Source organism: Oryctolagus cuniculus, chromosome 2 (genome assembly GCF_964237555.1).
Source record: "Oryctolagus cuniculus chromosome 2, mOryCun1.1, whole genome shotgun sequence".
In the NCBI taxonomy this organism is placed as follows: Eukaryota; Metazoa; Chordata; class Mammalia; order Lagomorpha; family Leporidae; genus Oryctolagus; species Oryctolagus cuniculus.
The window spans coordinates 146638935-146783113 of NC_091433.1; the positions used below are offsets into that span (position 1 = coordinate 146638935).

General features: G+C 39.8%; 1 protein-coding gene across 4 annotated transcripts; it reads left to right on the plus strand.

Moving 5' to 3' along the window:
• The first annotated feature begins 25380 nt into the window (after positions 1-25380).
• EFEMP1 (EGF containing fibulin extracellular matrix protein 1) lies at positions 25381-92111 on the plus strand. Of its 4 annotated transcripts, none has more exons than XM_002709858.5 (11): positions 25381-25619; positions 27052-27139; positions 30946-30994; positions 31158-31547; positions 70705-70827; positions 74478-74597; positions 75591-75710; positions 76992-77111; positions 82653-82776; positions 82861-83056; positions 90854-92111. In XM_002709858.5, exons 2-11 carry the CDS (start codon positions 27059-27061, stop codon positions 91013-91015), a joined length of 1485 nt encoding a protein of 494 aa, XP_002709904.1. In that variant the 5' UTR covers positions 25381-25619; positions 27052-27058; the 3' UTR covers positions 91016-92111. The 4 variants fall into 4 exon arrangements, with proteins under 4 accessions (XP_002709904.1, XP_017196247.1, XP_017196248.1 ...); XM_008254384.4 differs by having other exon boundaries at positions 25527-25685; XM_017340758.3 differs by lacking the exon at positions 74478-74597 and having other exon boundaries at positions 25489-25619.
• Positions 92112-144179: the final 52068 nt, after the last annotated feature.

Here is a 144179-nt window from a genome sequence, read left to right on the forward strand (position 1 = left end):
TAAATACAAGAAAGCATATATGATGAGCAATTTCCCAAGTTACACATTGTTTACTCATTGTGCTTCCATAATGGGAATTTGATGTGTTCTCTGACATTACACAGTTAATAACACAATGAGAAGAAAAGCAAAAGGAACCTAAGAGGCCATGGAGGTTAGTAATAGGACCTAGGGACTTTCACCACTAGTCCATTGTCTGGAATTTAGCCTAGAGCAACAATGACTAAGAATTATAACCTACATTTCATTCCCAGCAGTTGCATGGTCCCCTCACTTGGAGAAAAATTATTTAACCCGTAGAGTATAAGTATCAGGAAATACTTTTACTAGTATCCCCAAAATGCTCTGGAAATGAAAGGACAAGCCTGATTTTACTCTTTCTCTAAATAACTGCACATGTATGAAAAGAGGAAGTGAGGGAGGGAACAATTCAGGGATGCAGGTGGCTTAAATTCCAAACACAATCATCCAGTGCTAACCTTTCACACAAGGGCTTGTAAGTTTTTATTAAACATACTAAACCAAGCTGTAATTAGAAGACAAACTTGATCAGTCCAAAAATGCTTTAAATGTCATTTCAAATTTGATGCACTAGCATAAAAAGGCCAAGCTTTCTGTTACATCCAAAGCATGGCTTAAACCTCCAAATGAGTACCCCCTAGTGAATACCTCCAACTCACATATATTACATTTTCATAGCAAAACATTTTCCCAGTTGAGTTAAATGTTTTCCATCAGATAATGAACAATTATGCTGCAACTTGCTAACAAACATTCCTCATAGTTCTTTATGGTGAAGACCCAATTAATTGTGTCTGTCTGACTCATGTTGGCTTTCATTCTGAGACTGAATTTGTGTGGCGAGACCTGTTCTTTCCTAGAGATATGACTTTGACTGATGATTAAATAAGGCTAAGTATACATGGCTGGGAGCCCAAAATCTGACAAACTGATATTATTGCTCATAGAAATTCAAATTCCAGTTGAGAGCATCTCACAGTTCCCAAGAGCCATCACAAAGTATTATTTATTCATGACTACAGAAGACAAAATTAGTAGGTAGGGTTAGGGGGCAAAGGTGAGAGGTTATTGAAAGGATACATCTGTCAGTATTTAGGATAAAATATAACACTCAGAAGCAGTTCTTTCAGCTGTAAAATGATTTGGTAAATTTCAAACAGGAGATGTTTTGTGGTGATTTGCTCAATGCAAAAACCTAAGCAAGCATTATCAAATGATAGAGTCTTCAAAAATGCAATTCTTTTCAAATCTCTTTACTATCAAACTTCTCAAAAAATTTTACAACCTGATAGGGATAGGAAAAAAGTCAACTGACATTTAAAAAAAAGATATTGCTAAATCTGAGTAGATTTTGCCTGACCCCAGATGCTGGCTAATTACTTTTTCTGAAAATCAGAGCTCAGATTTGAAACATGAAAATAAACTACACTTGGATTATCAAGTTCTCTTTAAAAATACAGTTTTGCTGAGGGAGAAGTTGGGAGGAAGGGCCTGAACAGTCTGGAAAAAACCTGTAATAAACTAACCCCTTTGTAGGCTTCTAGAGAGAATTCTGAAGATCAGCTGAAAAATACAATTGAAGGATTCAATTTAATATACTCATGGCTCGACGAAATGACAAGACTCCATTTAGTAACATAAATGCTTTAATGACTGTGTACAAAGGACAAAGTGCGAGGCACTGTTTTTCTTTTTTTTTTTTTTTTTTTTTTTTTTTTTTTTTTAACTTTTATTTAATGAATATAGATTTCCAAAGTACAGCTTATGGATTACAATGGCTTACCCCCAAAACGTCCCTCCCACCCGCAACCCTCCCCTTTCCCACTCCCTCTCCCCTTCCATTCACATCAAGATTCATTTTCGTTTCTCTTTGTATACAGAAGATCAGTTTAGCATACATTAAGTCAAGATTTCAACAGTTTGCTCCCACACAGAAACATAAAGTGAAAAATACTGTTTGAGTACTAGTTATAGCATTAAATCTCAATGTACAGCACACTAAGGACAAAGATCCTACATGAGGAGTAAGTGCACAGTGACTCCTGTTGTTGACTTAACAATTTGACACTCTTGTTTATGGCATCAGTAATCACCCTAGGCTCTTGTCATGAGCTGCCAAGGCTATGGAAGCCCCCTGAGTTCACTGACTCTGATAATTTTTAGACAAGGCCATGGTCAAAGTGGAAATTCTCTCCTCCCTTCAGAGAAGGTACCTCCTTCTTTGATGACTCGTTCTTTCCACTGGGATCTCACTCGCGGAGATCTTTCATTTAGGTTTTTTTTTTTTTTTTTTTTTTTGCCAGAGTGTCTTGGCTTTCCACGGCTGAAATACTCTCATGGGCTTTCCAGCTGGATCTGCATGCCTTAAGGGCTGATTCTGAGGCCAGAGTGCTGTTTAGGACATCTGCCATTCTATGGGCTGCTGTGTATCTCACTTCCCATGTTGGATCATTCTCTCCCTTTTTGATTCTTTTTTTTTTTTTAAACTTTTATTTAATGCATATAATTTTCCAAAGTACGACTTATGGATTACAATGGCTTCCCCCCCATACCGTCCCTCCCACCCACAACCCTCCCCTTTCCCACTCCCTCTCCCCTTCCATTCACATCAAGATTCATTTTCGATTATCTTAATATACAGAAGATCAGCTTAGTATACATTAAGTATGGATTTCAACAGTTTGCTCCCACACAGAAACATAAAGTGAAAAATAATAGATGATTTTTTAAATGATGATGAAATCAGAGCAGACCTATTGTCATGTTTAATCCCAGTGAGAGTCAAGTTGGGAATTGATAATTTCTTTCTTTTTTTTTTTTTTTTTTTTTTTACAGAGGATCAGTTTAGTATGCATTAAGTAAGGATTTCAACAGTTTGCACCCCCATAGAAACACAAGGTGAAATATATTGTTTGAGTACTCGTTATAGCATTAAATCTCAATGTACAGCACATTAAGGACAGAGATCCTACATGAGGAGTAAGTGCACAGTGACTCCTGTTGTTGACTTTACCAATTGACACTCCTGTCTATGGCATCAGTAGTCTCCCTATGCTCCAGTCATGAGTTTCCAAGGCTATGGAAGCCCTCTGAGTTCTCCGATTCTTATCTTGTTTAGACAAGGTCATAGTCAAAGTGGAGGTTCTCTCCTCCCTTCAGAGAAAGGTACCTCCTTCTTTGAAGACCTGTTCTCTCCACTGGGATCTCACTCGCAGAGATCTTTTGCCAGAGTGTCTTGGCTTTCCATGCCTGAAATACTCTCATGGGCTTTTCAGCCAGATCCGAATGCCTTTAGGGCTGATTCTGAGGCCAGAGTGCTATTTAGGACATCTGCCATTCTATGAGTCTGCTGAGTATCTCACTTCCCATGTTGGATCACTCTCCCCTTTATTTATTCCATCGGTTAGTGTTAGCAGGTACTAGACTTGTTTATGTGCTCCCTTTGACTCTTAGTCCTTTCATTATGATCAATTGTGAACTGAAATTGATCACTTGGACTAGTGAGATGGCATTGGTACATGCCACCCTGATGGGATTGAATTGGAATCACCTGGTATGTTTTTAACTCTACCATTTGGGGCACTGTTTTTCCACTACCCATGGATGGCTTTAGGATGGGTGCGATTGCCAAGTCTAGTCACATTCAACACAAGCCCTGCACACAGCACATATTTTAGTGACAAGACAAATCTTAGGCTGTTTGTGTGACAGCACATCATATAAACACTCACTGGGGTGGCTTTTATTGAATGCTTGGTGTTTCTTTCTTCCTATGGCTATGGTTAATTTAGCCCACCTCTTTTTTTTTTTTTTTTTTTTTTTTTTTTTTTTTTTTTTGACAGGCAGAGTGGACAGTGAGAGAAATAGAGAGAAAGGTCTTCCTTTGCCGTTGGTTCACCCTCCAATGGCCGCCACGGCTGGCGCGCAGCAGCCGGCGCACCGCACTGATACGATGGCAGGAGCCAGGTACTTATCCTGGTCTCCCATGGGGTGCAGGGCCCAAGCACTTGGGCCATCCTCCACTGCACTCCCTGGCCACAGCAGAGGGCTGGCCTGGAAGAGGGGCAACCGGGACAGAATCCGGCGCCCCGACCGGGACTAGAACCCAGTGTGCCGGCACCACAAGGCAGAGGATTAGCCTAGTGAGCCACGGCGCCAGCCTCATTTTATTTTGTCAGAAGACTATAGCTTTACCCTTCCTTCCTTAAAAAGTAAATTTCTTGATAGCATTTAAATGTACTAACAAGATTCTGATTATTGACAATCAGCAGGTTTTTAAGTGATTGGAAGCTCTCTGAGGTAGAAACCAGTACGATGTCTTCACTGGAGAGACTGTTATCTAAAATACACCTGGGTAATAAATTATCATTCATGTATACCAATAGTGCCACAGACAGACTCTCTCATACAGAGAAGTTCATTTGGCATCCCTTTCCCTGTGTGGTCACAGATGTGCTCGGAGCCAGCCGTGGCCTCTAAGCATTTCCTGTGACCAGGCACATTTGTTTTTGGATCCATTTCTCTGTGAAGTTATGTTCATTCAGGTGTCAGACAGACGACCATGAACACTTGAACAATGTATATTAACCATATGAACAATGCAGCTATGAGAACTGGCAGTCCCAAATCAGTCTCAGTTCCACAGGCCTCGGCTGCCTCTTCTGTGTAATGTCTGTAATAATAGATTCTACCTCACTAAGGCCTGGGTTACCACAAGCCTCAAAAATTGTGTGCTCTTACTAGATAACAGGGCTACAAAATAGCAAAATAACTTCTTTAATGGAATTTCTTGCTTTGTTGGTTTTCAAAAATATACTCATTAGCATCTGTGGAAAATTTAAATGGGCTTCTCCCTCCAAGAGTCTACTTCTGTTTTATTAATAATGTTGAAAATAAAAGCTTTAAATAGTTACATTCAGGCTGCTGCCGTGGCTCACTTGGTAAATCCTCCACCTGCGGCGTCGGCATCCCATATGGGCACCGGGTTCTAGTCCCGGTTGCTCCTCTTCCAGTCCAGCTCTCTGCTGTGGCCCGGGAAGGCAGTGGAGGATGGCCCAAGTGCTTGGGCCCCTGCACCCACATGGGAGACCAGGAGGAAGCACCTGGCTCCTGGCTTCGGATCGGTGCAGCGCCAGCCATAGCGGCCATTTGGGGGTGAACCAACAAAAGGAAGACCTTTCTGTCTCTCTGTCTCACTGTCTATAACTCTACCTGTCAAAATAAATAATAAAATAAATAAATAAATACATTCAGATTCTTAATCAAGGGATCATCTGTTACACACCCCAGGTTTTTGTGAGTTTGAAACTTAGAAATACAGGGTCCTTTTAGAAAAAGAATATGAAATTATAAATACAAAAATCAAGTAAAAGGCCTTAGAAATTAATTTTGTTTCATTTTATTTATTTAAGAGACAAACAGAGAGTGAGCTGAAAACTGCTGGTACACTCTCCAGATGCCCACAATAGCTGGGGTAGGACAGGCTGAAGCTAGGAGATGAGAACCTGGTCCTGGTCTGCTATGTGGGTGGCAGGATCCCAACAACTTGAACCATCACCTGCTGCTTCCCAGGGTATACATTAACAAGAAACTGGAACCAGGACCAGTGCCAAGACTCAAACTCAGGCACCCCAAAACAGAATGCAGGCATCACAAGCTGTGGTTTAACCACTGCACCAAATGCCCACATGTGCCTTAGAAACTGAAATATGAAAGTAAAAAACTATAAAAGTAAGTGACCCTGAAGTTTCTTTAACTTCAAGGCAAATCTACACTGATAACAATTTTCTTATCGGAAACATCATCTATTAGTTTAATTTTTAAGGATCATAACCAGAAAAAAAAGATAATTTGAATTGAAAGGTAGGCAACATTGTGCTTATAAAACAGATCGGTGCTTTGCATATTATAAAATTAGAATTCTTATTAATCATACAATTTTACATGTATAAAAGACCTAGAGAGATCCAAGATGGTGGAATAGGGAAGGAGAATTCTACCTTAGTCTAGGGGAAGATAGTTCTTAAAAAGTAGAGAGAGTGCAGTCTCAAGGAAGAGTTAAAGAAAAAATGGCAGAGGAAACCCCACACAAATTAGAGGGACATTGTGGGCCTACGTAGAGGGTGTGGATGTGCACAACTCAGGACCCCAGCAGACGAGAGTCTCAGTACCAGCTCTGGAGAGTGAGGTGAGACCAGACTGCAGCGGCTCAAGCCACTGGTGATACAGCTGGTGGGAGTCCAGCTTTGAGCCCTGTCAGGGACAATGTACCTTCCAAACTAAAGGAGAAAAAAAGGGGACATGTTCCTCTCCCCGACCACCCTGCACCAGTGTCCTGTAACAAGCCGAGAGAGGGTGGGTGCCATGTTGGATACATGTGAGAGCTGCACCAGCTCGTGCCTGCATGCCTAGCAACCAGCTGAGACACCTGAGTCTGAATGGGAGCATTGACTTGGGCTGAGAGATGGTGACTGTGGGAGGATCGTGTCCCAGGACTGTGGAAACACTGTGTCTGTGTGGGAGAGCACAGGGTGTGGCTGGGACTTTGGGCAGTCACTGAGGGCAACTTCACATGCTCAGAGCTCCTTGAATCCCTGGTGAGGGTCATTGCAGTGGGATCCACACTTACACAGATCCTTTGTGTGGTTCTCGTGGCAGCACGGGTGAATATTGTACCCACAGGAACTAACATCAAGGCACTGGTCTCCTTTGAGGATATGTGAGCGTGAGACTATGCAGAGCAGTAGAAACCTACCCTCTGATTTTAAAAAAATAAAAAATAAAAAAAAAGTAGGGCTAGCACTGTGGCTTATTTGGTTAATCCTCTGCCTGTGGCACCGACATCCCATATGGGCTCTGGGTTCTAGTCCCGGTTGCTCCTCTTCCAGTCCAGTCCAGCTCTCTGCTGTAGCCCAGGAAGGCAGTGGAGGATGGCCCAAGTGCTTGGGCCCCTGCACCCACATGGGAGACCAGGAGGAAGCACCTGGCTCCTCACTTTGGATTGGCATAGCTCCGGCTGTAGTGGCCATTTGGGGGATGAACCAATGGAAGGAAGACCTTTCTCTCTGTCTCTCTCTCTCACTGTTTAACTCTGCCTGTCAAAAAAAAATTAATTAAAAATAGATCTTAGTAAGAAATAAGAATGGGAATAGGAGAGGGAGGAGGAAGAGGGGTGAGAGAGTAGGTAGGAGGTTGGATATGGTGGTAAAAATCATCATATTCCTAAAGTTGTAATTATGAAATATATGAAGTTTGTACTCCTTAAATAAAAGTTTTATGGGAGAAAAATGCACAAATGAAAAATAAATAAATAAATAAAATACCCAAAGAAATGTTATAGCTTTTATCTTTCTTATCAAGAATTCTTATATAAAATGAGTAATCTACTTTTAAAAATTAGATTCCTGTGATCTGCTTGTGGGAGTAACTATAATCTTAAATTCAGATAGAACTTTATAGGAACTTATCAAATCTAATGTATTCTATGATTCTTAAAAATAGAAGAAATTAGCCCTGATCCTACAGGGCTTTTATTTTAGATGAAACATTTTTATCACCTACTATTATTTTCTTCACAATACTCTCAGAAAATAAAAACAGCCACATTAATGGAAATATTCATCAGAAGCAATCCATAAACTCTGACTAAGCATATTTACTCCGGTCAGCATCCCCCAGTCCCATGAATATAGTAAAACAATTAAAAGCAATAGAATGATGATAGATTAATACAAAGTATTCTCTATGATGCCAGTGCTATCATTTGTTATTGTGGCCGATCTATATTTCCATACTAATCTTCTATATTTATTGAAAACACATAAATTTTAAATGTTTTATAAATCAAATAACTTCTTGACAACAACCATTGGCTCTACTGCAGTGTCTCTACTGCACCATTTTTATGCACTCTTCAACCTGCTGTAGTCTGGTTTCCATTCCGTTGCCTCCATCCACACAAACTGCTCTCTTCAAGGTCAAGTGACCTTTGTTTCTAAATCCACTCCATACTTTTCCATAGAAAGCAAATGTACTTGAAACACACCTACACAGCACCATGCAGCCCAAGTTTGTCAAGGGTCTTTGTGAGCCAACCCCAGCTTATTTCTTCAGCCTCAATTCCTTTTTCCCCCTCCAAAGTCTCTCCACTCCACTCCCGTCAACTATGTACAGCTCTCCTGATGGCGCTCTGTTTCCTTGTGAAGCCATTTTCCCCTTGCCCTGGGTAAAGCATCCTCCAGGACTTCCCTCTGGAGACCAAGCATCCCTGGACTTCATACACTTGAGTTCCATGCCTCCTCTTTGCACTCTGTGTTTCCCCCATGGCATCCAATCAGTTATAATTGCCTGCTCAGACTGTAATATCCCTAAGGACAAGCTAGCAAACACTTGCCTAGAGCACAATATGTGTTCCACAAATATTTGTAGAAAAATTTTGAAGAGCCAAGAAGACTTTAAAAGACAAATAAACAATTTTACACATAAATAAAACACATCTACATACACAAATCATCCAGATAATCTTACGTAGACATTTGACTAGGTTTGATTTTCTAGTCATAAAATTCAATTATAACAACCAAAGCGTATGCAATAATTTCAAAGAAAATGTGTTAGCAGTTAGCCAGCATATAATCATAAAATTAAATCTAATCACCAAGCTAAACACCGGTATCTCTATATAGCAGGCAAACCAACAATTTAGTCTCCATTACTGTCCATAAATTGTTTTGCTAATACGTTTTATTTTTCACAGAATTTTGCTGCTTTAATGGGCTACTCAAAAATCATACATCCACTGACTTTATGATGATTTTATAATTTAGAAAGAGCCTTTTAATCAGTTTCAAATATATGACTCAGAGCTTTCTCATTTTTTACACATTTTGGAGGCAATCAGACTTAATGCATTACTAATTACAGATAGTATTGGAAATACAAGTTCACTTTAATTTATGAAGTGTTTTTTAGTTTGAATGTATCTTAAGCATTCTATGTATTTTAAAATCTCACCAATGTCCAAATAAAATAGAGACTCAAAAGAATAAGACACTTAGGGCCAGCGCTGTGGTGTAGTAGGTTAAGCCTCTGCCTGTGGCGCCGGCATCCCATATGGCACCAGTTTGAGTACCAACTGCTCCACTTCCAGTCCAGCTCTCTGCTATGGCCTGGGAAAGCAGCAGAAGATGGTCCAAGTGCTTGGGCCTCTGCACCCACATCAGAGACCCAGAAGAAGCTCCTGGCTTCAGATCAGCCCAGCTCCAGCTGTTGTGACTGTCTTCTCTCTCTCCCTCTCTGTAACTCTGCCTCTCAAATAAATAAGTAAACTAATCTTAAAAAAAAAAAAAAAAAAAAAGAGTAAGACACAGAAATCTGTCCTTCAAGAAATTTAATTGAAAAGACTAAAACACACAGAAATTGATTCTATTTCATTTCCAAAGTCCATTAAACAAGCAGTCTCTTCAGGTTTTGATATTCTGAAGAAATTGATAGTAAGACAAAGTCACAAAAGGAAGCTGATAAGCATCTGTTGAATATGTTTGACAAGGGGACAGAGGAAGGGAGCAGTTGGATATTTTCATGGTGTTCTGTAAGATTCTTGAACCACACCACAGCTTCCAAGAAAAACTATTCATTCAATAATTCACTCAACTCATTTTTGTTGAAAACCTATTCCATGGCAGGCACTGGCACAGAACTGGACGGGACATAAACAGCTGTTGCCTTTTTGAAGATTAAAGTCAGATGCAATGAATGACAGCAGCTTATCCCTGTGATAAATAAGCAAACACACTGAATCTCTTGACTCTAACCCCAGTAACATGCTTTTACCATTTCACTCTTTTATTACAAATTATTCTTCAGGCATGGATAACTATTTTTCAAATATTTATTAAGTATCTTTAAAGATGCCAGCCATTTTCAGATCCATTTCCATTTGGGGGAAGAAAACCTCCTCAAAGCTTACGAAAGTCCATCATTGTCTCTCTTCCTCTTCCATTCCTCTTTCAACCCTTAGTGTTTCTCTTCTGTTTTGCCCTCTCGTTTCTTTGTTGGCTAGTGACATTGCCATCTACTGCCTTCCAAGGAAGAAAAAGCCCAGATTTAATCCTCCCAGCATCACCATACCCTGAAAAGCCTGCTTCCTTAACACACCTTAGTTCTGGTACCTTCTCCAAACTTACTACTTGAAAAATTTAGATAGGTTTCCAACTGACTCTAATATCACATCTCCCCTCAAAACTTCACCCACATGGCATCCTTTCCATCACCAATTCAATATTTATAACATTTAATCTAGATTATCAATCTTCTTTCTAAATTCTTTACCAGTGTTCATCAACCATACATCAAGACCAAGCCACTCTTCAGGACCCACAAATCATCCATCCCTGGATCTTCAACTTTGTCTCCTACCAATCTCTCTACCCTGAACCTTTATTCAAGCAAAACCAAGTTTTCATGGTTCTACAAATAATGCTAGGATGCTTCTGTGCCTTTGTTTAAGCTGTTTCCTCTCTATATAGGATTTGCATTATAAAACCCCTAGGATTTGTATTATAAAACCCTATCAACCAAGGGGCAGCGCTGTGGCATAGTGGGTAAGTCTGCCACCTGCGGCACTGGCATCTCATATGGATACTGGTTCAAGTCCCGGCTGCTCCACTTCCAATCCAGCTCCCTGCTGATGTGCCTGGGAAAGCAGCAGAGGCTGGCCCAGGTGCTTGGGCCCCTGCACCAATGTGGGAGACCTATAGGAAGCTCCTGGCTCCTGGCTTTGGACTGGTCCAGCTCTGGCCATTGTGGCCATTTGGGGACTGGGCCAGCAGATGGAAGATCTCTCTCTCTATCTCTCTCTCTCTTTCTCCCCCTTTCTCTATAACTCTGCCTTTCAAATAAACAAATCAAAAAAAAAATCATTCTGTGAAGTCTATCTCAAGCATCACTTGTTCTAGAAACCTTTGAGTCCTCTTATAGAATTAATGCTTAATTCTGACTCCCTTTCTAGATAATGGTGAACCAGACTGTGTCTTCTTTGTATCCCTCACAACCATCCCAGAGTCTGTTACATAGCAAACACTCAAAAAGTTAAGGATGAGCAGTGGGATGAATATTACATGGGATAAGAATCAAGAAAACAGATTCCAGATCCAGATCTTCTATGAAGTGTGTGTATGTATGCATGTGTGTGTCTATGTCTGTCTGTCTCTCTATTTCAAATAAATTTCTATAAAAGAGAAATGGGATTAGAGCTTTCAGCCCTGACGTATAATCATAAGAAGAACATTAATAACTTAGGAAGTTGAAAACCCTGTTTAATGTTTCAGGGTCATTGATAAACATGAGAATACGAGAATAGAAGGGTCTGGAAAATGAATCTCAGGTTAGAACATAAAAGAAAAGAATCCAGTTCCTTTTACATGACTATGGAATGTTTTATTTTACTTAAACTAATTATTGATTCGCTCAACTCTTATTTCAAGGCATTGAGAAAGGAGTAGGGGAAAAAAAGGAGTAGGAAGAAAAAAATACAAAGGTGCCCTGTCCCACGCAGATGCAACGATGTTGGTTTAAGAAATCAGACTTTCTTCAGTAGCTAGTAGAAAAACAAATCAGGGATTACAAGACGTTAAGAAAGAAAGACACATAGCAAATGCTATGGAGAAGAGCTGACAGGTAATGGTGAATAGGCATAATAAATAAGAGTCAGAACATAGCAAAATAGCATTTCTTTCCAAAGAATATCCAAAAGGAAGACTAGAATTAGCAAACGTTCAGAAGTTCTTCACTCTGTGGCAAAAGTTCAAAATCCTTTCTGTCATTCCAAGCTTGATCCAATAACAGACACAGTGGTTAAGGATGAGAAGAGTGTAGCATCCTGCACTGAGCATAGTGCTGTCACCTAGATTTTTCCCCCATCAAAGCCTCACACACTGATTCTTAAGAAAAGGTGTTTATGAGTTTAACTGAGTAAATATTGCTGTCCCATGCAATTTTACTTTAGTATCCATGTGACAACGTACAGCCCAAGAGGGAGCAAGTGGCATTTCCCTCCCTTCTGCATGGTAACTGGGTGGACTCAGAGCACTGAGGTTCCCAGAAAACAATGTCACTTTGGAATCTTGAGAGCTCCAGCTCTACGACAGGTGCCAGGGTACAAACTGGAACACCTCAGACTGCATCCTCAGGAAAATTACACCATTTTGCAGAGGCTGCCCCACTCAGTTGTCAGAAAAGGTGAAGATGGCAGATTTATAAGCCCATGCCACTCAAAGACCTGTCCTGCCAAGGAGAGACTTTGGGATAGGAGAGCCTGTGGTAAAAAAAAAAAAAAAAAAAAAAAAAAAAAAGGAGGTACAAAAACCAGGAACCTGATTGTTATTCTCCAGGTGGGCCTGCTGTGGCATTAGTAAACAAAGAAATTAATGGCACTAGGCCTCTCCTCTAACAAAGAGGCCTTGACTAATCTTGCTTTCTTGAACATTCAATGTTCCTGGGCCTCGACTTCTTGCATTTCCTTAATAAACATGGAGCACCAACTACAGTCACTCTGCTGTGTGGGGAGCAACCCGGACTGGACTGAGTTACTGGAATTAAGACTTATTCTATGCATCTGCTCTCCCACAATATGGCGCTGGGAGAGGAGAAAACAGCTTCTACGCAGCTGCCTCTTGCCAACTTGAGTGCTGACCTCCAGGAGCTGATCCTGCTCCTGATTGGAGGAGAGCAGCGTACTCGGCATGTGGGCAGCCGAGTTGGGATTGGCGGAGGAGGACTATAAAGGAGGAGAGAGACGGCATGCACCAGGAACATCTAAGGGGAACATCTATCTGAAGGAACACCTGTGCAGCCCCCGAGAGAGCCGGCCGGCGGTGTGCCGCTCCCCCGCGGAAGTGGGGAATGTGGCAGGGGGAACCGCCCTTCCACGGAGGTGGAAGGGACGGTAGCCAACCCGGGAAGGACCAGCAGCCAACCGGGGAAGAACCAGCAGCAAACCCGGGGAGGGCCGAGCAGACGAAAGAACAGCGCAGGGTCCTGTGTCGTTCCTCCACGAAGACGGGGAGCGACATAATGGTACCGTGACTCGGATATGAAGCCTAGGCAGGGTTTAGTGTCGTTCCTCCATGAAGAGGGGGAGCGACAAATCTCACTAGTAATTAATGAAATATAAATTACAACAATGATGTGATAGCATTTTCAATTGTGAAAATGCCGCAGATTAAAAAGAAAAAGAGAGGGACTGGCATTGTGGCATAGTGGGTAATGTCTTCGCCTATGACGCCAGCATCACATATGGGCACCAGTTCATGTCCCTTCTGATCCAACCCCCTACTAAAGGCCTAGGAGAAGCAGGAGAAGATAGGCCAGCTGTTTGGCCTATGTGAGACACCTGGATGAAGCTCCAGGCTTCTGGCTTTAGCCTGGCCCAGTGCTGGCCATCACAGCCATCTGCGGAGTGAACCAGATGGAAGGTTTTTTTCTTTCCATCTCTCCCTCTCTCTCTCTAATCTCTTTAATCTAATTTTTACAAAACATTACACACTGTGGATAAATGTTTAATATGTTAAGCAAAAATTAAACCATATAAAATATCATATTTTATATGTATAATGTATATGCTTTAAAAACAATACTGTCTATTTAAAATGGATAGAGAGCAATTATGCATATCTCTGGAAAGAAATATTCCTACATCATTGTAAACACTGATTGTTTCTTAGGTTGATAATATGTAAGTAACATTAATTGTGGATTATTCTGATTTACATTTTATATCTTTCTGTGTATTATGTCTATATTAAACATGTATTACTTTTATAATCAGGGAAAAAAGTATTACTGCTAAGAACAGTCGTAAAACTACAGACTATTTGGAAACTTAATAAATTAATTTTGAAATGTTAACAAGCCACTGAAAACAACTTCTAATCAAGCTTCTTTTATTGTACCTCTTTAATATACTTCTACAGAAAAGATATAGGGACTATTATCACATATTACTTTTAAATTTTTATTTACTACTTATTAATTAGCTCCAGTCTAGGATTCTGACAGTGTTTGAAAGAACTCATGATGGAAATGGTGTGTACATACAGCACAGCCCTATTTTCTTCATTGATTTGATAGTTCATTTTGCAAGAAGAGATAACCCCTTAATATAACATAAACTCATATTCAAATTAAGTGTTCACAATATGCAGATGTGAAAAAAAACATTTATTCATACAGTTTCCTATATGTTTAAACAAGCTATCTGGAAGTTCAAGAGTAAGTTTTGTTTATGTATCGAGTATGATAAATTGAATCATGAAACTTTTTTATCACATACAGCACTCAGCACAATCTCTCAAAGTTAAGCACTCAATAAAAAGATGAGGAGGATGAGGACAAATATGATACTATGAAGTGTTTTTACTCTCATCCCACAAACATCTGTTGAGGCTTACACTTTTGCTAAGCAAGACAAAGATAAAACCATCAATTTCAGCTCTCAGACAGTAGAGATTTGGCCATGATGGGCTAGGTCCAGCATCCCTAGAGTTTGCTAGCAAGGGCAGATATGAGCTTCACTTGCCCAAGATCTGCAGAGCACAGCATTGATCAAAAATAAAAGGTAATCTCCAGGAGAGAAGCCAAAATCAAAGCAAGCTGACCAGGTAAATTATCTGTCCAAAGGGGATACAAGTTGTGAGGGCTCCTAGTAGGAAGCAATGAAACAGAAATCAAAGCAGACATGAGCATTCATGGTAAAGTGAGAGCCCAGTGGAGAAATTCCCCGAGGTAAAGTGCGTTGTGCATAAATCTTCAAAGAGCATCTTCTCAGTGGGGGCTGCTGGGGAAGTGCATAAACACAGTCGCTGCCTTCAAGATCACAGCCTTGCAGAAGAGACAGATAACACTCATTTCATTTTGCACATGTACATGTTAGCTACACTCAACAGCTCCCTGATAGCTAGAAACATGCTTCCGTCAAATGCTCAATGTGTGGTGAATGGACGGATGATAATACAAAGATTAATTATGTCAAGTAGACAAAGGATGCTGTAGAGATGGGACAGCTCCAAAGATGGGAAGTCAAACCATGCTGTCCTGATCTTTCACTGCCACTGAACAGTGTGTTAACTTGGACAAATTACCTAAGGCGCACGTTTCTAGAGAAAGTTGGAGAAAATGGTTGCTAAGATCTCCTTTTTCTTCTTTTTCCTTTTCATGAAATGAATGCATCTATTTTTTAAAGTCAGTTTGGAAAGTCCTTTCTGATCCTGCCATTCTTCTAACTGAACTGAAAAATTCAACAATGTTTTACAATGCTTGGGTTTTTAAGCAAATTAGTTACAATAGAGGTATCTGCTAGAGCAGAGTTCTTAAAAGAAGAAGAAAACATCTAAATCCAAGCAATATCCTTGCAATATCTCTCTTGTGGGTATGTAAACTTTTAACCTCCTACCTTGAATAGAGTTTCCACATTTGCCCTATTTAATCAACAATAAATGTCAAATATGTCATTCCTTATATTTTATCCCTGAGCAGCATACTATAAATTCCAAGCAAAAAGGGATTTTTTCAGCCTTTCCACATGCTACAGTAACAAAGAAGTTAATGCTAGTTCTTCAAAATAATTTATGTTTTAAGTTCCTCTAAGAGCAAAGAGAAAATAATAATGTCCATACCATTTTTAGGCTGTGGTCTCAGGAGATCCATTGGTATAGGGTATGACATACTAAGGGAAAAAGTCATAAATCAGTCTAACTTATGCTATTATGAATTTTTGAAATCCTAAATGTCAACATACACAAAGGTTCTATGATTTTGTTTGAATCATTGTTCTCTAAAAAATTAAATATTTTCATAAATTTTTGAAGCCCATTTTGTTATCAGTAATTAGCATCAAGGTATAATATTAAGTTTTTACAAAAGAAAAGATGAGAAACACCTCTGTTGTAATAAAAATCCACAAAATGTAAGAAGAAAATCATTCAAGCAAGGTCAAATAAAATTGGAACATACAAAACTCTAAAGATCATAAAATACTTTTTGACTTTTAGTTGAGAGGCAGAGGGACAAAGAGAAAGGGCTCCCATTCACAGGTTCTCTCCTCAGATGCCTTAAGTGGGGACCAAAATCAGGAGCAGTGAATTTAATTCAGATGGTGACAGGCACCCAGCTATTGTGAGCTATCACCTTGCTGCCTCCCGGCATGCGCATTAGCAGGAAGCTGAAGTCAATAGCCACAGCCTGGTTTCAGTCCCAGGTACTCCGATGTGGGACACAGTGAGTATCTTAATGGCTGGGTCAAATGCCTGCCTCCAAATCAACAAAATATTACTGAAAGTTTCCAAACTGGCAAAATAAAAAGAGTCATTATCTAGTACTTTAAATTACATATTGAAATAAAATTATCAATTTTCATACGGTATTATTTCTAATTTCATGCTCCATAATACAATCATCTTGAAACTCCATCAACCTTGATTAGTGAAATGACGTTTCCAGAAAAGTTAATTTTGAAAGAACAGAGGGAAGAACTAGAGGCGGAAAAAAAAAAAAAAAGTCCACATCTGTGTCCACATCTGAAGTTGTTCTGGAAGATCTGATAACTTGTTAGAAAGCAATCTTTTTTGCAAGGCAGTGGATTTACATCATACATTTTTATCTCTCCAAGGAAATTCTAATTACTGTTTCTAATCATTTCTGATTGATTTGCCTTTTATTCATCCAAGGTATTCTCTGCTCTATGATGAAATGAAGTCTCCAATAAAATTCCAAAAATTTCAGAACAATCTACAAGGTCCAGATGACTGAAAGTTTTCTCATGTCCATTTGGCATTCAGTAAGAGAGTTTTACCAAACATATTCCAAGTAATAATACATCTAGCACTGACTAAAACAAAGAACACAGCAATGACATACTTCAGGCAGATTAATGTCACATAAATGCAGATTTGTCAATATGTTTTGAGGTCAAAGCTGTAATCTAACACCACGAATTTCAGTGAGTCCTCCTCTAAAGCACAGGCCACCAATCACATGGTAGGTTAATGTTTGGGGAATATTTTAGCAGTCAAGTAAATAAATATACATTGTCTTCTGTGTGCAAGTTTATAATTATTTATGTATGCTGTTTACCAATAATATTTATGATTGTATGTATTATTTAATCATTTGTTTATTTATTTGAAAGGCAGATAAAATAGCGACATCTTCCAACCACTGGTTCGCTTCCCAAATACCTACAACAGCCAGGTCCAGGCTAGGCCAAAGCCATGGGTCAGAAATTCAATACAGGTCCCCCACGTAGATGTTAAGGGACCCAAACTAATCGAGTCAACACCTGCTGCCTCCCAGGGTGTGCATTAGCAGGAAGCTGAAATTGGAGGCAAAGCCAAGACTCGAACCCAGGCATTCCAATATGGAATGTGGGCATACCAACTGACATCTTAGCCCCTACACCAGATACCCACCCACCACTGTTACATATTTTTTAAGACAGCATTGGTTAAAAACTCATTTAAACTTATCCTTTCTGTTGGCCTTATGTTGACTCCAAGTCAGCAATGAAAGACAACATAGAATCAAAGAATCTTAGCACTGAAAAGCCTTTTAGAAATTACCTATTCCAAGGATTTGTTTCAATCATGGTAAGTACATTGGAAATCCATATGCATGTGTATCATGAGAATATTTCCATGAACAAAAATAAGAAGTTTATCTATTCAAAAATATTAAATTTTAAGTATCAATATGAAAGCAACCAAAGAAAACAAATAATTTAATTTAATTAATATCATTTTTACAAGAATGCATTAACAAGGCAATCAGTAGTCAGTGATGGATTTTTATCAGTTTCCCAAGAAGACTGGGATTTAACAATGAACACTTTTTATAAAAGGCAGAAGATTATTCTGCCGGTTCTAGTTCCAGCTGGGCTTCTATTCAGCAGTTTCAGAAAAGAATATACCTCTACAAACCAAGGAGACCCCAACGTTGCCTGGTTTTGCTACATGGCCAGAAATTGTATACTGACTCTGTAATTCACGTCTTGGTCTCTAGCATGCCAGAGATACCCACAGTGGGTCCCTGTTGCACATAATTAGACTATACCTCAGTGAACCGCCCTTGAACCTGAGCCACACTGAGAGTTTCAGTGGGACACGCTCCAAATGATAGACCCTTAAAGCACAGTATTAAGTGCAAGGTTATCAACATGTGTGAGTCCCTTCTGAAATGGTAACTTTTCCCCCACCAAACCTTCAAGTGTTTAACACCTCAGATTCCCCTAAGCCCAGAGCTATTTAACAAGATGGATTCATTGCTGTCTCCAACTGCATTCTGCTCAATCTATGCGCCCTGTTTGAGTCTCCATTGTTAATTCCATTAAAGAAATCACCCGTGCTTCTTTTTATCTCTGCCACCCTATATTCATTCAGCTGGTGGTGGGCAGGGAGGAATGCAGTTCTTTTTTTTTTTTTTAATTTTATTTATTTATATGGCAGGCAGAGTTACAGAGAGTAAGAGAGAAAGAGACAAAGGTCTTTCTTCCATTGGTTCACTCCCCAAGTAGCCACAACAGCTGGAGCTGCACCAATCGGAAGCCAGGAGCCAGGTGCTTCCTCCTGACCTCCTATTGTGGGTGCAGGGGCTCAAGAACTTGGGCCATCCTCCACTGCCCTCGCAGGCCATAGCAGAGAGCTGGACTGGAAGAGGAGCAACTGGGGCTAGATCTGGCGCCCATATGGGATGCCAGCGCCGCAGGCAGAGGATTAACCTAGTGCGCCATGGCACCGGCCCCAATGCAGTTCTTAGAGCAGAGGTTCTGACATTGGACTGCTTGCTTTTGAGCCTCTGTTTTCCTGCTCACTAGCTATGTACCCGGGGCAAGGAAGTTAACCACTCCATGCTTCGGTCTCTTCTTTAGCAAAATAGGGATAGTTAACAGTGCTGTTCAGCTAGTGCTCATAAACTGGTTCCCTCGGTTTCTGACACGTAAGTGTCCTTACTACTTATCAGTAAGGGAATACAAATGTATTATGTTTTAATTTTGGAATTTCAGGTTCCTCAGAGCCATTTATTCAAAAAAGGCCTTCATCTCTGATGTTGCTTATGTTGGTGCTACACATTTCCAATATCCAGGCACCAACTGCAGCACGTGAAGAGAATTTTTAAACTTAATAATCTATCTTATCACACAATGAATCTGATTTACTAAGCTCATAGCAAAGACCAATATGGGTTAGGCCACCATGACCAGTAACAATAACAGTAGCTATAGGCAAGGAACAGTACTAAGGGGCTTGTATGCTTTTCTTTCTTTAGTACTCATAAAAACTTCTACAGGAACAAATCATCATTGCCCCCTCATTTTTCATACCAGGAAACTGAGGGCCAAAGAGGTTAAGTAACACTCCTAGATTCACAAAGTCTACAAGTAGCACCCTTAAAACTGAAACCCAAGCTCTCTGTATCCAAGCCTCAGGTTCTATTGCCCTCTTATTGGAAGTGTATTAGGGTGTGTCTGCCATTCCTGGACCAATCACTGTGGTTACAGGATTTGACGTTATGATATACAAGGCTTGGGTACATGCTCACCCAATCAAGCAGAGGAAAAATAACCTCCATGCAAATCATGGGCACTGGAAATGTCGTAATTCAAAACATGCTGTCTGGATTCAAGGATAGGTAAGAATAAGACAGGCAAAGAGCCCAAATGAAATAAGGGCTTAAGGGTGCCTCAATTTCTGCCCTGCCTTGTAGCTCGCAAAGTCATGGCTAAAGCCAAGAAGTCTTGACTTTAGAATGGGCTGGCTTACAATCAGAGGAGCATGGAACAGTGTTCATTGTGACCCCAGTCTTACCAGCACACAGAACCCAGGTAAACCACTACAGAAGGCAGTAATTCTGCCACAATACCAGGCCTAATAGCCTTGACATTCTTATGCTGGCATGAGGCCATTTCCCCATAACTCTCTTTTAGAACCTTTTTAGGCAATTTCCCTTTGTATATTTCCTGGCTTTCAAAGGAAAACCAGGATATTTGTACTAGAAGAAGACAGAGTAGATGAAGAACAGGCAAAAGCAATGTGATAACTGCAGGAAGTACAATGTGATGGCAATAGGCAAGTACAATACAGTAACTCTAGATAAATGTTGTTGCCCTGGCTAACACATGTGCAGAAAGACTCAAGCAAGTTTGGTGACTACAGTGGTCACCCAGCTAGAGCATGGTCAAGTCCAGGAATGAAATTCTGGCTACTTGTCCCATTTGCTTTCCACTATAACTTCCCACTACACAAACCTTTAGGTTTGCCTTGGACAGAGAGGTTTCCCAGGACACATACCATTCAGTGCAAAAACTGGAGAAGTCCTGGGTGTTAATCCTCATGTAACTGTTCCATCTTTACCTCTTCTATCTGAATTCATTTTCTCACAGATTTCACTTTTCCACACATACCAGTGGATTTGCTTACTCAGGTTTTAACCAAAGGACTTATTGGTTCTATGACTCAATTATTTTATTATTATGATTTAAGAGGCAGAGAGATGGAAACAGAGAAAGAGAGAGAGGAGAGAGAGAGAGAGAGATCCCATCCCCCCGATTCACTACCCAAATGCCTGCAATGGCTGGGGCTGGCCTTCACAGGTCAGGAGCTGGGAACTCAATCCAGGTCTCTCATGTAGGTGGCAAGAATCCAGCTACTTCAGCCATCACTTACTGTCTCCAAAGGACTACATTAGCAGGATACTGGAATCAGGAGCAGAGTTGGGACTTGAACCCAAGTACTCTAATGAGTCTTAATCAACATCTTAACTGAAGGCCAAATACCTACTTCCTGTGGCTCAATAAATTAAAGGTCAGGTGGGATCTTGACATTTTGAATTATTTTCAATAATTTTAAAAGGTAAATATTAAAGAAAAATTAATCCTATAAACTTTTCTTTGTGATACTTATAATGTAATATCTGGCAGCTGGGGAGCAAAGATCTCCCTTAAAAACCTGTTCACCAGTCAATTTTCAAATCACATTAAGAGAAGCTAAAATTGCCTTCTTGAGGCAGTCCCTGTTAAAGGGAGAAGGCACATCTTAAATCTGTGAAAATCTCTCTCTCACACACACACACACACACACACAGATGGTATACTCAGAAGCTGATCCTAGCAGAAATGGTTTATTAGTTGGCTCACCCAGGAGTAGAAAGGCTGAGTTGCTATCTCTTATAAGAAACACTCAAGGCTTGACAGTTTGAAGTGCATGGCTCAGGCTCAACACATCACAAGAGGCAGAATTTCCAAGGTAAGCAGCTTTCTTGGGCTAGGAAGGGACTAAACGCCTGCCTCAAACTAGCCTGAGCCATAAGAAGATATATTATCCAAAACTGGAGGTGCAGAGGTAGTACAAGATCTATGTCTGGCTGACTTAAAAAGTTCTAAAGGGCCACAATACAGCTTCAGTGGTTGCTAGACACTTTTGTCTTCAAGGGTTCTCTCTATGATAAAAATTTATAGTTTATGATGTATTAGTATAAAGACAAATACAATCCAGGCAGGATTTTTTCCTCTGATTTTAAAATTAATTTAAAACATCATGGAGGACCACTCAAAGTATCCTGGACTCTAGAATGAGTGGACATCCACATTCTTCCCATTTGTTGGCCACATACAGCATGGCTCACCTATGGCCTGGGGACGGCTTACTTCTGAGCTGTACCATGACTGCCAGTGGCAGCTGGAGCAGCACACTCAATTTTTTCCCATTCCTCGTCAGCCTGCAGTCTTTCCCCTATTGTAGAAAAGAAACTCATCCTTTTCATTCTGATTAGTCCCACTTGGGGCAGTGGCCTACCTGTGAAGCAACAGCCTTAGAATGGCATTGCCAATTGAGTCACATTTAGACTAGTCAAAATAGGAAGGTTGCCTTAGGGTGGAGGAATGATCAATTACACCCCCAAAGCATACCTTCTAATTTCTAAAAGCAGTCATTCACATGTGTAAGATGAGTTTCTCACTCGGTCTTCGCAGGGACTTTAAGAACTGGAGTCTATTACCCTTCCCGTTTTACAGACACAGGAATTGAGATGTGGCGAGCAGAAATGATCTGTGCAAGATGGATTTCTTAAACAGGACAGAAAAAAAGGACAAAGTATAAAGTAAAAATGTAACAAAGTAAAAATGTAACAAACTGAACCTCATCAAAATTTTTAAATGCTCTCAAAATGTAGTACAAACAACCTGAAAAGGCAAAGACTAGGAGAAAAAAATATATATATATATATATATCTGACAAAGTATTTGCAGGAACACTCTTTTTAAAATTTCTTATAGGTAATAAAACAAAAAAAGAAATGAATAAAAGTTTTGACTCTATCCTTCATAAAAAGGAAGACATTGGTGGATAATAAGCATATGAAAAAAGATTAGTATCACTAGACATCAGAGAAATGTAAAATAAAACCACAATGAGATACCATTTACAACCCCTAGAATGGCTAACATTATACCAGTAAATGACTGACAACAGCAAATGGTGGCAAATATATTGGGCAAAGGGAATTCTTACATATTGCTGGTGTGAATGTAAAATAGTAACCTCACTTTGGATAACAGTTTGGCACTTTCTTATAAAATTAAATGTACGCCTACTGGCTTGACTTAGCAATTCCACTCCTAAGCATTTACCCAAAAGAAAACACATGTTTACATCAATATTTCTTTTTTTTTTTTTTTTTTTTTTTTTTTTTGACAGGGAGAGTGGACAGTGAGAGAGAGAGACAGAGAGAAAGGTCTTCCTTTGACATTGGCTCACCCTCTAATGGCCGCCGCGGCCGGGGCACTGCGGCCGGCACACCGCGCTGATCCAATGGCAGGAGCCAGGTACTTATCCTGGTTTCCCATGGGGTGCAGGGCCCAAGCACTTGGGCCATCCTCCACTGCACTCCCTGGCCACAGCAGAGAGCTGGCCTGGAAGAGGGGCAACCGGGACAGAATCTGGCGCCCCAACCAGGACTAGAACCCGGTGTGCTGGCGCCGCAAGGTGGAGGATTAGCCTAGTGAGCTGCGGCACCGGCCGTTTACATCAATATTTCTATGTGAATGCCCATAACACCTTTATTCACAAATAATACTGATATTTATCAACAGGTGAACAGATAAATCAGGATATATCCACACAATGGATTACTACAGAGCAATAAATAGGAATGAACTTCTGATACACTTAACAATGATTCATCCCAAAAACACAGGGGGTGAAGGAACCCAGACCTAAGAGTGCATACGCTATGTTTCCTTGCACCTGCACTTCTGCTGACAAAAGGCTACAAGGGAACAAGGGTATAAGCAGCAGTCAGGTTAAGAAGCTGTTGCAACAACAAATGGTGACAAATGGTGGTGCCTTACAGCAGGTTACAAAGATGATGATAAGTAGTCCTGTTCTGGATTATATCTTGAAGGTGGAGTCAATAGAATTTTCTGAAAGATGAATATAGGACATGTGAGGATAAAATAAATAAAGGATCAGTCCATGGTCCTGAGCAAGTGGAACAATGAAGTTGCTATGAACTGAGGTGGAGAAGCAGGTGGGTGGCGTGAGTTGAGGGAGAGAATGGGAACAGCAGACCTGTTCCTAAGAAATGTCCAGTTGCTGGCACTGTAGCACAGTAGGTTAATCCTCCACCTGCGGCACCAGCATACCATATGGGTGCCGGTTCAAGTCCCAGCTGCTCCACTTCCGATCCAGCTCTCTGTTATGGCCTGGGAAAGCAGTAGAAGATGGTCCAAGTCCTTGGGCCCCTGTACTCATATGGGAGACCAGGAAGCAGCTCCTGGTTCCTGGCTTCAGATTGACACAGCTCCGTCAGTTGCCATTTGGGGAGTGAACCAGCAAAAGTAAGACCTCTCTCTCTGTCTCTCACTCTCACTGTTTGTAACTCCACCTCTCAAATAAATAAATAAAATCTTAAAAAAAAAAAAAGTCTAGATGATGTCCAAATGAAGATAACAAGTCAGGAGGCGATGTACAGGGAGAGATCCAGACTGGAGACAGCATTTTGAGAGTTTTTACCTCATTTTTCTAGAGAACGGACTGGAGAGATAGAGTTCAAATGAAATAGAAGAAAAGATCTGGAAAGATTTTTTTTTCTGTACCAAAAGCAAAGATCCTTTTAAAAAAGACAAAAGTTTGGAGGTCATTAATGATGATGCTAGAATTTTATGCAAATATCATCATTGCAATTAGAATAATGCAGTACACTCTAGTGAGGTTCAGAGAAGGTCACGGAGCTCCTCTGACCTTGTCCAGTATTGGGTAGCTCACTTCCAAACTGGCAAGGGTTAGGAAATCCCCCAGATCTGCCAGAAATGAGGAGAGCAGCTTCCACCCGACTCTCCTGTAGCCTCTACCACTGTCCCATCTGTGCTCAGTTACCTCTGCCTATTTCTTAATTCCTTCAATGCATATGTCCTCTCATTCATGAAATTGTACAGGGAGGTTAAAAGATCATAGAAAATGGACTATTTTTTAAGATAGCCATACTTCCCTCCCTCCCTCCTCAGAAAATGGAATTTGAAAATGCTTATTTGGGTGCAACATAATTTGAAATCCACGCATAGTTTTTATCATGCTACACATTTCCATAACTTTTTGAAGTACCCTTGTCATTGGCTGTTCAGTTCTCAGAAGACTCAGCTGCATTGGAAACAAACTATTACTCTAACTTTCCAGTGGGAGTTTCAGGGATAAGGGCGATCTGTGCGGTGTGAGTTAATGAAGTCAGAAAAAATCTGTAATTTTTTTTCTTCTGCAGATTCGTGAAATTATACCATTATTGTGAAAGGTAAAAGAGAAATGCCCAAATTCGAATGAGCAGTACTGGAGACTCTGGCAAGTGAACCAGTGGAGAAAAGAAAAGATGTAAGTGACAAAAGGGACACAGAAAAGAGAAATATCAGAGACCAAAATCCCTACCTCACAATTTGGTTAGTGTGAATTGTACTTGGCCAGTTCCCAATACCTTGCACATTATAGGTCACAAACATTTGTTGAATGAATGAATGGGTGTTCATTTTTCTCTTTCTGAAAAGTAAACACCACCTCAAAATAATCCGAAAGACAAGGCGACAGTACTAGTTCCATGAATGGGCTTCATTTACTCTCCTAGGATTCACTTACCAGCAAAAAGAAAATATTAAGCAACTTCTAGGGACCCTCATAGCTCTCTAGAAGTTTGCCCTCCCTGGGACTCCATAAATGTCCCTGGAGGCTGGAAGCATCCCCAAGGTGCCCTGTGTCGCCTGGGGTCCGGAGGCGTGTGGCGAGCGAGCGAGGCGCTGGCAAGGGCCGGGCAGGCCAGGGCGGCGCCGAGGCCCCTGGCGCAGGGGGCGCGGACCCAGCAGCACGGCTCGCTCTTGACTCAGCGCTCGCACCTCCCTCCGCTAGCTCCTCCGCCCCCCTTTGCCCTCCCCCTTTCCCTCCCTTTCTCCTCCTCCTCCTCCTCCTCCTGCAGCTGCAGCCGCTGCCAGACCTCGCCAGTTCAGACCCACGGGGCTGCCCTCCCCTGCGCACTCCCCTCGCTGCCCGGGCCCGGAGCGCAGCGCGGCCGCGCAGGTAGGAGCCCCCGACGCGGGGGTCGCCCCGAGAGCGCCCAGTGCCCGCGGGGCCGCGCGCCTGAGAGTGAGTTGGGGTAACCTGAGGGGTGCAGAGCCCCCTGCCCACCCCCAACGAACACTGCCCCGGGGCTGCGCAGAGTCCCCCTGGCAGAGAGGGCGGTGGAGGTACGCGGCTCGGAATGCGATCTGTCAGCAGGAGCCAGTCCTTGGCTGACAGAAGTTGGGATGGGCAGAAGAGTGCGCGCCGACTACCAGCCGGCAGGGATTTGCCCCGAAACGTGGTTTGGAAGGTTCCAGGGAACCTCTGTGCGAGATCACCGCCGCACCTGGATTCCACAGGAGCTGCTTAGAAGCTGCGGCGCCGAGTGGCCGAGGCACTGCCGCCTGGTCGCTGGCTGCTCAGAAAGAGACCTTATTTCCCTGTGGGCGCCAAGCCGGCCGCCCCGGGACTGGTGCTTCGGGCTGCGATGCGCTCGTGGGCCCAGGCCACGGGCAGCCCCGGTCCCTGAATGTAGCACGTTAGGGACCGAAGGACAATTAAGACGCAAAGCCATCAGACTCCCCGGGCATCTCTTCCACACGACCCGACCCGGGGCTTTCGAACAAAGCTGTGCGTGGAGAAGGGAGTGGGAATCCCACTTTGAGAGATTGTGCGGGGGGAGGGGGAGAGGGTATGCGAGAAGTAGCTCAGAGGGATGTGAGAAGCAGCACTAGCATTCTTCCAGAACCAGGAGGAGATTGTTTAGGTACGTGTCTTTAATAATAATAATAATAATAGACTAAGACTTTGAGGCCAAGATAATGCTGACTGGTTGGCAGGAATTTTGCTGACTTCGCGAGTAACTTCACTCGCTGAAGGTGTGCATATAGGGAAAGCTTTAACCTTCCAGGGAGATCTGCCCTACTTCTAGCCCTGAAAAAATATATATATATACATATATATATATATATATATATATACTGGCGCTTTGAGATTGATTACCGTATTTTTCCCTCTTCATCCTCGTCTTTCTGGAGCCCGCTGGGTAGGTGCAGTATAAAATCACGCTAAATAGCCTTTGAATATACTTGGAGATTTCAAAAAACTCATGGGAAAATGCAACTCAAAGATGTTTATTTTTGGTGCAAAAAAAAAAAAATTGAAGCCCATGCAGTTTTTCCGGAATGCACCTTTTCCATGCATCGTTTGAAGATTCCTCATACGCGGCTGGAGAAAAGTACAATGCAATTCTGCAGCCACGTTAGGGTGCTTGCGCCTCATTTCGGTGGTTGTGGGGAAGGTTGAAGAGGGGGAAGGGAGATGAGAAGGCAGATTGGAAGTTGGGTCTGGTGAAGCCTCAGCCTCTCCTGGCCCCAGAACTTACACTCTCTGGTAAAGTTTTGTTTCCCCTGCAGCTGGTACTAAACATGTTTGTCCTGTTTTCGTTAAGATTCACAATGTTGAAAGCCTTTTTCTTAACTATGCTGACTCTGGTGCTGGTCAAGTCACAGGACACAGAAGAAACCATCACTTACACGGTAAGGGGTGATGGAATTTGAGATAAGTGCGGTTCTGTGGGCTTATGTGACACAGTAAGGCTTCAGCCATCCCCACCAATGCATGTGGAATGTACAGTGTGGAGGGTAATAAAATAAACAACACTTCGCCATAGTTCACATTTAAGATTTGTCATAAATTGCTACTGGTCCTTTCCAAAGTTCATTAGGACCACCACCTGAAGCGAGGACCAAAATGTACTGATTTGTGTGAGGCCAGAAAAGGGATCTCTTCTAAAACTAGGACCAAAGTAAGCTGTACATATCTAACTTACTCAATAATTTAACAGGTATAAGGAATCCAAAAACCTGGATTCCTGCTTATTCATACATGCAGATAAAAAGCTATACACTCAAGTTAAATAAGAATGTTAGATATGAAAGCACTGCACAATGTTTGTGCTTGTGACATATATTGACTTGTAAGTGATCTTCACTGCATTTATAAAGGCTATTATATATATATATTTATAGTGTAACTCATATACCCTTCAAATACAATTTGTGTGTTACCAGGGTGCAGGATTTGCTAAAATGGCTTTAAAATGCTGTTTGTGCAACTCAGTTTTGCATATTCTAATTAGCATCTCTGATGTTTCCAACTAATATTTAATTAACTGCGTGAACACAGTTAATGTTTAATAAAACATTGAACATATCATCTGGCCCCTTCCACTCCCAGGAATAGATACAGAAAGAACAGAACAAGGCACACTTGCCTCACTTATGAGTTTGTTTGCACCTCTGCTTTGTGTTTTCTTGTCTTTAATCAGTGCTGTGAAGCAAATGCCATTTGTCCTGGATTCGAGTATGAAAAACACATTTTTCTATTTGCTCCCAATTTAAAATTAAGTAATCCTGCTCAAAAGAATGTGAAAAATTTTGAAAATAAAACTCTTAAAAGTGAGCTAATGTCAATTACTGATAATAAACACTAGGTACCATGTTATCCCTAGAATGTTAGCATTCATTTGGTAAATGTTCCTTGCCGTTGTTCAGATCAACTATAAATAAAATAGTTTAATATAAATATTTTGTTAACTTGATGATAAATTCAGTTACTTCCCCTGCTGAAGATAAATAAAGCAAGAAAAATGGATGCATGTGCTGTTTATCTTCAAATGAAAATGTTTTGTTATTCCAACTAAACTTAATACCATCTCAGGGAGTTAAAATTAAAGTCACTACTCACTTTTATAGTCATCAAATGAGATTTTATTGCTTTTACAGTTGCTCATCGTATACCCCCTTCCTTTTGCTAATTACCTAAATCGTATTTATTTTTAGCAGAGGAAGTTCCCTGTGGATTAAACACTACAGGGTTTGTTATTATTGTCATGAACCCTTTAGCGCTAAGATTAGGTCTATCCTCTTTTGAATTGCCTATGTTAAGTAATTCATGGTTAAAGGACAAGAAGTCACCATTTTTGAGTACCCCGCTGTGGAGACACTGTCTCCTTTCATCCTTGCGGCAAAGTATGAGGTAAGTAGCATCATCTTCCTTGTGCTGATAGTAGATCTGAAGATCAGAGAGTGTCTAACTTGCTGAAGGCTACATAGCCAGTAAGTGGTGAAGCTAAATTTGGTCTAGGCTTGTTTAATAGTAGACCCATATTAAATGCACTGGAACTAAATACCTACAACAAACCACAAGCCTTCTCTAGTTACCATACATATGGTTCAAGTGAACTGGCATTTTTTGCCTGGTTTGAAAGATACTTTTCCAAAGGATGGAATGGTAGTCACAAGATAGTTTCACTTCCCCTTCCATATTGACAATAGGGTCCATTTAACTACTTTACTTGACAAATATGTGTGTAAGCAACTTCCATCACTATCAAAAGAATTTTAGCTTTGTTTCCCAAGACAACTCAGCCTGCAGGGAGTTTACTCTGTGAAAAAAGACACTGTTGAAAACTACAGAGTTGCTAAACAAGTGTAAATAAGACTATTTAACTATATAAATTGCTAAAGTGGAAAAGCAAGGAGGTGACTGGTGTTGGTGCTGGCACACTGGGGAAGATAGGACTCTATGCTAGTTCTTAAGGGAATTTATGACCTCATATCGATAAGGAAGGGCCAAAGAGGCACCCGAGTCAGGTGAAGTGGCCCAAGAAAGCAAGAAAGATTGTCATGGAGGCCGTGTGGATGTAGAGATGCCAAGCCTTGCCCACTCAGGAGGCCAGGAAGGCTTGTACCAGTATAATAGATGTAGAAATTGACACAAGTCAGCAAATCTTAAAGGACAATGGGGGGGGGGGGGCAGGACTGGAATTAAGGTTGTAATCCTAGGTGGTAAGAAGGATGGTTGTACCTTGGACAGTGTTGGGGAAACTGAAGAGAATTAGTCTGGGGGTAGCTGTGACTTCAGTATTCACCCTGAGAAGTTTTAAATAGCTGTAAAGTATCTAAGTTGATATCTGCAGCCATTCTGCTATTTACACCATCTACTTACCAAGCATCTGGCATGTGCCTAAGAAACTCTCAGTCCTGTTTAAAAGAATGCATTCACTTGTTGGCCTTGTTGGCTCACTCCTTCCCAAAGCATCATCCTCACTGTAACTTTATCTAATGAGCATCCGATCAAATTGTTTCCTAAGCTTAAAAATTCTTCAGGAGCTACTTATCACTGACAGCAGAGCTTCTCAAGATGTGGCCCGTAGACAGCCTGTATAGGAATCACATGGATGCTCATAAGGAATTCTGATTTCAGACCCCAACCCACACCTACAGAATCAGATCCTCTTGTGAGCCCACAGATATGCATGTGTAATAAGCATACTGGGTGGTCCTTAGGCATAAAGTTGAAGATTCACCCATCTGCAAAGTAGGATCCAGTTGTCCTCTATGCCACCAGAGAGGCTTCCCAGACTCAGTCCTGCCTACCTCTCTAACCTCTTCCCCACCTAGGACTACTTGGAGCTCCTTCCCTCTTGAACACTGTATGCATTTGCTCATAATGGCACCTCTTCCTAGAATTCCAGCATCTCCCTAGAAAATTCCTACTGTTCCTGTAAGACCCAATCCACTTATTACCTCCTCTGCTCTGTCACACCCACCGTACAGTCCCAGGCGGAGCCCCCTCACTCCTTCCCCACACACTCTTGTGTCACTCCACCTGACAGCTTGCTCCAACTTGTCGACCTATCTGTCTGCTATTCTGCCCTGTGAACTTCTTCAGAAGAGGGCCAAAATCATCACCACCTTTGCCATTCCCAGAGCCTAGGACAATGCCTGGTGTGAGAAGGTGCCTGATGGATGGTTTGTGCAGTGAGTAAACTAGTGAGGACCCATAGGAACTGAAGCTAGGAGGCAGAGCAGGGTGTGAAAGGCAGGTGGGAAAGATAAGCAAAGTCAGATGTCTGAATGGCTTAGTAGTTAAGGACTGAAAAAAAAAGGAACTTGGCTGAATTCCTTATAGTAAAATTTGTAATGTGGAAAAGTGGAACAAATTACATTTTTTAGAAGAGCAGTTAGAAAGATTGGAAAAGATCAGTCTGAAGACAGAAAGACTACAATTCTATCAGGATGGTGATGAGCAACTGGACCAAACCCAAGAGAAGAGTTTAGGCAACTGATGATAAAGAAAGGACCCCTGGAGCTGCCCAATGCACAGACTTGTCCTTAAAAAAAACTTCAAGCCAGAGAAATGTTAACCTGCCCTCCTATCATATATTTGGACTCTAGCACAAGGATAGTTTGTATAAGAATGAAGTTTTAGAGGGACTGCTCAGGGAGTAGACCCACCAATAACTGTCCTGACCCCAACTTTGTTGTTTTCTTCACAGCAATGTACTGACGGATACGAGTGGGACCCTGTAAGACAGCAATGCAAAGGTAAGCCAGCTTCAGAAACTTCCCCTTTGAACTTAGCTTTCTGTCTCCTTCTCATGTGTCCCTGCACTGTTTGTCTTATTCCAGAAAGGCATGAGCATTTATTTACATGCTTTATTTTCCCTCTCAAGAGAATTCTGACATTTTTTTTTATTACTGGACACAGATATTGATGAATGTGACATTGTCCCAGATGCCTGCAAAGGTGGGATGAAATGTGTCAACCACTATGGAGGATACCTCTGCCTTCCCAAAACAGCCCAGATTATTGTCAATAATGAACAACCTCAGTTGGAAACACCAGCAGCTGCTGAAGCATCCTCGGGTGCAACCACCGGGGGTGTAGCTGCCAGTAGCATGGCAGCCAGCGGAGTGGTGCCTGGGGGTGGTTTTGTGGCCAGTGCTGCTGCAGTTGCAGGCCCTGAAGTGCAGACTGGCAGAAACAACTTCGTGATCCGGAGGAACCCGGCTGACCCGCAACGCATTCCCTCCAACCCTTCCCACCGGATCCAGTGCGCAGCAGGCTATGAGCAGAGTGAGCATAACGTGTGCCAAGGTGAGCATGACTTCTTTTACTAACAACAAAATTATTGCCCAAGTGCATCTTGTGGGAAGGATGATGATAGCTCACATTGAGTGGGGGCTTCCCCTGCGCTGGATATTGTGCGAGGTGCTTTTTCTGCACATCGTCGTATTTAATCACTGCAACGTTCCTCAAAGGCTGTTACTATCGGTACCATTATTTTCCCATGGAGAAAACTGTGCCTTAGCAACTCATCAGTGGTTCCCAGCCTTAGCTACCCACAGAGTCAATTGGGAGCCTTGAAAACTTCTTCATGACCAAGCCACACCCTAGCCCAATCAAATAACAGCCTCTGGGGGGTGGGTTCCAGGCATTAGTATTTTTTTAAAGCTCCCCATGTGGTTCCAGTGTGGAGCCAAGTCTGAGAAGCAGAGGCCACACAGGTGGTAAGTGCAGAGCTGGCCTGCAGATCCAGGCAGGCAGATGCCAGAGCCCTGGCTGGCTAAAGCAGAGGTCGCGGTATTCACTTGGAATTTGAAACTGTGCTGTCAAGTTACTCCATAAATGTTGCCCTTCGGTTTCTCAAGCCTCTTTTCCGTGAACTTGCCGCTGACTTATTTTCCTCATTCAGGAATAAAGAATGGGGCTCCCACTTTTCAATATCTTGGAGGGAGTCTCCCCTGCTCACATTTATATCTCTTGTAAAGCTCTCATTTGAGCACATTTCACTTCTATCACTTGCACCATGGCATCGTCTGCCTGGGCTTTTCTGTTTATTTGCACAAAGAGTACACATCAGTGTGTATTCTAGAAACAGCTGTAGACTCATGCTAGCAAAGTGATAAGAATCTCAGGCTTTGAAGACATGTAGGATATTAGCTAACTGGACTGTGCTGAGGGATTCTGTTTCCCTTTTTCTTCTTAGCCAACCCTGTCAGAGCTGCCTAGTGAGGTGACAGTGTTACCAATGGGTATACCCCTGTTACCCAGGCTCCCTGTCACCACCACATGAGTGCATGCTACACATAGGCCAGTGGAAAGGGCCCAGGATCTCTGACCTGCTGACCAGTTATGAGCAAGGAAGAGAGCACCTTTCTCCCATGCCATGGAAGGGCTCAGTGAGGATTATGCAGCTGCTGCCTGAAGTAGGAGACACAGCTCCTTGTGCCCTGGGATGCTGCCCTCCCTCACCAGGGCTTAGTTTTATCTTCTGTGTAAGACGCTAGATTTTAAATGGCTGATAAATGAAGTAAGGAAAACTTTCATGATCTGTCATTATTTTATATTTTATGTTCAAATTTTAAGTACCCCACATCAAGAGCTAACCCATGCTGGGACGGTGTCACTTTTCAGAGGGCACATCACATTAGCATCTGTTTCGTGTTACTGTCATGAGTCAGAGTTCCAGTATTGATGATGAATGCCTCAGCATCTGCTCAATCTTCTAATATTTAATTTAAGGATGTCAAGGAGATAAACTGATGAAGTTATTCCTGTAGAACACTTGGGTAAATAGTGATAAAAATACCTTGACTTTATTTATGAACTAACATTTAATGGCATTATTTAAATATAAAATTGGGTCAGAAGGTTTAGTGGTATTTTTCCTGAAATAAAAAAGGTTTGCAGACTTTTTTTTTTTAAGTGTTGACTTTTATCCATGGAGTTATTTTTAGCACTTCAGATGCTGCATATTTTAATGGTACTTGGGAGAAAAAGCAAACAAGATAAATGAAAGGGTCATTTCCTAAGGTAGTTTTTAGTTCATCATTGACACTTAAGATTGAATTCAAGAACAATGCTTAGAACTGAAGGAGGAAGTTCTAGAAGTAAATACACATAAAGATTTACAACATGCACTGGCTATAGTAGAAACTGTATTGCAAACAATTAAAATGAAATTTTATTTTTCATGTAAAATATTTAGACTATGTTACAAAGTGAATTACCTTTCACATAATGAAACATTTCTAATTCTCCTGTTTTGATTATAAACTAAAACTATTGAATGCTTTCCTCTAGGGAAGACGCTAAAAACATATTTATTGTGTGCACACAGGATATTTCCAACCCAAACTGTTCTGTTTAATTCAGTCAATTTCTAAAATTTGGGATAGGGGTCTGTACCATTGAAAGCAGGGTTAAAAGTTTTTTGGATGACTTAAGGCTTAAGTTGGACTTCTTCCCACTTCACAATTTTGCAAAGTGCCCATAAATGTGGATTTACTTAATTGTTGATAAAAGGGGGTTATTTCATATGATAACAACAGGATAATCTATCTAGGGAATCTGACTAACATAAGTCGAGTAACACTTGTGCCCGTTTATTATTGAGCTAATCAAACATGCAGTCCAGTTCTTCTAATTGCCTGCAGATGTATGACTTTCTCATTCCAGGCCAGCAGCACAAAATAATGTTTTATAACCAATGTGAAAGTGTGGAGACCTCCGCTTAAAACAATAACGTGCTCTGAGGATCTATATCCCTGACATCATTGTGGAGTTTGAGGAGCCGTCTGTTTTAATAAAGATCGCCACTCCCTTTTAAATGTTGCATACTTATGCCCAATAATCCAAACACATTTACCATGGTCGGCTGAATTAGAATCAATGAATGCCTAGCAATGAGTCAGATGTATAAAAATTATTTCTTTTTTCCACATATATTTCTCAACAGGTACAGTTTATGATTATATAACTGAAAACTGAGAATATTTTCTTCTAAGGGCTGAAATCTGTCTTTTCAGTCTTAAAATCAATTGTGCCTTTGAATCCACTATATCACAGGAGGCTCCTAATAACTGAAATAACACTATGAGATTCTTTAATGTGCAATAATTTATAAATATGTTTTTTAATCAGCTTTACATGCTTTGACAGTTTAATTTTTTAAACGGCACTTTTACTCCTTTTTGTGTATTTTTCCTGAGTTTTCAGTTTTTGCAAAAACAAGGTTTGAAATGTAATATAACATCCAAAGACCAAGCCACAGTGAGTTTTTTTCAAGTAATTTTTGCCAAATGAGGGTGCTTCTGGTCACAGAGTTTCATGTGACTGGTGTTTTCCTTGGCAGCTATAAAATTATATGAAGATCATTTCAATATTATATGACTGAAGTCATACATATAGTTTTAGAAATTAATTAATCCCATAAGATACTATCTACCTCAAAGACAACAAATATTCATCTATGCCAAAAGGAAGTTGCCTGAATAGGGAGTGTGTTATAATCCATTGGTGGTTCATCTTGAGTTTTCTGAGCTTTTATTGCATAGCCTTTCTGTAATCCTCTTCAAAGGAGATGGAGTTACAAATCATTAGTTTACATAGAGAAAGGATTTTTTTTAATCACATACAACTTTCTAAGAGTTCCATCTTTTTAGCAAAAAAAAAAAAAAATCATTTGGGAACTGGCAAGAAGGAGAAAGCACTGGTTGCCCAAGAATTTGTTCACTTAATTAGACTCTGAAAAAACTAAACATAGAGCATTTTGCATAGCTGGTAATTAAGCTATTACTAGACTTGGTCAGGATCTACACATATGACTACTCACCTGCTGTAGAAACTGTGCCATCCATGAATAAGCCCAGTACAATTGTCCAATGGAGCCAAATCTAGAGTATGGTACCTGGCTTGTATGCTATAAGGTGTCACTGAGAGAAGTGAAAACATACTCTAGAGTTTCAACTATCTCTGTCTACCAGGACTGTCTTGGTTTTAAAACTAATAGTTCCATGTAACAGAAAATACCTCAATCTCAAGCAAACCGGGTGGTTGAACAGCCTAGCCTAGTCCTACAGCCATATCCTCTGTACCTCACAGCCAAGAGGGAGCAAGTTCTAAGATTAGAAACATTTTTCACCAATTGGTTTGTCCAGTGAGGTTTTTATTTTTTCAATTTGTTTTGAACTTTCAAAATGAAAATTTCACTGATTTTTAAATACTTGGACAGGACCTTTTTTTGCCCTGCTAGTTCGCTAGTGAGCAGGTTTCCACATTGTTTGAAACATCACACCTGCAGGAGACTCAGACTTTGGCATGCACATACTTAGATATATGCCATACCATATTTGGCTCATCTTTTCACATTTCTGCTTGGAAAAATTTCACCACATGTACTGTACATGTCTCAGATTGCTAATTTTTTCAATTTTGATGTATTTTCAATGATTGGATTTGTTCTTACTGTTATTACCTATGCTACAGAGGCAACTAAAACACTTTTAAAAAATGCTTTTCCACATATAAAGTGTATAAAGAAACAAATGAGTTATATTCAGGCTTAAAAAGAGCTCTCTACCATGTAGTATCCTCTGCACATTTCTTTGTAAACATAAGGATAACAAAATACCATTTTGAAAAGGAAAGAAGTTATTATCTATACATCTACTTTTAAAAAGGGAAACTTGAACTAACAAGTTGAGCTTCTCAGATGCTTGGAACACCTTTATTTGACTTCTTTCATTTCCAATTTAAATGATCTCATATCCAAAAACAGGATTTATAAATTATAGTGGCCGGCGCCGGGGCTCACTTGGCTAATCCTCCACCTGCAGCGCCGGGCACCCGGGTTCTAGTCCAAGTTGGGGCTCCTCTTCCAGTACAGCTCTCTGCTGTGGCCTGGGAAGGCAATGAAGGATGGCCCAAGTGCTTGGGCCCTGCACCCACATGGGAGGCCAAGAGGAAGAACCTGGCTCCTGGCTTCGGATTGGCGCAGTGCGCTGGCTGCAACGCACCAGCCATAGCGGCCATTTGGGGGGTGAACCAATGGGGGAAAAAAAGACCTTTCTCTCTGTCTCTCTCTCTAACTCTGCCTATCAAAAAAAAAAAAAAATTATAGTGTAATCAAGTGGCTCTACATACCTGGCATTGTTATTACCAAACTTTAAAACACTGTCCTTTTGTTGATCCTGACTAATGTCATTAGCGTTCTGGCTGCGTGGGTTAGTTTTGTAAGGAAATGCCTAATTTTCATTACATATAATTATACAGCCCGGTGAAGTGCTTTGATCTCAGAAAATAGATATTTTACAAAAGGAAGACTATAATTGAGTAAATTATGATATTAACCTAAAAAAAGTACTTAAAGCAGAAAGTAAAGTAGGCATTTATCCTGCTTACAGTTCTTCATTGTTTTTGGTTGTAATTACCTTTGAGTACCTGAAAATGCTCTAAAGCCATATAAATGGTTTGGAGTTGAGTTTATAGGGAAATTTTAATTACTTTTGAAATAAGCTAATATAGTATAATAACAGTACTTGATACCCTTCTGAAAATGTAGCATTGTTTCCTAATTTTCAAAACTGCAGTTACTGAATTTTTAGTCATTTGTAGACAGTTTAATATTCATTTGTGAATAGTATGTGCATCTGATTCATAGCTTCAGAAAATGTCTTTAAAATTTCTTCATAAAAATTGAACGATAACTGTTTGAGGTGGAAGGATAGAAGAGGTCAGTATGATCACTCTTCTGTAGCAAAAGACAAACCAAATTCAATGAGTCCAAAACTGTGGACTGCAGACCAGCAGTGTCAGCGTCACTGGGCAACACATTAGATGTGCAGATTCCTACATCCTGTAGCAGACTTCATCAATCAGAAACTCTGGGGGTGGGACCCAGCAATCTGTATTTTAACAATCCCAGGATTCTGGTGTTTGATCAAGTCTGAGAACCAATGTCCTAACTTAAACTCAGGATATTGTATCCTGCTACATAAATCAGAGGTGGAGTCAAAATACTTGACATGAGATATGTGAAGTAGTGAAGGGAAAATATTAAGAATATACATTTTGCTTCTAGGAGAGAATAATGTTCCTATTTTATCTCTCTCACTTTGCTGGTTGTCATTATCAGTACTATGATCCTTAAACATGGACAATCATGAGGTCTGAGTAGGGCTATGTCTATGAACCAGGGACTTTATATGTGCAATCTAGAGCATAGGGTGGGGGAGTGATACCTTGAGAAAACAAACAGGAGAGTCTTACATTGCTCCATAAAGCCAACAAATATGAAGGAATATAACTAGCCTTAAATTGTCAGTAGATTAAATTTTTATGGTGTGTTCTGGTTATCTATGGTGATGATTGGTACTCAGTGATACCTGTATCTTCTACAGGGTTCCCCCCCATAAGTTTATGGCACAAACTTGTGAGATGAGACAATGCTGTTTGCAAGTCCAGTTTATGTAGCACCAACAAAGGCCAGGAGGTTGACTGTGTTGGTGGCAAAAAACATCTTTTAGTTAACAAAGTAATAGGGAATTGTTCCAGTATCAGATGCACAGGTGACCATCTCATTCCATTTAGACTCTGTGAAATATCACATATTTGAAGAGTATTCACCTAAGTGTCTTCTGTTCAGTTTAAACTTGATCACATATGTACTTCCCAAAGACAAGAAGATTCTTGTTAAGACTAGTTAACACTTAATCTGTAGAATGAATTTCTCTCTCCCCATAGAAGCAAAAAGATTAGAGTAGAATTGCAAGCCTGGGTAACTTCAGGAATGAGCACTGGTATTGGCTTATTCTTTTTCCAGCAGAAAGTCTCAAGCTATATTCTCTGAAATCAACAAGTTGCCCTTTTGTAAGAGTTGCCTTTGCACTTGTTGAATTGCTGGCACTATTTTATTCTTTGAAACCAAAGAGTAAACAAAATTTGTCCCAAATGTGTTTGATTTTGCACGAATGTACAAATAAGTAATTCATGCCACATCTGAAATTCATTAGCATGCTGCCTTTTCCAGGAGGTAACTGCAAATTGCACACTCAGAAATAAAACTGATCAAGAAAACTACACTGGCAGAAGAACATGTTGTCATTGTGTAAATTTAGACATATTTGCAGGTTTGTAGTGTAAACCTAAATGATTTGTAAATGTTTAACAACAATGAAATCACATGAAAGAAAGCCTGAGTGCCAAGATATTGGCAGCAGCAGGGATTGTTTATTACTGTCAATTTCATGGGACCACAGAGGAAACAAAAGGGGAGAGAGTGAAACAATGTTATGTAAATATGTGCTAACAAAGCTAAAAACTTGAGGTTTGTAACAAAGTAAATTCTAAAACATCAACTACCTTTCAAATAGTTGTGCATTTATACTAGTCCAGGTTAACCAGGCATTATTGCAACTGAAATTGATCAAACAAAACACAAAACCATTCACTGAGTGGATGAATTCAATGAATTCAAGCAAATTGGAGAACCACTTTCTGTTGTGGTTTGATGGACTCAAACTGGAAAGTAAGCACTATTTTGATAGAGTCAAAGTAGAAAGAAGGAATGGCCTGGGGCTGGTGCTGTGGTTCAGCAGGTTAAGCCGCCCCCTGCTGCACCAGTATCCTATATGAGTGCCAGTTTGAGTCCTGGCTGCTCCACTTCTGATCCACTTGCCTGCTAATGTACTTGGGAAAGCAGGAAAAAAATGACCCAAGTGCTTGGGTCCTTGCCACCCTGTGGGAGACCAGCATGAAGTGCCTGGCTCCTGGCTTCAGCCTGGCCCAGCCCTGGCCATTGTGCCATTTGTGGAATGAACCAGCAGATGGATCAGTCTTTCCCTCACTCTCTGTAACTCTGCCTTTCAAATAAATAAAATAAATCATGACTCTGAACACTCTGCATGCAAACATCTATGACTAGTTCCATACTCAGTAACTCTCATCAACAAAATACTAACTCATCTGACTCTGTACTAACATTTATAAGAACTGTGCTGTGTTTTACTTATTATTGAATAGATCCTTGATAAAAGCTTTCTTTTTATTTGTATAAATGTATGCTTTTCAATCCTAAGAGAACTCAGTCTTAAAAATTAAACCAGCCTTGAAAACAAGCTATTTTAATACCATATGTATAAGATATATGCTTGAACTATAAATGTTAGAAAATTTCAGTGTCCGTGAGTAGCTATTGAAAGAGACTCTTATATCTCTTAAATAATGGAGGAGTTACATACCTTGTTTCCATTTTTGAAGTTTTATTTATTTATTTATTTGAAAAGCAGAATGACAGAGAGAGAGCAGAGAGAGAGAGAAATCTTCCATCCACTGGTTTATTCCTCAAATGCCCAGAACAGCCAGGGTAGTATAGGCAAAAGCCAGGAGCCAAGAACTCCATCCAGTCTCCCATATGTGTGGCAGGAAGCCAAATACTTGGATCATCGTCTGCTACTTCCCAGGGTGCACAGGGGTAGGAATGCTGGATTGGAAGCAGAGGTGAGACTTGATCCCAGGCACTCAAATACCCTAAGCAGCAGCCTGAACACAAAGTCCATCCCCTTTGTTTCTATTTTCAGCCTTAACTTTTGGGAAGAAGGATCTATAAAACTATTTTTTAATCTTGTAGTATGAGTTTTTTAATGAACGTTGGTGACTAAATAGGTTGTTGTTATTTCTAGACCAAGACTAGTAATTAGAAATTCTAGATTTCTTTTTGTATTCTGACAAGCCACTTAACTAGTGAATGTATCTATCTAGTATATTCTTTCTCAGAAATCTCATAGTGAATAATGAAAACACACATGAATTATAGTGGCATGCTCTTGTAAATGAATGCATGAGCAGGGGGCTTTGCTGCCATTAACATTTTTGATAGTTGAAGTGAGATAATCATGAGGCTGGGAAATAGTTTTTAATTGCATTTTAATTGCCAATTAATAATTATATAAATGGAAAGAGTATAATTGTGATGTTTTAATACATGCATACCTTATTAATAATTAAGTCAAGCAAATTATCATATATATCACCTCATGTATTAGTGTGTTAAGGGAGAGGTACAAACGTTTAAAATCATGCTGGGCAAAGATCTTTAAAAGCTCATTCTTACTAACCTGACTAGCACCTCCCTACTTATCTCCACCCCCTTGCCCACATTCTCTCTCCATCTATGCATATTTTAGATGCCACATAAAATGAAATCATGCAGTATTCATCTCTATAGGGTCATAAAATATTAGTGTGATCTCTCTGATATTGCTAAGAAACTCAGAGCTTCTGATGAAGTTCTGTGAAATGAGAGAAAGGAGGTTGGGGGTCACAGAAATCCTTCTTGCCTTAACCATTTCCAGGACTACAGGCTAGAAATTATCCTTTTCAGTTCTGTTTATAAGGTGCCAGAAATTCACAAATTTGGGTGTAGATGACTCAAAATGCAGTAGTTCTAACCTGGTCTCCAAGTAGAAAGAACTGAATTGCCAGAGAAGTGACAATGAATGCCCTTGATCTCAGGGACACAGGAATAAGGAGCTTTACCTACTAACAGCCCCTTGAGAGCTGATAACTGACTTATTCATGAACTGCAGACTGCCATGGAAGCTGGATGTGTAGCTTTAATTGTTCCTAGGTAAAGTGACAGAAATTGGACCTCTCTCTGTGCATACAGTTAATTCTCAAAAAGTTCCAGGGACTGTGGTGAAAAAGCGCTTACTCTCAACAACTGTGCTGCCAGGAATCTAATCCTACTGCCTTGAGTGGAGTCTAGGAACATAATCCAAAATGGGAAACAACTCAAGGAATCCTCTTCAGCACCTGCCCCGGAGACTAGGTCTATCACAACCTGCATTAGGGAAGAGCTTTTATCTGAGGATGACTAGTTAGATTTAATTTATTAAAAAAAAAAAAAATGGCAGCAAAGCCCCCTGCTCATGCATTCATTTACAAGAGCATGCCACTAATTTGTCATTAGTATTTTTACTATTTGCTAAAACCTTAAATATTCTGATGTTTCTGAACATACCAAATTACAAAGAGCAGTATAGATTTGTTTTTCAGAATTTGATCTTAAATCCTTAGGACCACTGTCATTTAAGTGGCTTCTCACAGAACTACTTCATCGATATCCATTCTCCTAAAATATGTCAACAATGGGTATTTGGCATCACTGAACTTTGCAAAACCTACCAAAGGACTTTTTTCTAATCATTCCTTTTCATAATTTGAGATCTAAAGAGACACTGTTGTAGTAAATGGCTTTCTCTCCTTGTCCTTGTTCTTTGCTGAACAGTTTGTGATATCAGAAGATCCTTTATCAAAAACAGAAAAAAAAAAAAATCCCAGTAGAAATTTTTTAAAAATACTTGAGAAACATGCCTATAAAGGCTAGATACTTTTGGCCAGCGCCGCGGCTCACTTGGCTAATCCTCCGCCTGTGGCATCGGCACCGCGGGTTCTAGTTCCGGTTGGGGCTCCAGATTCTGTCCTGGTTGCTCCTCTTCCAGGTGCAGCTCTCTGCTGTGGCCTGGGAGTGCAGTGGAGAATGGCCCAAGTGCTTGGGCCCTGCACCCCATGGGAGACCAGGAGAAGCCCCTGGCTCCTGGCTTCAGTTCAGCGTGGTGCGCCGTCCATAGCAGCCATTTGGGGAGTGAACCAATGGAAGGAAGACCTTTCTGTCTCTCACTCTCTAACTCTGCTTGTCAAAAACAAAAACAAAAGCAAAAACCAAAAAACGGCTAGATACTCCCTTTCTTGTCTCCAGTAAGCTTATTTCAGCTGTTTATGCTCACCTGTGAACACATACACATATTTACTCAAGTACATGACTATATACATACATGTGCACAAATATGTACACACACAATTATTTTTAGTAGGAAAGTAGTGTAAACCAAGATTAAGCTGATCAAAGATGAAGATGTTTCTGAAATGACTCAGAACTCTGTTCCCCTCTTATTATTCCTGTAAAATTAACACTGAAACCTGCTTCCTAAATGCACATGTCTACCTATCACAAGAGAATAGGGCACCTTGGACAGCTACTACGCTATTGGCTCAGCAGATAATTTTGTTAGAGTACATAGAAAGCATCAAGCAGGCCGGCGCCGCGGCTCACTAGGCTAATCCTCCACCTTGCGGCGCCGGCACACCGGGTTCTAGTCCCGGTCGGGGCGCCGGATTCTGTCCCGGTTGCCCCTCTTCCAGGCCAGCTCTCTGCTGTGGCCCGGGAGAGCAGTGGAGGATGGCCCAAGTGCTTGGGCCCTGCACCCCATGGGAGACCAGGAAAAGCACCTGGCTCCTGGCTCCTGCCACTGGATCGGCGCGGTGCGCCGGCCGCAGCGCGCCGGCCGCGGCGGCCATTGGAGGGTGAACCAACGGCAAAGGAAGACCTTTCTCTCTCTCTCTCTCTCTCACTGTCCACTCTGCCTGTAAAAAAAAAAAAAAAAAAAAAAAAAAAAAAAGGCATCAAGCAGATACAATGGCAAGTGCTGAAGGCATAAATCTTAGAGGCTTTGCTGTCTTGCACTTCTGCAGCACCACAGTCATTTCTCTACTTACCTTTCTGAGTGACCTACCTGGATTCCATCCTGACATACCTTTATGCTAAACAACTAAAATTCTAGCAAAACTAACACTTTAGAGATGCCATTCAAAAAAAAAGTGGATTAGGAAATAATAACTTATCTGGGCTGACATTGAGTCTCCAAACCATTTCATTCCTCAGACTTTGGTAAATTATACAGTCAGGAGGTAGTCTGGAATACAACTCCACTCAATAAGCAAGGCAGAAAATTCCAGTCATTCATGACAAATTTTACTTTGCAGAAAAAGCTGTGGGCCCTTTTTGTTAAAACAGTTCATGACCTAGTGTATCACAAGAACCCTAAGCCAGGGAAGGAACCAGAGAAAAAAGTCCTCCCACACAAACTGTAAAAAACACAGGGCTTTGTTGTAAACTTCAATTGTTGAACCTCCCTCTTTCAATGTTGGGGGAGGGTGCTAATGATAAAAAGAACTAAATTAAAGGAGGAAATTTAATTGTAGTGCAATTTAAGCAGCTAATGACAGTTCTGAAAAACAGGAAAGATTATTCAGTGAATAGTTCATTCAAAAAAAGAAATGTTAAATAACAAGACCATTGTGAATTAGAGCTCAACTCTAAGTAAACTGAAAAATCTTCTCATTTATTTTTCAATTTAAGCAGAAAAATGGATTGTGTGAGCATGCCAGGGCAGTAGTTTCCAATAAACCAACTTATCAAAGATGGTTAATAGCCCAAATAGACTATCAGAATGTGACTCTATAAGAAAAAGATCCTAGACCACTAGTTGCCATTATAAAAACCTGGTCACAAGTGCTAGTAGAGTTCTAATAGTTTTAAGGAATTATTGGAATATCTGGTTAAAATATTAAAATCAAGAATAGGCAGCTTTACACATTATCAAAAGTATTATAAAGCTATTACAAAATGTCTTTAATTGTGTGTTTTTCTTAGTAAAATACAGTTGCTGATCTCAGATTGAGAGGAAAATTTATAGTGACAAGAGAAAATAAGGAAGAGTGCATAAATTATTTGATTAAATATGAATGATGTTTCGAATTCTCTATAGAGCTTAAGAAATTAAGTGTCCTGAGAAATGTATAAAACTAACTGCAAGCAATGGACTTGCCTCTTCCTCCAGGAAATTAGGACAAGAAGAATCAGAACAAATCCAAATTCAGACCAAGACTTTGCAGTTGATTCTGAACACCTAATTTTTCAAATGTTTTTAATAGATAACATGTTATTGTTGTCAAAACTATTACTCAGCAAAAATAAAATACCACTTTCTTTAGAAGAAATCCTTTCTTTTTTATGTCACAGTTAAGTGAATCTCTGTATTAGTCAGAGTTATCCAGAGAAATGGAACAAATAGCTTTATAGAGTAAGGGAGAGAGAGATTTATCATGGGAATTAATTCCCTCATGCAGTTATGGGGACTGAGTAGTGCCACAGCTTCCAGTGTTGCCAGCTGAGGAACCAAGAAAGCCAATGTTGTAATCAGTCCACATCCTCAGGAGGCATGAGGGGTGAGGGCTGCAAGTGTAGGACCCAGAAACCATGGGCCTGAGAACCAGGAGCTCCAACAGCTGAGAGAAGGAAAAGATGGATGGATGTCCCAGCTCACAAAGAGAGAGCAAATGTGCCCCTCCTCTACTGCTTTGTTCTAGATGGGCTCTCAGTTGGATAGGAGGATGATGTCCTCTTACACTGGTGAAGGCCATCTCCTCCACCCAGTCTGCCAATTCAAATGCAATTTCTTCTCAAAAAGCCCTCTGACAAACACCCAGAAAATAATATTTTACCAGGTATCTGGGCCTCCCTTAGCCCATTGACACTGACACGTAAAATTAACCATCACAACCTCTTAGCCACCAAGATCACAATTGGACAACTAGAGTTGCTGAAAACCCATGACTGAGGGGTTGCTTACCCACTGATCAATTTAAAAATCACAAACCACGTATTGTTAGGATAAAACAGTAAAGCCAGTTATGGGAACTCACTTGCTCCTGGGCAGAGTGACTCGGGAAACAGTGGTATTCCCCCAGTACCGCCTAGCACCACACAGGACTCAGGTGTGAAAAACAGGCATCTAAGAAAAAAGCACAAATGCAGGAGATGGCTGCTAGGTGGGGGCCAGGAGTGTATTCATTTATCTGTGGAGGAAAAAGCAAAATGGAGCAAAGAACTAAGCCACATCCTTTTCTTCCAGGAGCCTCTTTTACTCTGGAGGCAGAAGTAGCTGTGAGAGGAGTGAGATGCAGGGAAAAAGAAAAAGAAACAAAGAAAGATGTAGGATGGGACTGGGAGGGAGGGGAAAAAAGCAAGATAAGAGCACAGGGGACAATGGGTGCTCACAAGACTCTAGCAATGGAATATGGCTTCTGCCGAGGCACCTCAGAAAACAATACTGCACACTTTTCATATCTGCAAATGTGAAGAGACTTCAAAAAGTTGGTGAAAAACATGGAATTAAAAGATAAGGCAGCCGGCACCGCGGCTCACTAGGCTAATCCTCCACCTTGCGGCGCCGGCACACCGGGTTCTAGTCCCGGTCGGGGCACCGGATTCTGTCCCGGTTGCCCCTCTTCCAGGCCAGCTCTCTGCTGTGGCCAGGGAGTGCAGTGGAGGATGGCCCAAGTGCTTGGGCCCTGCACCCCATGGGAGACCAGGAGAAGTACCTGGCTCCTGGCTTTGGATCAGCGCGGTGCACCGGCCACGGCGGCCATTGGAGGGTGAACCAACGGCAAAGGAAGACCTTTCTCTCTGTCTCTCTCTCTCACTGTCCACTCTGCCTGTCAAAAAAAAAAAAAAAAAGATAAGGCACATTTTCCACGAACTTTCTGAAGCCGCCTCACGTGTGAGGGGGGCAGGTGGTGTAAATGCCTGTTTCCCTTGAATGACTGCTGAGTAAAAGAAAAGGTGACACCTAAATAAATCAGTTTGCTGTTTTCAAAAATTAGCTAGAGGAGTTTTAAATTCAAATTGTTTAATTGTACATTTTTTTAGAAGCTCCTATATAGCATACATTATAGACCAGTGCCTCTCAAACTTGAACGAAAATACAAACTACCTTAGGATGCTGTTAAAATGAAGATTCTGATTGTGTCTGGGTTGAGGACAGATACTACACATTTCTAACCAGCTCTTCAATTTTGTTGATGCACACAGAGCCTATCTTCCACTTTCTGCCAATGAGCTTCCCATTGAGATGTGGATAATGTCTGATGATGCTTCATTCCCTAGGTATTGCAGTAGCAAATTGTGGTATAATTCGCATAGAATCAAAATTTACATGTGGTGCTTTTTCAAAGAGCTATTTTTCTCCTTTAGTTAGAAACCCAATTCCTCCAATATAAATTACAACAACTACAAGCAGTAATACACAGATATTTCCCTTGCTTATTAATCAATAGAAATTTGTCCTGTACTAGAATGTTTCTAATCTTGAATGCTCAGTAGGATTCCAGAAAGCAGTCATTGGCAGCAAAGAGTGGTGGTAATCACATAAAACCTAGCAAGAGACCAAGATTCCCGCTGGGTCTCCCCCAAGTGATTTGTTGACTGGAATCAGTTTATCTCTCTGGGCCTCAGTTTTCTCAGCTGTAAAATTTAAGTTATCCTTTACAGTTATTATTCAAGGTAACTGTGGGGGTGGGGGAAGACAGAGAGAGAATGCACTCTATTTAGGATATAAACTTTAGGGGAAGTATGGTAAGAATGTGGCACTTGACTGATAAATGCCTGCTATTTAAACTGTCAATTGATAGTTCTTCTTGGTTTCTTGGATGGCATTTTTATCAAAAAAAACATACCAGGGCAAGCTGAAATCTGCCCTGGAAAGAATGCAGGTGCATTCTCTGATTATAATAGCATTAATGACTCAGAAACAAAAAATCAGACAGTTCTAATGACCTGAAGCTTTATTGACAAAATAGTTCACACCTAGTACTATTTGTTTGCTAAAAGTCTGCACCAAATTACTGAAGCTTTAAAAGCTAAATCCCTGCAGTCTTTTCCCCAGGCACTGAGGTGGGTAATTATTGTCATTCATGCCACAGGGACCCAGGGACTGCAACTTGGCAGCTCTCATCAGAGTAAGCAAGTGAGCGAGCAAGAGAAGGTACCAGCAAGAGAGAAAATGCTGATAAGACTGAAGTTATGGACATTTGTAACCTCATCATGAAAGTGAAAACCCATCACTTTTGCATGTTCTGTTCAATAGAAACAAATCTCTAGATCCAGCCCATAGCCAAGAACATAAAGAGATGCCAGGAGACTGGCACCATTGGGAGCCATGGCAGAAGCCACCAGCCCCAATCTGTAATTAACATTCCCCTTTAACTGACCGCAACCAAACATTTAGAGTTAAATCTAGAATTTTAAGTAATTTCAAAAGTCAAAATATAAGTTAAAATCAAAATGCACTCTTCCTGCTTGCAGTACAGGGAACTGGATGACTCATTCAGACCCACAGCCTGATGGGTGGGTGGGTGTGGTTGGCAGCAAAGGCCAAGGCCGGTCCAGAAGAAGAACCAAGCTGCTCTAACAACTCCTCTTTCCTTCTTCATTGACCTGGTGTTTCTAGAAACCTGTCAGTCTTTCCCAAAACCACTTTTAAATTACTTTAAATCTTTTCAGAAAAATTAAAATCATTTTTCACTTCACTCTACCAATAAACAATCTCCATAAACAAAACCTTTATGAGCAACCACAAAAACTCCCTTTATTTTTCCAGAGATTAGCATGTAGTCACATGCCTGTTCCATAAACACTGTTAGCTTTATGTTAGCTTTTGTCTGAAGCTCGGTGCTATTTGTGTGTTAGGGAGTTTGGTGAACATTTCCATCACTCCATAGAAAGCTCTGTTCTGTTGTGGTCTCAGCTTTCTCTCCATGGCCTATTAAAAAGCCCGCTCCCAGAATCATCATCTTTATGTCCAAATATGTTTACATCTTTTCTTTTGCCTCCACATTCTACTAGGAGACCTACACTGAACATAATCTAAGGCTAAAAAAGAATTAAAAATTCAGGAGCACCAAATACAACATAAACTTTCTTGGGGTTCTAAGGAGTCAGTGTCCTGATAAGAGGGAGGATAGTGGCTTATTTTTTGACAAGAGGCCATTAATAAAGTAGAATGTCATTCCAGAAAAAGAGAAAAGATGTATATTCCAAAAACAGAGAAAAATCAGTGACAGTGGAAGCTGTGTAACTGAACAGTACATAAGAGGACCTACCAAACCAGTTGGTGGAACAAGCATTTGGCATAATGTTGAGACATTGCTTGGGATGTGCCCACATCCCATATCGGGGTGTCTGGGTTTGAATCTTGGTTCCACTTCTGATTCCAGCTTCCTGCTAATGACCACCCTGGTAGGCAGCAGATGAAGGCTCAAGAGCTGGTCCAAGTTGGAGACCTGGATTGGGTTTCTGACTCCCAGCTTTGGCCTGGCTCAACCCTGGCTGTTGCAAGTATTTGGGGAGGGAACTGCAGGTAGGAGAGATTCCTCCCCTGCCTCCAACTTTCAAATAAATAAATAATTCAAATATAAAATTAGATGGTGACATTAAGAGAATGCCAGCAGTCACACCTCATCTTCTTCAGAATATTCTAGCAGTGAGATTGTGAATTAACCAGAAAGAATAGAGGAAAAAGGCTAATACATCTATTCAGATGAGTACCTAAAATGCTAAAGAAGGTATTTTGGTGAAGAAGATGGAAATGGACCAAATGTTCTTAAATTGCTTTCTAAAATGCATGATACGGTTCTATAAGGAGGGTCTACATTTTTTCCTTAGTTCACTCTCTCCCAGATTATTTCCTAGGTATATCGTGCTGTCTGTGATGCCTCTAACAAAAACTTGTGTGGGCCTATGGAGTGGGCTGTACTACAAATGAGTGTCTCACAGTCAGGGAGAAGCAAGCCCCTAGCTTGTGTATCCAGGGAAGACTGTTAAGGCCCATGGAGTTGGCAGTGAATGCTGAGGCAACTCTATAGAGGCTGCCAGTCAACTATGGTTCCCTTCACTGCAAAGCCCAAAAGGAAAAAACAACATTATGTTCATAAAATCTCTTCATATTCAGTCATCCATTTGCTAATACATTCTCTTGACATAAGTAGCCCCGCTAAATTCCTCTTTCCTCATCACTAACTCTAAAATGACAGTTTAAGGATTATCCTTTCTGCCACTTACCATGAAACACAGCTCCAAACCAGTTTGTTGTAGGTTTCTGAGCTTAACCACATAGCTTGCAACTGAGTGGATAATCAATCATTCTATGACTAAATCCATCTGGAACGAATTTGAAAAAGTGGCCATCTAGGTTTCTTTAAGAAAAAAAAAAAAAAAACTAAACTGAAACCAGAGTTGATCTTTTCAAAGGTTCAGAAGGGAAAAATTATAAAACTAAGCAATGGCTTTTCCCCCCTAGAACTCATGCATGCTCTCTGAGAAAGATTTGTTGTCTTGCTCCTACTTTGCATTGCATTTAAATCCTTCAGAGGGTGGTCTGTGAATGTGTTGGGGGAATGTCCACTTCCCAAAGAATGAGGTCACAGAAGGGAAGAGAAGGGAGATGTCCTGTGGCCAGATTGTCACCATAACCTCAAGCCGCTCTTAAATTCCTAAACACTCAGGGCTCTGAGGGATTATAGAACCAAAAGAGCCTGTTTCCAGCCTATTCTTGCTGAACATGCCCTGCAGGCATTAAAGGATAATTTAAATATCAAGAGCATTGTTTTTTTTTTTTTTTTTAAGAACTTCACTCTTCATCTCCTTGCTAGGATATATTTCTCCACGTATACCCTAAAATCTATACTATTCAGGCATTTGTTTTTTCAATTTTTAATCATCTATCCATCTATCAAAGCATCAACATATTCAGTTAATATGTGTTCTAACTCTGCTAGATGCCTAGGCACACCACCTTTCCCAAAGGACTTGTCAGTCCATCTGAAGAGGTAAAATAAGCTCAGATTTTAAAAAATTAAATCATACAAATAAATTAAACTCAGCAATTCAAGTCCACATGCCTAGTTGGGAATTTTAGTCTTCACTGTCGTCAGTATAAGTCATGGGTACTAAACAACCCTGGAGGACTCTGAGGTGGCCAGTTAGGAGATTTCAGAGCAAGGAGATGTGACTGAGCTCATGAAGGGTGAACTAGATATGAGGAAATCTGGGAAGAGCAGGGCAGACTTTGCTAAGTGGGCACCCTGACACAGCATCATGGTGACAACGTTGCATCATTGCTTGGGTTGAGGGAAAAGGGGGCTACAGTAGGTATGGTGAGAAACAAAACTACAAAACTCATTGGACGACAGTTTAGGTAGGACCCTGAGTTCTTGTTTGAGCCATTTACATTGAATAATCTCATAACTAGGGAAAGATTCTGAGCAGGGCATGACATAATGAAAATGCTACCTCCAGATAGTTGCAGGATGAGGAGGAAAAATAAGTATACTCATATGGTTAACTGTATTAAATCATCCTCATGGGATTGGGGTGAGGGCAGGGGTGGAGGGGGCATGTGTCACTCTGACTCATAGAAAAGTGAGTTTCTCAAGAAACAATTGTATTATTTTAGGTACTGTATGTACAGTAGCAAAGCTAGTATGAAGCATAACATGAGAGCTTAAGTCACATTTTCAGGATCATAACAATTGGTTTGAAAATTGTTCCAGCGGAAAGTTTCACTGTTTGTGCATGTATGTGCTTCTCCTGAGTCAAACTGATTCGAAACAAATTCAACTCCAAGTAGAATAAATGGTTCATAATATCCTTTAGTGATATATTTATTTGTAGGATTATAGAGGTAAGCATCAATTACAAATTAATAAGATGGTATAATTTTAGCTTCTGTGCCCTATGAAATTACCAATTATATGCTAAATAAGCCCTTAATGATCTTCTGAACAATCGGCTTTTCTGCCTCATGCCCACATCGTTAAAATGTAGAATGTTCATTACTTGTAATGTGCAGCTAAAGGAAAAATGGAGCCATTCTCCAACTATAAACTATTTTTATACATAGAGTGTTAACAGTGGTTACCCTTATTTTATCATATTTAAGGCTATGACCTACAAAATACAATGAAATCAACCTATGCAGACTCATGCCCTGATTATAACAAGGTTTTTGATATTATCAAAAATTACAGCAAGAAGCAATTATCCCATAAGCCCATTCTCCCCTTGAAACCTCCTACCATCTATTTTGCAAATACAGATGAACTAAGGAATCGTCCAGCTATACACAGAAGAGAGCAATGATTTCTCCTTATATGTCTAGGGGAAATACATTTTCCAGTTGAGTTATTTTCACTTAAAATTAAGAATTTTAAAAGAGTTCATAAAGAGGAATGCTGGTTTAGAAATGGGGTAAGGCTGGACTACTAAACTAACAAAGTGAAAATGTAAGGACATGAGAATTGTAATTTAGTTTTTGAAATAATCCAAAGAAATTTGAACTGGATTTAGACTTCAGTTAAGTAAGTCTCACTTTTTAAAGATTTATTTTATTTATTTGAAAGGCAGAGTAATAGAGAGGGAGAGAGAAGGAGAGAGAGGGAGAGAGAAGAAGAGAGAGGGAGAGAGAAGAAGACAGAGGGAGAGAGAAGAAGACAGAGGGAGAGAGAATCTGTCCATTGGTTCATTCACAAATATCCACAACAGCAGGCGCTGGTCAGGCCAAAGCCAGGAGCCAAAAACTACATCTGGGTCTCCCACATGGATGGCAGGGTTCCAAATCCTTGGGCCATCTTTCGCTGCCTTCCCAGACACATTAACGAAGAACTGAATCTGAAGTGGAGCAGTTGGGACTTCAACCAGTGCTCTGATGTGGGATGCTGGCATCATAGGCAAGTTGGTAGCTTATCCTACTGGGCTACCATATTGGCCCTACTTCAGGAAGTCTTCACTCTGTTTTTTCCCTGGAAGACATACTCACAGCTAGCTTGCAAAGCTTAAAGCAGTGGGCTTGTCCATTTACTAACCTATTAAAGTTTCCATTACAACACACTTCATAAACAATGGTGTACTTGTACTTGTCCTTCTCAAGGGTAAGAATCTGCTAGAGTTGATATGTTAGTTGTCCAGATTTACTTTTTTATTTTATATTGAATTTGGGAATAATAAGATGGAGGAAAATTAACAGTGCTTAGTTACAATTGTGGAGATGGCATAGCCTATAGCTGGATCCCTAAACTTAAGTTTTGAAATTATTCAACAAGCCTGACACATAGTTAAGTGCTGAGAATACAAAGATGAAAGCTTATAGGCCCTGCCGTGAAAGAACTCACTTTCTGTGAGGAATCAGACAAAACAGCCCTCAGTCCCAGGAAATTGTGGGAACTGATCTTTAGAGATTAGGGGAAGAGGGGAGAGAGAAAAAATGTTCCAGGCATTGGAAGAAGCATTTGCTAAGGTCATGAGTTGAAGACAGAAGAGGGGAGCTTCTTCATATATGACTTCTGTGTGCTGTACATGAGAGTAGATAGGAGTCAAATCATGCAGATCCTTGCACGTCATGTTAAACTTTGGCTTTCAAGTGAGTATCTGGCTTAGCAGTTAAGTCTCCTTTTAGGACATTCACACTCCACATCAGAACACCTGGGCTCAGTTCCTGGTTCCAGATCTTGATGCTAATTTCCTACTAATGCAGACCCAAAGAGAAGATGCCTCAAGTAGTTGGGTTCCTGCTTCCCAAGTGGGAAACCAGAACCGGGTTCCTGGCTCCCAGCTTCAGCTGCTGGCCATGCTAGGCATTTGGGGAGTAACTAGTGAGAGGGAGCTCGCTCACTCGCTCGCTCTCTCTCTTTCTCTGTGTTGCTGCCTCTTAGGGAGAAAAAAAAGTTTGAGTTTCATGTTGAAGATGGTGGGAAATGATGTAATCAGCTTTCCTTTCCGAGTGAACGATGCCCTCTACGGATCTGAAATCTACTTGGGCAAATCCAAATGAAGCCATACTCCGCCCACAAAAGAATTCAATGCATGAAAAATGTTGTTTGCTTTTTAAATTTATTTCTGAATTCTAATATTTAACCTAGTTAGATAATTGTATTGTAACTTAATTGGGATTGGTTTTATTCATTTAGAATAGTGTAACAAAAGCAAATTAATCATTAATTTCTTCCTAAAAATAGCACAGTCTAATTGTAGACTTAAATGTTATTAATTTTTATTTCTTTTATTTGAAAAGCAGAGAGGTCTCCTTTCCATTGGATACTCCCTAAATGCCTACAACAGGAGGATTGGGCCAAGCCAAAGCCAGGAGCCAAGAACTCAGTCTGAGTCTCCCTTACGTGTGGTAGGGACCCAACTGCTTACGTCATCACCTGCTACATCTCAGAGTATGCATAAGCAGGAAGCTGGACTCAAACCCAGGCACTTGTATATGGGATACATGTATCCCAAGTGGCATCTTGATACTATGCCAAATGCCTGAGCCTAAGCTTGGATTTTTATCAAGCCTAATGTGGTGGTGAATTTTTTTATATTTGACAGGTAGAGTTATAGACAGTGAGAGAGAGAGAGACAGAGAGAAAGGTCTTCCTTCTGTTGGTTTGCTCCCCAAGTGGCCACTATGGCCAGCGCTGCACCGATCTGAAGCCAGGAGCCAGGTGCTTCCTCCTGGTCTCCTATGCGGGTGCAGGGGCCTAAGCACCTGGGCCATCCTCCTCTGCCCTCCTGGACCACAGCAGAGAGCTGGGTTGGAAGAGGAGCAACCGGGACTAGAACCCAGTGCCCATATGGGATGCCAGCACTGCAGGTGGAGGATTAACCAAGTGAGCCACAGCGCCGGCCCAAAAATATCTTTTTCTAAAAGATTTATTTATTATTATTTGAAAGTCAGAGTTACAGAGAGAGGGGAAGGAAGGGAGGCGGGAAGGAGGGAGAGAGGAGGGAGGTGGGAGAGGGGGAGAAAGAAAGAGAAGGAGAGAGGGAGAGAGAAAGAGGGGAAAGGAGAGAGAGAAGGAAAGAGAGAGAAATAGAGAGATCTTCCTTCCAGTGGTTCAGCCCCCAAATGGCCACAATTTCTGGGGCTGTGCCATACTAATCCAAGAGTCCAAAGCTTATTCCAGGCCTCCCACATGGGTGCAGGGGCCCAAGGACTTGGGACTTCCTCCACTGCTTTCCCAGGTGCATTGGGAGGGAATTGGATCAGAAAGTGGAGCAGCCTGGTCTTGAACAGGCACCCAAATGAGATACAGGCATTGCAGGCAGTGGCTTAACCCCCTATGCCACAATGCCGGCCCTGAGAAAATATGTTAACTCAAGGAAAAGCTGCAGAAATCAAATAAGACTTCAAAATTCATTCAGAATTTAGTTGTGTTATTTCAAGTGACTCATAATTTTTCTCCAGATGGAATATAACTAATATTTAAAGGATTTTTACTATCTAAGATTTGTTCCAGTTTAGAGTTTGTACTAAAACTTACAGGACACTGGTTTGAAAATAAAATTTTAACTCAGCCTTTGCAGAAGCTACACATTCACCTTATTTGGCAAACCACCCCCTAATCTTGTAAAAAGATTGTTATAGTGACTGTGTGATTGTGTAACTACCATGGAAGCATCACTATTATTTTGTTTTGCTACTCTGTAGCAGTGCTAGAATTTGTACATCAAATTTAATGGAGTCCTCAATTGCTACCTTCAATGAGTTGAGGTTATAAAATTATAAAGGCCACGGATGTCTGCCTAGGCCTGTTCAGCTGCTGGTTTCCTAATGGACAATGCGAAATTCTGGGGCTCAGAGCAAAACTTGTTTAGGAACCTCAGCCATACAAGGTGCCATGAGCCACTCCTTCATCCCTCAGGTGGCTTTAGTTAAGCATGAGGTGGGGAGCAGCCATTGAAGGCCTCACAAAGTCAGCTGACTCTCCAAGGATAGCAAGTTTGCTGCTACTTCTCTTTCATAACAAGGTCAGTTAGTCAATCTGCTTGCTATGCTGATCTTGCATTGGCCAAAGGAGCCTGGAGAGCAGGGCTGGGGGAAGCATAAAGAAGGGATGGGCATTGTGGTGCAGTGGGTTAGGCTGCCACTTGGGGTGCCCTCATCCTATATTGGAACAAGTCCTGCCTCTTCTACCTGTTGAGCTTTCTGCTAATTCTCCTGGGAGGCAGAGATTGACAGCCCAAAAGCTTGAGTCCTTGGTATCCACTGGATAGAGTTCCTTGGTCCTGGCTCTGGCCTAGCTCTTGAGGGTATTTGGGGAATGAACTGGCACATGGTAGATATCTCTGCCTTTTAAATGAATAAATAAATCTTTGTATAAGAGGGTAGATGGGAAATGGACCTTGAAAAAGACTGTCCTGGTAAGGCAAACAGGTTTGAGGTAGGCACGCAAAGGCAAACAAGTGGCGCAGCAGTGTTGCACATGACAGCAGGCAGTCTGGCTGATGTGGAGGATCACTAGGGAAGCAGCGACATGGAGTCCAAAGAAGAGGGCATTTTTCACGTGAAACCACCTGTTATATTGCAATGAAGTTTCAGAGCAATCACACAGGACCATCTGCATTTTATTACCATCTGTGTGTGCTGTCACAGGCTGGTCTTAGAGCCCTGGGAGACTGACAGCAGCCAGCCTCACTAGGGAGGTAAAAAGGCAGGGCAGCTCAGCCAGTTTCCCTAAGGGGGCTCTGGGGATGCCCTGTGCTGAGCCAGGGAAGCAGAATGCACAAACCATTATCCAAAAAGCAGTGCCCAGGGCCTTCAGACCAGTAGGAGGCAGTCCTTGCAACACATCAGAAGTGGCAGCTGCAGAGCTGTCCAGTTTAAAGAATGGTCTGAAGAACCACTGCAAAATGGAACATTTCGGTAGGAAGGAGTCAGATACGCTGGCTAGAGACAGGTAGGATAGGAAAGCAGCAGAGGAAGTCAGCTAAGCCACATGCTGATTTTTCACCTTCCCCTGTAGCACGTGCTTTTCCTCACGCTTTAAATTCTTTCATTTTTCTTGTTAATTCTGTTACATCCTTAATATGAGAACAAGAGACAATCATACATATATATACTTTACCTACAGCTATAATGAAAGTGTTTGGAGGAGCTCAATTGATATTTAAAGAAACTAAAATTAACTTTCCAAAAGTCTTTCTAATATGCCATGAATTTACTGTATTACTAGCACAGCATTTGATAAAAGAAAGACTGGGGGGTCAGAGAAAGGGCATTGGGGGGCACAGCTGGTTAAGCTGCCACTTGGGATGCCCGCATCTCACATTGGAGTGCTGCTTTGAACTGGAGTCCTGTTCCTCTGCTTACAATCTGGCTCCATGCTAATGTATCCTTTGGGGCAGTAGATGATGACATGAGTGCTATAGTCCTTGCCACACATGTGCAAGGCCCAGATGGAGTTCTGGGCTCCTGGCTACAGCCTGTTCCAGCTCCAGCTGTTGTGGCATTTGGTGAGTGAACCAGCAGATGGAAGATTCTATTTTTTTTTTTTTTTGGACAGGCAGAGTTAGACAGTGAGAGAGAGAGAGAGAGAGAAAGGTCTTCCTTCTGTTGGTTTAGCCCCCCCCCAAATGACCGCTATGGCCAGTGCGCTGCACCAATCCGAAGCCAGGAGCCAGGTGCTTCCTCCTGGTCTCCCATGCGAGTGCAGGGCCCAAGCACCTGGGCCATCCTCCACTGTCTTCCTGGGCCACAGCAGAGAGCTGGACTGGAAGAGGAGCAGCCGGGACAGAATCCGGCGCCCCAACTGGGACTAGAACCCGGGGTGCCGATGCCGCAGACAGAGGATTAGCCTAGTGAGCCACGGCGCCGGCCAAGATTCATTCTCTCTCTCTCTCTCTCTCTCTCTCTCTATATATATATATACACAAACACACACACACACATATATATTTCTCTCTCTCTTTCTCTGCCTTTCAAGTAGATGAAAATAAGATAAATACATTTTTTTAAAAGTCTGGTTCCAAATCACAGTAAATGAATCCTGTATCAAGTACAGGTGGTAGAGGTCACCATTCTAGTTTGTGGAGATGCCTTGAGCCTTCTCATTTTGTCTTGAAGTCTAGCTCTGAACCTTGCCCTTAGGAACAAATGACCAGAAATCCTTGTCTTGGATTTATAGGCAGTTATTTTGATGACATTTGAAAATATTTCCCACTTATTCTCTTGTTCTGATTTATAATTGCATTACTTCCATGAAAGATGGTGACCATAATGTCCTAGGCAATACAGTAAATAATGAGTAGAGTTACACATGGGTTATTACTAAAGTTCTGATAAAAGCTGTGCTCGTTTAGTAGTCTTCATAAACTTTGAAACGCATTGTTGTGAAATGTCCTGCAGCTATCAACAAGCAATCCTTTCCTATCAAAAAATATGAAGTACAAAAGATCCCAGATTCATTTTGTTTTGCCAGATCCCTTTTGTTTGAATGTTTGCAATTACCCTAATGAGAAATAACTTTAAGAAAGAAAGGCTGGTTTTGTCTGTTGCTGTATCCATTCATCTGGAGTATGTCAAAGGAAGGGAAGGACACACAGTGCTGTGTTCCTCCTTACTAGATTTTGGTCATGATGGACCATATTCAAAACCTGACACTAAGCAAGGAAATGAAGACAGGATGTCTAATTATATGCAGGTACATAGAAAACTACATTAAAACTGTGGCTTTCTGCGGTTCTCTTTCATCTGTTTACAACAAAAGTACCACCCTGATCCACGACCAACTTATAGTCTTTTCACATTGTTAAGTACAATTTACTGAGCACTTGGCTATGGACCAGGTACCATTTGGGGGACATATAATTGCAGGTAATCTCACAACATTGTGAAATTGGTATTATCCCTACTTGATAGATTCAGTGTTGAGGCTTGGAAAGATTAAATAACTTACCAGGACACATAACTAAAATGTGAGGTTATTTGGATTTAACTTAGATTTGACTCTAAAAATCATAATCTTACCCACTCTCCTGTCTCAATCATATTTCTGTCAGTGAGCTACATAAGAAAAAATTTTATTCCATAGGCCTCAGACTTTCTGAAAAGATCAACAGGTCCCCCCCTTAAACTCTAAATCTTGGTAAAATAAATTATATATAAACGTTTAATTCTTGGTATCAATAAGGCTAGCAAGAAAGATAAAATCTTAAGTAAAACAATTAGACCCTAAGAATACTAATGGTGAGAGAATATCATGATTCCCCTAATTCTGAAAATCATAAAAAGAGATCTGTAATTGAAGATGCCTGACAGGGAGCCTCCTTATACTCACCTGGCAGTCTCCAGTCATCCACAGTAACCACACCTGTGCCTGAAGCCAAGGTTTTCATTTAAAGGTTTCCATAAACAAATTAGTACATTTCTTTAGAAAAAATAAGCCCAGACTAATTTTTTAATTAACAATATAAATTGATCAATTTTTCAATTTTCTTCCAAAAAGAAAAGTTGTACTATGATTGACTCCATGGATGTGCTGCACTTGGTAACTGTTTTAAGTATATATAACATATCTAAGAATGTGATGGGGTTTTTCATCTGTATTCATTCATGCCAAGAAATTCAAACTCTAACTTAGTTTGGCATCTACCTTTAACACATCAACTTCATAACTGGCATGGGTCCATTTGCCTTTGTTCTCTACTGAAATAGAAACCATGAACAGAGCATGTTTCCCCATGAGGTTTTTTTTTCCCCCGAGTTTACACTGCCAAACAGACATTAAGCTTCTCAAAATTCCTGACAAGTGTGTAACTTTACAGGTATACAGTAGTGCATTTGAACATTGAAGAGAACTTCTATTCATCCCACTATGCAAACAGAGCCATTTGATCTCATCCAGAAAGATGAATCCATTCTTAGACTCTCCTTTGATCCTACATGTTGGAGAGAGGGAGAAGTCACTGCTGAATAATGAAATACGAGGGAAGAAGAAATAGAGACCTATGACTAGGGACCCCAAAGAGCAAGAACATGTTATTCAGATTTCTAGTTAAAGAGACAAGAAGAGATCAGAGCTATAAAATGGAGGCTTTCAAAACAGCATTAAGGAACACATGGAAGTAACCATTATTTCAGATTCCTAAAACTGAAAGAGACCTCAGAGAATACAAAGTCCAAACTTATTTTCCCCCACAAAGGAAATGTAAAATAAAATACACCAGCCTAGGTTAAAAGTACAAAGACTACTTTCTCGGTGCTAGCTTTGAAAAGTCTTTAGAATTCACTCAAAAGGTCAGTAGTCTTCCTGAACAGTGTTTTCTTTTGTCTCCTATGACCTTTCACCACACCTTGAATGAATACTGAGGGGTGATTTCAATACTGTAGTTTCTCTACACTGAAACAAGTTTATGCAGAAGTAGAGAAGGGTAAATCCTACAGCCTACATCAACACAATTTATCAGTAAGTTACTCAAATATGCATATACTGCCTGTATAATCTGGAGGAAAACTTGACTGTAGCGTTAATTTGGTGCAAAATCAAGGAATTAAATATCAGTTTTATGGTATATGGAAGATTTGGGCACAAGCACGTAGTTATTCTCATGTAACATTTTGATCATTGAATAATTTGATTATTTAACATGATAAAGACTGTGGAGTTTTCCTCCCTGAGAAATCCCTAAGACAGAACAAAGATTTCTTAACAGCTTCCCTACTCAAGGAAGAGGGAAGGAATGATTAGCCACTTAAGATTTATTCTTGCTATACTTCATCATCAAGCCAGTTTTTCAGATGTTAGTGGATAAATTATAAATCTATAAAAGTTAACCTCACCACTATACTATATATGTGTGCATGTTCTCTATGTGTCAAGTGAGAGAAAATACAGACATTTCAATCTTATTGAATCCCCACAATTTTCTATATATTTATTTTTTATTATCAAACTTAGAAAAAAGTTGATTTACAGTACAGTGAACATTGAACACCCAATGTCCAGATTTAAAAATCATCAACACTGCTGTGTTTACATGCAGGCCCTTAACATATTTAAACCCAGATGATTAACCAAATTCTCCACCCATTGCTAGGATCCACATTACACTATTTGCACATTTTCAGTGATAGAAATTCATTATCTTCTAATACATTAAAACATCACACATTTTTTTTTCTTGGAGTGAACTACAGTCTACCTTCCTTGAATTCCTAGCCACTTGTTCTAGTTTGCCTTTTGTAAGAATGGGGTCCAGATCATTTTCTTCTCCAAGCAGCCTTTTACATTACTAAAATCCACTCTCACACTATCTCAAATACAGATCTCATTTGCATTTTCTTCTCTGCTGAGCCCAAGGGAAAAGATAAGTATGATGTGTGCAGGCAGGGAGGGACTATAGGTCTTCCTATGGACTGGCATTTTTTCCTACTAATTTCAACATGTAATATTTCAATTTTCATTCAGTTTGACATTCTCAAATTTTATTATGTTATTTAAACCATGGGTCAAAATGTTGCCCTCTTTTCTAAAAGAAGAGTTTTTTTAGTTTTATAGCTGTTTTCACTATCGTTGTTTCTCTTATTTCATTATTGTTAAAGAGCATAAATCTGTATGCAATTCTTTGATATTTATTTTGACTTACCTTAAGGTTAGCATAGAGCCATTTTCTTTTAATGTTCCCTCAATATCTAAAAAGGTTTATATATTCTGTATATGTTGATTAGTTCAAAGTTTTAATTTATAATTTTTTAAAATTTATTTAAAAGAGAGAAAAAGATCCCCATCCACTGATTTATTCCATAAATGCTGTAATGTCCATTACTGGGCCAGGGTTAAGCCAAAAGCTGAGAATTCAGTATGGGTCTCCCATGTGGGTAAGGAACCCAAGTACTTGAGATATCATCTACTGTTTTCCAGAGGGCACATTAGCATGAAGCAAGCCAAGATTTGGACCAAGGCCAATATGGAATACAGGCATCCTAAGTGGCCACTTAAATGCTGCACCAAATGCCTACCTAGTCCAAAGTTTTTAATCATATTATTTATATTTTCTGTTCACTTCTGAAAATGAATGCTTACTCTTTCAGTTGCTGGGAGAGGTGTGTTAAAAATCTTATGTTTGTCTATTTTTCCTTTGGTTTTATCTATTTCTGCTTTATACTGAGGCTATGTGATTAAATACATTTAAATATAGAATTTCTGCATTTTCCTGATGAACTGAAACATTTATTATTATGTAGTATTTCTATTCTCTATTAATCTTTCTCCCTTAACCTCAATTTTGTCTAATACTAAAATTACAATATCCATTCAAACAGTTGCCTTCCATTTGTCCAGAACCTTTTATTTCCTCTTCTTTCCAATGTTGCCTTCTCTCTAAATTAATGGAGTATTTCCTATGATTCCATTTTCCCCTCCATTAGCTTTGTAGTTTTATCTTCTTTTATGCTCCTTTAGTGTTCTCCCTACAGACTACCTGAATGTATTTCCATGACTTATAAAAACCTAAAAAAGAAATTTTAATTCTTATTAGACAGTGCAAGGGCCTTAAAATACTTAAAATCCATTTTAGCCTCTTGCCAACCTATATGCTATTATTCACATGAATTTTATTTCAAATACTTTATAAATCTTTAAATACTTTACTTTTACTATTTTATAATCCATATTCATTAAAATTTACCCACATATTTATTCTTCTCATTGCTCTTCATTGTGCTGAAATTTTGAATGGAAAAGAAAAAAGAATTCAGAACTTCATCATATCACTCTTCTCCATTTAGAATTCAGAAAACAAAAATGGGGAAACATTGTGGAAAAATATTTTAAGTAAGGGATTGGCATTTGGCCTAGCAGTTAAATTGCCATTTGGGTTGCCTGCATCCCATATCAAAGTACCTGGGTGTGAGTCTCAGTTCTGCTTCCAATTCCAGCTTCCTGCTAATTTTCATCCTGAGAGGCAGCAGTAATGGTTTAAGTAGTTGGATCTATGCTACTCATGTGGGAGACCTAGACTGAATTCCCAGATGGCAGCTTTAGCCTGACCCAGACCCAGATACTGGAGCATTTGAGTGGTGAGCCACCAGATGGGAACTCTGCTTGTCTGTTTCTCCTCTTTTTCTCCCTCCCTCTCAAGTAAATTAAATTTTTAAAACAACAGAAATATTGTAGTAAGATGTAATGAAATGGGCAGGAAAATACACACAGGAATGTAACATGCTTTGAAAGCAAGAAGCACAAAGATGCACTTTATTGAAAAAGCTCTGGGCAGTTAATGAGTTGGAGAAATATTGCTAAGTTACACTCACAAAATGGAGTAGTATATCTCAATTTGGTGGGCACAAAAGCTGCTTATTGTTGAATGAACAACAAGTATAATATAATTGGTTTCATATAATTAAGAGGTCGCCAAGCCATGCTTGTTATAATTGGCATTTCCATAGCCAGGGGCTTATGCACCCTCAAGTGATGATTAGCCCAAAGGAGTAAGCCAGGAATGTGTGTGCTTTGAGCAAAGGAGACTGACTAATCTGGCTGTAAAGGCCTCAGGGAGGGAGGCCAAGAATCAAATCATAGGGCTCAGGCAGGGCATGATGGACTCAGCTGAATGTAGTTAGTCTGAATTCAGTTTACCACTCTTCAGGGTTTGATCTGGGGAGCCAGGGAAGTGCAGGATGGGGGGAAAGTGAAGTGAAGTACTGGGGAACCAGGAAAACAACTGAAATGTCATTGCAAAGGCGTTCCACAATAGCATGGAATCATAATTCCTCCAAAGGCCCCAGGCTATTTAGAATGGGCTTGAACCTACACACAGAAGTTCTTTACTCTTAGACTGAACTTGAACCATCTGGAGCAAAGACTGATACAGTCATACAGTCAAAGATTGATAATTGGAATGGATAAAGAAAGTGTGGGATGTATACACAATGGAATACTACTCAACTATAAAACAGAATGAAATTCTGCCATTTGCATCAAAATGGATGTATCTGGAGGAAATGAGCAAAATAAGCCAGACAGAAAGACAGATACTGCATGTTCTTCCTTGTACATGGGGGCTAAATTTTAAAAATTGATATCCTCAAATGCCAACAAATGCCAAAGTCATTTGCCCCCAAACATTAAAAATAGATAATTTAAGAAGAAAAAAAAGAGTTTATCTGGGTATCACACATTCACAGAAGTGCAGAAAATACTTCTTGACAATTAACAATCACCTGTCAGTAGAAAATAAATCCTTAAGATTTTGAAAGAAACCGGCCCACTTTGCCAGGATACAAAAAGAGTTGAAGAATGAGAATTAAAGCCTTTGTCTCTTTGCTGGGTCTTCTGTTTCAGCCCATGACTGATTGGTTCCTTTGGTTTGCGTGTAGTGCTTATGAGTCACAGATGGATCATTCATATGCACCAGCAGGTTTTCTTCCCCAAGTTCATGAACTTTATGTCTAACCACACCTAACCATCTTGCAAATGAACACTCTGATCTGCACAGGAAACTAGGTGAGAAGGGATTCATTTGCAATGCAAATCCATCAGCATCGCTCCAAAATCAACCTCCAACTATATGTAGCATGATTTTTCCATATGGGAATAAAACATTGCAAAGTTCTGACAACACAGTGCAATGCCAATGACTTCCAGGACACTTGATTTCACTACTTTCTGAAACAAAGAAAGGAACTATCATGGACGCTGATATTTGTTGATTTTGGTGATATTTTTGTTTATCATTTAAAGCACACTAAATTATTAACAATCTGTTTTGCCAGAACTGATAAGAATCTAGAACTATAAATCTACTGCTGGCTATCGATGAAGACAGTTCTCTTTTGTTACTTAATATCAGTATTTATTTTCTCTGCTAGAACTGCTTAGCTTGGGTGAATTCTAGCTGATAATTTCAGAAGGGTGAAAAGCTAACTAGAACTGGGCTTTTGGCCCAGATAAATCTGATTCCAGTACTATGAAGGAAGCAGCAAGGGAACCAGAAAGTCTTTGACAAAAATTGTTGATAATTGGCTAAAGACTGAAGAGGGAAACAGAAAACTTGGAGTGCTGTGAATGTTATTTTAAGCCGAAGAAAGATGCAAGAGAAAAATCAAGTTGTTGTAAATTAACAATCCTCTCTTTAATGCTAAGAAAAATTGAAAATATGTGCAACTATTGTAAAAACCTGTTATCCTAACTCCTAGGCAGTAAGTCCTTATGATGACCTATACGGAAGTATCAACGTGGAAATCTTTGTTTTAAATCTTTGCTCTGTGTGATCTTGGGCAAGTCAGCTCATCGAGTCTACATTTCAGGGACATTCTCCTTCCTTATCTGTAAATTGTGAATGATGTGATCACATATTCCAGAGATATTATCAGAGCCTTTGTAAATCTGTGTTCCTAATCAAATAATAGATCTATTCATGTTGCTAAACATTGATCTGCTTTCATACCAATTAATTGAAGGATTTTAACCAATTTGTGTGTGAAGCTATATATTAAATACTTTCTTCTTACTCAGATTTCGATCCAAGTAATGTGATATCTTGATTTCTCAGATTCTAATTATCAATAGCCATGCTTGGGTGAGGCAGTAGTAAAACAACAGTACCCTCAGCTCGATGCTGTTAGTTCCTACCTTCCAGGATTATACTGAAAAACAATATGAATACTTCCAATTACCACAGATCTTCACACAGTGAGTCCTTTTATCAAAAAAGTTCCATCGACACCATGGCCTAGATCGCATACATAGGCAGTGACAAAAGCAAAATAAGTCCAGTCCTCCCCGTCCTATTTCAGTGCATCCTTATCACTAATTGACCTGACTCATGCAAAAGTAGTTCTGAATTTTTTCTTAAATTGAAAGCAAGCACCAATTAGAAAAGTCAAAATGGTACTCAAGAGCATTCAAGGTGCAGATAATTTTTGTCCATGAAAACACACTGAAGTGACTCCATGTCGTGGTAAGTTATCAAATTATGGAAAGAACATTACAGAGATTAAAATGTTGCATAAGAGAGAGAAAGCAGCATGAGTCAGGGGTTTGGGGAAATGTGAGTCAGACTGAAGGGAAGGAGCCAAAAACAGAGAATGAGGGCCTAAGCACTTAACAGACAGCACAGAGATGTGCATATCATTGCCTCCATCAGTTCTGAGAGAAAAGTCCATTATGTGCTTCCATAGACTTGAGGTCAGCATGATAAAGAGGTGAGAAGTGAGAACTGAGCAAAGATTAGACTGGATTATTTAAAGCAATTTACACTGCCAATGTCAGCAAAAGAGGGACCTGCAATAGTATAAATCACTAGGAGGGAGAGCACGGCCACATTTTTGAAAAATGAGGGAATCACCAAATATTGCCATTAGCTATTCTTTCTATTAGAATGGAGAAATGTGTTGTGATATTTTAGGAAGCACATTCTATTATTTTGTTCTTTGGTGATGTTAACATTAGGCTGTGACCACAGTGTTCAGAGCTGCTCGCTCTAGTTTTCAATCCAAACTCTCTAATCCCACCTTTAAGGCCCTGCGTGTTGCTCGTGATTTGAACCACCACTCTATGAGCACCTCCAATCTTACATTGCAGCACGCTCTTCACACACAGGCCCTCCATCCTTGCTGACTTCATCTGCCTGTCACCCTTCTCTTGCAAGCTGCTTTTGTCTTGTATCGTGTATTCTAATGCGACTGCCTCCTGCCTAGAAACAGCCTCTTTTCCTGAAAATCCATATATCTCACCTTCTTCAAAATGCAGCTCAGAACCCACCTCCTCTGGCAAGCCCTCCATGGCCACCCACCTCCCATGCTGCTTTATTCCCCATAGCTTCTTGACTCTGCACTCAACAACTTTAATCATTTTCCACTACTGACCTTGTGCTGCTGTGTTTTCTCAGATCTTGCCATGACTCTGCCTATATGTTTCTAGTCCCTGTGATAAAACAGTAAACCTATTTTCCTTAAACTCCAGGCACCTCTCTCAGCAAAGAGTAATGATTTATTCACCTATTTACTGAGCAAATATTTACTGAAAGCCCACCATGTTTCACACACATAGGCACCGGTAATGCAGAAAAGACTACCACATAGACCCCACCCTCATAGAGCTTAAGTCCAAGGACCAGAGAATATGTTAACTGCCTGCTGAACAAATTACAAAGAATTAACAACAACAACAGACTTCTTTCACTGGAGTTTTTTGCCCTAGATTATCGGGAAAATCATAGTTGGCCTGAGTAGTGTTTTCCTTACAAGTAAAGCATTGTTTTTGCCAGTGCAGAAGTCTCCCACCTCAATGCATGAAACTGATTTTTCTTTTACATGATGAAGGTTTACCTGATGAGGCAGGAGGAGTTGGGGTTGCATAAATACTCCTGGGGTGAGCCAGGATTTCTGGAGCATCCACACAGGGATGGGCATTCTGGTTTGAGTGTCTGATGTGGCTGTGATTTCCACTTGGCACTGAACTTTCTGACATCTAAAATGAATAGAAATGCATACAAGTAGAAACAAACATGAAACAGTTTAACAATGTACAAGTGATTTTATGTGACTTTGTATATATGTGTAAATAAGCAACAAGAGTCTCAAAGTATAATTTTTAAAATAATAAAATTGTATTATGCAAATAAATGTACATAATAATTGAAGATAATTCAAAGAAATGCAGCCTATCTATAGCCTTCATTGTTTTTTTTTTTTTTCGAGTTTTTTATTTTTTTTTATTTTTATTTTTTTTTATCTTTTATTTAATGAATATAAATTTCCAAAGTACGTCTCATGGGTTACAATGGCTTTCCCCCCCATACCGTCCCTCCCACCCACCACCCTCCCCTTTCCCACTCCCTCTCCCCTTCCATTCACATCAAGATTCATTTTCGATTATCTTAGTATACAGATAGCCTTCATTGTTATAATCTGTTAAAAGCAATTAAGAGGAGAAATATCCTAAACTATAGTCACAATAGCCACAAGTGGAAGTGTGCTTAATAGCTGCTTCCTGGTCACAGAAATTATTTGTTTAATGAGTTTATGAATACAGGTAAGTAGAAAGTATAATTACCAGTTGATCCTAGATGAAGCTAGTACTGTTGCAGCCTTGTTTGTTTTTTAGATAAACAAAGGAAAAGAATATAGTAGCCATGCAGAAGAGAGTATTTTATTGGGCTTTTTGTTTGTTTTTACTAAATTACTTAAACTCAGTTAATATTTTTATTTAATAATCCATCTCAGAAGGTAAGCAGATCTGGTTTTTAAGAAAGTACAGCATGGGTTTTCATATAAAACCTATTTAATATAGGCAGGAATTTGCCTTGTGGGTAGGATGCTAATTAAGACACCCATGTCCCAAATGCAAATTACTAGATTCAAAACCTGGCTCTGGCTCTTGACTTCAGCTTCCTGCTAATGCAGACCCTAAGAGGACAGATCAAGTAATTCTGTTTCTACCACCCATGCGGATGATCAGGATTAAGTTAAAGTCTCCTGGCTTCAGCCTGGCTCAGCCCCAGCTGTTTGTGGGCATTTGGGGAATGAACCAATGGATAAAAGATCCCTTTCTCTGTCTTTATCAAATAAAAAAATAATTTTTAACAAAACTATTTAATGACATATTAGTTCCACTAGAAAGATTGGCTTGTTTATCAAAGAGCCTTAGAAATTAACAAGAAAGTAGGAAGGAAATTGTAGGACATCAGGAATGTGATGGGTGGAGGCAGTTTGCAAAGAGATGTCTCAGAAAGAAAAGACTCAGTCACTGCTGAGGCCTCCCTTAGAAAATGCAGCGTCCTTGATCTTCTGCCAGGATGTACTAGGGAAACTTGCCACATCTGAATCTAACATTGCCGTATCTCTCAGGGCTGTTATCACTGCAAATGCTGGCAAAAGTTCTTGACATAAAACAATAGGAATTCGGCTGTCATTTCTGCATTAGCGAGTCAGAAAGCTCTGAAGAAACCCCAGTAGAAAGGTTTTCGTCAAGTGCATGTGAAAAAATGAGGAAAGACACAAAAAAAGCAGATTGCTTCAAAGCAAGATTATTGCACCATTGTATTTAAGTAGTACCTAAAAAGGACAATTTATAATCATTGACTTGAAAATAATGAGAGCAATAATGGTAATAATAAATTAAAAAAAAAAAAACCTTAGCCCAAACTTTAAAACAAAGCTCTAAGGCTTATGTAAATAGATGTTTTTATAGGTTATTATCCATTAGACAGCTGTACATCATTCAAATATTTTTCATCATCCCTCCCTCTTTCTTAAGGGTAGAATCTCAATTTCCACACCCATCTAAGTGAAGCCAGTATCTGAGGATAACCCTCTTACAAACTGAGCTTCCTACATTGGAAACTTGTGTAATGTAAGTACAGTAATTCTCCCTGAAAATAAAGAAAAATGAAAGGCAAACAACACCAGGGTCCTTTAAAGGAAAGCCAGAAATTGAGAAAATTCTAATTATACTGATGGAACTTTTTTTTATTTTTTATTAAAAAATTTTTTTTTTATTTAACAGGCAGAGTTAGACAGTGAGAGAGAGACAGACAGACAGAAAGGTCTTCCTTCCATTGGTTCACCCCCAAAATGGTCACGACGGCCAGCGCTGCACCAATCCGAAGCCAGGAGCCAGGTGCTTCTTCCTAGTCTGCCGTGAGGGTGCAGGGGCCCAAGCACTTGGGCCATCCTCCACTGCCTTCCCAGGCCACAGCAGAGAGCTGGTCTGGAAGAGGAGCAACTGGGACTAGAACCTGGTGCCCGTATGGGATGCTGGTGCTGCAGGTGGAGGATTAACCAAGTGAGCCACAGCGCTGGCCCCAGATCATTTTTTTTTTTTTAATTGAATCTTGGGCCTCTGTTTCTTCCAAAGCACCACCTTGGATATATCACAATAATTATTTAAGAGACCCTAGTCTGTCTCAGTTTTTATGCAAAATTTGTCATACAAACTACAAGTTTTATGATTTTTTAAAATTTTATGATATTTGATTTATTTGAAAAGTAAGACAGAGTTCCCATATGCTAGTTCACTCCCCAATGCTCACAACAGATAGAGCTGGGCCGGGGCCAAAGCCGGAAGCCAGGATCATAATCTAGTTCTACCAAGTGGGCAGCAGGAACTGAATTACTTAAGGTATCACCACTGTCCCCAGGGTCTGCACTGGCAGGAAGCTGGAATCAGAAGCAAGTCAGGAAGGGGACCCAGACAATCCAGAGTGGGACACGGTCACATTAACCACTAAAATGAACACCTACTCCCTAGTCTTGTGAATTTTTTAATGAATTCAGTCTTCATTTGTTGGAAGAATGCCAAAATTGTGTAATCTTTCATTTGTCCTATTTAATTTCACAATATGAAGGATTTCAATGAATGCAAAGGTGATATAAGTGTGGAAAAATTTAATTTCACTTGTAAATTACTATAAATGTGAATGTACATACACAAATTCATATCACATTTTGGTCTCAACCAAAGAAGTTACTTGTAACTTTTTTATTTTGTTTTAAATTGGCTTTTCCTACTTTTCTAGAACTGAAAGCTGCCAATTCCTTAAGGCACATTTTGTAAACTATTCCCAGAAGCAAAATGCTTTGGGAAAATGTGTCTTTTAAACTACACCAGCTGGTTCCTTACCACATGGCTCTCTCTCTTCCTCTCTGTCTCCTGACCTCTGTCTCTGTCTCTCTTACACTCTCCTTCTCTCTCTTTTTTCTTCTTTGCCCCTTCCCTCTGGCCTTTCAGGTTTCCCCCAATAAACTCTTTCCCTTAAAAAATAAAATAAATAAAATAAAGTACACCAGCTCTCTCTCCTGAAAGAATATGATCACATTGAATCTTTTGCATTTCGAATGTACAATGTAAGATTTATACAAATATGTTACCTTATCATTTAAGAAAACAGGAAATATAGAATGTTAAAGGTTTAATAAACCTAGGTATTGAGAATAGTTTTAAATTTATCAATAGAAATTATCCCAAATGCAATATGTTGGGTGGAAAACTAGTATTATACAACATAAATTTTAAAATACATAAAACAATATTGTATATTCTAATGGGTGCATCCCTGTATAATAGAAATGTAAAACATTGCAGGAAAGGATCAGTACCTAAGAGAATGAGGTATGACAGTGGAGGGAGGTATTATCTGTGTCTGAAATGCTTTTATTAACAAAGTGAATTGAGAGAAGCAAGGCAAAAGGTCAGCATTTGTCCAACCTGAGTGGTATACATTGATCTCTATGAAATTGTTTTCTGAACCCTAAAATCATTTGTATTTTAAACATTGCCACTGTAACAATGCTACATAGAAAGGTTTTAAGAGTAAAGAGATACGGGGCCCGGCGCTGTGGTATAGCAGGTAAAGCCGCTGCCTGCAGCGCCAGTTCAGGTCCTGGTTCTTCACTTCTGATCCAGCTTTCTACAATTGCCTGGGAAAGCAGTAGAAGATGGCCCAGGTCCTTGGGCCCCTGCACCCATGTGGGAGGCCTGGAGGAAGCTCCTGGGTCCTGGCTTCACATCAGCTCAGTTCCAGCCATAGCCATTTGGGAAGAGAACCAGTGGATTGAAGACTTTTCTCTCTATCTCCAACTCTGCCTTTCAAATAAGTAAATAATTTTTTTAAAAAAGGAGTAAAGGGATAGGGCTGACACTGTGGCATAGTGGGTAATATGGGTGCCACTTCATGTCCTGGCTGCTCCACTTCCGATCCAGCTGTCTGCTGGGAAAGCATTAGTAGATGACCCAAGTCCTTGGGCCCCTGCATCCATGTGCAGGAAGAAGATCCTGGCTCCTGGCTTCAGACTGGCACAGCTCTGGCCGTTGCAGCCATCCGGGGAGTGTACCAGCAGATGAAAGACCTCTCTCTCCCTTTCTTTCTCTGCCTCTGCCCCTCTGTAACTCTACCTTTCAAATAAATAAATCTTTAAAAAAAGAGTAAAGGAAAAAATACAGTTTAAGAAATGTATAATGGCAAAATGGAGGAACTACTGACATCTTCACAACTGACTCATCTTTTTGTGTTGCATGTCCTTAACAGACATAGATGAGTGTGCCACAGGCACACACAACTGCAGGGCAGACCAAGTGTGCGTCAACATCCGGGGCTCCTTTGCCTGTCAGTGCCCTCCAGGGTATCAGAAGCGAGGAGAGCAGTGTGTAGGTAAGTGCCACAGCTGGGTGAGCAAAGACCTGTCTCTAGCATGTGAATTGCTTAAGCTTTGGGCATTCAAATCATAGCACTTACCTCTTTTAAGAATGCGAACTTACTCATTCATTGACTACCAATCTCTTTTCTACATCAACAAGAACGAAGCAACTGTAAGAGTTGAACTATTCTGAATATAAAAGTGTTGGTTACATGTCAGACCAAAAGCAGAAATCTGGAGTGTGAATGAGAAAATAATTGAGGCCATAACACCAACACACTGGGGACATGGGCTTCATTCACTATCACAGAGCATAGCATAGCATGTAAGGCAATAGTGAGGTTCAAATTCCAGCTCCAGTTAACTCATTTTGAGGACCTGGGCAAATTTCTTAAATTCTGAGTGTCTCATCTTACTCATTTGTCTTTGAAAATAGTGCTAGTCTCCACCTTAGGAGTTCACATGTGAAGCAGCAAATGGCCCTGGCCATATGGCTATGGGCTGTCGTCAGCAGTGAGTTAGTAGAAAAATACCAAAGGCTCTTGATGTTGCAGAGCTATGTAGGATACAAGGAGCACGTTCTTGACTTGAAGGTCTGAGAGTGTGAGCACCCTGAGGGCAGGGACATGGCTGGTTAGAGTCACTGCTGTCTCCCCAGGCCCAGAAGAGTGCTCAGTACATGGTGGGTGAATAACTGGAAGAACAATTTGCCAGCGTGAGAAGATCAACTGGCAAACAGTGGAATAGAAGCAGCATTCTGCGCTCAATCATGGGGCCCAGCACTAGGCATGAAGCTCAGCAATGGACTCCCCTGGCCATTTAGGTCCATACCACAGAGCCCTGAAGAGACCTTGTTTTCTTTTAGGACCAGGAGATTAGGAGCAGGGCGAGGCAGCTAGCATCAGTTTTTGTCTCAGAATATGAGCAGCTGCCGTGAGGCTGTCAGCACTGAGCTCCTTTGGGCCTGGCCCAGTTCTGCCTCTCATGGGCTATGCCCTGATGCTGCTGGTGGTGTCCAGCCTCCGAGGGAGGGGTTCAGGCTCTGCAGTGATTGAAGCCCTGATTGAGCAGGAAAATACGCAGAAGATTCCACCAACAGCAACCTTTTACAACTGTGTTAGGAAAATAAACATTTGAAGACATGAGAAGCAAGCAAAAAAGGACTAACCCAACCTACTGTCAGGTGCACCAAAGAGAAAGGAACGTATGGTCACAGTACTCCATGATGAAGAAGGGGGAACCTACTTAAACTCGGAGAGAATCCTGTGTCCTCCTTGCTGCTCCCTTCACTCACAGAAGCAAGTGCCCATTCCTCAACACAGAATAAAATATCCCCCTCAATCTGACCCTCACTCAGCTCTGTTACATCAACACGTTTCCCTCCTAAAAATATTACAGTCCAGCCTCACTCACCAATTACAGTTCCCACATACATCATGCAGCATTATACTTCAGTGCCTGTGTAGACAAGTTCTTGCCAGCAACAAGAACGTTCCTTCCTAGAAAACTCCTATTCTATCAAATCCTAGCTCAGGGTCACCACCCATGGGAAGCCTTCCAAGATCTGCCCAAATATAAGTAGTTGCTCCTTCCTCATCAAATTATACGGAAGGATCCTTTCTGTAAATTTCCAATCTGTTGCAGACCAGTTCTTCTGTAATACAATAAATATGGTGTGTACTGTCAAATCAGCCTCTAATTATTCACTAGAGACTGGCCCAAGTAGTTCATGAACCAGCAGCAGTGAGCAGGCCACACTTTGAGTAGCACAGTACTCCCTCTGGGTCTTGTACACTTTTCTTTTGTTGATATTTTCATTCCCTAGAGCAATTATGCCTATGTTCCATACTGGGTGGAGCAGAATTTTGTATATTTAATATCAATGAAAAGGTGCATGCCTAACATAATGCTAGCAAATAACAGTGGCTTAATGTCTGTTTACTGACTGGGAAGACATGAATCGTTTGTTCATCAGGTATTCACTGGGAATTGACTGTGTGCCAGGCACTGCTGTGGATAATGGGCTATCCTAATGCACAAACAAAATCCTGATGATCATGAAGTTATTAGGAAGTGCCATTTATACAAGTTACCTAGCAGTGCTGGCACCTGGCTATCATACTGGGACCTAGGAAGCACTGTGCTGAAATCGCTCTTAATTACCATTCAATTTCCTTTCAATCAAATAATGTTTATTGAGCACCTGCTATGCCAAACCCCATTCTATGTGTTAAGCATATAGCAATGAGCAGACAAAAAACAAACAAAAAACCCTCTTCCTCTACCTCAAGGGAAGAAGGCAGATCTTATCTGTAGTGAGAAAGATAGACAAAAGGCAAATAAACACAGAAGACAATGTCAAGTAATGTCAAGGGCCACAAGGAAATCTAAAGCAGGACAAAGGAATACATAAAGGAAAAAAAAAAAAAAAGCCCATATGGGTGGGAGGGTAGTCTCCTGAATGAGGTAAGGGGGGAAGCCATGTGACCATCCTTCTTATCATTTATTTTAATATTCAGGTTAAAGCAAATATTCTTTACAGTTTGCTTATAATAGCTTCCATTTATCTTTATCTGCTGTGTACCAGGAACTTGGCCTACATTATGTCATGTCATCTCCCAATAGTTCCAATATACTGTTGTTTTATTACTTAGGGAAGAGGAAAGGGACACAGGGAAGTCAAGACCAGATAAGTAATTGCCAGAACAAAGACTCAGATTCAGCTTACCCTGACATCACTTGAGCATATTGCCTCCCACACTTTTAGTTATTTAAAGTACCCAAAGAGCCCAGAACAAAGTTTAGCTTTGTTTGTTTTATCATAAGGCAGTGTCACTATATAGTGTTACACTGTGCGTGCACAATTGTTGTTTGAATTACACATGCCATGTTGGAGTTGTCACAAAGTGTAGAGTCATGAAATGATGACATTTTATTATACTTTTAAGATGCTAGTCCTACTCTGCAAGTCCTCAGTTGAGCATTTTATAGCTGGAAATATTTATATGAGAAGGATACAAACTAGAACACGTCATCAAAGTGTCAGAAGGGCACTCTCAAGAGGTAACTTGCTGAGCATCCGATTCCTTCCACAGTGTTTTTTCATTTGATTCTCACAAAAAGTCCTAAGATACACATGGCAAGTCTTACTGTCACATTTTGCAGAGGGAAAAAATGAGATACTGAACTGAATATTTAAGTGACTCAGCCAAAGTCACCAGCTGAGCACAGCCCACAGTGCCTTTCTCTTAGTTTTGCACTGCATTGCTCAATTCTTTGGCCATTCTTTTCTACTTCTTTCATTCTAAATAAGTTTTTGGCTCCCCAGACTAACATTCTCATATGTATTTGAGATAGTCTTAATGATTCTTCTTTTTTTTAAGTCTCAGCCCACCCTGGTAGTTATATTTATCCCTGAATGGGGCAAGTGATCAGTCCTCTTACTAAACATCCAGAATGTGGACTAAAGTATATTTAAAACATATATACTCTAATTTTCAAGGAAAAGAGAAGAACAGAAAGAGGAATAATTATTTTTAAAATGAGGTCTTTCCTGGAAGGATTTTTTTCAGATAATGCTACACTTAGAACTTGAATGCAAAGAATTATGATAAATCAATAATTTGGTTCTCTTGTGTGTGTGTGTGTTTGCCTGATAATCTAGACATAGATGAGTGCACTGTGCCTCCATATTGCCACCAAAGATGTGTGAACACTCCAGGCTCATTTTATTGCCAGTGCAGTCCTGGATTTCAGTTGGCCGCAAATAACTACACCTGTGTAGGTAAGCCGTTGGGGAACCAATATCCTGGCTGATTTTTGTCTTCAGAAAACAGAAACCCCATGCCACAGTGTAGTATTTCCAGTTTCCGTGTTCTTGAGTGAACTAGTTTCCATCAACTTCCCCCAAAACAATCATGAAGTTGAAAAGATTATAACTAATCTGTTTCTTAAAACACAGCTAGCTATGTAAATGGAAAGCTCTATAAATGGAAAACATTTTAAATGTTGCTTCTAGTTCTCCTCTATGGGTGCGTCCAGAAAAACCTTCTAAACTACAGATCAATTGATATACACCAATTAGTCAACAGTGTGTGCTATAAATGCTGAAGGTGCCAAAGGGGTTACTGAAAGTTCAAGTACATAAACTTTCCACTGAAAGCACATCTGATTTTTACATGCTGCTTCTCCTCTTTTAGAATGCAATGTCACGGCACACAATTATAAGATTGGCATGACATGGAAAGAATCTAGTGCAAGAAAAATGCCTTTTCCCAATATTTCAGTGCCTCAGAGCATTGCACAACTCAGTATGGGTCTCAAAGGCTTATGTTATAATTGTAATGGAATTTAACAGAAACCATTTAAAAAGTAATAAATAGCACAGATAAATCTTCACCACAGCATGCTGAGAGACCATATCAGTATGAGTGTCTTATATCAATTATTTATAGACTTGGAATTTTGTATCTAACACAACAACAAAAGAAAATTGATACAGGAATGTATATTTATTAGGAGCATTAAATTCTTTTCAGAAGATTCATCAAACATCAAACTGATATTCCTAGAAAAAAATATTTTGGTATTTCTCAAAGAAGTAAATGACAGACATTTGAAGTTGTTCCAACAAATATGAAACCAAATGGATGTTCTCCAATGAGCTTCCGCGGGGCAAAGAATTCAGCTAGGGAATTACTTATCATCAGATGATATAGGTACAAAGCAGCAAGAATAGATTTAGAGACATAAATCTATATAAAACCTTTCCCTTCAGATATAAATGAATGTGATGCCAGCAATCAGTGTGCTCAGCAATGCTACAACATTCTTGGTTCATTCATCTGTCAGTGTAATCAAGGATACGAGTTAAGCAGCGACAGACTCAACTGTGAAGGTAAAATATTTTCCAAGTAATATGCAATAAAAGTACAATCTGTGTCATTTCTGTTGTTTCATCTAACTATGTATCTGTTAAAGAAAACAAATTTTTACACAAGGAAATTCTGTTCCAAGATCCAGTTAATTTGTTCAACTAGAACAATGACATTTTAATACATTACCATGAGAAAGGGGAAGAAAGAAAATAACTGAAATATCAGTTGTAGGCTGGGTCTAATCACTAGAAAGGGTGCTCTAGTATCGTGTGTCTGCAAGTGTGACCTGATGATCAGCAGTAGCCATGGGTACTTCATGGGAGCCTATAAGAAATCAGCAGAATCTCAGGCCCCAACCCAGACTTCATAAAGTCAGAATCCGCCTTTAACACGACTGTTGGATGACAGGTATGCCCATTTAAGTTTGAGAACAGCTGAAGGCACATCATAAACAATCAAAAGCAAGAGCCCTGGCTCCTACTCTTATTCTGGTGAGACTTCAGCATGTTTCTTAAACTGCTTGGGCTTCCCTTTCCACACAAGTGAAAACAGGGTCATTTAACAGGCTGGATAACCTTCAGCATCCATCTCATATGCATCTTCCCTTGGTAATTCAAAAGGCTTAAGGCACCCTGAGGGGGCTGCCATGCACACTTGATGTCCCTGATTTCCTCATGGCTCCAATCAGCCTCACTTAGAGCCACAAAGGCCAAGAGGCCTCACATCATGCCATTTAGCTTGTAACCAAAAGAGGTTGGCTCTGGACAGCTGCCTCTGCTTTTCTGAGCAACCTACATGGACATTCCCATTCAGAAATGCAAAGCATTATTTCCCCTTGAAAGCCAGATCCTGCCACGATGTCACCTCTGGAAGCTTTCACAGGGATGGGACTTGGAGTTCAAAGCTCAGATGAACTCAGCAGCAGAGTCACCCAATTTCTGAGAAGGCAAGCATGAATCTACATCCTGGGTGGGTCTACAGAGCCCAATGTGAAAAGTGTCAAACAAAAGCCAATTCATTCAGGCTATTTGGCTGGGTATAGTTAGGTCCAGAATTAGCCAAACCGTCAGCAATGATTCAGTAAAACTGATGGTGAGAAAAGTTCCTTGTGCTATGAAGTTATAGAGGGAAATGAGCTGATATTGTTAGAATCTGCCCTGGAGCCACTGATAAAGTCTTGCGTTTCTGTTTTGGAGTTTGTGATATTTTTACTTTCTTGAGCTCATCTAAAACGAAATTACCAAAGTAGTGGCATGTAAGCTTTTTCAACTCTGTGTTCTTGCTCTTATCTGATTCAACAGACATTGATGAATGCAGAACCTCAAGCTACCTGTGTCAATATCAGTGTGTCAATGAACCTGGGAAGTTCTCATGTATGTGTCCGCAGGGATACCAAGTGGTGAGAAGTAGAACATGTCAGGGTAAGCTTATTGTTGTCACATATGTTTTCTGTTTTAAGCAAGAAGAGCAGGGAGAAAGTCATAGGATTCTCTACCTTAGAATTTTGTTTTTCCCCACTATGAATATACAACTTGAGCTTTTTCTTCCACTGTTCATCATGATATATATATATATATCTTCTTTTTGTATGTATATATATCTCATTATATATAATATATATTATATATATTTATATATATATAAATATATATAATATATATTATATATACATATATATCACAAAAAGAAGATTCAGAGGCCAGAGTTGTGGTGTACTGGGTTAAGCCACCTTCTGCAATGCCTGCATTCCATAGGGGCACCAGTTGTGGTTCTGGCTGCTCCACTTCCAATCCAATTCCTCACTACTGGCCTGAGAAAGCAGTAGAAAATGGCCCAAGTATTTGGCCCCTGCTGCCCATGTGGAAGACCTGGATGCAGCCCCTAGCTCCCGGCTTCAGCCTGGCCCAGCCCTAGCCATTGTGACTATTTCAGGAGAAAACCAACAGATTGAAGATTCCTCTCTCTCTTTCTCTCTCTCTTTCTCTCCCTCCCTCCCTCCTTCTCTTAATCTGTAACTCTGCCTTTCAAGTACATCTTTTAAAAAAATTCAGTGTTAACAATGACTTTCCTTGAAATTTAAGTAACAGCTTTTATTTCTTAAAATATAATTTTAGTAACATGTTGATATTCTTTTCATATAGCCTACATGATCTCTATGATAGATCTTCCAACTATTTATCAGAAAAGATTCTATTATTAAAATATTTCACCAAGAGTTTGAATTTAGAATCTAAGCTTAATATGTGGATTAGCATACCTTAAGCCAGTTTCATTTCTCTAAAATATCTGTATGATACACTGGATGGCAATATAAGTGCTGAGAAAAATCATCCTGATGTGTATTAAAATGAAAATTAGGGTTTCTGAATTCTTTAGAAAAAACTATTCATCCAGAAAAAGCTAATGGCCTTGGATCCAGTTTCAAAAGCAGCTCTCAGATAATCTTCACATCTACACATAAGTAGCAGAGGCAGTTCTCTACACTGATATGATTTCAAACTCTCTCAGGAAGACCTGAAAATATGCACCCTTCTCCTCCTACCTTCAATGCCATATGGAGTTTAAAACTATTTTAACAGACTTGCCATGGAACTCCAAATCCCATTATGTTGGCAGGTACCAATGCCATCTCACTAGTCAAAGTGATCAGCTTTGATGATCATAACTGATCATAAAGATAGGATTAAATGTCAAAGAGATCACATAAATAAGACCAAGTGTCTGCTAATAATAATTGATAGAATTAAAAAGGAAAGAACGATCCAACATGGGAAGCGGGACACACAGCAGACTCAGAATGACAAATGCCCTAATCAGCACTCTGGCCTCAGAATCAGCCCTTACAGCAATCAGATCTGGCTAAAAAGCCCATGAGAGTTTCTCAGGCATGAAAAGCTAAGACATGTGACAAAAAATGACCTACATGAAAGATCTCTGTGAGATCCAAGTGGAAAGAACGGACCATCAAAGAAGGAGGTATCTTTCTCTGAAGGGAGAAAAGAACTTGCACTTCGATTAAGGCCTTGTCTAAATAAGGTCAGAGTTTGTGGACTCAAAAGGCTTCTATAGCCTTGGCAGCTCATGACAAGAGCCTCAGGTGATCACTGACGTCATAAATAAGAGTGTCAATTGTTAAATCAACAACGGGAGTCACTGTGCACTCGCTCCCCATGTAGGACCTCTGTCCTTAATGTGTTGTATTATGAGAATTAACGGTAAAACTAGTCTTTAAACAGTACTTTGTACTTTGTGTGTCTGTGTGGGTGCAAACTGTTGACATCTTTACTTAGTGTAGAGTTGATATTCTGTATATAAAGATAATTAAAAATGAAACTTAATGAAGAATGGGATGGAAGAGGGAGTAGGAAGTGGGATGGTTTGGTGATAAGAATGTGGGTATTGGGATAATAACCACTATTATCCAAAAGTTGTACTTATTAAATTTATATTTATTAAATAAAAGCTTTCTATATAGTAAAACTGCTTTAACAGGAAATAGACTGTCAGGTAAAACAAAAAATGTAGACAATCCTGAAAAGGCTACTACATATATTTAATTTATACAAAGCAGTGAAAGAGTTAAAAAAGAAAAAAAGTGACCTAACTTGAGGCCAGAAAACTTAACTTAAATCCTAACTGAACTATATTCAAATTATCGAGTTCTCTAAGCCTTGGCTTTCTCCTTTGGAAAAGGAAGTTGTGGAAACAAAGTTGGGTAACATGTAAAAATAATTAGTAGACTAAGCCTGAACAATTCAAGGTGTCTTTATTAAATTTACTTAGAAATATAATGACTAATAGTCAACTGCTCCAGAGCCTCTTTAAATCAGAATTAGAATGAGGAGCACAAGAAAGGAAGAGATCAAGGAAATGAGACATTGGGGAGACCCAATCTTTATCATTATTTTACAGGAGAATATTAACTCAGAGGAATATCCATGACCTGGGATTTTGTGGTATGCATATGATTATTCAAATAGTCTCTAACCACTAGATATGAGCATAATCAAAATGTCGTTCATTACACGATGAGCATCTTTATAACCCTTTCTGAGTTACTAGAGACTGTAAATGTTAATTCTGGGAAAACATTGCACACCAAATGGGCTTATTTACTGAACCTAATTGAGAATTTAACATGAATATTACATGCAGAAAAATGTTAGCCAGTGGGAGGTATATCTTAACCAATTTCCCCAGAGCCCTTCAAACAAATGTTTCTAATCATAAATGGATTTGATGCTCAAAGGAAAAAGGAAGCAAATTAATGTGCAGTGGGATAGTACATGCCATAGTCTGTATGTCTGAAAATATTTATATCTGTTACAAGTAAAGGTGAGAAATGCACTGAAATTGCAAGAGGGAGGTTCATGAGTGTTAACAGTTGAAGACATGCAACTTTAGAATATTTGGTTAAGCCAGAAGATTTTGCTGGGGAAGAGACTTACATTCTTTTAAAGTATAAAGCAATTGCTTTCCCTTACTGAAACAATCCCTTCTGAGCTTTGTCCACAAGGATAAAGTAAAACTGAAAAGGTTTGAATTCTTACCTTCCTCCAAAAGGCTTATTTTGGGTTTGAAGTAACTCCTGTCATTTCCACAGGCTTGCAAAAATGAAAACACTGCGGCAGGGGCGGGGGAGGATGGGGAGGAGGCAACAAAGACCGAGACAAAGAAAACACACACACACACACACACACACACACAGACTCATCAAGTATTTAATACTCCTACTTTCTGAAAAACATTCCAGAATAATGAAGGTATTGATTATTCTATGTTCCAAATTAATATAGGTAATAAATGATATTCTGTAGAAGTGAAATTGACACTTTGAGAAGCAATGACTTTGAACAGCCCTTGACTTGACTGTTGAGGAAGAGCTTTTTTTATACTATTTGTTGAACTCTTTACTTAACAAGAGTTTATCATATGTGTATAAAATCAATTCAAAATAGATCTTAGTAAAAAAAAAAAAATGAGTAGGAATAAGAGAAGGAGGAGGAAGAGGGATGGGAGTGTGGGTGGAAGGGTGGGCATGGTGGGAAGAATCACCATGTTCCTAAAGTTGTAATTATGAAATGTATGAAGTTTGTAACTAAAAAATAAAGTAAAAAAAAAGAAAGTACAACATAAAGTTTCCTTTCGCTGCTACTAGATTCCACATGACTAACCAGTATGAATTTTCTCTGTAGCTAAATAGCATCTTTTTTTTAAGTAAAAAATATTGAAGGAAAAGTGAATGGTGATTTCTTCTGAGGAATCTGGGTTTCCTTCCTTCAGCCATAGCCAGTTCAAGAAGACACTTCTTGTAACTCTTGGAAACTGCACAGGCTTTTCTAGTCTCCTCAGGAATTCCAGATAAAATTAGTTGGAGGCTAAAAGAAGTATTTCTCCAAAGCCAAGACATGGAATGATTCTTAGAGTACCTTTCAATGGAAAGATGCTTGTCACGAACCACAGGAACCTGAACCAACCACTGAACCCTTAGTTGCTTTTCCTCCATATCAAAAGGACATAATATATTTCTCACCCATCTCCACAGAGTTTGTGTCAGGAGCAACTTAGCTGAATTTAATGCTGCTTAAGCATCAGGTGCCCCAGTGGATTAATGCTAGCTGGTGAAAGGGTAAAAAGACAAGGACAACAACTCTTAGTTTACAGGCTAATAGAAGGATTAAGACAGACACAGATTTCAATAATGCAAGGCAGAAAATAATAAAATTCCTAAAAATGGAATATGAGGTATAAGAATTCAAAGGAAATCACATCCTAGCATCCCCCCCCTTTTTTTTTTGAGAGAGAGAGAGAGAGAGAGAAAGAAAGAGAGAGAAGCAAGATTTATTTAAGTCAGAGACCTCCTGGCAGAGTGACCAGGATGGGGGCTCCAAGAGAGGAAAAACCCAAAGGGGTTGGTTGGTAGTGGGCTTTTAAAGCACAATTTTCATCCCAGCATCTTGACCACACATGACTTGCAGCAATGATTGAGTAAATTACTAAGGAATAAGTGAATAAATGAATGAAAATATTCAATTATGGGGAAAAATGAGAAAAGACTCATGTTGGATAAAATATAAATGACAATCCAAACGTAAAGGGATAAACTGGCAAAACTGTTCTCTCAGCTGTCATGTAGGGGTTTCTAATTTTCAAATCTGAAATCAATCCTTGTCCATCCTGGACTATTCACAGCCCTTCTTCCTGGGATCCTATCCTGCACCGCCTTTTCCTGACACCACTGACCGCCTTTTCCTTAACTCCTCTTCTTCCACACGGTCCTTAACAGCCCCGTTCTCTACGAGGTAGACCCGCCCACGCTTCACTTCTGTGCTGGGCTTCCTCTAGATGTGCAGTCCACTCCCAGAGAATCGGCTCTCCCCCAAGATGCTGCCCCTTACTGAAACCACATTTCTTGCCTTTTTCTCTCTTTGGCTGCCTTCTTTATATTTGCTTGCTGCTTTCTCAGCCTGGAAAGCCTTCCCTACCCCATCCATGTAACTCCACCTGATACCTTTTAAAACCAAGTTGAGATGCCTTCCCTAATCACCAGGCAGATTTCATCATTTCTGCTTCAAATCCTCCAGTGCACTTACCAACCTACCTTTCATTTAATTCCATCTTAGTTTAGAAGTAACTGTTACCATATCTGCATTCCCACCTAAATTATAATCTCCCTGAGGGCAGGCACTGGTAGCTTTTACTTTTATACAAGCAGTGGCTAAAGTTAACATTTGTCTTTAAACTCAACAGATGAACAATAGATGCTTGAAAAACTGACATGAAATGGCATTGTTAAATCTAGAATGGCTTAGCTGAATTTGGTCCAGTCTGGTTCCATCCAGTCTTGTGTATGAGACAATTAACACAGTCCAGATTCCCACACAACCATACTTGAGAACCAGAATCTGCCACTTACACAGTTTCCATAAATCAGTAAACTCTTTGCCCCTATGTCTCTACAGATATAAATGAGTGTGAGACCACAAATGAATGCCGGGAGGATGAAATGTGTTGGAATTATCATGGTGGCTTCCGTTGTTACCCACGAAATCCCTGTCAAGATCCCTACATCCTAACATCAGAGAAGTAAGAAACATCAGAGCTTTTCAAAGTGAGAATTTTCTGATCTTCCCAAGCCAAACTGGTGAATACTTTTGTTTGTCTCTGCAGCCGATGTGTTTGCCCTGTCTCAAACGCTATGTGCCGCGATCTGCCCCAGTCTATAGTCTACAAATACATGAGCATTCGATCGGACCGGTCGGTGCCATCAGACATCTTCCAGATACAGGCCACAACTATTTATGCCAACACTATCAATACTTTTCGGATTAAATCTGGAAATGAAAATGGAGAGTTCTACCTAAGAGTAAGTATCCTGAAAACTGCACTAGCTACTGAGAAATTTGGAAGTTTGCTGTGGTTATGGGTGTTGGGTAGCATTCACTTGGAAGCAAAGCTGACATTTAAAGAGCTTTGTGTGCAGACCTTGTGTAAAGCCTTTCGGTAGACATTATCTCATTTAATCCTCTTGCTAACACTGTCAGGTGGATAGTAATGTTGATCTCCATTTTTTACAGAAGAGACAAATGAGATTCAGAGAGATTAATCAGCTTCCCTAAAGTCACTCAGATACTAAGCTACAAACTCTACTGTAGTTTGGTGGGAACACCAAAGAACAAGTCTGTACATACACACCTACCCCTACGTACCACAAATCACAAGTCAGTGATACTTGGCTGTACATAGAAAAAATAATTCCTGCAGACATTTTCAAATGTCATTAATTCCTTATTGTTGCATTCACAAAAGAGTTTACATTCAAACCAAAACTGAAACCTGAGCCTCTGAGAAGCGTCCCCACCTCCCTGAATGGGACCTGTCAAGAGCTGTGCCATCCTTGCCTACCGTGTGTCCTTTCTCTGACCTTGCCAATATGAAATCTAGTTTCTGAATTTTGCTGCTCCTCACTTCACAGTGTCTCCAGGGTCACCTTTGCTGTCCATTCTCTTTCCCCCACACCCCCCCCCCACTTTAAACTGCTCCTTTAAGCTGTTTTAAACCTTTAAACTGCTCCTGTCACCTCCTTGATCTCTTCAGTGGCTCCAGGGTTGATCTTCCCGACCCTGTGTCTCAGCCTTTAGCCTCCTCTGCAATATATCAGCAAGTTCACTTTATCACAAGATTCTGACATATTTTAAAATATGGCTCACCACCCCATGTGAACATGATGGCACCCCATCAAGCAGTTTGTAGGGTTACTGTAACTATTTCATGCTAAGGATGTTATCCATCCAGATACAATTTTCTCAAAACTCCTTTGGGCACTCTTCATTTTTGATTAAATCTTAAAGTCAGTATTTCATTTTGAGAATATGAAAGTAAATTTAGAAATTCATCCTTGTGCTAAAGCTTACAGATTTTTAATGTTTACACGTTTATCCTGTTCTTCGATATATTAACTTCCCTTCCAGCTCAAGTTACGTGATTCTATTTCTTTGTCAGTAAATTAGAAATCATTAATTTCTCATGACCAACTTCTGAAAACTGTGACCCAGAATACAACCTATTCCTATTAGTTTTGTCCTAATAGGAAAGAGCAAGCTTCTTTAACCCATTAAGTCCCAAATTTTCAAATCTGCAAATATTTCAACAATATGCTTATTTCAAAGTTACCATAAATGCTATATTTATTGCTCAGCATAAGTCTTTATGGATGTCTTATAATTGGGATGATAGAATGTAATGAGGTTTGATATTTTAAGCTTGAAATACACTAGGTATTTGTAAGAAGTTTCATTTAAAATTTTTTTTTATTTGAAAGGCAGAGTTATAGAGAAAGAGAGACAGAGAGAAAGTAAGATCTTCCATCTGCTGGTTCATTCTCCAAATGGCCAAGCCAAAGCTAGGAGCCCAAAATTCCATCCGGGTCTCCCATGTGGGTGGCAGGGACCCAGGTATTTGGGCTATCTGCTGCTGCTTTCCCAGGCATATTAACAGGCAGATGGATCAGAAATGGAGCAGCCAACACTTGAACTGGTACCCTTAAAGGATGCCAGCGTCACAGGCAGCAGCCTAATCTACTGTGCCGCAACACCAGCCCCAGACAATATCAATTAAATAATTCCAACCCAAAAAGTAACATTATGGTAATAAAATAAGTTCATCTCAAAAATCTTTAAAAATAATTTTCTACTTTCAATTTGTAGCCATAATTTAAGAAAATAAAATTTCCTAGCAGAAATAGCAAACAGTTAAACAAAGGTCAAACTTTTTTACCCCAATAAACATAGAAGTTATTTATGATTCATATCTGCATTTATGGACTTGATATTTTCAAAAAGAAATAATAAAAGTATTTTCCTCAAATAAAATCCTATTTCTCATGAATGATATAAAATATTACCAAGATATTTACAGAATTGAATAATTTTAATAATAAAAAGTATAAAAATAAAAATAGATATTTCCTATTTCTTACCACATAATTCAAAAAATACTTGGATAAAATCCTACAAAATTTTCCCACTTAAATTCCACTTGAGCAAAAAATGCATAGAAATCAATTAATAGGCCTTAATTAAGCACCTACTATGTGATTGGCTCCACGCTAGGTGCTGTGATGTCAAATTACAAAGACATGAAGTGCATACTTCATGATTTCAAAGAGCTTTAAATATTACTGTATAGCAAAATTTAACAACTGTTAAAAAGAGAAGGGACAACTTTGTGCTATAGTCCAAATCCATCAAAAAATTAACATGGGCTGGTATAGTCAAAGAGGGTTTCTTTTTAAAATCTTATATTTGCTTATTTTTTCATTTTATTTGAAAGGTAGAGACAAAAAGATTGAGTGTCTTCCATCTGCTGGTTTACTCTCCAAATACCCACAACAGACCAGACTGGGTAGGCTGAAACCAGGAGCCCAGAACTCAATCCTAATCTCCCATGTAGGACAGCAACTCAAGTATTTGAGCCATCACGTGAAATCTCCTAGGGTGCGCGTTAGTAGGAAGCTGGAGAGAAGTGGAATAGACAGTTTATTTCAAAAATTAACTAATTTTAAGTAATTTGAATTTATTGGGTGTTTATATTATTCTAAATTTTAGCCAGAACTTGAACCATGCATTCCAGTATGAGATTCAAGCATCCCAAGCAGTGACTTAACTGCTATGCAAAATGCCTGCTCCAAAGAGGTTTTTCGGTAGTCATAAGAGTTGGCCTGATCCTTGAAGGATATGTGGGCTATAGGATTCTACTTATATTCCTTCTGAGAGCCTATTTAGAAAAGCTTCTTCTCTTGAAGGGGACATATTGCCAAAAAGTATATGATACTGATGGTAGAGTATCATGACAACCATCCTCCCAAACAGGATCTGTGCTTCTTTACTGGGTCTTATTTTTATTCATAGCCCTACCACTACCCAGCTTATTCTTCATTTTACTGTCATCCACCAGAATGTGACCACAATTAGAGTACTTGCTTGTCTGTTCACTATTGTTTCTCTTTGTAACGACTTATTTGTTTACTTAAAAGGTAGAATGAAAGAAAGAGAAAGAGAAAATCTTCCAGCTGCTGGTTCACCTCCAAATAGCCACAACAGCCAGGTCTGGGCTAGGCCCAAGTTAAGAGTCAGGAATTCAATCCTGGTTTCCTACATGAGTAGTGGGGGCCTGAGTTCTTGGACCATCTTCTGCTGCCTTTCCAGGAGCATAAGCAGGAAGCTGGATTGGGAGCAGAGTAGCCAGGACATGAACTGGCACTCCAATATGGAATGCCAATGTTGCAAACAGTGGCTTAAACACTGTGCCACAATGCCAGCCCCTCTGTTCACTCTTCTAACCTCAGCATATAGAATGGTTTTGAACACATAGAAAGTGATCATTTTTTTGAGATTTATTTTATTTATTTGAAAGGTAGAGTTACAGAGAGACACAGAAATGGAGAGAGACCTTCTATCAGCTGGTTCACTCCCCAAATGGCTGTAATGGCCAGGGCTAGAGCAGGTCAAAACCAAAAGCCTATAACTCCATCTGGGTCTCCCACATTAGGTGCAGGGGCCCAAGTATTTGAGCCATCTTCTGCTGCTTTCCCAGGTCATTAGTGGGGAGCTGGATTGGAAACAGAGCAGCTGGGACTTGAGATGGAATATATATGGGATGATGGCATTGTAGAAAGTGCCTCAATATTGGCCCTCAAAAAATATTTTTAAATGAATTAATTCAGTCAATATCTTTGCATGTTGATTCAATTAATTTTATAATTATTGTTGGTAATTGTGAATTATTATGATCTACACCTCTTGCTTACAAGAGACAGGAACCCTGGAATATCCTAGAGACAAAATAGTAAATAAAACCATGCCAATTCCTTCCCCAGTAGAGCTTCCAGTCAAATCATTGAATAAGGGGCTAGTGCTGTGGCATAGCGGGTAAAGCCGCAGCCTGCAATGCTAACATCCCATATGGGCATGGGTTCCTTTCCCAGTTGCTCCATTTCCAATCCAGCTCCCTGCTAGCTCCCTGGGAAAGCAGTCTCCCATGCACCCACATGGGAGACCCGGAGGAGTATCTGGGCTTCTGGCTTCGAATCTGCCCAGCTCCTGCCGTTGTAGCCATTTGGGGAGTGAACCAGCAGATGAAGACCTTTCTGTCTCTCTCTGCCTCTACCTCTGTAACTCTGCCTTTCAAATAAATAAATGAACCTTAAAAAAAAAAAAAAGACATTGAACAAGTGCTATGAAAGACACTTAGCACTACAACACAAGAGGTGTAAGTTGCTCATGAGTGTGTAACAAGTAGACCTAACCAAGACAACTATGATCTAGGAGCCTCCTGGAAGGAGTGGATTTAAGTTAAAGACACATTGGAGAATAATAAATGAAAGGAATATAAAGAAGTTCAGTTAATCTGGAACTCCAAGTTCTAGAAGCAGAGTGGCTTAAGAGGAGCTAGGAGAGAAGAGCAGGGGCCAGATCACACAAAGCCTTACAGAACAAGTGGGGTCTCAATAACAGGAGTCCCTGTAGTATTTTCATGTAAAAAAGATTACCAGCTACCCTGCAAACCATGGATTTGAATAGGGCAAGAATGGAAGTGGAGAGGCCAGTTAGCATTTCAAATGATACGGACTTCAGTAATGGCCATTAGTCAAAAGAACAGGTAGATTTATGAAGGTAAGAGGAAAATATACATGACTTGATATAACCCATTTGCTTTGCTAAAATTAGAGGGAAAGGTGGTACCAAGGATACCCTTCTTTTTTCTGTCTTAAGCAATAGTAAATGCTGTTGCAAGTTACTGAGACAAAGAAAAAGTAACTAGTGTTGGGCTGGTGATGAATTCAGTTTGGATGTATTAAATTCTGGTTCCATCAGGCATCCAAGTAATAGACAGCTGGACATGTGGGCTTGGAACTCAAATACAAAGTGCTGGGAAGTATGTTATAGTTGAAGGCTTAACTGTGTATTAAGTGGATTAGATTCCTCAGAAGAGAAGGAGGGGCTAAATTATGAAGCCTTTCACTTTCTGACACTTCATCTGGCACTATCAGAATCAGCTCATACCTCAATCTACCATTCTCTAGCCATCTCATCTCCTTTGATCTTCAACTTCATTCTACTTTGCCACCAAGGCCCGTGACTGCTCTATGGGTTTTATAATCATTCAGAACAGCTCCATAGAGAATTTTGGTCCCCAGTGTTGAATAGAAATTCAGTAACTGACTCTGTTCTCTCTCAGATGCCCTTACTCCCTCTGCTATTCACCTTCAAAATGATGTTAGTCCTGTAATCCCCTCCTCTTATTTTCTTGCAGTCTATCAACTTCTTTTTTTTTAAGATTTATTCATTTATTTGAAAGTCACAGTTACAGAAACAGTGGGAGGGAGACACACACACAGATTGAGAAAAAGAGAGAGAGAAAGAGAGAGAGAGAGAGAGAGAGAGAGAGAGAGAGAGATCTTCCATCTACTGGTTCATTCCCTAGATGGCTATAATGGCCAGGGCTGGGCCAGGACAAAGCCAGGAGCCAGGAGCTTCTTTCAAATCTCCCACATGGGTGGCAGGGGCCAAACAATTGGGCCATATTCCATTGCTTTTCCCAGGCCATTAGCAGGGAGCTGGATTGGAAGTGGGGCAGCTGGGACACAAACTGGCACCTATATGGGATACTGGTGTCATGGGAGCAGTTTTACATGCTAAACCACACTCTGGCCTCCATATCAACTTCTTAGTGGACATTTGAACTACTGTCACCATGGTAATCCTGGATCAATCCTATAATCCATTTCTATTTTCCTCCCCAGCTTGTCAGCTCACATTGCACTATCAAATCTTTTTTTTTTTTTTTTTTTTGTTTTTGTTTTTTTTTGACAGGCAGAGTGGACAGTGAGAGAGAGAGACAGAGAGAAAGGTCTTCCTTTGCCGTTGGTTCACCCTCCAATGGCCGCCGCGGCCGGCGCGCTGCGGCCGGCGCACCGCACCGATCCGATGGCAGGAGCCAGGAGCCAGGTGCTTTTCCTGGTCTCCCATGGGGTGCAGGGCCCAAGCACCTGGGCCATCCTCCACTGCACTCCCGGGCCACAGCAGAGGGCTGGCCTGGAAGAGGGGCAACCGGGACAGAATCCGGCGCCCCGACCGGGACTAGAACCCGGTGTGCCGGCGCCGCTAGGCGGAGGATTAGCCTAGTGAGCCGCGGCGCCGGCCACTATCAAATCTTAGTCTCCACCTTTGATAAGTCCTCAGTAAGCTCAACATAACACACCATAACTTTTTCATATTTCTTTAGTTCCATTCTCTTCAGTTCTTAATCATGACTGTCTCCATACTCCCTTTATTTTCAGAAGAAGACCTCACCTGTTATTTTTCTGAAACCATTGAGACCTACATGCATGAATTACCTGAACTTTCCACCCCACACCCCTACACACACCATGTGTCCCCCTTCCTATTGCTTCCTTCTAGTTTCCAAAGACAGTTACTTCTGTCAATTAAGGCCAACCCAGCTTCTGTTTTCTTTATTCCATCTCTTCTGGAAACTTGTCCATTAGAATCTCCTCTGTCTTCTATGCATTTAACTTGTTTCCAGATTTTGCCCTTTCCTTCCTTCCCTAGACAATCTGTAATCATGATCTGTAAGTCCTCACTTCGTAGTCACTTCTCTGTCTTCTACTCCTACTACCTGACTGAAATTTCTTTAAAAAAAAAAAAAAAAAAGACACTAATGCCATCCTTTCTGCTAACCCCAGAGGGAACTATGTAATTCATCCTCCCCTGCTCTACTGGATGCTATGGGCTATTCATATGTGTTCTGCTGAATCATCATTTCTTCTCAGCTTCCTTCAACAATTTCTCCTCTGCCTTCTCCTTAAATGTTGTCCTTTTCTGGAACTCCCGTCTTATCACATACACATTCTATCCTTTGGTTAAATGTCCAACTGTTGGGGTCATTGCTAATTCCTAATCCATGTTTCTGCCCGTTAGCATCCAGACTCACACATCTGCTCACCTGCTACTCCAACCTCATCTCGCACAGCTCTCCAGTACCCATCATACTCTTCATCATAAGGAAACTGCATCCAGTTCTCCTGAATGTACTGCTTTACAAAACTTCCATTTATCCTAGGTGACTCTCTTCAGGCAATCAGAAGCCATCGCCCGATTTTCAGGGTTCTTCCTCTTTCTCTGTATGTATATACACCCTTCTGTAATCCCACAGATCTCCATAGAGCCTGACATTCACCTCATTCTATTGTAATTTACATGGGTTTTCACCTTTGAGAATATAAAAAGTGTACAATGTTAAGAAAGTACTGTGTACTTGTTAAAAAATTATCAGATCCCGGCCTGAACTCTAGTCTCTGTAAAGGCTGGAGCTACTCAATAAAAGGGAAGAGAAATGTTGACAGAGAAGAATAGGAAGCAAAAAACTTTTAAAAATAGGTACTTGTAACTTGGAGCTAGTGACCGTGGGTAGACAAGGGATAAGAACCAAGAAGGTTTGGTACTAAAACAGGACTAACTAGTAACTGTTTTATCTCAACCTCAAAATTCTTTTCCTTATTCTTATAGGAATTATACTAATAATTAATAAATACTCAAGAAAATATTCAAATAATATTCAAGAAAAAGTATTCTCTTTCACCTTCTTTTTTCTTTTATTTTAGCAAACAAGTCCTGTCAGTGCAATGCTTGTGCTCGTGAAGTCACTGACAGGACCCAGAGAATACATCGTGGATCTGGAGATGCTGACAGTCAACAGTATAGGAACCTTCCGCACAAGCTCAGTGTTGCGATTGACAATAATCGTGGGGCCATTTGCATTTTAGTCTCTTGTAAGAGTCCACCACAGGCATTTTAAATCAGCCAAAGAATATTGTTACCTTAAAGCACTCTTTTATTTATAGACATATCTAGTACGTCTACATCTATATACTTTACACTCACCCATAATTCAAACAATTACACCCTGGTATAAAGTGGGCATTTAATCTGTAAAGATTCAAAGTTTGTCTTTATTACTGTATGTAAATTAGACATTAATCCACTAAACTGGTCTTTTTCAAGAGAGCTAAGCATAAACTATCTGGTGAAACTTGGATTTTTTGCTGTAAAAGTGGGACCGAGAAATGAAGATCTTTCGTGGTGCTTAAGGAAACTTGCCATAGCTCCACCCACAGTCTCATAGGAGGCAGCCATCATACACTGAATAGCATGGAAGGGCAAGGAGGAGTTTTTTTAACCGCTTTGTAAGAAAATGGAAAAAGTCAATAAAAATATATTTCTTTAGAAAATGAGGCTCTACTCTATCTCTGTGTTGGTCTTTTTTTTTTCAAGATCAGTCTAAAGATCGTTGCTTACTACATAGTAATAAATCAGTATTATACAATAGATGGCTTCTATAGGACATTTTTAATTTTGTAAGAAAATACTGATTATGAAAAAAAGCAAAATTTTCTAAAATTCCAGAATTGAATTAGTATCCCCTAGAAGATGATTATGATGCGATATCTATGGAGACAAGATAAGAAAATAAATTCTTCCTAAATCATAATGTGTTCTTAAAGAAACAAATTCAGGAAATGTAATTATATCGCTGAATTCAGAACTTCCACATGGAGCAAAGTGAAGAAAAGGTATTTTGCTGGGAAAGTTTAAATTTCTAAATAAAGTTGCAATCTTAAATTTCACTCATTTACAATGAAATTTTCTCAATCTTTGTACTAAGTGCTCATAGTAGAAGAAAATGATGGTTTTATTCCTGGCATCCAAAGTGACAGTGAATTAAAGCAAATTACTCTCCCTTCCAATTCTATGAAAAGTTTTATGTCTTCTTATTTGTTTAAAATGTAACTGCTTCACTTTGGTGTATTATAGTTTTAATAAAAATTGTTTTAAATAAAAAATAAATTCACTTTTAGATGATCACCTGGTCTTTGAAGATTTTTTAAATGTAGCTAATAATGGCTAATATAATTTTATATCTGAGGAAAAAATCAATTATAGCTGTCAGAGAAATAATGCCCATTAATTTTTTAATATAAATATATAAACTAGAAGATGAGGAAACAAAAAAAACTATTACAATCACATCAGAAAAAGAAAAATACATACTACCATTTCTTTCTTACATCCAGTTTCAAAGCACAAATGAGTAATGTCTGTCACAAGGTAACCATTTTTTTAAATTATTTAAGGTATACACATTTTATGTATTTCATATATACAGATTCAGTAACACAGTGATACTTTCCACCCTTCCTCCTCCCTCTCCTATTCTCATTCTTGTTTTACAAAAATCTATTTTCAGATAACTTTATACTCACAAGGTTAACCCTACACTAATTAAAGAGTTCAACAAATTGTATGACAAAAAAAGAAAAAAAAAACAAAAACCACTTTTCCTCAACAGTAGAGACAAGGGCTGTTAAAAATCATCACATCTCAAAGTGTCAATTTCATACCTATGAAGGTACCTTAAAAGGTACCTTAACAGTACCAAAAGGTACTCTATTAGTTGCCACAGATCAGGGAGAACATATTGTATTTGTCTTTTTGGCACTGGCTTATTTCACTAAGTAAAATGGTTTCCTGTTACATCCATTTTGTTGCAAATGACAGGATTTCTTTTCTTTTCTTTTCTTTTTTTTTTTTTACTGCTGTGTAGTATTCCATACCATACCATATGGTATGTATATATACCATAATTTCTTTATCTGGTCTTCAGTTGTTGGACATCTGAGATGAGTCCATATCATAGCTAAGATATGGAATCAACTCAGGTAAGCTTTCTTGTAAAACAATCATCTCTCAAAGAGTTGACCAAATATGTAGGAATTATCAAAAAAAAATGTTCACCAAGAGACCAAGGAACAAAACACAAGCTCCTTGTTTGAGAGTTGTGGGGGCAGGATTTTAGCAGTTAAAGGAGTAAAGACACCATGGAAAAAGAACAGGCCTGACCAAGGAGCAACTAAGGAAGCAGAGTAAACAACCAGCCACCACAGCAGGACTTTAGAGTATGACTTCTTTCCCTAGCCACATGATACTGCGGTCCAAACAAACTGAAACTTGATCGGAATATTTCCATTTGTAATCAGTCTACTTATTTTCCTGCATATGGACACAGCTCTCAAATCAGAACTGGGAAAAGTAGTGTCCAAAAAACAAAACAAAACAAAACAAAACGGCCATGGCCTTCTTCCAACAAATTTCTCACTCTTAAGAAGGTGGAATCCTGTCAATAGCTCCCCAGAGGATTGTAAAACAAACAGCAATCTCTGGAATATTTATGAATAAGTTCTGTTCCCAAACCCTGCCCTCACCTTCAAATACTGTATATATAGTCTGAACCTGCAGAAGCCATTAATACAGGCCAAAGTCTAGTCCTATTCACAAATCACGGACACACGGAGGGGACTGATATACTGAAGTGTCATTGACACAGTATCTTGTAGTAAATTGTGGTAAAATACATATAAAATTTACCATTTTAAAATATAGAGGTCAGTGTCATTTATCACCACTGATAACCTGTGCAAATATCACCATTTTCCAGTTTTATAATTTTTTTATTTCTATTTTTTGACAGGCAGATTGGACAGTGAGAGAGAGAGACAGAAAGGTCCTCCTTTGCCGTAGGTTCACCCTCCAATGGCCGCCGCGGCCAGCGCACCGCGCGGATCCGATGGCAGGAGCCAGGTGCTTTTCCTGGTCTCCCATGGGGTGCAGGGCCACGCACTTGGGCCATCCTCCACTGCACTCCCTGGCCACAGCAGAGAGCTGGCCTGGAAGAGGGGCAACCGGGACAGAATCCAGCCCCCCGACCGGGACTAGAACCCGGTGTGCCAGCGCCGCAAGGCGGAGGATTAGTCTAGTGAGCCACAGCGCCGGCCTATAATGTTTTCATCACTGAAAACTAAACCCCAGACCCATTAGCAGTCATTCCCTTTTCTCATAAGCTCCATTGGAAACAACTACTAATCTATTTTCTGTCTATGGATTCGCCTGCCCTGGACATATCATATAAATAGAATCATAGAATATGTGCCCTTTTACATCTGGCTTCTTTCACCTAGCATAATGTTTTCAAACTACATCAATGCTGTAGCATGTATAGAACTTCATTCCTTCTTGTGACTGAATAATATTCTACCCTATAGATACATCAGATTTTGTTTATCCATTAATCAGTTGATTGATATGTTGTTAATACCTACAATTCCTTTTGATCTTAGGTTTCAAAAAATAAATTCCCAGACTAATCCACTAATTTCACAGCCTAAATACACCCATTCTTAGTCTCATTTTTAACTAATAAAAAATAGCAAGTAAAAACTTTTCATTCATTGGAGCAAAAACCTGGAAAAAACTTCGAAAAGCTAACACATGAGTTTTTTTTACAGGTACAACCATCCTTAGTAAACACAAAAACCTCATGATCTGTTTCAAAATAATTTGAAATTCAAAATAAAGTAAATATCATGAGTGAAAACAAACCAAAGCAGTAAGACAAAGCCCTGGTTGTTTTCAAACGACACACGATTCCCTAGTTCTCTCCTCCACAAAAATCACTGATTTAGATCGTGGGAAAAGTTCACTTTAAGAATCATTGTTGGGGCTGGTGCTCTGGCGCAGTAGGTTAAGCCTCCATCTGCAGCCCTGGCATCCCATATGGGCACCGGTGCAAGTCCCGATGGCTCCACTTCAGATCCAGCTCTCTGCTAATGGCCTGGGAAAGCAGCAGAAGATGGCCCAAGTGCTTGGGCTCCTGCAGCCTCATTGGAGATCCATAAGAAGCTCCTGGCTCTTGGCTTCCAATTGACCCAGCTCCAGCCACTGCAGCCATGGGAGTGAACCAGTGGATAGAAGACCTCTCTCTCTGTCTCTTCTTCTCTCTGTCTTTAACTCTGCCTCTCAAATAAATAAACCTTTTTTAAAAAAGTCATTGTTATGGCCGGCACCGTGGCTCACTTGGCTATTCCTCCACCTGCGGCGCTGGCACCCTGGGTTCTAGTCCCGGTTGGGGCACCAGATTCTGTCCCGGTTGCTCCTCTTCCAGTCCAGCTCTCTGCTGTGGCCCGGGAAGGCAGTGGAGGATGGCCCAAGTGCTTGGGCCCTGCACCCTCATGGGAGACCAGGAGAAGTACCTGGCTCCTGCCTTCGGATCGGCACAGCGCATTGGCGGAAGCAGACGTTTGGGGGGGTGAACCAACAGAAAAAGGAAGACCTTTCTCTCTCTCTCTCTCTCTCTCTCTGTCTCTCTCACTGTCTAACTCTGCATGTCAAAAAAAAAGTCATTGTTATTTTTTCTTAGAACACATTTATTGAGAAAAGTTTATAGTAATCTCTTCCAAAATCTAACAGTGTGAGGTAGTATAGAAGAATCAGGATTCCAGTCTTGGTTCTAACATTAGCTAGCTGAAAGATCTTGAGTGATTCACTTAGCCTCTAAGTGAAAACCTGCTTCTAAGTGAAAGGCCTGCTTCTAAGCAGGTCTTTGCCTTTTTTCTTTCTATAACAGATTTCCCAATTTTAAAGACTATAACTAATCTCTACCCCACAGCTGCACTGAGAGAAGGGACTGCTCTATCTGCCAGTCTTGAAAGTATCTGAGTATTCTTTCTATGCAGTGGCTGTTAGGAAACATTGGGCATATATTAATAACAAATTAATAGTTCCCACCTCAAAACAAATCTTCACAATATGGGTTAGCTATTCTGGCTGCGGAAATGAGGAACAACCCAATTTGGCTCTAAGTTTGTTTACAATTCAAAATACATTGGTTTTTAATATTCACTCTGTTGAAATATGAATGTTTTTGTTCCTTCTCCCTGATACTAACTGAATCATGATTACTTGTGTTAAACTGAAAGCTTTTTTTTTTTTTAATCTTGTTTCACCAGTGGGGAAAAAAAGGCCAGTTATGAGTTCCTGCACTTTCAAACATATTTCCAGGAAAATTTCTATGTTTTTATTCATTGAACCTCAGTAATGAGGACTGACTGAGATGTTCCTATCATTCACAATTCTAATGCCTGGGATCTGAGACTCATATACCTTCTAACGGGACAGTTGTTTTCCAGCAGTAGTCAGAAAAGACCTCTTGGTGCTTAAGCCCTCTCCAAAGAATAACTTCCATTCAGCTGCCAAATTGCCCTCTCCTCTTATGTAGTTTGACAACTTGACACCTCCATCCCCTCCAAACATATTTCATACCCTTTTCAAAATAATATTACACATCGTTTTTCAAACAACAATAGAGTTCTAGAACTTACAGAATATCTTGTCAACCATGCTTATTTTTAAAATTTGTTCAAGGTTGCAGTTAATTGAACAAGAACACTGTGCCCAGAATGCAGGTCATAAGACAGATTAGAGCTATTTTCTTTGGCCAAATTCCAATGAGCAATCCCTTTCCTTCCAAGCTTCTTCCTTTAAAATACCCACTTCACATCATGGGCCAGCTTTGCTGGTTGCATGACCAGTTGTCACCCTTCTGTTGCATACAATTAGGTAGAAATAACACAGACACCAACTGGATTCTCATTTAGTCTCTTAAATTGAAGCTGATTAGTTCTCCTTAACTCCAGAGAGATGGATGTAATTGTGTAGTACAAAATATCCCTAAACTCTAGAAACTGTAATGCAAGGACCAGTCAAGTAGACAGAACAGTGATTTCCAAAAGGAAAAAAAAAAAGCCTACTACTAAAGATCCTGTTAGAGTTCTTTGCATGGGAATCTGTGAGAGAGTGAGTGAGAGTGAGAGTGAGAGTGAGAACGGGAGCGGGAGCGGGAGCGGGAGTGAGGAAGATAGAATGGGTATAACACTCTATTGGTCCAGGAGCTGGACAACTGGCTTACAGAACTCTTCCTGCCATAAAGATCAGCATCAAGTAAAGGGGCTAGAGAATGCCACCATTCCGTCAGATTCATTAGGTAATTTTTTGAAGATGCAAATATGTACATCAAAAGGCTTCTTTCTCTAAGGCTTTGAATAGGATAAAATACCACACTTTATTAGCTTTTAGTTCCTTCACATTATGTTTACATGAAAGTAGTAAAAACAAATAAGCATTTTAAAAAAAATTATGACTTAAAAATGTAAATTCTGGGGGGGTAGAAATCAGCTAGAAACCAACCCATATCTAACAAATATAGACATCTCTACAACTCTGCCTCTATAAGGAAGATGTTTTAGTGAATCCAAATAATGGAAATAGATTGTTCAATACACTAAGACCACCTGAACACAGCTCAAGGGGATTATTATTTTGGAGGAAGCTTCACAAATAAAAGTTTATTGTTGAATCCTGTTTCCATGACTTCAAGCAGTTGCTTATGTTTTGCATAGCTCTGTATGCATCTAACTCTCTAACTCTCCTTTTAAAATATAGAACAGCTGCTGATTTCCTCATATGTTATGCATACGCAGCCCACAAGGGACAAAGACCCCCATTAATATGTCGAATTATTTTTAACACACTTATATTTCTATTCTGAATCATTATCCCTGAAAGATGGCAAGTTTCCATCTCCCCAGCTGGGGGGGAACACCTGCAAAATACAAACCCAAACTGTGACACATCTGGTACCAGAAAAGCCAATCTTGTTTCATCTGGCTAGCAGACTAAAATATCAAAATCGCTGAACAGAAACAAAGCAAAAAGTTAACTGCCTCTTATATGCAGTCAACGCAGATGTCTAGTTAAGCTGTTTATATTGTAAGCACATGTGTATGTTAACGGATCACAGACCCCTATAATAAGCCAAAGTTGGAATATAAATGTAAGAGAATTTTAAAGACATGAATGTAATAATTCAGTTTTTTACCTTCTCATAGAAACTAAATTCGTTTCTGAAGAATCTCTGCATAAACAGATGCATATAACATAAATAAATAATTTTGTTGAGTTATTTAGATATCTCTAAATTGTTTATTTCCCTTAAAACCATATTCCATGTTTTTGTATTGAAATATTTAGATTATCTTGCTTTAAAAAGTAAATTCCTCACACATGGCTTAAACCAGGTGTTTTAGTTTGCCTTCACCCAAATGCAGACCCTGACACAAGAATTGAGTTCAGGTAGTTGACAGATCATCTCAAGCAGCACATTCAAGCAGGTGGGGGAAAGTGAGTCAGGAAGGGGAGAAACATCAATAAACAAGTGAAGTAATGAATGGGCCACCTCTGTGGGCCACTGGACTCAGTTCATCTGGGATCCTCTGAGAAAGTCAATGGAACTCACTGCAAAAGCCTTCCACCAGAAGCAAAACAGACTGGGACACTTATCCACCAACACCCATCCCCATGGTGAGGGATGGCCTCACATGCCTGTAACTGCCTGCAGGTGGACAAGGACCCTAGTGCTGAAGAAGCTCTCAAGCAGCAGGGAAGAGAGATGGAGGCTTAATATGACATGCTATTAGCAAGCTAGAAATTGCTGCTGATTTCCCAGGAAACTCATGGATTAAGGGGTTGTAGGGTAGGACAGCAACATCTGCTGAGCAAGGTCAGCACAATCTCGCTGACAACTGAAATTTGCATTACTTACTTGCTTGGTGCTTTCATATCGCTTATACCTCCTTTTTGACATTTTTCCATTGATTCTCTCACTTTCTCTTTTCCCCTCTCTTCCTCTTCTACTAAAGGTTTGTTCTCCTCAAAGTATTACTCAATTAGGAGGCAAGGCACAGGGTCTGAACTAGATAAAAATAAGTGTAAAATACTATGCAAAGTGAAATCATATAGTTAACACCATGGCCTGTATAATTCTAGGACTCATTACAAGTCAAACTACAGATATGACCGGATTGCCCTTCAATGGTGAATTTTCAAGGAAGCTAATGAAGCTAAAACTTCAAAATCCCCACCTTGCACCAATTCCTTCCAAGGCATTATTATGTTTACTAGTCATATGTTTTTCCAAAATTTTCAAAAGTAATAGATTTTAGATAAATTGATTAGGATTGCTCTTTCAGGTTCTCTGTGGTACACCTCTTCATATTATATAACACTGAAACGGTCACAAGGATTTTTGGGAATGTAGCCTGGAGAAGTTGAGTTAAAAGATAAATTTAGTTTGGGATTAGTAGGATATGTTTATATAGTTCACAGTAACTTCTGCATATAACTCATTGGAACTACTGTCTGGTATAGTAATAGCTCTTAGAAATATTCCTACTACCTTCTGTGTTGACTTTACATGAGAGAATGCATGAAAGTTCAGGGCCAGGAGTCCTATCACAATGTAACATCCTACAGCATCCAGCATGACATGTAAATAGTAGAGAAAAATCAAACTTTGAGATATGCACAGCCAGAGCTAATCTGTGAAAAATTCTTCCATTTACCAGAGATGTAAAATGATAAGCAGAGGACTTGTTTTTTTATCAATGTCTAGTTATGAATATACTTAATTATGCAGCATATAAAATTATAAATATACCATCCCATGAAATTATTTTCATATATTTCTATCAGAAATCATTGACAATGAGAAGTGAATTGTAACCAAAATAAAGGCTCAGAAAAATAGCAAAAGCTGTAACTTATTGAAAAGAAGAAATTTCAAATAGAAGCAATGAATAAACTCTTGAATTTATTGATAATCAAATTGGTGAAGAGGAATGAATCATGTTAACGCACTGGCAAAGGATTTAAAACTCCCCACTACTTTGATATGGAAAACTAACATCAGTGAAAATAACACAAAACTGATAATTATATACCACAATAAGGCATCAACAAATAAATAACCAATGACTATTTCAAACGGCCAAGGATCACAGAAACAAAGGGAAATTAATAACTTAAAAATGAGTATTAGAACTGGATTTTTAGCTTATGAAAAATGTTTATGTGCAAATACAATCAGTTTGGTGTTTTTCTAATAGCCAAACATTAAAACTGTATGAGAGTACATCAAAAGCTCAGAGAAAATGCATATTATGGCAAACTATGCATAGGCTTTAAATTTTTTTATACCAAAATAAACAAATCTCTCAGGGAATATCCATCTTCTCGTTCACTCTCCAAATGACCACAACAAGGGGGCCAGTGCTGTGCGAAGTAGGCTGTGCCTCTACCTGCAGGACCAGTGTCCCATGTGGGCACCCGTTTGTGTCAGCTCCTCTTCCAATCCAGCTCTCTGCTTATGGCCTGGGAAAGCCGTGAAAGATGGCCCAAGTACTTGGGCCCTTGCACCCATGTGGGAGATCCAGAAGAAGCTCCTGCCTCCTGATTTCAGATTGGCCCAGCTCCAGCCGTTACAGCCATTTCAGGAGTAAAACAGCAGATGGGAGAACTTTCTGTCTCTCCCTCTCTCTCTAACTCTACATCTCAAATAAATAAAATAATGAAAAAGAGAAAAATGACCACAACAGCTGAGCCAGGCCAAAGCTGGGAGCCAGGGAGCCAGGAACTCAATCCAAGTCTCCCACAAAGGTAGCAGGAACCCAATTACCTGAGAGTAAACCTGCTGCTTCACTTTTCCATGAACTTTTTGAAGTACACTCATATATTAATGGATAAGTTAAAACCATGGCACAGGGGCCAGCGCCATGGCTCACTTGGTTAATCCTCCACCTGTGGCGCCGGCATCCCATTTGGGCACCAGGTTCTAGTCCCGGCTGCCCCTCTTCCAGTCTAGCTCTGCTGTGGCCCAGGAGGGCAGTGGAGGATGGCCCAAGTGCTTGGGCCCCTGCACCTGCATGGGAGACCAGGAGGAAGCACCTGGCTCCTGGCTTTGGATCGGCACAGTGCTGGACATGGCGGCCATTTGGGGAGTGAACCAATGGAAGGAAGTCCTTTCTCTCTATCTCTCTCTCTGTCTATAACTCTACCTGTCAAATTAAAAAACAAACAAAACAAAAACAAAAACAAAAAAACATGGCACATCTGTATGTGGAGTACTGTGCAGTAATTAAAATTATATTCATAGGCTGGCGCCGCAGCTCACTTGGCTAATCCTCCACCTGTAGCACCGGCACTCCGGGTTCTAGTCCCGGTCGGGGCGCCAGATTCTGTCCTGGTCGCTCCTCTTCCAGTCCAGCTCTCTGCTGTGGCCCTGGAGTGCAGTGGAGGATGGCCCAAGTGCTTGGGCCCTGCACCTGCATGGGAGACCAGGAAGAAGTGCCTGGCTCCTGGCTTCAGATCAGCGCAGTGCGCCGGCCGCAGCGCTGGCCGTGGCGGCCATTTCGGGGGGGGGGGGAGTGAACCAATGGAAAAAGGAAGACCTTTCTCTGTCTTTCTCTCACTAACTCTGCTTGTCAAAAAAAAATTATATTTATAAAGAAATTTGTAGGATGTTTGTGAAATAGCATTAAGTAGAAAACAGAGGAAGTGGTGGAAGTAGTATATCAATTACATAAGTATATATGTAAAAAGGGAAATAAATCAAATATTAAATGAAGTTATTTTTGCAGCAAAATAAAAAGGGACATCATATTATCTTCTATGAGCAATTTTTTTACAATGAGTTTCATATTGATTAAAAAGCTTTTTTAATTCAAAGCAAATTCAAGAAATCCATAGAAGACTTGGAAATATGAAGGTAGTCATAATCAGGCCATACTTAAGCTTCCCGAGTAAAATGGACATCAGACTAAACCTGGAAAATCACTGCAAAATCCAGGAATGGGTTACCAGAACCTTCTATATAAGTGATTGTTTAACAGTGTTTTAGTACAAAACCCAAAACTCCATTAACTGAGGACTTTGACATGTTGGTGTCATATATGCAGTCCACAGAAGGGTTCATCAATGCTGACCTCTGGTAGAGCAAAGCACAAAAAAGGAACTTCAGCCAGACAATCGGGCTTTGGCAGATGAGGTGGAGTAACAGAAAATAAGGGGGAAAGGCCAGAGATTGGCCGCCACAGCAGAAGAAGCAAGAAGTGCCAGATCTAAAACAGGTAGATCCAGAAAGTTTCAGGAGCAAAATAGATTCCTAAATGTTAAGTGAGGTTCAGGAGCAAGGATTCAAATGCTGGGCAGTTCATATTAATCTCTGGGACAGAATTTGGGCTAGTACCTCATTTGAAAACCAGGCCCACTTTTGGCATGCCTTCAATCAGCTTACTGGAATAGCTTAGTGCTGGAAATGTCCAGATACTTAAATAGCAATGATGACAGCAAATATTTACTGAGCACCTATTATATACCAAACATTGTGGCTTCCCACTGCACTGCTTTATGTGCTTTACATACATTGTCTCATTTTGTGACATGAGCATTTCCTCCCATTTTAAAAATGAAGAGACTGGGGAACAGAGAAATAAGAAACTGCCCAAGTCACACAACTGTAAAGTACAGTAGCCAGTTCTCCAAGCCAGGTCAGTTTGATGTATTCCTAACCACCTCATTCCTGGTAGAGTGCCTGATTCTATGTGGTTGTGATATGTGCCTTCTTTTTCAACATGGCAGTGAACCGAAAACAGGACTGGGGTTGGCAGACATGGTGGGTAAGTAAGCTGCATTAAGGTATTTGGTCCCTGTTAAAGAAATACTACTAAGGGAAAACTATTGATGAGGGTTAACTTGGGAAATGGGAAGTTTTTTAACACCACCTCCCCAACAACACATGATGGGGATAGGAGACAACTCCTCCTCTCCATCTCTAGGCAAAATAAATAGAAAGGAAGTAAAAACTTTTAACTAAGAATACCTAATACAACCATGAAAAATTAGTCTGGATTCAGCACTGATTTAAATGGAGTAGGCAACACATTAAGCAGTTAAGATTTTTAATTTAAATTTAAAATGCAACACACAACCCTTGTAGGAATCTTTTTTGGATTGCTGAAATATGCCCTCTTTAGACCAAACATCTAAAGAAAACTATTAAATATCAATATAAATATTTTTAAAATTCAGTACAGTGAACATTCTGTGAATTCTGTGGAAGAAAATACTCAATTGGGCAAGGTTGACCAATTAATAAAAACAGTAAATACTCCTTTGTTTGCTTGTCAGAGGTTAATATAGAGCTTGAATATCAATTGCAACTTAATAACATGCTCAGATTTTTTAATCACTCTTGATTTGGCACATTTTTTGCCGTTGAATGAAAACCTATGCAATTAACTGTGAGGAAAGCTACACACATCCTAGGATCGCTTTACCTTAACAGAAGTAACCATTCACACCAATACTCTGTCATTGATCCTAAATCCAGCAATGCATTCCAAAAGCAACCACAGGAGTCTTCGACACACATCATTTACTTCCTGTTCCTGAAAACAGCTTAATCTCTTAAGCACCAATTTTCATCTTTTTCCCAAGAGATGTTTCAAATATTATGTGATAAAATTATGCAAAGGAAGCAAAACATGAGATGTTGTGACTGTCACAAAGTTGGAGGGGGAAGTCCTGGAGCAGCTTCAAGACCACTTCAAAGGAAGGTGAAATTAAACATCTGCTCAAGGACATCAAAGAAATTTTATTTTGTTTTCTGAAAGAAAAAGTGGTCCAAGTGGCAATCTGAAGACTCCATTTGGAAGTCAGTAAAGTTACATCAAGATATATCCCTTTTATTCAATGAAGTGTTCAGGATTGGGTGGGATAAACTTTCATGTCAAATAAATCAAAATAGATAATAAACAAAAGGCAAGAAATAATTGGAAAATGATATAATACAAAGCTATTTAGCTCTGCCAGATGCTTCAGTAGCAAACAAGGAATCTCAACAAGTCAAATGCTTGTCTAGTTATCTTCCCAATAGCTTCAACAACGAGTTATTTGGTGTGTAAGCAAGCCTGGATCCCAGCTCTTGACAGTTTTATAGTTCTTGGTTAAAGTTTTCAACAGCATTTGGGGCAGGCATGACTAGGCAGCTAGATTATACGTACTGACTTTCCACTTGAGATACACAATATTTACTTTTCAGGGTGAGCCAGTAAACCAGCTGACTAATTAGGCCATGGATTCCTTACACCTCATGAAAGTTAAGCAAAGACTGTGGGTATAAAAGCCCCAGAAAAACAAGCAGACTGGAATCCTCTAATGTGTCTTCAATCTCCATAAAGAAAGACCCCCAAAGACGGTAGTCTTCTAATCACAGCCATCTGGGTGTAAAAACACTTAGTGTGTCTTTCATGTGGGAAGTTCTGGTTCTGTGGGTTTCTAGAGGCCTACATTCAGGCAGATGGCTAAGATCAAAATTCAGAAGCAGAGGCAAAGTTCTGCAAAAAACCTCCTAAGCTCCTTTACCTTTCCTGTCATTTAAACAGTCATCCAAGTCCCTCCAAAATTGACTTTCCAACTTTTTGAAACAATATTTCCTTAACTTCTAGCAAAACTTATCTTCTTATGGTCCCCTTGGAAAATACAGGCCTTCAATCTAGACCTCATGTCAATTTTTGCTACCTCCTACATGAACATCCGTTAGCCCCAGAGATTTATCTCTTACCTCCTGTAGCAGTGTCTGTTTTTGTACCCATTTAATACTTGCACTGCTACATGACCATCCTCATATCACTCTATAACCTGTTATTTAGATATATTGTGCCCTCCCCCCAAATTTCCATACCTCATGTAGACCACTTCTATTTGGATAACTTCCATACTGCAAATTCAATAGATCTACTAACAAGTCTATATGCTTCTTAGGTTTCTTTTATTAGAACTATCACTGTTACATTTCAGCCAGACTCAAAACTCTGGAAGCATCTTTGAGTCTCCTTCCTCTTCCACATTTCCCATATTCAGTTAGTCACCAGGGCCTGTGAATTCTGGCATTCTCATATCTCTTGCAACCACCTGCCTTTTCCATTTCCACTGCCAACACCCCTGTCAGACCTTTATTTCCTCACCTGGACTATTTCAAAAGTCTCCCACTGGTCTCTATCTCCAGTTTCCCCTCTTCTAATCCAATCTAAACACCCCAGCCAGATTAATCTTCTCAAATACAACTCTGACTCACATTACTCCTATAAACACCTTTAATGGCATCCCAAGGCCTACTGAATAAAGTATAAATTCTTCAATGTGGTATGAACTAGGCCCAGTGTAGTGGATACTGTGGTGTACCACCCAGATCTCCCTAAACCAGGATATTCATTCCCCCAGATGCCAGTAACGCTGGCTTCTGACAGATCATAGTTGAATCTCTTTTCAAAAATTGCCCCTGGCAAAGGGAGCTGTTTGGCCCAACTTTCTCCCTTAGCCAGACAGAACCCATGCCCAGTGACTGATTGCTGTGAAATCACAAAGACCCCAAGCTTCATTCCTCATTCAGAACTACTTAGTGGGGGCAGTGCTGTGGTGCAGTAGGCTAAGCCTAGATGTGCGGCACCAGCATCCCGTATGGGTGCCAATTTGTGTCCCAGCTGTTCCTCTTCCAATCCAGATCTCTGCCTATGGCTTGGGAAAGCAGTGGAAGATGGCCCATGTGCTTAGGCTCCTGCACCCACCTGGGAGGCTCAGAGGAAGCTTCTGGGTCCTAGGTTCATATTGGCTCAGATTGGCTCAGCTCTGTCCCTTGTGGCCATTTGGGGAGTGAACCAATGGATGGAAGACCTTTCTCTCTGTCTTTCCCTTGCTATCTGTAACTCTACCTCTCAAATAAATAAATAAAATCTTAAAAAAAGAACTACTTTGTAGGCCTATCCCAGCTTCTGAGTGTCCATGGGATCCACTGATGCATCTTCCTTTCAGTCCAACTTCCCCTCTAATATACATTGCCTCCCTCACTCTCCCTTAGGCATTGATCCCAAGAACACTCTCCAATAAACTTCCTGCATTAATCTTTTTTTTTTTTTTTTTTTTTTTTTTTTTGGACAGGTGGAGTTAGTGAGAGAGGAAGACAGAGAGAAAGGTCTTCCTTCCATTGGTTCACCCCACAAATGGCTGCTACGGCCGGCATGCTGCAGCCAGCGCACTGCGCCTATCTGAAGCCAGGAGCCAGGCACTTCCTCCTGGTCCCCCATGCGGGTGCAGGGCCCAAGCACTTGGGCCATCCTCCACTGCACTCCAGGGCCACAGCAGAGAGCTGGACTGGAAGAGGAGCAACCGGGACAGAATCCGGCGCCCCAACCGCGACTGGAACCCGGAGTGCCGGTGCCGCAGGCGGAGGATTAGCCAAGTGAGCTGTGGCGCCGGCCCCTGCATTAATCTTCATCTCAATATTTACATTTAAGAAATCCAAACAGCTTCTTTCAATATTTTTCACCCTGTCTTCATCTCTCCTACACTGAAGTCAAATTGTATGATCTTTCATTGCTTAAAGATACCTCATACATACCCCTCACTCATTCATCCAAAAAGTAAATTGATTATCTAAAGTGTTTTAGATTCTTTAAGGGATATTGGCCCAAAGGGTTGCAAGACAAGTAAAGAGCCAGTCTGAGTAGTGATTTCCCTGCTGAGACCAGAGGAAGAGGAAGAGGAAGGGAAATAAGTGTATCACATAGGGAAGAAAATGCCTTGAGCCATGGATACTCACCTGATTAGTTAGTAAACGATAAGTGCACTAATGAATGCCTGAGTTCTGGGGGCTTGAGGGATGGTAGCAAGAGATGAGGCCAAAGATATCAGTAGGAACAGAACAGGAAAGGCCAGTGAGCCTCACGTAGGGATTTAGACATCATCTTAAGAACAGCAGGGAGATCTCAGTGGGCTTTAAGGAAATAAACAACACAGAGACCATGTTTGAACTTTAGAAAGATTCCTCTAGCTATGATGCATAGAAAGAGTTAGATAAAGAAAAGATTGAAGGCAGACAGCTACTTCAGCCATCCAAGCAAAGGATGATGGTGAGCTGTTCCAAGGAGACAACAGTGGAGATGAAAAGGTCTGGAGAAACTTGGGAGATACTTAAAAAATAAAATGTAAAGACGAGCTGGCTTATCACATGGAAGATTATGGGGAGGGAAGAGTCAAGTTTATACTATGTTTCTGACTTGAATAACCATATGTACATTATCTACTGAGATAGGAAACAGAGGAAGAGGCAGATTTGGAAAGCAATGTAATGAGTTCAGTTTGGACATGCAGAACTTAAGGTACTTAAATAACAGAAGGATGTATCAGTGTAAACTTTAGGAAAGCAGCCTAGCTAGAGGTAGAGGCAAGGCATCATCAGAATCCATACAGCCATAGGAACAAGGAGGTGAGATTAAAAAGAAGTATCAAAAACGCAGGAGGAAAACCAGCCGAATGTGATGTCATGGAAGCCAAGAACATACTTCAAGATGAAGCAAGAGGTTGACATCATCAAATTATATTCAAGTCAAATAAAACAAGGATTAGAGTGTCCACTGATGAGAAATTCCTCTGCATCTTTGCTCTAACTAGTCCCCCAATTTGAAATGTCCTTTCCCATAATTAGACATCATAAAAATATTTTCCAGCTTTCAAATGTCAGCTCAGATTACTTCCCATTTGCATGGTGATTTACTGAACATCATCACACATAACCTCATTTACTGACTGTAAGATTTTGAAGGTTGGGACTGGCAACACATATGGGTACCAATTTGTGCCCCAGCTGCTGCACTTTCAATCCAGCTCCCACCTAATGGCCTGAGAAAGGCAGCAGCAGGTGACCCACGTAGGACAACTGAAGGAAGCGCCTCGCTTCTAGTTTCAGGCTGGCTCAGCCGAAGCCATTGTAGCCACTTGGGGAGTGATCCAGCAGATGGAAGATTCTCTCTCTCTCTCTCTCTGACTTTCAAATAAATAAATAATTTTTAAAAATTTATTTTGAGGGTTAAAACCATCTCATATATATCTTGACATCCCCACAGTTCATTAAAATGTGGATGCTGTAGGTTCAGAAGAGGAGCCAAATGTTCAGGGGAAACTTCATGAAAGAACTGAATTTATGAATGAGAACCGCTGATCCATAGGGCACACCCACATTTGTCCCTGTCAGCAAGGGAGCCTGACAGAAGCTTGTGTCCTTGTGAGAAAAGGCATGAAGAAATACCCTTGACTCTTTAGTAAGGAATACAAAATAGAAGTCTTCATCTTAACATGCAAACTTACTGGATGAAATGACATCCTGGCTTCTCATTGCGACAATAATTTTATGGGCCAGTTTAGTTCAAGATCTGCAGCAAAATGTCCCCGTCTTCCAGAGCCTGGCTGAACTCATTCACCCCAAAGGGGAAACCATGAACAGCCACTGATAAGAGGCATTCATCCTTTGATTTTTTTTTTTCTGGAGTGTAAACATCTAAAGAGGAAAATCTATTTGAATAGGTGCCACTGCCAGCTTCACTTAGCCCCTCAAATTTAATGAGCCCTATTTTGTTCTATGTGTGCCTCAAAAGAGCTAATAGAGAGGAGGCAGTTATGAACAGAAAACATGAAGCAACTTGCTGAAGCCTTGCTCTGAGGTCAAAGGCTTGCTTTGTCAAGCATACCTTTTCATGATTTTCATGATTCCTTTTTCAAACACAAATCAAAACCCAAATGAGGAGAGAATTCTTGCCCTTCTCTAAGTTTCAACATAAGGCAGACTCTTTCAAGGTAGCTTGAGAGAAATGTGGCTGCCAGCACAGTAACAATCAAAGCAGTAGTAATACAATACATTTCTGGGAGACCTTCAGCCCAGACCTCCAAAATCTGCTGCACAGCACCAGGACAGGAATTATTCTGTCCTTCCCCCACTCCAGCCTAAACAACATTCCTCTTCAGATCTCAAGAGGCCCTGGCATTTAGAACATTGACAAATATTTACTCACTGTCCACCACTGCACCTTGAATATGCTAGGTCCTCAATGGCGGTGGTGCTCAACGCTAGTAACAAACAGCCCTTTAAGCAGTAGCTTTTTATAAATGGAGGGAGAACAGAGCAGTGAAAATAAAAGTTAATGAGGGTAGAAATTCTCAGCAGCTTGTATCTGGAATATGTTGCTTAAACAAACCAGGTCAGTAAGAAGTTTGTACATACCTATCATCATTAAGCACGGCAGGTGCCAAGGTGGCCCCCTCTTTTGATCACCTCATTCTGTCATTTGGCACTGCCTTCACATTAATAGTGCATATAATATTGCTACTTCACTTCTGGATGCCTTTCCTCCTTTGACTGTGGTTTCCACTGACAACCCTGAGCAGGTTATAATAAGATGATCGATCACCTTCATACCAGTCCATATTATAAGGGTCCAAGCATGCATAGTCTCATAAAAGTGGCACCAGCTGCATAAGGAGAGCATTTCAAACAGGAGAAAGAGTCTTAGAATTCTGGAACTTGGGAAGGAAATTAGGGATTTAGTCTAATGCCAGCATTTCAGATGATTTAAGAAAATTTTAAACATGAGAAAAAGTGTTTTATCCAATTCACATCATCATAAGTACCTTTTTAGAATTATTCTTCATGTCTCTCTGTTTTTGATACCTACAATATTAGAATTTCATCATAATAAAATAGTATACATTTTATAACCTTAATCACCCCAAACCCGTACACATAGCTCACAGCTGTCTCAGAGGCCTTTAGTAAGAACATGGATATAGAGGTCAAATAATTTAAGAAATAATATTCCATTCACACCAATTATATATTAAAATGAAGAAAACTCTGTTTTGATTAAGCCAGTAACTTCTCTCCTATAGCTAGTGATAATAATAATAATAGGCAGAATTTTTCAGATACATTGTGACTTTTAATCCTAACAACAATCCTAGAAGTAAGACCATTATTATCCCCATTTTAGAAATGAGGAAACAAGAGTTTACAGAGGTTAAGTGATTTTCCCATAGTCCCAATGGCTAATAATTATATCTACCAAGTGAGAAAGCAAGTATTTGATTCTAAGCTATCAGATCCTTCATCAGGGTGTTGCACTGCCCAAGTTTAGGCTTAACACACAAATAAACAACAACTACAAGGCTAATTCACAAACAGATTTCCCAGGGCTTGAAAAAAAGTTTTGTTTTATATACAACATTTAAAAATTTTCTTCTTTCATGGTATGCCATTGAACCACTAAAAACAGTAGAGTAATTCAACCTCTCACAGTTTTCAAGCTGCCTTTCTACTGAAACACTGCATTTTATTTCACTAGTTAATTTTTAAAGCTAACTAATAGGATCGCTTTAAACTCAAGAACCATAGCTATACCCCTATTTTAATATTTTTCAAGAACTTGTATTTTTCTCTAGAAAATTGATTTTTTTAAATAAAAAGCATACCTTTTAGTCATCATTCATAACTTTCTCTATTTATCATATTTATTAGTGGGAAGTATGCTTGATTTTGTACCAACCCATAAAGATTAGAAATGAAGTTACTTTCCACTAAAATTAAATGAAAGATTCCAGTAATGATCACTTATTTTACCAATGGGAAATTAACTGTAACCTTCAGGTGATTCTTTTCAAATGGAAAGTGAACTTTTTTAAATAATCAAGATAGGAAATGACTTCTGTGTCAAATATTTGTCTTGACTAGCCAAAATTCCTCAAACTGCCAAATTAAAAATCATTGCCATGATTTACAAATTGATTGTCTAATTATGAAATAATTGAGTAATTGCAGCTCAACAGAATTCATTAGATGACTATAATGTGGCTAAATATTAGCAAGGAGTTGGGCCAGAAGCAGAGCAGCTGGGACTCAAACTGGTACCCATATGGGATGTGGGTATTACAAGTGGCAGCTTAACCCACTACGCCCCATTGCCAGCCCCAAGCATGCCAACTGAAAGGTACTTGTGATGAAATGGACCCTATGTTAGACATTGATTAGATAAGCTAAAAAATTAAAATACATTTCCTATATAATTTTATCAGAGTATTGTTAATTTTAATCTGTATTGCTTTTTTCTTTTTACAGTTTTACTAAGGTATAACTGAAAATTACAATTTTATATATCCAAAATGTAAAACTTGATATCTTATGTACATTATGACACAATCAATATAATATCAAGCTAATTATGATACGCATTACCTCACATAGTTGTGTGTGTTTGTGTATTGACAATACTTAAGATCTACACTCTTGTAACTTTAAGTACACAACACAGTATTTTCAACTAGCCACATTGCTAGATACAGTAGATCTCAGAACTTACTCATTTATATAACTGAAATTTTGTACTCGTTGATGAACATCTCCCCTTTTCTCCTTCCTCATGCCCCTGGAAACCACCATTCTACTCTCTGCTACAAGTTTGACTAGTTTTGACTCCACATATAAATAAGGTCATGAAGTGTTTGTTTTCCTGTTTCTGTCTCACTTCATTTAACATTGTGTCCTTCAGGTTCATTCATACTTCACTTTTAAGACTCAATAATATTTCATTGTATATCGTGTATACCACATTTTCATCACCCATTTATCTATCAATATTGTTTGTTTCCATATCTTGGTTATCATGAATAATGTTGTAAAAAAATAGGAGTGAAAATAACTGTTAGGCATACAGATTTTTCAATTCCTTTGGGTATATACACAGTGGTGGGGTTGCTGGATTATATGGTAATTCTATTTTTTAATTTTCTAAGAAAGCTCCACACGGATTTCCAGAACAGTTGTATCAGTTTGCATTCCTATCAGTAAGTTGCAAGCGCTCTCTTTTCTTCACATCCCTACCAGAACTTGCTATCTTTCGTCTTTTTGACAATATGAGGACACAACATTTCATGGGGAAATGGAATTAGAGGATAAATTTATTTTGGTGCAAAGAAAATTGAAATTCAGCCATAGCTTCATCATAATACACATTTTCTATGTCATAGTCAAACAGGTGTGAGTTGATATCTTATGGTTTTAATTTGCATTTTCCTGATGGCTGTGAAGTTGAACACCTTTTCATACATCTGTTGACCATTTTCATGTCTTTAGAGAAATGTCTATTCAGGCTCTTCTCATTTTTCAATTGAGTTATCAGTTTTATTGTCATTGGGTTGTAGAATTTCCTTATATATTTTGGAAATTAACCATTTATCACATATATAATTTTCAAAGACTTGCATTTTGACTCACTTGATGTTTCCTTTGCTGTGAAAATGACTTTTAATTTAATACCATTTTAGTTGTGCATTTTTGCTTTTGTTGCCTGTGTCATTTTTTGGTGGCCTTTACAAAAAAAAAAATCCTTGCCCAGGTCAATGCCAAGAAAACTTTTCCTCTATCTTCTTGTAGCAGTTTTATACTTTCAGGTCTTATGTTTAAATCTTTAATCTATTTTTAGCTTTTTTTTTTTTTTTTTTTTTTTTTTGACAGGCAGAGTGGACAGTGAGAGACAGAGACAGAGAGAAAGGTCTTCCTCTTGCCATTGGTTCACCCAATGGCCGCCGCGGCCAGCATGCTGCGGCCGGCACACCGCGCTGATCTGATGGCAGGAGCCAGGTACTTCTCCTGGTCTCCCATGGGGTGCAGGGCCCAAGGACTTGGGCCATCCTCCACTGCACTCCCGGGCCACAGCAGAGAGCTGGCCTGGAAGAGGGGCAACTGGGACAGAATCCAGCGCCCCGACCGGGACTAGAACCGGGTGTGCCGGCACCGCAAGGTGGAGGATTAGCCTAGTGAGCCGCGATATAGTATTTAAAATATAGGATAAGGTAAGAGTCTGCTTTCATTCTTCTGTGTATGAATAGCCTGTTTTCCCAGAACCAATCATTGAAGAGAATGTCCTTCCCTTACTTTGTGTGCTTGACACTGTTATCAAAGATCAACTGGCGCAAGTTGTGTGAATTTAATTGGGGGATATCTATTCTGTCCCATTGGCCCATACATCTGTATGTATGCCAGTACTATACTGTCTTGATTACTGTAGTTTTGTGATATATTTTGAAATAAAGAAATGTGACGGCTCAAGCTTTGCTCTTCTTGTTCAACATTGCTATTGTTATTCAGGGTCTTCTAGGGTTCCATATAGACTTTAGGATTTTTTTTCCCTATCTCTATAAAGAATGTCAACAAGATTTTGACAAAGATTGCATTGAATCAGTAGATCACTTTGGATAGCATGGACATATTAACAAGATTAATTCTCCTAACCCATGAACACAGAATGTCTTTCCATTTTTCTGTATTTAATTCTTTTCAACCTGTTTTATGATTTTTAGTGTATAACTCCTTCATCTCCAGTCTAGTTCAGTCCTATATATTCTATTATTTTTGTTGCTACTAAGAATGAAATCATTTTCTCAATCTCTTCTCTTGGATAATTTGTTGTTGTTAATAGAAATAGGACTGATATTTTGTATGTTGATTTTTCAATTTGAAAGTTTACTTAATTTATCTATTAGTTCCAAAAGCTTTTTTTTGTTGTTGTTGTTGTTGTTGAGTCTTTAAGGTTTTCCACATATATGGCCATATGATATCATCTGTAAACAAAGATAATTTTATGTCTATGTTTCCAATTTGGATGCCTTTCTTTTTCTTGCTTAATTGTTCTGGCTTGAACTTGCAGTACTATCATAAATAGAAGTGGTAAGAGTGCCCACTAGGCCATTTACATTTTTATGAAGAGAGATATACTGAAGCAAATGTCACTAAATCATTATAATTCTTTGACCAAGTATCTCTATATATATGTATAATATTCCTAATTTTTACATTTTTGTTTTTTGACGCCACTTTCATCAGGATCAATTCTGTCTGGTATGATTTTTACAATGACAATTGCAGTCACTTATGAGCTTGTTATCTGCATCTAATTTCATGAATTTTTCCTTTAGCCATTGAGTTCTCCATTTGCAACCATTTGTTCATATCAAGTAAAAATTTTGCCATTTAAATTTTGTTAGGAATATTTTATTCTTCTTTCTGTCAAATTTAGTATATACATTTTAATCTTGAAGTTTTGTTATTGCAATTGCTTATACATACTTGTAATATTTGTTACTGTCTTGAATCGTTGGTTAAAGAGAGTATTGTAGGTGACTTCTCAGAAAATCCAGGATTGACCTGTCATTAAAGGTTAGCCAGTTGCATGGCTTGAATATATTTTTTAAAAGATTTATTTATTTAATTATTTATTTATTTGAAAGGCTGAGTGACAGAAAGAGGTAGAAACAGTGATTAATCTTCTATCCACTGGTTTACTCCCAAAATGTTTGCAATGGCCAGAGCCAGGCCAGGCTGAAGCCAGGAACCAGGAAGTCTATCTGGGTCTGCCATGTAGGTGGCAGGGGTCCAAGCACTTGGACCATATTCCACTGCTCTCCCAGATGCATTAGCAGGAAGCTGGATCAGAAGTAGAGCAGGGGGCTGGTGCTGTGTTGCAGCAGGTTAAAGCCCTGGTTTGCGGTGCTGGCATCTCATATGGGTGCTGGTTCATTTCCTGGCTGCTCCACTTCAATCTAGCTCTCTGCTATGGCCTGGGAAAGCAGTAGAAGATGGTTCAAGTCCTTGGGCCCCTGCATCCTTGTGGGAAACCTGGAGGAAGCTCCTGGCTCCTGGCTTCAAATCAGCTCAGCACTGGCCATTGTGGTCATTTGAGGAGTGAACTAGTGGATGGAAAACCTCTCTCTCTCTCTCTCTCTCTCACTCTCACTCTCACTCTCACCATCACTCTCACTCTCTCCCTGGCTCTACCTCTCTCTGAAACTCTTTCAAATAAACAAATAAATCTTAAAAAAAAAAAAAAAAAAAAACAAAAAAAAAAAACAAAGAGCAGCCAGGTTTTGAACCAGTACTCTGATATGGGATGCTAGCATTGCACATAGCATCTTAACCAACTATGCCACAACGTCAGGCCCTCTCTGAATACTTCTGATTGCTTTTTTTATTCCTTGAGCTGTTCACATCATTGACTGAATTATTTTGATCAAATTTCTTAACCTACCTATTATTCAGCTTCCTCATAAAATTAGGATTATAATATTACATACCTCATCAAATTACTTTGAATATTGTAAGAGAAAATACACATAATGCCCCTGGAACAGAGTCTGTGATAGTAAGTCAATAAATATTAGCCGTAATAATTTTGCTATTGTTATTAGTGGCAGTGAAAAGAATAGAAGAAGGGAGAAAATGCCCTCAATGTCAATAAGATCAAAACATCAAGGTCAAAAAGTGAGATGAAAATATCCTGTTTCATGTACACATAGTATCTCATTTACAAGTCCCCCTGAAAATGCGAAAGGAGGAGTTCTCATGAATACACTCGCTACCATAAGATAGCAACCATTTCACAGTTTTAGGAATAACTCCACACTAAGTTCAGGACGGTAAAATATAATAATAGTACAACACTGGCCAGTGCCATGGCTCACTAGGCTAATCCTCCACCTTGCGGTGCCGGTACACCCGGTTCTAGTCCCGGTCGGGGCGCCGGATTCTGTCCTGGTTGCCCCTCTTCCAGGCCAGCTCTCTGCTGTGGCCCGGGAGTGCAGTGGAGGATGGCCCAAGTCCTTGGGCCCTGCACCCCATGGGAGACCAGGAGAAGTACCTGGCTCCTGCCATCGGATCAGCGCGGTGCGCCGGCCGCGGTGCGCCGGCCGCGGTGCGCCGGCCGCGGCGGCCGTTGGAGGGTGAACCAACGGCAAAGGGAGACCTTTCTCTCTCTTTCTCTCACTGTCCAATCTGCCTGTCAAAAAAAAAAAAAAAAAAAAAAAGTACAACACCATGTCATTTGTGGCAAAAACTACTCAGTGTACTTTTTCTATGAATGTTTGCAGTTCCTAAAAATCACAATATTAATGTTTACATGTCTACAATCTGCCCTTCTCAAGATATTTTCATATTTGTTGCTTCAATTGAGCCTCAAAGTCACTCTGGAAAGTTGATTAAGGCTTTATATATATATATGGTAACTGGTCTGCAGAGACAATGAAGGATTTATCCAAGGTACACAAGTACTTAGGAGGTGAGCCAAAAGTGGAAGTCAGCTCCTGAAAAAATGTGTCACATCTTAAGTGCTTGAGATCCTGTAATGATCTACATGATGCTATTATAGTATCAAAATAAAATATTTTTGATATGTAAGTCTGATCACCTTTCCCACATTGCCCACAAATCACTGGATGGTTTCCTGATGTTCTTTATATTAAAGACCAAAAACACCCAAACTGTGGCCTTTCCACCCTGGAATGTAATAGTTCCTGCCACCCATCCTCATATTGTTCCCTGCTGCTGCCTCTATCCTCTCTCCATTACAGCTGCACTGGCCCTTTCTCTCTGTCCCACCTATTATATAGCTTTGGCACTTGGCACTTTTCCTCTAGGAAACTGCTCACCCACCCCATAAGCATGTACATGTTATCTTGTATATGTTATAAAAGTTCTGTGTGCTCTCCTTTCTTAGCACGTATTACTGATACAATTTTAAATGTTTGTGTGTGAGTGTGGAGAGGCTATGTGCCTTCCTCACCATAAACACCATGAGGGTAGAAGCTCTGTACCTGGCTTTGCTCAACATTTGCCACCACCACTTACAAATGTGCCTAGAACAGGGTAGGTACACCAAGAAGCAACTAAATAAATGAGTGGACTCATGTATATAAGTAGATTTGAATTCTGATGATCACTTGTGTCATATAATTTTGCAGTCTCCCTTTAAATGTCTCCCATTTGGGCATTGTCTCATAGAGGTGGCAGCTTTTCACCCTGAATAAGGTCCTCATCACAGGAATCACAGGGAGGGCACATGTTGCTACAGGCATCAGTGAACCCTAATTCCCCTGGAAAGGCTTAAAGTTACCATACTCCTGGGGAAATCCAAAATGATGCAGAGGAAGATGTATCAACCACATTGAGAGTTAACTCTTTCACAGGTACTCTCCCTTCTCAGAGTTAATCTTCACTAAGATAATATAAGGATTTTGGGCCATTTGATACTATTCATCTCTTGGGCTCTCTGCAAAGAGCTAAATCTTTTTATAGCTTGGGAAATTTTTTGTCTGTTTATTTTTCAGCTCATTGTAACTTATTATGTTCAACAATAATATTTGAGTTGGAGAATTTACGTGCACAGAAAGAGCTTACCTGATCCACCAATCCCAAGAGTATCTTTATGGAATCATGACATTCTCAGGGTAGTAGAATGGATCTATAAGAGATCACAACTCATTCTCTTTCACACCCACAACTCCAAGTCATTCCATATCACTCTCCAGAGCTTCCTCAAGCCAGGGCAATCTGCTCCATATAACATAAAGAGACTTGAAGCAAAACTTCTTGAAAGTTTTGTGATTAAAAATCAACAAATGCCTAGAGAAATAGGAAAAGATAGTGAAGAACAAGAAAGATATATGAAAGCAGGAGTTGGGGGATGGAATGGATGATAGGAAAAAGAATAAGTAGGGAAAATAATTGAAATGGAAAAAAATTAAAAACAAATTCTGGAAACATGTGCAAATTGAGATAGCCCAGGATATGAGTCAGAAGAAACTTGGTTTAAAAAAAAGGAAAATGAAATGGTTTTGCCGTTTTTGTTATTCTCTTACAGACCTAAGTGTACAGTCATTAAACACAGCAAAAATCAGAATGTTACAACATAGCCTATGGCTACAGAAATGTTGAGATTAAATATGAGAATCCAAGAATATTTGTAAATCAATGAAAAAATCCAAGATAGAAAATAAAGCTTACCTTACATTTGTTTTTAAAGAAATCACAGCTAATAAGATTGCTTCCAAAATGTTTCACATTCCCTCCTCGCAGTGTGTTCACCCACACACCCTGATGTTACTGGCACATAAGTCAAATCTTTCATAAAAATCAGAAATAAAAAATATATGAGCACAGGAGGTTTCTGATATTGGCAACACTCCAGTTCACATATACTCCTGGGCCTGATTCACTAACATACTTTAAGAAGTCAGTTGGTCTTAGCTCAGTCATAGGGAAGGTGTTACCAGCCTTAATTTACATGTACTAATGTACCCTCCAGAAGGAGCAAAATCACTTCAGAATTTCCACATGGAATAATGCTGCAAGGTGTGTAAACTCTTCCTGACTACCAATTTACAACCAGGGAGTCACTTGAGCATCAGATGAGTGGAAAATCTAGCTCAATGTGTTTGTGACCAACAGCCTATGAAAGGATGCACCATTTCATTGGGTGGGATATTTAACCAAGGAAACCATCTCTTAGGACAAGAAACTTGCATGCAATACAGAACACTCTACAACTCAAAAAGGTCTCATGCTGATCAACAAGAAAGCAGTTAAGGGTTCTCCCAAAAACAAACAAGCAAAATCCTTGAATGGGACAAGTTTCAGATCCTATAGAATGATCTTAGTTGGAAAAAAATATCTAAAACTCCCTTTCTGCCAGAGGCTGACTCCCAGGGAGGGGCTCCCAGAGCAGTCTTCAAGTCTGTTGACTTGTTTTTTCAAGCTGTTAATGTAACTCGCAGCTACATTGGTTTGTTTTGTTGTTGTGACATGGTCTCCATAGATGTGTATTGAAATTGTGCCCAGCTGCACTGAAGCCAAGAACCATGCAATCTGGATGTTGTGCAAGCGAGATTACAAGGCTCCAAGGTATCCAATGCCTGCACTGCTCATCTCTTCTGCTTACCTCGAAGCTTTGCTTGTCCAACCCTGAATGCTACATTGGGACCAGATCCAAATGCTGGAGGATAGTGGCCATGTTTGCAGAGAAGGAATAGATATGTATCTTCAAATCAGGGCTTTATTGGCCTGTCTAGGGAATGGTCAATGATAACCAAGATGAGTATAGTGCTTGTTTTTTTTTTGTTGCCCCTCTGCCTTTCTGTACAAAGCCCAACTTGATCATCTTTATTCCCCTCAGGAGTCCATTACCTTCACATTTTCTTCATCTTTTGTATCTCTCAAGCAATATATTCTCCAGAACTAACTTGATCAACTCATTCAAACTATACTTCCCAAATACAACTACAGGACATCCATTTAAATTTGGATTTCAGATAAATAACTAATTTTTCACCCTATGTCCTATGCAACATTTAGGGCATATTTCTACCAAAAATTAAAACTATGGGTGAGCATTTGGCCTAGTGGTTAAGGCACTGTTTGGGACATGGACACGCTGTATCAGAGTGTCTGGGTTTGGTTCTGAGCTTTGGATCCTCACTCCAACTTCCTGCTGATGCAGTCTCTAGGAGGCAATGGTGATGGCTCCAGCAGTTAAGTTCCTGCAAATCTGAGTTTTAAATAAACAATGCCTAGTTTTGGTATAAATACAATGTTTTTCTAAATTTGAGAGGGAGAGAGGAGAGAGAAAAAGGGAGAGAGAGTAAGAATGCTCCCATTTGCTGTGTCACTCTCCAAATGCCCACAATGGCTAGGGCTAGGATGAACAAAGAAAGGAATAGGGAATTCTCCATGTGGGTAGCAGGAACTTAACTGCTGGAGCCATCACCATTGCCTCCTAGAGACTGCATCAGCAGGAAGTTGGAGTGAGGATCCAAAGCTCAGAACCAAACCTAGGCACTCTGATACAGCGTGTCCATGTCCCAAACAGTGCCTTAACCACTAGGCCAACACACAATTGTTCTTAGGTGTTTAAATTTTAACTGAAAAGTGATCCCTGTTAAGAATTTGGAAAACATTATGTTGAGTGAAATAAGCCAATCCCAAAGGGACAAATACCACTTGTTCTCCTTGATAGGTGACAACTAACTGAGTACCAAAAAGGAAACCTGTTAAAGTGAAATGAACACTATGAGAAACGGTGACTTGATCAGCCCTCACCCTGACTGTTGATGAGCAACTTAATATGTTATCCCTCTTAGTATTTTTTTTGTTTGTTCTACTTAATACTTTTGGTTGAATACTGTAATCAATACACAATTCTTCTTCAGTGCTGAAACTTAACTGAAAAGTGATCGCTGTTAAATACAAGAGTGGGAATAAGAGAGGGAAGAGATGTGCAATTCGGGACATGCTCAAGCTGACTTGCCTCAAACAGTGGAGTTAGAAACATACCAGGGGATTCCTATTCAATCCCATCGAGGTGGCATGTACCAATGCCATCTCACTAGTCCCAGTGATCAATTTCTGTTCACACTTGATCGTAATGATAGGACTAAGAGTCAAAGGGATCACATAAACAAGAATAGTGTCTGCAAATACTAGCTGATAGAATCAAAAAGGGAGAGAATGATCCAACATGGGAAGTGAGATACACAGCAGACCCATAGAATGGCGGATGTCCTAAACAGCACTCTGGCCTCAGAATCAGCCCTTAAGGCATGTGGATCCGGCTGAAATGCCCATGAGAGTATTTCAGGCATGGAAAGCCAAGACACTTTGGGGGAAAAAAAAAACCTAAATGAAAGATCTCCACGAGTGAGATCCCAGTGGAAAGAATGGGTCATCAAAGAAGGAGGTACCTTTCTCTGAAGGGAGGAGAGAACTTCCACTTTGACCATGGCCTTGTCTAAATATGATCAGAGTTGGTGAACTCAAAAGGCTTCCATAGCCTTGGCAGCTCATGACAAGAGCCTAGGGTGATTACTGATGCCATAAACAAGAGTGTCAATTTGTTAAGTCAACAACAGGAGTCACTGTGCACTTACTCCTCATGTAGGATCTCTGTCCTTAGTGTGCTGTACATTGAGATTTAATGCTATAACTAGTACTCAAACAGTATTTTTCACTTTATTTTTCTGTGTGGGAGCAAACTATTGAAATCTTTACTTAATGTATACTAAACTGATCTTCTGTATATAAAGAGAATTGAAAATGAATCTTGATGTGAATGGAAGGGGGGAGAGAGAGGGAAAGGGGAGGGTTGCTGGTGGGAGGGACGTTATGGGGGGGAAGCCATTGTAATCCATATTCTGTACTTTGGAAATTTATATTCATTAAATAAAAGTTAAAAAAAAAAACTCAGATTTAACTGCTTGTCCTGTATTCTGTGTGGCATTTCTACACAAGTGAATGTCTTGTTATGGTTTTTCCACTCTAATGATATTAAATGAATTTTTTAAAAGATTTTATTTATTTATTTGAGAGGTAGAGTTACAGATAGAGAGGGAGAGACACAAAAAGGTCTTCCATCTGCTGATTCACTCCCCAGATGGCTGGAACAGCCAGAGCTGCACCAATCTGAAGCTAGAAGCTAGGAGCTTCTTCCAGGTCTCCCACGTGGATGCAGGGGCCTAAGCATCTAGGCCATCTTCTAACGCTTTCCCAGCCCATAGCAGAGAGCTGCTATGGATCAGAAGAGGAGCAGCGAGGACTAGAACCAGTGCCCAAATGGGATGCTGGTGCAGCAGGCAGAAGATTAACCTACTGAGCCACAGTGCCAGCCCCTTAAATGAATTTTAACTTAGGACTAAAGTACCCATACACTAAGTCAAATTAATAATTTGGATATTTTTGAAACAGACTGAAGAAGAATATAACAGGTAAGCAGTCACTTATTATTCCTAGCCCTAAGAAGTCACACTTTTTAAGCTGAGAAAGCCTCTGCTCCAGAAACAGAAAGCTTAGTTTGATTCTTAGCTGGTAGGAATTAAGGCTACTCAACAATGCTTGCTTCAAATCAAACAGTGTGATTGTTCATCTTAATTGGTGCTCTGTTCTTATAGATGGAGAAAAATATAGTTCAAAGATACAAGCTTGGATACCAAAATATCAATTCCTACAGTGTCTTTAGTGGACTAGATACATAGGTAGTGACAGCTCACATCTCATCAACAAAGACTTTTCACATGTCTTGTGCATTGACAGAACAAAGGAGGAAATATAAACTTTTTTTTTAAAGATTTATTTATTTTATTTGAAAGTCAGAGTTACACAGAGAGAGGAGAGGGAGAGAGAGAGAGAGAGAGAGAATGGTCTTCCATCCGGTGGTTCACTCCCCAGTTGACCACAATGGCCAGAAATGTGCCGATCTGAAGCCAGGAGCCAGGAGCTTCTTTCCAGGTCTCCCGCACAGGTGCAGGGGCCCAAGGACCTGGGCCATCTTCTACTGCTTTCCCAGGACACAGAAGAAAGCTAGATTGGAAGAGGAGCACCCAGGACTAGAACCAGCACCCATATGGGATGCTGGCGCTTCAGGCCAGGGCGTTAACCCGCTGAGCCACAGCGCCGGCCCCAGGCAATATATATTTTTAAATCCCAGAAAACCTACAGTGAGGGATAGGGAAATGGGGTTATATTAAAAAAATAGATAAAATACTGGAGCAAAAGACAGCAGAAAATTAACTTAGTATAAAAAGTATAAATGGGGAGTGAAGAGGACACATAGGCCAACCCTAATTGCCAAGAATAGCTGGTTGCCTACTGGTGTGAGCTGAAGTTCTCTGGGAAGTACTCTGCAAAAATACTAGAAATGGACTTACTCAATATCTATTCACACCTCCTCTAGGAGTGCCTTCCTGCGTATTATAGAGACTAGTAAACTAAAATCTACATTTTCCCAGGTTCCCTTTAATTCTGGGTATGATTTAGGCTCCATCATCAAATGCACTTTGAGAATTTGAATTCAGGGGCCAGCACTGTGGCATAGTAATTAAGCCTGTGGTGCCAGCATCCCATATGGGTGTCAGTTCATGTCCCAGCTTCTCTTCAAATCCAGTTCTCTGCTGAAGGCCTGGGAATATAGTGGAAGATGGCCCAAGAGCTTGGCCCTTTGCACCCATGTGGGAGACCTGGAAAAAGCTCTGGCCCCTGGCTTTGGATCAACCCAGCTCCAGCCATTGTGACCATTTGGGGAGTAAACCAGTGGATGCCTCTCCCTCTCTGTCTGTAACTCTGCCTCTCAAATAAATAAATAAAATCTTTTTAAAAAATTTCTTTAAGAAAAAGAATTCAGAATGAAGTGAAGCAAGAATAGAAGATGGATATGAGGAATCCACAGCTACAGATGGCATGTTAACTTTCCTCCATCACCACCATCTCCCTTAAAAAGTGACCTCAAGATCAAGGCAAGTGAGGCAGTTCGCTCAATGGCTCAGCTGTGGTATGGCTTCAGAATTCATTGCTGGAAGTTCTATCCTAGAATCTTGTTTCTTCAGGCCACAGACCAGTTTTGCAGACCAGTAAATACCCTGGCATCAATACATTTCAGTTCGAACCCACTAGGGTGGAGTAGGTTCTCAGCAATTGAACACCAACTGATACAAGCCACTGTCCCCAGTATAGGAGAGTACCTGCAAAGATTTGTGGAGAAGATAAGTTTATTTTGATACACTCCCCCTCAACAATTGAAATACACACATATTTCATAAACTTTCTGAAGTCTCCTCATAATTTTTAGCACCAACATAAACCTATCTTTTCATTCATTTCCCAGGAAATATTTGAAATGCCCTCATATCTATTCTACCAGCCTAGCGATCCTAAATTAGGGATAATTTTGCCCCTGCCCAAAGGACACCTGGCAATGTTTGGAGACTTTCTGGCTGTCACAGCTAGTGAGTGGAGGCTGGTGTGAGGGGAATATGAGTGTTATTGGCATCTGGTGTGTAGCAAGAGGCTAGGAAGGTTGCTGAAACTCCTACAATGCACAGGACAGCTACTCACAACAAAGAACCACCCAGCCCAAAATGCCAATAGTGCTGAGATCAAGAAACTCTTCCTGAGAAGAGCATCTAGTTTGAAATTTTATTATCAAAAATGCAAAATTTAGGGACAGCATTGTGGTATAGTGGGTTAAGCTACCATTTGTGATGCCACCATCCCTTATCAGAGCACCAATTCAAGCCCCAGCTTCTCTGCTTCTGATCCAGCTCCCTGCCAAGTACTTGAGGCCCTACCACCCTGTGGGAGACCTGGATGGAATTCTGGGCTCCTGGCTTTGTCTGACCCAGCTCTGGCCATTATGGCCATTTGAAGAGTGAACCAGCAGGTGAAAGCTTACATTCTCCCCCCATCACTCTGCCTTTCAAATAAATTAATAAGTCTTTAAAAATATGTAAATATAAAACTTGCAGTATTTGCAATATTTTGGCTTTGAAAGCATCCATTTTTACAATGCAAATATCCCTGCATACAATATGACTAAAGTTTTATTTCTAGTCAATGCAGTGATATGGTATTCTCTTTATTTCAAAATTTACATGATTTTCACAGTTTAATATTTCTGTAGCCATGTCATAACCTAAAATTAAGATGTACCTTTGGGGCCGGCACAGTGGCTCACTTGGTTAATCCTCTGCCTGCAGTGCCAGCACCCCATATAGGCGCCGGGTTCTAGTCCCGGTTGCTCCTCTTCCAGTCCAACTCTCTGCTGTGGCCTGGGAGGGCGTGGAGGATGGCCCAAGTCCTTGGGCCCTGCACCCACATGGGAGACCAGGAGGAAGCACCTGGCTCCTGGCTTCAGATCGGCAAGGGCCGGCTGCGGCGGCCATTTGGGGAGTGAACCAATGGAAGGAAGACCTTTCTGTCTCTCTCACTATCTAACTCTATCTGTCAAATAAATTAAAAAAAAAAAAAAAAAACACAGGATGTACCTTTAATGTGATAAGGTTTTTTGTATTTTATTCCCCTCGCTTAATCAAAAAGGCTGTTATTAAATCTATAGTAATTAAGAATCAGAGAAATTTTGGAATCAAGAAACGGATCATTTAAGCAGGTACTATGTGAGGACAAACTTGCCAGAGCACATGTGCAGAAGGCACGCACCTCAGTCTGTCCTGGCTGCACAATGGAATCACTGAAGCACTTTTTGTCAGAATCAGCATGATTGAGGCATTGGGGTTCTTCACTGCTTTCTGCAGCCAAGGTCAAAAATCACTACTTGAAGGAAATGGAGAAAAGGGAAGAGGGTGGTGCTACACAAAAAGTGATGGCATAGAACCAGGCAGACTTCAGAACTTCAGGCTCCTGCCTAGGATCAGGCAATTTGCCAACACTGCAGCCTAACCACTCCTGAGCAACCAATACAAGCTCTGTAAGGTACAAAGAAAATCCCAACTGGAGAATTTAACTAATGATGGGTCCTGATGAGAAGAAAAGAAATATGCTTTAATCTGCTCCAAACTACACATATTCAGAAGCTGTCTCTTACACATGCCTTTCCTATAACTTATAAACACCTTATTCCCCCATCAAGTCTACTCTAGCTTCTGCATTAAAGGAATAGGTGCTCAGTGGGCATTTGTTAAATTGAATTAAATCTACTCCCTAAAAGTCGTATTGCCTTGAACTGTACATAGAAGAGATACAAGGTCCTTTTAGAGACAGCAAAATTTCAAGAAAGAACAATAAGGGGGGAGTTGGGGGGACAAAGAAACTAGCCCATTGCAATCATCTCCTTTATCCAGCAACAGGAAGAAATCTACATGGCTCCAAATAAGAGCTGTCTCAAAAATTTGTTACTGCTACCAGCCCTGGATCCTTGTCTATTCATTTGTTAGTTTAAAAAAAAAAAAAGTCAAAATCTACCCAACAAATTTTAGTCCCCAACTGCCTCAAGACCCAAGGTGTCAACTTCTAAAGCCAGCCCAAGATAAGAGCCTGAGGCCATGTTTTGCTACACCCAGAGGGTGTGTTTAGGTAACAGGCCCTGATATTGCCAAGGAATTAGACTCAAGCAGTAAAGCTTAAGTTATAACCTATCCTTTTAGAAACAATCATTCTCATAATTCCAGTGGAGTCAGTTTTCCTTTGTTTTATATTTATTTATTCGGAGACTTCTAAATATATGCTGGTCTGTTGAAATAGCCTCTGGGCTCAAGTACAATAAAAACATTAATTAAAACACACGATTAGAAACACCCAACAGTGAGTCTGGAACAGTATCAAATGAGCTCTGCCATTTAAGTGTCAATCAGAGAAGATAAAGCCGCCTGTGGGTGACCTGAGATGTGCCTGCCTGGCTTCTTTGTGGATTCCTGATCAGTGCTGAGGTGAGCACTCTCTGCTGATGAGGCCCACACCCAATCAGTCCTTTTTTCTCACAGCCACATAGTCTTTACCTCCAATCCTTTCATTCTGCAATGGACTAACAAGAAATTTGCAGAATCCCCAAGTTTGGCAGTGATCTGGGCACAAGAAGCTTACATAACATTTGGGCTTTGGCAGGGTGGGATGGGAAAGGCTGGGTGCCCTTGGCTGAAAAGTTCCCTGTGCTTTGTGGGTAGTCTCACTCTCTCTGAGATGGTCTATGCTTGCTTCTGAAGCAGAAGCATCAGCAGAATGAACATGGAATGTACAATATAAGAATCAGAAGTTAATACCCCGGGGAATAGCAGTGGATTTCAGATTGTATAGATAACAGCAATGGATTTCAGATACTGTAGAAATTTCAGATATGGGGAGAGGTAAATCCATCGACTAAATAGTGGTAAACTCATCTACAAAATAGAGGTAATAAATCTTTACTCCCTTGTGACATAGAAAATTCCCTAAATTCCAAATTTGTTTATGTAGCTAATTAGGTATAAAAATTTTAGACTCTAGCACAGGCCTGTTAAGTAGTAAGATCTTATTATATGCAGACATGTTTTGTCAAGGAATTACATCCTGTGGCAGATGGCATCAATGGCAAATACGACTTTACTATAATTCCTTTCCTTAAAGGTTTACAAGCAAAACAAAACAATTTTGGCTTTCTTCTTTCATGTCAAATTTCCCCACAAGCCTCTTAGAAAAAAAAAAAAAAAGAAAGAAATATTTGAAGAAAAGAGCAGATCAATGCTAGATAAGAATAGTATTTCAAAAGTGTTGAGAACATATTTACTGTTCCATGGGATTCTGTGTTATTCATTTCTCCTTATTTTTCTTTAATGACAAATGTACACAGAGGCTACCACCAAGTAGATAAACTGCCTTTTATCATACATCTGGCCCAAATTATGTCTTTGCAATCCCTTCTCACTCAGCTATGGTGTTTTTTGTTTTGTTTTTTGTTGTTGTTGTTTTACAATTTCACAATTTCATTGAATTGGCTGAGTCTCATGGGCTGCCTGCTACTATATTCTGAAGTGCCAGGCTGGTACCTAAGAGAAAAAATAACATTTTTCTTCACTCTTAACCCACTTTCTGACTTCTCATGTTGAATTCAATCCCCAGCTAATTAGTTCAAGAGCAAGCAACTTGAACCAAGATTTGGTGTTACTTTCCTGTTTCTGAGAGCTGGGCTTTCCCCAAATGTAGCTCTCTTGTTACCCTTTGCATTTTAAACAAGCCATCTTGGAGCACGGCTCTTGTTTTTTCTTTAATATATGCGCCCCTTGGGGCCACACTGAAGCTTGCAATGGCTCTCTGCCGGCAGTCAGGGCAAGAGCATGTCTGCGAGATGTACCTTTGTCCTGCAGTTGACATCTACTGTGCAGCCCCAACTGAATTGGGTGGGGGTGGGAGGGTGCAAGTCAATTTTCTCAGAAATTCAGGGTCTGTCCCTAGTACTATAACAGAGTCCTGAATTTCACTTAGGTTCCTCCATTTTATTATGTCTTAAGTATGCACTATTTGCTCAAAATAAAGAAAATATAAGTCAAATGTCCTTCAGAAATCAGTGTTTCACATAACTGAAGACTTCTTAATGTCAGAGTTTGATGGAAATTCTTTCTAAAATGTTAAATAGTTCCCTTGGGTCTCAAGCAAGGTATGCCGATCTAGGGTCATGTTTAAACTATCTGTTTTAACATAGGGGTGTAAAACAAACAAGTACATATTACATCAAACTGCCCCAGGCTACTAGGCTTTGTTATTTTGACAGACATTTATATTTTTTATTTTCCCCTCCATCCATACTATCAAACTATGAGTAGTCACTTTGCACTGATGTTCATAAGTTAATCTCCAGAAGCAAGCATCAAGTTTATTGCCTCCAGTTTGCAGATGGCCAAAAACCCAAATAAACAAGTTTATTTTAAAATCCACATTAAAACTAAATCAATTCTGGATGGCACTCTGAGGCTCTGCCTTCTGATTGAAATGTATAAGTATCAGTGCATAAACAAACAAAAGGCATCTATTCTGGTTGAACAAAGGCCTCAATGTTTAATTCCAGCTCATTATCTGTATCTCACGGAAGAAAGATGACCAGCTACTTGTCCTCTGGCATTGCACAGTCAAGTTCAGTGGCCAGCAATCAATTTGTTCACATTCATATTCTTATTTTTTCCTTCTTGTTCTTTTGTCTCTTTGTCTCTGAGTCCTACTTTGAGCCATTTCAATCATTATTAAATTATCCACTAAAAGGAAAGAATTAATTAGAAAACAGCAAAACAAATTGAATGCTTTTTAGAGGAAAGAGAAAATTACACTGAAATTTAAGATTACTGAACCTCTTAATTTTTAAATTTATCTATCATCAAGATGGAAGCATGAAATTTGCCCATATTCACATAGGCATCTGCCACTCATACATGATAGTACCCCTGCCAAGTTAAAATGACATGCCTCTGTCATGCCATTATAAAATTTCAACCCCTTTAATGAAAGTCATAACAGCTGTTTGAAATGCTTGCCTCAGATGATTCAAATCAAGTTAACTTAGAGTATCAAAGGAGCTCCTCAAAAAGAGAGAAGCTCTTACTCAAAACCACACTATGTGATGTTGGCACTAGTTCACGATAGGAAGACAGCCACATCCTGATTTATCAATGATCATCCCAACTTGAAAAAGAAATTCCCATGACTTAGGCCTAGGGAAATCAGGACAATTAGTCATCCTTCAGGAGTGATCCAGTTCCTCAAAGGTCTCTCATGGTTTCCCCCAGGTGGAACATTTTTTTTGATAGAGAGAGAGAGAGAGAGAGAGAGAGAGAGAGAGAGAGAGAGAGAGAGAGAAAGAGAAAGAGAGAGAGAAATAGGACACTCCCATTTGCTGTTTCACTAGCCAAATGCCCACAACAGCCAGGGAGGGGCCATTCTCATTCTGATGTCAGGAGCCAAAAACCCTCCAGGTCTCCCATGTGGCTGGCAGGGACCCAACTACTTGAACCATCACTGGATGCACATAAGCAGGAAGCTAGAACTGGAGCAGAGCTGAGGTTCAAACCTATGCACTTTGATAAGATGTGCAGGTGTCCCCAAGCAGCATCTTAAATGCTGTGCCAAGCATCCATCCTCCTTCCCCAGGTGAAAATTTTATCTTCAAAAGAATTTCTAAATAGTCAAAGAATTCTTTTCTCCTTCTGCCCATTCAGTATGGTTAATTCTTCTTAACAACATTTCGAACATCAAACATCTCTTTTCTTATTGCCACCAACTTGGACCTTGATCTTCTCATCTTGGGCTATTATAAAACTACCATAAAGTCTCCATGTTTTCACTCCAATGTGTGCCACTCCAAGATTAATCTTTTCAAAATTCTGTTTTGCACAAGGTTCCATTGAAGCCTCACTTCCCGTATGAAGTCTGGCATCTCCATAGGCAAAAGGGGAAGAGTGAGCATGAAGAAAGGAGTGACAGGAGGGGTTACTGCTCAGCACTGGTAGGTGTGCTGAAGAGCTGGTGGCATGGTTATCACCTCCAAGAAGCTGCTAAGGGTCCTAATCACTACAGGATACAGAGGGAAGAGACTGACAGGGATTCAGGTCAGTATTACAGAAAAGGGATCTGAGTCCATAACCAAGCCAAAAAAAGTCTGACCACAGACACAAAACCCCAAAGTAAGAATATAATACAAATAATACAATACAAAGTAATAAAACAATATTCAAGAGTCACGGTGCACTGGGCTCAATACACAAGGAGCAAGAGGGCCATACCAAGCAAATACCTCATAGGACACACATTGCCCCACAGCTGGTTCCAGGCAAGGCTGGTTGCATGAAGACAGAAAGTGAATTACAGTAGCAGGAATGCCTGAACCATTCTCTCCACAGTTAGCTGATACATGAAAACCTGTGTTTTAATATATGATCCCTAATATGCAGACTACATCCTTGCAAGTTCTGTATTCCCCCCTCTTTGTACAATATGTAGTCAATAAATATTTGATTTAAATGATAATGAAATGCGCTCCCATGTCCTAAAGACCACGTGCATAGGAAATCCTGAGAAGGTTATGGCAACTGCACTTCTTTGCAGGAAGTCTGGAAGTCATCTGCCGGGTTGGAGTTTAAGATAGACTAATCAGCAAGTACAAAGTGAACACAAATCCTCCCTTTTCTCTTTTTAAAACTTCAGAGTAAACATCAATTCTCATACTTCCTCTTGTAACTTGGATCTTAACCCAAAGCACAAGAAAAAAAAATTGAAAACTACCTTTCTGCAAGACTGTAAACCAAGCCCTAGACCCAAAACATCTTTATGTTTTCATGCTATAGTATTTATTAGTACTGGAAGTTCAACAAGGGAGAATGAAAAATTGATCTAGTTGTTCAGTTTCTAAACTTGAGAGTTTCCAGCACACATGTTAAATCATTTCTTGAACATATGTTGTCAAGTGTTCATGCCGAGAATCTCTTTAAAATGGTCCAGACTTTAAAAGACTTTGTTAAGAATATATTTTTTACTCAAAACATTTTTTAAAAGATTCAAGTTAAAATGAAGGCCTGTTATGCTAGCTTTATTAATACAATCACGTTTCTTTATTGAGTGATTTATGAAGTCCCTTGTGAAAACAGAGGGGAAAATGATAGTTAAGATTTACAAATAATGTACTCTTGGAAATTGCCTCAAGCGAGGATCTTGTTTTCAGTGCCAAAGCAAACACCTGCAACTATAAAAGGGGGCTACTGTATTTTGTTTTTTATCCAAAAAAAGTGCCAGGTGTAATTTGGAGAGTCTCTAGAGAAAGCAAAAATGGTAAGCCTCAAAATAAATCTTAGATAGGAATCCATATTCCAGGAAACTGCTGGAAATACTATTTACCTGAAGAAGGGGACACTATAAACTTTGTAAATCATCTAAACCCAGATCTCTTAATCTTACTATTGGCATTTGGGACCAGATAATTCTTCTTTGCACAGTTGCAGGCAATGGGCTATTCCATGCATTGTGAGGATCCAGCAGCACCCCTGTCTCTATCCATTAGACACCAGTAGGAGCATCTCTCTACACCCACCACAAGTTATGATAATAAAAAATGCCCTGGGGGGCCGGCACTGTGACACAGCGGGTTAACACTCTGGCCTGAAGCGCCGGCATCCCATATGGTTCGAGTCCCAGCTGCTCCACTTCAAATCCAGCTCTCTGCTGTGGCCTGGGAAAGCAGTAGAAGATGGCCCAACTCCTTGGGCCCCTGCACCCAAGTGGGAGACCCGGAAGAAGCTCCTGGCTTCAGATCTGCTCAGCTCCAGCTGTTGCAGCCATCTGGGGAGTGAACAAGCAGATTGAAGACCTCTCTCTCTGTTCTTCCTTCTCTCTGACTGTGACTCTACCTCTCAAATAAATAAATCTTTTAAAATAATTATGGGATACATATACCATGGAATACTACACAGTGGTAAAAAATGAAATCCTGTCATTAGCAACAAAATGGATGAAACAGGAAAACATCATACTTAGTGAAATAAGCCAGTCCCAAAAGGACAAATCCCATATGTTCTCCCTGATCTGTGATAACTAATAGAGCATCCAAAAGGTAATATATAGAAGTGAAAATAACACTTCAAGATGCAATAGCTTTGAACAGCTCTTGTCTCAATTGTTGAGGAAGTTTTTCTTTTTCATACAACTTGTTGAACTCTTTACTTAGTATAGAGTTAATCATATGTATATAAAGTTAATTGAAAATAGAGCTTAGTAAAAAAAAAAAATAACAATGGGAATAGGAGAAAGAGGAGGAAGATGGGTGAAGTGTGGTCCTTTGGGAAGAATTACTATATTCCTAAAGTTGTATCTATGAAATGCATGTAGTTTGTATTCCTTAAATAAAAGGTTCCTAGAGAAAAAAATAAAACTTTAAACAGCAAAAAAACAACCCAGAGTCATCACAATACCAGATTTTATGACATACTACAGTGCAGTTATAATCAAAACAGTTTGGTACTGGCAAAAAAAAAAAAAATAGGATAATAATTTAGACCAATAGCATAACAATTTAGACCATGTAGAACAATGGAACAGAATAGAAACCCCAGAAATCAATCTACACATCTTCAAGCAACTAATCTTTGACAAAGGACCTAAAATCAATCCCTGGAGAAAGAGTAGTCTATTCAATAAATAGTGCCAGGAAAAGTGGATCTACATAAGCAGAAATATGAAACAAGATCCCCAACTTACATCTTATATGAAAATAAACTCTAAATTGATCAACTAATCTTTGAAAAGGAGCTAAAATCAATCCCTGGAGCAAGGACATTCTCTTCAACAAATGGTGCTGGGAAAACTGGATCTCTGCATGCAGTAGTATGAAACAAAATCCCTACCTTACACTTTACACAAAAATCTACTCAAAATGGTTCAAGGATCTAAATCTATGACAAGATACCATCAAATTAACAGAGAACATTGGGGAAATTCTGCAACACAGTGGCATAGGCAAAAACTTTTTGGAAAAGACCCCAGAAGCATAGGTAATCAAAGCCAGATTTGACAAATTGGATTACATCAAACTGAGAAGTTTCTGCACTGCAAAAGAAACACTCAGCACAGTGAAGAGGCAATCTACAGAATGGGAGAAAATATTTGCAAACTGTGCAACTGGCAAAGGATTAATATCCATTATCTATAAAGAACTCAAGAAACTCAACAACAATAAAAAAAAAATCCAGTTAAGAAATGGGCAAAGGACTTGAACAGGCACTTTTCAAAAGAGGAAATCCAAATGTCCAACAGACACATGAAGAAAGGCTCAGGATCACTAGCCATCAGGGAAATGCAAATCAAAATCATGATGAGTGAGTTTCACCTCACTCCAGTTACAATGGTTCTCATACATAAATCATCAAACAATAAATGCTGGTGAGAATGTGGGCAAAAATGTACCCTACTCCACTGTTGGTGGGAATGTAAGCTGGTGTAGCCATTGTGGAAGGCAGTATGGCAATACCTCAGAAATCTGAATATAGATCTACCATATGACTCAGCAATCACACTCCTGGGAATTTATCCAAACAAAATAAATCAACATACAAAAGATGATTTGTATCCCCATGTTTATAGCACCTCAATTCACAATAGCTAAAATATGGAATCAACTCAGATGTCCATCAGTGGATGACTGGATTAAGAAATTATGGTATATATACATTATGAAATACTCTCAGTGGCAAAAAAAAAAATGAAATCCTGTCTTTTGCAACAAATTGGATGCAACTGGAAACCATTATACTTAGTGAAACAAGCCAGTCCCAAAAAGAAAAATACCATATGTTTTTCCTGATCTGCGGTAATTCATAGAGTTCCTAAAACATAATATTTAGGCATGAAATTAATATTTTGAGATTTGATGATCATTTATAGTCCTTGTCTCTACTGTTGAAAAATAATGTTTGTTTCTTCATACTATTTATGAACTCTTTACTTAATGTAGGGTTAATCTTATCAATATAAAGTTAACTGAAAATAGATCTTTGTAAAAAATTAAGAGTGGAAATAGGAGAAGGAGGAGGAAGAAGGGCTGGAGCATGGGCAGGAGGGAAGGTAGGATGATAAGTATCACTATGCTCCTGAATCTATATATATGAAATACATGAAATTTGTGGGAGGGAAAGTAGGATGGGAAGCATTACTGTGCTCCCAAATTTATATATATAATACATGAAATTTTTATATCTTAAATAAATTTTTTAAAAAACTTTTCAACTAAAAAATCACTGAATGGTCAAAAGTCCATCACGTCTGTATCATTGTAAGTGAAACAGAGATTATTATCCTAGGACATAAAAAGGGTGATTTCTAAACATACATCATTAATAGAAATGATTATGTGACTATAAAGTGGATCATGTGGATTAAAACAAAATCTGGTAAATAGATGTATATATTTGAAACCATATAGCAAGAGCATACATAAAAGAGATTTTGACAAAAAATACAATTAGAAATTTAAATTATAACTCCAGAGAGAAAGCAAGAAGATTATTTTTCTAAAAAACAAAAAAAGGAAAATTAAGGTATAAATGATAGAGCAATAATAGTAAATATAAGAAATATCAATCATTCAAAAATTAAATATTAGTTCAGGTTGGTGGGTTTTCTTTTCAAGAGATTTAGAAAAGAAAGAAAATGTTAGCTTAAAGATATTTTCAAACTCTCAAATCTCAGAAATGCAAATAAAATGGAAAAAGAACCAACTTGAAAAGACCAAGAGGTAGCTGCTGGAAAACAGAGCCTCATTGCCTCCTCCCCTATCAAACCAATGTCCTAGAAACATCAAACTCTTTTTAATGCCTCACTTTTAAAGATGAATGAATAGCCAAGAATTGCCAGATATTTGAAGAAAAATTCGTTTAAAAAAAAGAGCCAACACAAATTCTAAAGAAAAATAATTTCTATAAAACTGAGGGAAAAATTAGGTCTTTCTCAGACACATGGTCTCACGCAAATTTCTAGGCACTCTTTCCCTGGAAGCTATTGAGAAATGAGTTCCATTAGCATGATGGAGTAAACCAACAAAGCCGAAGATTCAGCCCAGTAAAATGTGTACCAAATCCAAAAAGAAACCAACCCCTATTCTGATTGAAAGAGGAGCTCAAAAGGTAACAGGGTAAATTCCCCCAGGAAAAATACCAAAATGGTACTTGCAAATTGTCTTACAGATTTTACCATGTGGAAAGCTGTAATGAGAGCCACTTCATGGAGAACTTTATAGTTTAAAAATATCAGAACTAATAAAATGCAAACAAAACTAACAGAAAGCTCAGAATTTCTATAACAAATGCACGAAGTACATTTATATACTTATATATACATATACATATACTATATTTTAGCATGTCTAACCTTTATGTAATATATGTAGGATAAACCATGTATATTTTACAGTACAATTAATATATAGGATAAACTACATACACATATAAGCATATGACTAAATAATATATAGTATAGACTACAAAATATATAGTTATTATATATAGTAAATATAACTATATATAGTAAAGCTATTATATATACAATTTATATACATATATAATTATGCAATAATTACAGTAAATCAGTGAACATAGATTTATTCCAAAACTGATAGTATTATTTTGGAAGGAATGGAGAAGGAAAGGAGTAATCAGAGAGCTAAAATAAATAGTGTTTAAAATGATGAATCAAGAAATAGCACTTGTAGGCATAGTATTTTAATATTAGAATACTGGGTTAAGCAGCTGAAGATTTTGAAAATGATTACCTGAGAGAGGCAAGCATAGCCAAAACAGAATATTATTTTTTGCAATAAACTTCTTAGAATTATTTGACTGGATAAACTATGGGCTCATTACTTAGATTTTTAAAAAGGAAATACTAACTTTTTATAAAAGGAATGAAGGGAGGGAGGAATGAAATTATTCCTTATAAAACTCAAAAATAGATGTACATGTTGTAATACTATAAAAATAAACAAACCATAATTCTAAGGACTGTGAATACAGAAGAAAGCAACTGCTCCCCCACTTTCCAGTTTATAAAAAACTCACCCTTAGACCTGAAATATTCATGTTCAAGTTCAATTGAAGTGATTATATTAAATCCCAAAAAAATGGTTAATTATGAGCAGGAAAGACCCCTGGCCTACCAAGCTTTGATTACAATTATTTCTCAAACCTTTGCCTATATATTTCATGAGGGCTTGTGTCACATTCTCCCAAAAAGATGGAAGACCTAGAACATATCTAACTGCTGCTTTGGCAAGTCTCACCATGCTTTACACGTAGTAGATAATCCAAAAATGTAATTACTGGTATAGGAAGACTCACACCTATTTAATGGATGAGGATAGGAAGATTGTAAATAGTGCATTATTCACAGGGATACAAGAAAGATGAATATCATTCATAAAATAACATAACTTTAAGCATTCTCACGGGTAAGAATGCATGTTCACTACCCAGCTATCCTAGGAGCAAAACAAACACTCTGTTACATAACTCTCATTTTACCTTCTTAATCTTTGAGTAATTAACATGGAAAAAAGTTGTTTTCTGGGCTGCTCCACAGACAAATAGTTTCCCAGCAGAAAGAGACAAGAAAATAAGCCTGAGCATGTGATGGACTTGGAAAGCAATGAATCTTAACAAATTTGCAGCTAAATTATTGAACTGTTAAGCCTGTAGAGTTAAACAGAAAAGATCTGGATGGACAAATGGGGTTTTGTTACCTTTGTTTCTTTGCTAATTTTGTTTGTTTCAGCTGCTTGTTGCCATGAGCACCAAAAGTTATGACACTGCCATTCACTGCATATTTGGAAAATAAGGTTTCACTTACACAGTTGAGGTTCATCAACTGCATGAACTGGGTGGGAGATTTACACACACCATAGATTTATCTGCTAAGCCACTGCTCTTATTTTTAGATAAAGAATAAAATGGTGGTTTTTCAGCTTAGAGAATCTTTTCACTGGTTCTTTCAACAAATAATTTTGAGTATCCACTATGTGCTTTTCTAAGCTCTGTGCCATATACTTTCAGGTACAGGGCAACATTTGGTGCAGCCAGTTAAGATGCCACTTGGGACACCTGCAACCCATTTCCAAGTACCTGGGTTGGAGTCCTGGCTCTGTTCTTGATTCCAACCTCCTGCTAATGCACATGACACATGCAAGCAGCAGGTGACACATCAAACAGTCGGATCCCTACCACCCAAGAGGGAAACCAGGATACAGTTTCTGGCTCCTGGCTTCAGCTTGGCCAAGCCAAACTGTTGCAGGCATTTTCAGATAAATCTTTCAGATTTATCTTTCAGATAAATAAAAGTAATTTTAAAGCAAAAGAAATAGGTTCAGTGCAAAATAGAGTATTTACAATCCAATGAGTTAGAAGGGCAATTAAGCAATTAAACAAGCGATTATACCAAGATGAGTTAAGTGCTGAACAACAGCACCTGAGGCCAGGGGTGGACAAGGCTTAGTCTGGGAACTTTTCAAGGTCAATAACATTGAGCAGAGATTTGGGGATGACTGTGAGTTATCCCTGCTCAGAAGGATGGAGAGAAGCAAAAGGCCAGGGCTAAGGAGAACAGTAAGGAGACCACTGCAGTGATGGAGAGGAGAGATGAGAGACTGAAGGGCAGTGGAGTTAAGGAAAAAGAGATGGGTCTCAGAGCTGTCAGTTGGCAGAACCGATGAGATTTCATAACTTACTGGATGTGAGAGATAAGGAAGAAGAATGAAGGAAGTACAGTTGCATCTTTCTGGCTTAGATAACTGAGTCCTGGTGGGTGTCATTTCCTGAGCTACAGCTGCACGAACAGGCTCAGGGAGGACATTGAATTCAGGTTTGAGTATGTTGAATTTAGGATAACCAGCAACTATTCAGTTGGAGATTTCTAGTAGGCAGTTGGACAAAATGTCTAAGCTACAAAGATTTGGAAGTCATTATCACCTAGATAATTAAAGCCAAAAGTTTAGATTGATCACCTAGAGAGAGTCTATAAAGTGGGAAAAGCAGGGGCTAATGGACAGTCCCCTGGGACCTACTGACTTTTGGGATACAAGCTGAGGATGGAAATCAAGAAAAAAATCTGGGTGAGGACAGGCATTTGGCCTGACAGTATACCCACATTCCATTACAGAGTGCTTGGTCTGAGTCCCAGTCCCAGCTCCTGATTTCAGCTTATTTCCAGGGCAGGCACTTGGAGGCAGCAGGAGATGGGTCAAGTAGTTGAGGACCTGCCACACAGATTGTTTCTGGACCCTAGCTTCAGCCTTGCCATTGCAGGCATTTAGAGAATGAACCGGCAGATGGGACTGCCCGCTCACTCCCACTCGCTTGTTCGCTCTTTCTCTCTCTCTCTCTCTCTGACTCTCAAATAAATAAAAGGAAAGAACTAAAGAAACAAAGAAAGAAGCCTAGAAGGAACAGAAAGGTGAAAGTGTTGTAAGGGAGAGGAAAAAAAAACTTCTCTACCTTCTTAGGTTCCATGCCTGGGGCCTTATAAACTAAGCTGGCAAAACATGGAATAACAGAATAAAAACATCACATTTTATTTGATGTGTAGTTTTTACATTATATAGAGGTCTTCCTACAAAAGAAGTGAACAACAAAGAAATAGGCCTGAGAGTTGATCCAGAATCTTAAAAGACCAAAAAATTATAACTTGTAGGAATGTGATTAAAACCAAAGGAAGGGGCCAGCACTGTGGTGCAGCAGGTTAAAGCCCTGGCCTGAAGTGCCAGTGTCCCATATAGATGCCAGTTCTAGTCCTGGCTGCTCTTCCTCTGATCCAGCTCTCTGCTATGGCCTGGGAAAGCAGTAGAAGATGGCCCAACTCCTTGGGCCCCTGCACCTGCATGGGAGACCTGGAGGAGGCTCCTGTCTCCTGGCTTTAGATCGGCACAGCTCTGGCTGTTGCGGCCATCTGGGGAGTGAACCAGTGAATGGAAGACCTCTCTTTCTCTACCTCTCTCTGTAATTGTTTTGTTTTGTTTTGTTTTTACAGGCAGAGTTAGACAGTCGGAGAGAGAGACAGAGACAGAGAAAGGTCTTCCTTTTTCCGTTGGCTCACCCCTCAAATGGCTGCTATGGCCGGCGCGATGCAGGCGGTGCACTGTGCAAATCTGAAGCCAAGAGCCAGGTGCTTCTTCCTGGTCTCCCACGTGGGTGCAGGGCCCAAGCACTTGGGCCATCCTCCACTGCCTTCCCGGGCCACAGCAGACAGCTGGCCTGGAAGAGGAGCAACCGGGACAGAATCCGACGCCCAAATCGGAACTAGAACCTGGGGTGCCAGCGCCGCAGGTGGAGGATTAGCCTAGTGAGCCGCGGCGCCAGCCTGTAATTCTGTCTTTCAAATAAGTAAAATAAATCTTTAAAAAAAAAAAGGAAAAAGTTTTAAGTTTCTACAAGCTACAGACTATATGGTAGTAAGTATATTCAGGAAACAAAGAGAAAATAAGGGCTATCTTAGCAAGTTTGTTTGTGTAGGTTCATCTCAGTTTTGACCTTCCCTCTTTTTTGCAGCCAAAAATTTTCCCAGGAGAGGGCACTATATGTGTCCTCACAGCTCAGAAGTTTATACTTTTAGTCAGAGCTCTGGAAAGGCTTTATTTGGCATCTGTTGATTCTCAAATTTCTTCAGCTCAAAATGATCCCTTTGCCAAAGTGGCAGACATGGGGTGGCATTGTATGACCCCATTCAGTGGTAACATATCACTTGCCACAGAAGTCAATTTAATTCAGCAAATATTTATAGAGCACTCACTATGTGACACACATGTGCTACTGGGTAATGAGAGTAGAGCAGTGAAAAACCCATTCATTATCCAAAGAGAAAATGGCCATGGAATGGGTGGTTGTAGAGAACCGTGTGGCCTTTGCAATGGCAGTTTCAATGGAAGTAGAAAGGGAAAAGTAGGGTTGCAATAGATTGAGATGAGTCTAAGAGGTAAAGAAGCATAACTGGAAAATGGAGACATTTCTTTCAGGAAGTGAGATCATGATGGGAGGCAAGAATCAACAACAGTAAACTAGAGAAGATGGGGAGATGAGGATGAAGGATTATTGTGTTGCTTCTGTTTGCTTGTTTTATTTATAGGAAAATTGATGATGCATTTACACAAAAAAGAATGTGCCTGTGGCAGTAGGGGTGAAGGGGAGTAATAGTACAGAAAACAAAGGGAAAGATAATAAGGATTGTCTCTGGAAGAAAAAAATAGGACATGAGACAAGCAGTATGTAGTGGATGCAGATTTGAAGCTGGCAAGTCTTACCTATATCACCTCTCATCCTCTTCCAGCCCCTCCCAGTTCTGAAGGGATCATACAGCATCCATCCTAGAATCACTGACCAAAATCCTCAAATCTCTAAACTGTGAAATCTGGAAATAATTGATATCGCCTATGCTTCAGAGCCAAAAATTCATTCATTTCACAAGGCTACCATTCGTAGCCCTTTCTTCCTACCCTTACTAACCCCTAAACCATGGAGCTACTCAACTGCCATTCTGTTTCCTTCTGCCTAATCTCTGCTCAGGCAGGACAGGTTCCTCTGTTTTGCCACATCCCCAGGACACAAGTACAAAAAATGGGACAGGAGAGTGAGGACAGAGTCTGGCCTTATATCCCAAGCACCTGATTAGGCACACACACACACACACACACACACACACATTCCTGCAAACCTATGTCTTGGGCCTGAGTCCTATATTCTATTCCGTCAGATTTTGAAATAGGTTCCCTAGCCTTACACTTCTTTGCTTTGTTACTTTACTATTGTATTCTGCAACTTAAAAACTATTCCCTGAGGGAGATTCTAAGATGGTAGAATAGGGGACAGCATATTGTGCTAGACTAGGGATAAATAGTTTAAAAAAAAAAAGTGTAGGAAATGCATTCTCAGGGTAGAATTGGTGAGAAAATCGCAGTCAGCGGAAAGAAGAATGTCACGAACCTGTGTGCAAGGTGCGGATGCATAGCACAAACACAGACACAACACACGACTCCAGCAGGCAAGAAGCAGACAAAGCACCAGCTTTGGGGACTGAGGTGAGATCAGACTGCAGCAACCCCTGCCACTGGTGATAAAGCCAGCGGAAGAACATGGCATGAGTCCAGCCAGGAGCCCTAAGGAAAACAGGGCAAACCCTGCCCAGGAGAAAAAGAAATGGTGAGGGGGAGCACTTTCTCTCACCCCATCCCACCCACAACAGCACCCAGCAATCAGCTGAGAGAGGGCAGGCTAAATTTGGGGCATAGTGGCAGCTGTAGAAGCCGTTGTGCACGTGCACAGCAACTAGCTAAGGTAAGACGCCATTTTCTCCGCAGCACTGGCAGCTGCAGCTCCCGTGCAGCTAGCAGGGAGGAGGCAACATCCACGCAGTGTCTGCATATGTGTGTGGTCCAGAGATTGTTTTTTTACTTTACAATAATTTATTCCTTTTTTATCTCAGTTATGACATTTATTTTACAGGTCGAGGGGGAGCAAACACACTCCTATTTGCTGCTTCACTCCTCAGTTGCCTGGGAGCTCAATCCAGGTCATCACAACTGCCTCCAAGGGTAATCATTCCCTATACCAAAGCCTTCTCCAAGGTCAAGTTTTTATTTCTAATAACTTCTCTCTTAATTTAAATGTACATTCATACATACAAGTGATCTTAATAAATAGTGAATAAATGTCAAAGTTTAACCCTCAACATATTTAAGTTTTTAAAATTTGGGATGAAAACAAGGTTTTCTTTACAAGGTTATCATTAATATTAACTTTGCAAAATATATATAGAGAGGTAACTTTTAATATTTAATACTTTTTAAAAAGCCACTTCATATTTGGTGCTATATTTTATTTTTTAGAAATTTTTATTTAATAAATATAAATTTCAAAAGTACAACTTTTGGATTATAATGGTTCTTCCCCCCATAACCACCCTCCCACACACAAACCATCCCATCTTCTACTCCCTCTCCCATCCCATTCTTCATTAAGATTCATTTTTAATTTTCTTTATATACAGAAGATCAACTTAGTATATACTAAGATTTCAACAGTTTGCACCTACACAGACACACAAAATATAAAGTACTGTTTGAACACTATTTTTACCATTAATTCTCATAGTACAACACATTAAGGACAGAGATTTTACATGGGGAGTAAGTGCACAGTGACTCCTGTTGTTGATTTAACAATTGACACTCTTATTTAAGGCATCAGTAATCACCCTAGGCTCTTGCCATGAGCAGCTAAGGCTATGGAAGCCTCTTGAGTTCACAAACTCAGACCTTATCTAGACAAGGCCATAATCAAATTGTAAGTTCTCTCCTTCCTTCAGAGAAAGGTACCTCCTTCTTTGATGGCCCCATTCTTTCCACTGGGATCTCACACAGAGATCTTTCATTTAGGTCATTTTTTGCCATAGTGTCTTGGCTTTCCATGCCTGAGAAACTCTCATGGGCTTTTAGCCAGATCTGAATGCCTTAAGGGCTGATTTGAGGCTAGAGTGCTGTTTAGGGCATTTGTCATTCTATGAGACTGTTGTGTATCCTGCTTCCCATGATCCAGAGATTCTAGCAGAGGGAAAAATCCATGTTCCCTACTGACTTTGAGTTTGGCTGAGAGGATTGATAGGGGACAGGACATCCACATAACGACTGTGAGGTGCCCCCAGCCTCCCAACATACTGCAGGCTCCAGGGCTCAAACTGCCTAGGCAGAGAATCCACAGGCAGCTGGCTCAGGGATTGTCTGCCTCTCTGTGGACAAGACAGGCTAGTGGGGTAGAACAGATCCTCTGCACCTGCGACTGTAAGACACTTATGTGCTAAGGCTGTGGAGATTCTGGACTGCAGAAGAGAGTGCAGGGTGTAGCTGGGTCTCCGTGTAATCACTGTGTGCAATTCCACATGCTTAGGGATACCTGATTGCCTGGGATGGGTAACTGCAGTGGGATCCATACTCACAGTTAGGGCTACATAGATCTTTAGTGTAGTTCACAAAAAGCACAAATGAGTATTGCACCCATTGAAGGGTAACACTTGGACATTGATCATGGTGAAAGAAGGAGGTGAGGGTGTGGTCATACAAACAGAGTTGACCATTACCCCCCAACCCATCTGTAAACAAGAGGAGATATACCACACCCAACTTGGGTGTTACCCTAGATGCTTGCCCTACCCTTGATCACTGAACAGAGCTCCCTGGCCACACCCAGCAAACACTTCCAGGTATTCACTGAAAGTACAGACATTCCACTAAGCCACAGAGGCATAGTTAACTCAAAGATAAAAGCCATAAAAGGAAAAACCAACAAGTATCTCCACAATGGCTAAAAATAAAAACAGAAATTCAAGATACAAGAATAAGGAAAACAACATGAGCCCCCTAAAAGAACATAACACTTCAATATTAGAATGTGGAGATGAAATGCCTGAAATGGAATTCAGAAGATTAATCATAGACTTACTTAGAAGAAATTAGAAGCAAATCCACAAATTAACTAATACATGACATGAATGAAAATTCTTCCCATGAAATTGAGATTTTAAAGAAAAATCAAAATGAAATATTAGAAATGAAGAAATCAATAGATCAAATAAAAGATGCAGTGAAAAGCCTTAACAACAGACTTTGTGAGTAGGAGGAAAGAATATCCAAGCTAGAAAACAAATCATTGGAAATTTTTCAATCAGACCAAAAAAAGTTAAAAAAAGAAGAAATTATAAATATTAAAAACAGTGTTGGGGATTTATGGAATACTAACAAATAACCCAACATACAGATCTTAGTAGTTCCTGAAGGTGTGGAAAGAGAGAATGGATTAAAAGGGATATTCAGTGAAATAATTATAGAAAATTTCCCCAATTTGGAGAAAGAAAGGGACATCCAAGTACAGGAAGCACATAGAACTCCTAATAGACATGACCAGAAAAGATGTTCACCATGACACATTGTACTCAAACTTCCAACAGTAAAACATAAAGATTTTAAAATGTGCATGAGAGAAATGCCAGAATAGTTACAGAGGATCTCCAATTTGACTCACAGCTTACTTCTCATCAGAAACACTACAGACTAGGAGAGAATGGAAACACATAGTCCAAGTCTTAAGAGAGAGAAAAAAAAAACTGTCAACCCAGAATGTTGTACTCTGCAAAGCTCTCATTTATAAATGAAGGTGAAATAAAGACCTTCCATAACAAACATAAATTGAAAGAATTTGTCACCACTCATCCAATTTAACAAAAGATACTTAAAGATTTACCATACACAGAAACACAAAGATAGTCACCATTACGAGAGATTGTGAAGATAAAAAATCTCCCAGTAAAAGTACAAAGCAAATCCAAAGTAAACAATGGGAATATTTATGGTAAATGGCAGGACCAAGTCATTACTTACCAAGAACAATCTTGACTTTAAATGGCCTAAGCTCTCCAGTTAAAAATAGACTGGCTGAATAGATTATAAAACAAGACCAATCTATTTGCTGCCTAAAGAAACACATCTCACCAACAAAGATACACATAGATGGAAAGTGAAAAGATGGGAAAAGGTATTTCATGCTAACAGAAAGCAAAAAAAGAGCAAATGCAGCCATTCTAATTACAGACAAATTAGACTTTCACACAAAAACTGTTAAAAGAGACAAAGAAGGGCATATATAATGATTAAGGGATCAATTCAACAGGAATCTGTGACTAAAATAAACGTA

Coding starts and splice junctions, on each gene's coding strand:
- EFEMP1 (XM_002709858.5), top strand. CDS start 27,059: ATGTTGAAAGCCTTTTTCTTAACTATGCTGACTCTGGTGCTGGTCAAG. Junction 70,828..74,477: donor GCGAGGAGAGCAGTGTGTAG/GTAAGTGCCACA, acceptor CTGATAATCTAG/ACATAGATGAGTGCACTGTG. Junction 83,057..90,853: donor ATGGAGAGTTCTACCTAAGA/GTAAGTATCCTG, acceptor CTTTTATTTTAG/CAAACAAGTCCTGTCAGTGC.